Source organism: Equus quagga, chromosome 2 (assembly GCF_021613505.1).
Source record: "Equus quagga isolate Etosha38 chromosome 2, UCLA_HA_Equagga_1.0, whole genome shotgun sequence".
Classification (NCBI taxonomy): Eukaryota; Metazoa; Chordata; class Mammalia; order Perissodactyla; family Equidae; genus Equus; species Equus quagga.
Window position 1 is genome coordinate 47,940,287 of NC_060268.1, and position 144,179 is coordinate 48,084,465.

The 144,179-nt window shown below is 39.0% G+C and overlaps 2 protein-coding genes and 1 pseudogene across 12 annotated transcripts in view; 1 reads left to right on the plus strand and 2 right to left on the minus strand.

Moving 5' to 3' along the window:
• The window catches only part of ARPP19 (cAMP regulated phosphoprotein 19), a 16,902-nt gene extending 6,088 nt beyond the window's left edge, over positions 1-10,814 (minus strand). The window contains exons 1-3 of one of the 3 annotated variants that reach the window (XM_046653259.1): positions 10,748-10,814; positions 10,467-10,521; positions 619-741 (exon numbers count right to left, since the gene is read on the minus strand). In XM_046653259.1, the coding sequence (XP_046509215.1) occupies positions 619-741; positions 10,467-10,511 (168 nt within the window). In that variant the 5' untranslated portion in view covers positions 10,512-10,521; positions 10,748-10,814. Of the gene's footprint in view, positions 1-618; positions 742-813; positions 1,030-10,466; positions 10,612-10,747 lie in introns of those variants that run through there. The other 2 variants (XM_046653258.1, XM_046653257.1) reach the window with 2 other exon arrangements.
• A 5,847-nt stretch (positions 10,815-16,661) lies between these two features.
• ATOSA (atos homolog A) lies at positions 16,662-106,738 on the minus strand. 9 transcript variants are annotated; one of them, XM_046654813.1, is made up of 13 exons: positions 106,564-106,738; positions 105,117-105,233; positions 43,164-43,348; positions 41,980-42,182; positions 41,578-41,703; positions 39,017-40,847; positions 37,065-37,184; positions 33,782-33,861; positions 32,867-32,975; positions 27,441-27,599; positions 22,456-22,524; positions 19,985-20,184; positions 16,662-17,244 (listed from the first exon to the last, which is right to left on the minus strand). In XM_046654813.1, the coding sequence occupies exons 2-13, from the start codon at positions 105,130-105,132 to the stop codon at positions 17,091-17,093; spliced, it is 3,252 nt and encodes a 1,083-aa protein (XP_046510769.1). In that variant the 5' UTR covers positions 105,133-105,233; positions 106,564-106,738; the 3' UTR covers positions 16,662-17,090. The 9 variants fall into 9 exon arrangements, 7 of the variants coding, with proteins under 7 accessions (XP_046510769.1, XP_046510770.1, XP_046510767.1 ...); XM_046654814.1 differs by lacking the exon at positions 106,564-106,738 and adding an exon at positions 105,560-106,483 and having other exon boundaries at positions 37,065-37,181; XM_046654811.1 differs by lacking the exon at positions 106,564-106,738 and adding an exon at positions 105,560-106,483.
• Positions 106,739-108,866: 2,128 nt separating this feature from the next.
• On the plus strand, positions 108,867-108,968 carry LOC124236504 (uncharacterized; annotated as a pseudogene).
• The last annotated feature ends 35,211 nt before the right edge of the window (positions 108,969-144,179 follow it).

The following is a 144,179-nucleotide window of genomic DNA, read 5'->3' on the forward strand; positions in this document are numbered from 1 at the left end:
AAAATGTTTTCAATAAACTACTAAAATTACAATATATAAATTGTATTAGAGTAACTCTCTGTGAAATGTATTATGTAAAGGAGATAGTAAGCTATGCTTTTATAAGTGATTATTTCATCCAAATAAAAAGTATTTTAAGCTTTTGGATATTGTGTGGAAATCACCTTTAAAACAGGTAAAAGTTAAAAAATATGGGCAGAAGGATGAGTACCAACTTCTGGATAGTGGTTGCTTTTGGAGAAGAGAGAAAGGGTATATACACATACACTTAAGGTAGGTTTCAACTATATCTACATTTTCTTTCTTACAAAGATAAAACTGAAGTCAATGTGGCAAAGTATTAACACATTAAATCTGGGTGGTGAGGACATGGGTTCTGTTATATTATTATCTGCACCTTTCTAAACGCTTAAAATCGTTTATAGTTAAAAGTGATAGAGCTGTAGATTCTCATCCTACCTATTTACAGAATGAACAGTATAAAACATTGGAAAAAACATTTCACACATATATACAGGGTAAGGGACAGAGCTAGACACGCAGATACCCATTTCACAATCACTACTGGCACAGTGAGTTCACAGGCTTAAACGCTGAAGATTACACCTGAGAACTTACCCCTTTCTGCAGTCGTTTCCTTAAGAAATCTGAACCTCCAGGCTTTTGTCCCAGATGAGGATACCTTGCTTTTAATTTTGCTTCTTCAGCTTTCTCTGGACTAGTCACCTTATCTTCCATTTCCTGAAATAATTTTTAAATAAATTACTTCTCTATTACAATTCAGTAATTTAAAATAATTCACCTTTTTGATACCTGGATTCTGACTTTAGTTGTCAAATGCCCAATAACGCAGCATCTGATTAAGAAATCTAGCACAGAAGCTTTTAAAACATCTCTATCTTGTTTTTCAAATGATCCATGTGATAGTTCTATTATAGCTGTGATGCATGTGTAACACCCCACACACTGGATAAAAATATCAAGACAGCTCAGCTCTGAAGTCTTGCTTGCCATTACTTTCCAGTTATGTATAACACATTTATAGTCAGTCACCTTCTATGGAACTATCAGTTCTTTGCCTATATTTAGAGAACTGTCTTAACACTGTTAAAATACAAAAGATTTGAGTTCCTGTTTAGCCAAAATCACGGGCGACTGGAAGCTCCTGAGATTCTTTAATGGAAATTAACAGCAGCTTACTTTCCCACACATTTTCCCTTAATAACTCAATAAAGAAGACCTTGATATTTGTAAAGGAGAGAAACATTTTCATCAATCTTCACATCTGTGTATATTATTGCCTAATTTCCCCCCCATATTTAATGACACTGTTCATGCCAAAGATTCCATTCTTTAATGTAGCAAAAATGTATTTTATTTATTTATTTTTTTGGGTGAGGAAGACTGGCCCTGAGTTAACATCTGTGCCAATCTTCCTCTATTTTGTATGTGGGATGCTGCTACAGCATGGCTTCATGAATGTGGGTAGGTCTGCGCCCAGGACCCGAACCCCCTATCCCTGGGCCACTGAAGCAGAGCATGTGTACTTAACCACTACACCACCTGGTCGGCCCCAAAAAATGTATTTTCTGACCAAGGACTGTCAGTATATTAAGGCTATTCACTTTTAATACTAGTCTTGATATACAGACTACTTTCTTCCCAAGTTACACATTTTTAGAGAAGCAGTGTTTACCACTTTATGGCAAGTACTGCAGAAGAAAGAATAAGGAAAACAGAGCTGCCCCGACAGAGAAGACTGGGCAACGGCAAGATGCACTTTCTGGCTAATGGACACATTTCTGCATACAGCTCAGCAAAATCACATCCTCCGCAGATCTCGATTCTTCCAGGTTATTAATGAATAGTCAAAAAGCAAGACTGTTAAATCCATAAATGCCAAGCCCACCATTCTCGTACAGCAAGTAATCATTTATCAATTTAGGAACTGGAGAAACAACCTCACATTAAGTTTTGTATATATTTTCCTCAAATTATATTCATACATGTTTTATAATCAGCTTTATTCACCTTACATATTGTCAATATCTCCTTCATCTTGAATAGCTTCCTCATGTGTAATTACATCTTCTCATTTTCATCTTGGAGGATTTTGAGAATAAAAGCTGCTGCTGTCAAATATACTTCTCCTAAGGGGCTTCTTTTATGTGTATGCTCCCTTCTGCTTCAAATGTTTTACTTTCCTCCTTTATGCTGCAGTTTCACGCATCTATTTTGACTTTCAGTCTTTTTACAGTGGTCACATCATTCATTCATTGATGTACACAAAATTCAACTATGTGTGCTCAGCCAGAGATAGAGACTCTAAACAGCAGCAGGGATTCTGCCAGTCATTCCACTCAAGAAGGGTACGCCCCAGGGAGAGCTCAAGGGTAAGGTGTGTGATGCAAACCTGCTGTTCCCATGATGGTCTCAATCCCTGGGTATCTTTGAGAATGTAAGCATATCAACATACTGTTTATCATTCCAGTGTTTAAATATTCAGCGCCTACAACACAAGTCTACTACCTCAGCTGGCAATCAGCCCAGCCATCTGTTCAAACACTAAACAAAAAAGTGACTAATTGACCTACTGAGAACTGATGGGGCAGTCTCCAATTCGTTGGATTTTTTCAAGGATGAACTTAGTTATATGTAATTTTTGCCTTACTAACTTTAGAACCTAACCCCATATAAAATATGACTACATTGTACTGATCACAAAAGCTGGAGAAAGAATATAAATTTGAGGTTACCAGTTTAGTGTAAGAAGGGGGGCTGGGTCACGGCAGTTTCTTCTCTGGGGCTCAGCCTTCCCAGGAGGCATCTACTGTAGCTCCAGGGCAATCACAGCGCTGCAACTCAGAAGTGGAACTGGGAGGAGGGATCTACTCTTGGTTCCCCTGCACAGCTGTTTTTTAAATTGGTTGACATTACATTTGAAAGTGGGTTGAAAAGGAATCCAACCTGATTACAGCCTTTCAGTTCCAGCACTTTCAAATTAGAGTGTTAACTGAGTCCCGCATTTCCACTAAAACCATCTAGCTTTCTTGGGCCAGGAAATGAGGGCTCTCCACTTCTTCCCGTGTTTGATTTGAATCATCAGTTCTCTGTATCTAAGAGAGATTCCTGAAAATTTCTGGTATAGTAGTAACAACTTTCCGTAATTTGCAGTGTTTCTTCAGGTTTCCCCCATTTTATATATGAGGGGGGAAAATTGTACACAATATACCATCTTAGCTGGCATCCTCTTATTTTCTTAATACGGAATACATTTATATATTTATATATAATATTAAGCATGCTCAATTAAGCTAAAATAGTTTACTACAGAAAACTTTTGGGCAAAATAGCAACCACAGGTGAAAATATCATTTAGGTTTAGAATGGATTTACCTGTGTCCTAGAAAAACAAATCAATTCTTGAACTCTCTTGCTGAATACATGGCACAATGGCAAGTACTTGCCAGTTGCAAATTTGTAGCTGGATTCAGAATTTCAGCTGCATATGACACCAAAAGGGGGAAAAATATGACCAAAGCTATATTTTTTAAATATAGTTAAATATCATCAAGATGTCAATAATACTTCTCATGGATCACACAAACATTCTTAAGCTTCTGCACATGTAGACAGTTCAAGGACCTTACTGATAAGTTCAAATGCTTGGCTGTTTACCAACATTCTGACGCAGCCACAGATTTGCCTGTGGAGTGAAGTATAAATAACACATCAGGTGGCAGACTCTGTCCATTGGCATTCAGCCCACACTTACCCTTCTCTAAACACTCCCCTGAATCACTACAGTTAGAAGCCTGAAACACACTTCCCAGACTCAATTCCATTAGGTTCTGCCAATGGCACCTACAGCACATCGAAAGGCACGGGAAAAAGAACCCATTCTGTTCCTGGTGATGCCACCAACAATGTGCAGACAGCTGCAGGCCCTGTGAGCTGCTGTAGAGGGGCACAGAGCAGCTACAGGAGAGTCGGGGTAGAGGACAATGGGCTCGGAACAGTGCTCACTCTGGCAGGGTCAACAGCTGTCTGCAATCCCTCACCTCTGAAAACATCATCTTCCCTCTTTTGCTCCTCTATCCTTTCTAATAATTTGTAATCTAATTCTCTAAATCACATCCTTTTCTGTTTGAAATACCCAAAGTGGTTTCTATTTTCCAGACAAGACACTGAATGATAAAATCAGGAAAATAAGCAATTTATCCCTATAGCCATGTTAAGAAATATAAAAGGGGACACAGAATTTGGTGTGATTGCATGTTTCTGGACATCCTTCAGAGGAATTCCTAAACATTTATTTCAGCTAGAATGAAAATAAATCCCAAAAAATGTTTGAGATATAGAATAATAAACAAAGCAATTAGTATACATGCATGTATTCTGACAAACAAGTCACTTTTCTAATTTTTCCCCCAGCTTTATTGAGATGTAAGTGACATATCACTTTTCTAATTTTAATGTCTTAAATGTGAGGTTAAAAATGGACAGAACAAAAATACTATATAAAAGTATAGTATTTTTAGAGTTTAAGTGTTCTATGGTTCTGTATCATTTAGAAAAGAGTTTATGATAATTTTACATTTTCTTCAGTTATGGATGCATCACAAAATTTCATGGGGAATCAATAAAATAACAGAAATAAAGTACACAACTTCTAAACTAATACTGGAGGTAAAATGGAAGAAGAAAAGAAAATTCGAAAAAAAAAAGAGGGAGGATGGCAAGAAAGGAAAAAAAAAAAATTAAGACCAAAAAGAAGCAAAATGTAAGATGGTAGAAACAAATCTCACTATGTCAATAACCACAACAAACATAAATGGACTGATAAACTGTCCATCCAAATCTAGCGGCTGGATTTAAAATAAAATCTAGCTACTTCCTGAGTACAAAAAAAAATCTAAGTATAAGTACATAGTTGAAAGTAACGATATGGAAAAACAAAACCAACACAGCAGGCAAATGCTCACAGAAACAAAGCTAGTGCACCTATACTAGTCTCAGATAACACAGACTTTGAGGCCAAAGCATTATTAGGGATGCAGAGGATCTAAATAGTCACGCCTCTAATAAAAAAGCCTCAAAATATATAAAGCAAAAACTAACAATTACAGGGAGCAACTGACAAGTCTATTCAAAATAGATTTTGACACACCTTCCTCAATTATTGATGAAAAAGACAAAGTAGTCAAGATATTTGATTTTAATTCTGCACCTAACAATTAGGAAATGCATATTCTTCTAAAGCACAAATAGAAAAATTGACTAAATACTAGGCCATAAAGCAAGTCTTAACCATTTTCATCCAGACCACCATCTATAAATGCAATGCATTAGGTTAAAGGTCAAAAAAAATTTATATATCCCTGTCATTTGGAAATTAAAATACATTACTAAATAATTCATGATTATTTAAGTAATCATGGGAATAAAAAAAATACTTGGAACTCACTGATAACGAAAATTCTACATATACCAAGCTTGTGGGATACAAGTGTCCCTTAAGGGCTTATATTAGAGATGAAAACTAAAACTCAATGAGCTATGCATCTAACTTAAGAAGTCAGACAAAGAACGGAACCCAAAGAGAATAGAAAAAAATAAAAAGCAGAAATTAATGAACAGAAAACAAAGAAACAATGGAGAGGATCAACAAAGGCGGGAAATGACAACCAAGAAGAAAGTATTTTTAAAAATTTAAATCTGGTTTTGAAATTTTATTCTCCAAGAAGCCTTTGTATTATACAGCAATTTTACTACTTTTTAGAAATAGATGCTGGAATGTGAGTGGATTCATTTAGCTGAGTGGTTCCTATGCTGGTAATAACTTGGGGGAGGGGACAGAAGAAGCATCATTAGAATTCTGGAACTTGGGGCTGGCCCCGTGGCCGAGTGGTTAAGTTCTAGCGCTCTGCTTCGGTGACCCAGGGTTTCCCCAGTTCAAATCCTGGGCGCGGACACAGCACTGCTCATTAAGCCACGCTGAGGGAGCATCCCACATGCCACAACTGGAAGGACCCACAACTAAAAATACACAACTATGTACCAGGGGGCTTTGGGAGAAAAGAAAATCCTGAAAAAAAAAAAAAAGAATTCTGGAACTTCTAACTACAGTCTACAAACTGGGTAGGCAGAAACCCAGGCTATCTTAACAGAGATATACGCTTATGATGTACAAGAAAACCTTGAATACTGTATTGTAAATGACAGTTATCCTCTTGACAGGTTCACATGCCCCAAAATTATCTTCGTTGTATACTCTATTCCTAGCACAGGGTCTAACATTTGCTAATGTTAGGTACTTGCATTTTTGTGAACTATTCTATTGAAATACATTAGATATTCTTTCTGTAAGTAAGTGGGGTACAAGGTAAGAAATACATACATATAAAAAATACATTTAAATAATTAAGGATTATTTTGTAGTCTGTCATACACTGATAATAAGTCTGAATGATTGATACCACTTTTAAGCCGTCAGCAGAGAAGTTACACAGCAACATCAGCAATAAAAGTCTGACCACTCTAAGCAAATTCTCCTCTATCTGCTCAGCAATATGTTCATTGATGCATTGATGAGTAAGTGGAAAAGATTAATGAAAGCCAACAAATCCTTTGGGATATTGCCAGGAAGGTACCACTTCTATCAAGCTCCAGGGAAAAATACTGTAGCCTTAGTAAGTCCTTGTTGCTTGCCCAGTGCGTGGCATTGAAAGGGTGTTCAATAAGTCTAGTGAAGGAACAAATACTCGAACTGTTTCAATAAAGGTAAGAAACTTTAACACCTGGTAGTTTCACCATCAGCTTACCTTTGAAATATTTCATGTTATAGTACTTACTGTTGTACAGCAAACTGTTAAGATAGCAAGGAGAAACATTTTGAAACTTTTCTGAGGGTTTACCTCTAGATTGCTCCGAACTAAACTAGCACATTGTGCGCTGAATTGAAAACTCTCTTTAGCCTTTTAGTTACCAAAGGTAGTGTCAAAACAGCCCGAGAAAACGCCAATATTAACCCGAATTTTTTAAAATCTGGGAAAAATGGGAAAGCAATTTACATGCATTCTTTACTAATGATATATGGAAGTAATATTTCTCTTCCTTTTCTACCACTCACAAAAGCACTAAGCATATCTTTTAAACTGACAGAAATATTTTAGTTGAGAGCTCTGCTGGAGTTAGTCTCCTCCAAGACATCTTACTAACTCAATTTGATGACTCTTCTAATAAAATCTCTAGAAAACCTGCTATTGAGATCTTTTAAAAAAAAAATTTAACAGCCATCTATATACAAAAATATAAACATACACATGCCTGTATTGTCATTCAGCTTTCCTACCACTACCATGGTCTACTCCTCTCTGTAAGTGCAGTACTAGCTGTGCCGTTTGTATTGGAATAGTTCTTTGGCAATGGTTTTAACCAAAAAGTTCCAAGAAAAATTCATTCAACCAACATTCTCTGAACAACGCCAGGCAGGATGCTAGGTGCTATGAGAGAAAAGATGAATAAAAGAGGTCCCTGAGCTTAAGATACTCACAACGAAAATAGAATTATCTGTTTTATGTGTCCACAGGCCTCTTCTCACCCCCAGGACCAAAGTGCGTGCTTGTCTTAGTTTAGTGCTATTCAAACTGGAATTCACAGATGATAGATCCGTGAGGCCTCTGTCAAAAATTTTTCAACGTTTTGTTTTCACTTAAGTGATAATCTAATAGAAAAATATAAGCATATTCTAGGGTATCTGAATTGCCATATCTAATTAGTGCTATGTGATTTCTGTGTCTGAGCTCTCATTTATGACAGAGACTCAGCAGTACTACTCCAAATGTCCAGGATAATGAGAAAACAGAGCTGAATTTAAAATGTAAACGACCTATCTACAACTCTAGAGTTAAATGACCACATAGCTTACTTTTAAAAAGGAAAACTGAGTCATCAAACGGCCTGGGGGGGATAACTTGCCATACTCAAAAAGCTCCTGCACTTTAACAACTGCTATCATATTCTCAATACGTTGGAAATTTAGTTTCAGCAAAATAACATGCCACACTGAATTAATAATTTAGACTGGTTTTATTTGTTATTTAATTTGTTTTAGTTTTTAAGAGCGGTATAAAAGAGATAGGAATATTCACTTATTTTTATGTTTGCACTTGTTTAATTAATATTCCAATAAAAAACAGTAGTCTAGGGGCTGGCCCAGGGCTCATGGGTTCATACCCCCAGTGTGGACCCACATCACTCATCAAGCCATGCTGTGGTGGTGTCCCACGTACAAAATAAACGATGACTGGCACAAACGTTAGCTCAGCAACAATCTTCCTCAACCAAAAAGAAGAAGACTGGCAACAGATGTTAGCTCAGGGCCAATCTTCTTCACCAAAAAAAACCCCCCAAAAATCAAAAACCAATCTATATAATAAATATTAAAAAAAAAAAAAGTGGTCTAAACAGCTTTCTTCTCTTAACAAGGGTGCACATGCTACTCGGGTAGAGAAATAGTAACTTAGCTCTTAACTTCATTCAGGGCTCATCTCTTTAGCTTAATTTTTCAGAGGCAACAGACTAACGTACCACAAAACCGTAAAAGTATTTTAGCTGAATACTTTGGCTTTAATTGAAAGGTCAATTGGGTATACAGACAATAACTCAACTTTTTAGGTCATCTAACTATTATTCCAAATAGAAGAAACAGGTGATTTGGCCCATAGGTACACAATAGTGACTCTGCACATTTTCCTCATGTTTAGGGATGGTATCCATGCTACAGGCACTTAACATCTACAGCCAATCCTTAATTCAAGAAGGGACATTATATTACTAACACACTTTGGTATTAATGACAGCAGCCCTAAAACCAAAGGACCTGAATTAAACTTTTAATAGACAAAATGTTCCAGATATCCTTAACATTAGGAGATTGTTAATTAGGCTGTTCCAAGTAAAACCATTTACACTGTAGAAATCAACAGTTTACACTTTGGCAACATACTAACAAATCTCATAAAAGAAAATTACATAGCACACTATATTGTAGATCAGAAGTCAAACCTGAGATTGATCTCAGTGTTGAAAAGACAGCATAGGCATGAGTTTGTTGTTTTTCTGGGTTCCTCAGTTTCAAGCAATAATGAACACCACGATAAATAGTTGACAACAAATGATATTTAATATTATGGTAAAGACTATAATTCTTAAACTATATATATTTTTTGCCCCAAAAGTTCACTTTTTTGCAGAGTGTGAAAAATATCCAACATAGTTTTCATTGGAATATTCCCGAATAATGCGGTAACATGGCCTATTATTTATGTTATTGCTTTTTTTCCCAGTCACTTTACAAGTAATACTATAATAGAACCATCCAACTCAGGAAAAGTTAACAAGGTTAAGAACATATGGAAAGGGTTTAGAACACTAATCAAACTTCCAACCTCACAAGCACCATGGGTGCAACATTAAGCAGAAGCCCTTACAAAATCCAAGCATTAGACCAAATCCTGTTTATAATGATCCCGTCTTGACTTTTTAAGAGAAAGCGTTGGTAACTCTCCATAAACAATTTAGGAAACAAGATATCATGGACCTGTGTACTTTGCAGGCCAGCCACAAGTACCCAGGAGGGTAGGGTAGTTATGGTGGAAAGGACAAGCACTAGCCTAGATAAAACCTAAGGCCTTTATATTCGTAATTTGAATCACACTGATTCATGGGCATATTCCCTACATCAGAAAGACATTACAAGTCAGTTTACAAAATATTTCTATGTTTCCACGAAAAACCTGATCAACTAAGTTGGTAAAAATGTTTCAATTCCGACCTTTCGATTTTTAATCAAGTACCATATGCGAATCCCAGCCGCTCCCTTTTCTGAGCACACACTGCACTAAATGTTGTCAATCACCCACGTCCTTGAAGCCTCAAAGGCACCACACGAAGCAAGTACTGTTATTCTTGTTTCACAGAGGAGGAGACTGGAGCCTAGAGAGCTCATAAGTGACCAGGGTTACATGGCTAAGAAGGACTGGAAGTGAAATTGCAACCTAGGTCCCGCCTCACTGCCCCAACCCGAGACACCGCCCCTGGAGTACAGCACGCAGACAATACAAGCAGCTGGAGAGTTCGTTCGTACAGGGAGAAATCAAACTTCCTAACAGAGAGGAGCCCACAGGAAACCTTAGGGTCCACGCATAAGGACTGAGTCCTCGGCTTTTACGTATGTTTAAGCGGTTCAGGGAAGACGCGACACCACGGAGCGTTCGATAACGCACGTTTCAGGAAGGACGTGGACACCGTTCAGCCCGCCACCACGCTGGCGCCAAGCCCCAGGGCTCGTGCGGGAGGCCGCGGCGCACCGGCACCAGCAGAGGCCGCCCGCCAGGCCCGGCCCGCGGCGCGACGGCGCTCAGCCTCCCGGCTCCCCGGGCCCGGGGCCCGCGCCCACTCACCTTCTGCTCCTCCGCGGAGGCTGCCTCGGGGACTTCCGCGGACATACTGCTCCCTCTGCAGACGAGACGCCGGGGAAAGATGCGATTACCGGGGGCCGAGGCCGCCCGGCCGCCTCAGGCCCGCCAGCCCCCGCCCTCCGAGCGCCCGCCCGGGCCGCCTCCGCCCGCGAAAACGGCCCCCGCCTTGTGACGACACGGAGTCTGCCGACGCTCGGCGGGCGGCGACAGCGACCCGCCGCCGCCGCCGCCGGCCGCCCCTCCCGCGCCGCGCCCCTGCCTACCTTCCCCCGCTTCTCCGGCTCCGCGACGCCGAAGCACTTCCTTTTTTCCTTCAAAGGTCGCGGCTCGCGCCTCACCTCACATCCGTCTGCCGAGTGCTTCCTGGGAATTGTAGTTTCTAAATGGAGCCGCCCTCTCCCCGCCCTCTTCTGGTCCCTTCTGTTCCAGGAGCTTTATTTCCCCTTCCCCCTAGTCGCCTGGGCCCGCTCCTCGATCTGCAGCCACGCAGGCTTCCTTTTGGGCGCTTCAAAGCTCTGTGCTGCTCCCCTCCACAGGTCTCTTCCCCCCTCTGCTTCGCCTGCTTAACCCTGATCATCTTTCACAACCCCAATCCTCTGTTACTGTCTCAGCAAAGCTTTTCCTGAGCCCCTACCCTAGGTTAAATCCACCTCTTAAATGCTGTCACATCTCTGCGCAGCTCCCCAACCACGCACACTGTATCATTAGAAGTAAGTGTTGCACTTACTTTATTAATATCACCTTTCCTGCTCAGATAAGCCACCTCAGGGCAGGGACCTTGTCCTTATTTGCTTATATTTCACTCCCAGAGCCTGGCGTTTCCTAGATATTCAATAAATATCTGACAAAGGAATTCAACTTCCATTCGTCTACTCCCAGGGATCCACTCCCACAGCTTTACTGAAACTGCTGGCACCAAACTCCTCTGATGACTTTTTTTTTTGAAGAAGATTAGCTCTGAGCTAACATCTGCAGCCAATCCTCCTCTTTTTTGCTGAGGAAGACTAGCCCTGAGCTAACATCATGCCCATCTTCCTCTACTTTATATGTGGGATGCCTACCACAGCATGGCTTGACAAGTAGTGCATACGTCGACACCCGTGATCCGAACCGGGAACCCTGGGCAGAACGTGGGAACTTAACTGCTGCTCCACAGCAGGGGCCCCCAATGACTTTCTTAATTGCCAAGTCTGAGGCTTGACATTTAATCCTCATTCTACTTGAAATTCGAAGAGCTACGGGCAATTCATGGTGGTTCCAATGAAGTGTCTCTCAGAAACTTGGAAATAAGATTGCCCTCTAAGAGTTAAACTAGTAAAAAGCAACAGGCAATGAATGTAATTCTGTGGGAATTTGGAAACCATCAAAACACAACCAAGGTGTCTGGGTAGAATTTCAGACAGGAAGAACTGTATTGCGGTTGCAACTTGAAAAACAGTTATACTACACTCTTTTTCGAGAAAGGAAGGGGTCTAGGGGTTTGCTGGCAAGAAAGTATTTAAAATACAAGGTTTCAAGAGGCCAACTCTGACGAGGATCTCCCTTGAGAGTGCCTTAACCTGGGCCTGCTGAGAAACTTCGTAAGATCAACTAAGTGTTTGTTCTCATTCCATACTCACTAAGTAACCTACTGAAAGTTTGCCTTCCCTTTATGCAGAACTATAGGGAGAAAGGAGAATGCACTAGTTAGACTAACTGGAGTATCTAATAGTTGTATTTTTATTAATAAATTGGCATTCTGGTATCTATCCTATATCAATGTATTTGTGAGCTTGGGTTAAAATCTAATAGACACACGTATAGAAAATCAGTATATGTGAGCTTGGATCAAGAGAATCTGCTCCTGGAAGACAGTGACACTTGAATGAGGCCAGGTTTGGATTTCTGGGAGGCAGACTTTGATCAACGGAGAATTCACAAAGGCAAATGTCTCATTGTGGGGACCTGTCTGGGCAACCATCCTTCCCCAAGTAACACCCTCTGCATCATCAACTACGTACCTTAATGTTTAAAACTGCACACTGGCCACCAACACCCTGTTTCTCAAAATTTTCTTCTCTTCATCTCTAGTATACTACTCTCTCAGTCTCTCCTACTCCTCTGGCCATTCCTTAAGAATGGGAGGATTCTAACAATTCTGTCCTTCGATCCCCTCCTCTTGTAGTTTTGCACTCTCCGAGAGAGCACTTCCACCCTCATAGCTTCAGATGTCATCTATATTCTAGATCAGCGCTGACCAACAGACCTTTGTGATGATGGAAATATCCTGTATCTGTGCTATCCAATACAGTAGCCACTAGCCGCATATGACTGTTGAACATTTGAAATGTGACTAGTGCAACTGAGGAACTCAATTTTTAACTTCATTTAATTTTAATTTAAAGAGATTCTCCTTAGGTCTGGGGCAAAGTCCAAGAACTGATGTTTAACCAAAGCTCCCTGTGGTAATTCTGATGCACTCAAGTATAAAAGATTTTTCGGGCTTAGAACTTGGTAGGTGTATAAAAGCTTTAAAAAGATTGGGGGTCTTTTTGAGGTTTAGGTGCTCCAGCCTAAGAATTTTTTTTTTTGGAGGAAGATTAGCCCTGAGCTAACTGCTGCCAATCCTCCTCTTTTTGCTGAGGAAGATTGGCCCTGAGCTAACATCCATGCCCATCTTCCTCTATTTTCTATGTGGGACGCCTACCACAGCATGGCTTGCCAAGTGGTGCCATGTCTGCACCCGGGATCTGAACCGGCAAACCCCGGGCCGCTGAAGCGGGACATGTGCGCTTAACCGCTGTGCCACCAGGCCGGCCCCCAACTCAAGAATTTTTAGGAGTGAGTAAAGGAGATGAGATAATGTCCCACCCCAACCATTCTTCAAACAGCTGAGAAAGCCCACCTGCATCATTGCCAATATTGTGGCAAATATCAAGAACAGAATACATTTTTAGTGAAAGGGAGAGATAGGAAGAGATTGGAAGATCAACTCAGGGAAAGCAAGTGAGATAGAGAGTGCCGAAAACCCTGAGGATAAAGGTGACTTCTGTGAGCAAAGCACAGGGAACTCTACCTGAATAAGCAGGTCAGGTAACTGTAAAGAGAGCAGTTCTAGCAACTTGAGTGTTGGAAGTGGAACGGAGAAAGTGGAAGATGCCACTTCTCTAGGGACTTAGTGAGGAGAGAGAACTTTATATAAACTGAAAAGGTTAGAAGAGGAAAATTTTGAATGAATTAAAAAGAACAATAAACAGCGGGTTCTGAAAGAGACTTTTAAAACTTACCTTTAAAAATCTCATATTTACCACAATGTATTCCTAAAACTTCCCTCAACTATTTGCATGCCTTCTGATAGTATACAAAGTTGAATGGCCTCTGAGTTGCTTTAGAACATTTCTTCCTAGTCTGTGTTTTAATGTCTTTTTTCCCTCTAATAATTAATAGGCAGTGCCTTATTATATATCTCCACTTAGAGCAAATTACCAACTTTATTTCCAAGAATATTGATGCAAATTATATTTTAATGCCAGGCCACAATTACTAGTGGAAAAAAGGATGAAAAAAGAGGCAAAATGCCAGTGTGGAAGAGTGCAAAAGACATAGATTTGAATCCTGGATCTTCCACTTACTGACAGCGTGACCTTGGGCAAGCTCTTCAAGCCTCCTTTTCTTTCATTGTAGAATATACTCATACTCTCTCTGAAGTAGGGCTTTAAGTATTAAATAACATAAATTCCTTACAGAGCCTGGCACATAGTAGGCATTCATACGTTCTCTTCCTCCTCCCACAGTGTCCAAGTTTAAGACTTTTATCTCCCACAGATAATCCATGACGGGGTAGAATGGGCCGATTCCAATGTCACACAGCGAAGGTCTTAGGGATTGAGAGTGAATTCCTACCCTCATGAAAAGCCTACTTCCCGTCTGGACTGATCCTGTGTCCCTAAGTCTAGCAGGGCATATGGAATGTTATACGCCAAAATCTTAACAGCTATAGCCTCTGTAAAGTGACAGCTAGAAGGGCAGACAGAGGGAGAGACTCTCACATTTACTTTATAATGTAGTGTGAAAATGTTTTCATGATAAACATGCATTACCGAAATTTTAAAAATTAAATTTAAAAGAGAATCACTGCTTTATTCACAAAACTAATGAGGGAAGAGTAGGGATTCCAAGGATGAAGTCTGTGGAGAAATTTTTCCCTTTCTTTAGCCCTCTGTTGGGTACCTTCGAGCCAGTCCCCATTTCCTCACTAATATTTTTCATTCTCAAATGATAAGAAAACTTCCAAAAACTTTCTGCAGGTTATTTCTGACCTGGAGTTCCTTTTTAAAGGAAGTTATCAGTTACGACTCACTTTGTTAGTCTGCCAGCCCTCAGTGAGTGAGGAGATCTCTATTATCTACCACAGGTGTCACTGTTGATTGTCCCCTGGTATCTTTACCTGCATGCTAACAGTCTAGTGACATATCTATGAATATGAAGAGGAGCAATATAGGAGGTCTCAGCCTGTGACAAAAGAAGGGTAGAAAAAGAATCAGTGCAATAGAGACAGGAGCAGGGTAAGTAAGAGGAGACAGGTGCTGGGTGACTATATTTCACTGGGAAAACAACAAAGGCAAAAAAGTCCCTAAGATTTAGAGGAACAAAAAAATGCTTAGAAAGATGGAAAACCATGTACTAGAAAGAATTCTGGAAAGATCACAGTGTGGTATCCATGTAAAAAGATACCTGCATACAACATATATCACTGATTTTTGGATTACTGGAGAGGTCAAAGAAGCAATAACTTTTTTTCATTTTTTTAAAAAAAAGCATTCTGATGTTTTAACTACATGGTGTTTTCCAAGTTTTAAGTAAAATTCTCAATATTAACTTTTGTTAAATGTATAAGTGGTTCTGGATACATGCATCGAAATACTTATTCCCAGAACTTGAGGCAGAATTTAAGAAGAGAAGGCACATTAACGATACTCTCACTCCATTTTCTCAATCACACAGACCCAGGAAGGGGTGAGGATTCCTGGAGTCAGCCCCATCGGGTGCCATGAGAGCTGGGGCAACCATCCAAAGCTTTCGGGTCCCAGTCCCATGTTTCCACACAGCCTGAGATTAAGAACAAATCTTCATATAAACTTGTGCCACTGAAAACCATTTTTTTTTTTTTTTGGTTTTATGAAATATAATAGTCTTTTCTCTTTTAGTGGGTATTTTAAAAAAAACTTCTAAGAGGCGTCTTGCTGGCCACCCCAGAGCCTGCAGTCACACACTTCATCACCTGTCCAGATGCTCTTGAATAGTCTATCCATCAGCTGGGTCCAAGTTAAAGACTCGCTTCTCCCAAACTCCAGACTGCTCACCTGGTTCTACGCTCCCAGGTCTCCTGGGTCCGGCCTACTTGTGGGGTATGTATTTTCTAACTTGTACTCACAGCCTTGTCCCAGCATCTCCAGTGTTTGTGCCTTGTTTTCTGATCTACTGTTGCCCACTGTCCCTGCACAAACATCTAAAGACATTCTTCTTTCCAAGGGGGTTGGAGACAAGGCTTTTGAAATGCTCCGTCAAGTTCCCTTGCTCGGTGGTTTTCCCAGTTGCCAAATGCCGTCTATTGTGACCTTGACAAAGAAAGCGATAAACTGGGACAAGTTTCAAGACATCTTCCCCCTCCTCTTGGCAACTGTAAAGCTAGAATAGAAACTGCCTGATGGATACCAGAAATTCACTCAATCACATAAATGTCTCGTCTAAAAATAAAAGCCAAATACACGTTTCTTAGTTTTTTGCATATATTTACAATATAAATACTAATTTGTTTTCAAATTACATATTCTTTTAACAATTTGCAAAAGTTATCTAGCATGGGACAGCAATTTAATGTAGAGCCTCTGTAGTAGTGATTAAGGAAAAATAGAACTGTTTGGGGGATAAGGGATTCTAGAAAGAAAATGAATGGGCATGATGATCTGAACGTGCCAAGGGAATATGAAGCAGCCTGGTCTGCACTGCACTGCCGACACAGCGTGTTAAAGGACAGCTATGTGAGACAGCAACCTAGATGGGGCAGTGTAAAAACTAAACTTGGGAAATATAAAAAGTATACATGCTTGCATAGTGCGTTAATCTTAAAGAAGCTCAACATTTCATTCTTATTTTCAATAACTTAAATGAATAGTACTTAAAACACATCACACAAAATTAAAGACTTGTGCATATATTTCAGAGTTCAACATTAATGTCAAAAATACATAGTATGATTTTACATAGGATTTGTGCTACATTAGAACACTAGAGACAAACATCACTTGAGTATTAAGGAAACATTAAATATTAAATAACTGAGAAATAAAATGTGTAAACACTAATCTAACTGGGGGCAGGGGGCGGTTTGCTATTGCAACATGTCCAATGAAGTGGTTTCAACAGTACAAAAAGGATTAGGACATGAGTGTTTCCAGTCTACTTGGAATATGTGGATCTCATTCCAGGAATCCTTTAATAAAAACTGGTCCAGGATAACAGGAGAGGGTCCACTCTCCTGGTTGTTAATTTGGTACACTCCATTCTATGATAATTTTTACTTTCAAATTTGGGTACTGAGCAAATACTTTAAATTGTCACTCCTTATCAACATCTTGGTGAAAACTGAGGGTTTGTTGGCGATTCAGTGTACGATTTGAGTTCATATGCAGCACCGCTATCAACTTCCATTGACTTTCTAGAGAACAGGAGCCGTACATCTCTGTGGAGGTAGATCTTTCCAGATTTAGAACTCTGGAACCTAAACAAACAAAAAGGTACATCGTTTCAGGGAATGAGTCTTTAAAACAAACAACCTGAGAAAGTAAATTATGAAAGCAGGAAGAATTAATCTTGCTACAATATTAACAGTAACTCATTAACAAGATATTTAAGGTCTTATACTGCCTATTTAAGTGCCTCTGCCTTACTATTCCCTAAACACTCCACACTCCCCTCCCTCTTACAGTGCCAGAGATGCTTCTTCCTGTGAACATGGGTTTCACATGCAATCCTACTTTTCATCCCTGACCCCACAGCATGCGCACCCTTCCTCATCTACACCGTCAAGTTTCAGTTCACATCAGCCAATTATACTACACTTGGGCTTTGCAGCCCTAGCATCTTCTAGCTGCACAGACTGACCCATTTCATGCAACTTGCACTCCCATAATTTTGAGTGGATTAGCATGGATTCCACACTTGAAAAGTGACCACAGAAAATAATTAAGTTTTGAGGACAATCATAGGAGGAGAAAGGACTGCTATCATCAGTAGTGGCTAGCTAAATAAAATCATTAAAAATCAAGAGAAAAGTTAGCAGTGAAATGAAAAGTTATCAAAACTGAATATGGAACTGTTTCTGTCCCCTGCTAATATCTACAGCATAATACAGGGGGCTGGGGTCTTCAACTGTACAAACTTATCTGGCATAGAGTCAAACACACCTTGCAGTGCTAATTTCTCTGTTTTCCCCTCGGCATCGCAGAAATACTCTCTGGGTTTGTGGATTTTATTCCTAAATTAGCTGAAAGATCTGATGGTCAGTTGTATAAATGAAAGCAGACCTCTGACTGGCTCACTCTTCTGTTCTTGCTGAAGTTTTTCCCCTTCTCAATCTGAAGGAGAACAAGGTGAGCTTTGGGAAGCATACCGTGACTCCCAAAGAGGTTTCTTTACAGCACCTAAAGTATCTAATCATTATATGGGAATCATAAAAGCAGATTTTTACTTTGGTGAATCTTGGTTACACATGGTTAAGGGTCGTTAAACTTCAAGAGGAATGGTGCCAAACGGATGTTTAGAGGGTTGAATCTTCCTAGGTTGGGCTGGGAGCTATTCTTATAGTCTGCTGTTTCATACCATTTCTCTTTTAAAGTCTTCCAAGTCTGTTTTTGGTAGACTTTTCATTCCCACAATCTGTGTCACATTCCCCACGAGGTCATATCAGGCAGTGTAAAGTTGGGTTTAAATACATTGTGCTGGTTCAACATGTCCTTAGGATGCAGAACACCAGGCAGAAGACCCCAAGGTAACAGCACCCATTAGGCAGTGCTACGGGGGCATCTAATTAACTTAACAGACTTTTTCAATATGGGACTTGAGTGTACAGCTCACTCCTTATTCTCTCCAGACCACCACTGCAAGGCAGATCTATGGAAAGAGAGCTGGCGGTTACCATCAGTAACCAATTAAAGAGGTCCTCTGCCTGGGCCCTGGATGAAAGGTGCTTCCTCCTGATGAACAGGGCTCCTTGGAGTAAGGAATTAGGCTAAGATGAATTACTATCACTGATGTGACTGAGGACTTGCTGTGAAAGGCACCAGAAAATTATTAGGAACAGAGTTACAGACAAAAGGCTATTAAGCGCTCTCTTACTCAAATGACTTGCTTGTTGATCCTGAGAGCTACAATAGGATTTCAGGGCTGAAACCTTACCCCAGGATGCTGGCAACTTGGACCTCAAGGGCAAACAAATGATTTCTCACAACCTAGAGCTGTGAGCTGGGTAGTAAAAGTTAGAGGAAAAGATAGTTCTGATGGAATCACTACACTACAAGCTCTCTGAGAACAGAGATTTTTTCACTGCTATTTCCCTAGTGCCTGGAAGCATGCCTGACACATAAATATTTGTTGAATGAATGAATGAACTTCCCTGTCCTACACAGCAGCCACTAGCCACACGTGGCTATCGAGAACTTGAAATGTGGCTAGTTCAAGTTCAGTTGTGCTGTTAGTGTAAAATACATACTTGAATTCAAGGATTTAGTACAACAAAACAATGTAAAATATCTCATTGATAATTTTTATATTGATTATATACTCAAATTATAACATTTGGATATATTGGGTTAAATAAAATGTATTGGTTTTTCCTGTTTCTTATTACTTTGTTATGTGTCTGCTAGAAAATATAGAACCACATATATGGCTCATATTACAATTCTATCGGACAGCATTGGTTTAGAAAATGTATTTCACTACCCCAGATATATCAGCATTTGTTTTGATATAAAACATTTTACATTACACAGCTATAAATTCTAGTAACAATGACTGCAGGAAGATGTGCCGTGTGTTTTCTGCCTCTTGGCACATCACCAAGAGTTTCCGAGCTAAGCAAAGTCCAAGGAGCACCGGTCTAGTTAGAGTGACAGTTTTTTAAAATTAGCTAAAACTTTTAGGATTGTTGTTCTTTTTCTTCCCGTAAGATTGGCACCTGAGCTAACATCTGTTGCTATTCTTCTATTTTTTTTTTCTTCTTCTCCCCAAAGCCCCCCGTACACAGTTGTATGTTCTAGTTGTGAGTGCCTCTGGTTGTGCTATGTGGGATGCCGCCTCCGCACAGCCTGATGAGCGGGACCACGTGCACCTGGGATCCGAACCGGCGAAACCCTGGGCCACCGAAGCAGAGTGTGCAAACTTAACCACTTGGCCATAGGGCTGGCCCCTAGAATTGTTCTTCTAAACTAATGTATTTTCACATTCATTCGAAACATTACCTCAGATGTATGAGGTAGCGTAATAACCGTTCTTCTGTATGTCGGATGTTCTCTTTATTAACACTTCTCTTCATTTCTTGTTTAACAGGTACAGAAAAAGTTCTTTGTCGTAGGAATGTCTGATGATTGGCTGGCATATCTCGTAAGTCATATATCACAACAAACATCTTCACCACAGTCTTATTAGGATTAAATAAGGTCTGAAGAAACAATACAGAAATGATTCTTTAAAAACAGTGATTTGTTGATTTGACTCAAAATGATTGTGCCAATATTAAAATAGGTTTTTTAATAATAAGGTAATCCCAGTGGATATGTCAGTTTTGGGACTAAAGTTAATAAAATTTCAGAAGTTTATGGAATAATATCCAATATTTTTAAAAACAGTTCAATTAAATTTTTTATTTCACAATAATCCTGTAACAAATCAAAATCTTTAGTCACAAATTTCATATTAATAATAGCCAATAAACCTTTACTCCTTGTTCAGATTTTAAGAAATAGTTCCACTACATTAAGCAAAATACACTTTCACTGGGTTAAAACATTCAGTTCAATTATTTCAAACATTAACTTCATTAAAGTGTATCAATTGCAAAGTTCTCAAAATAGAATTTTAATTTTCCTCACATTTTAATGATGAATAAAGAGAATTTTTTAAAAATAAAAGCTTGGTAAAAGTAGACTTTTGGTATTTTAGGTACATATGGTTGTGTAAAATTAAAAATATTTTCTCAAAAAAGAGATCTTTTCCTACTTGGAATATTTTCCAAGTTTAGAAAATACAGTTCATTATTATTAGTTACAAAGATGGCTAAGTAAAATTTCAAAAACTGCAGTGACACTAGACTTTTTTTAATCATCAATATCATAATAGACCAAACTATGTATCCTTAGTGAAGGCTAAATTAAATTCAATTGATACTTGGCTATGAATAATCCAAGGAATATTATTTTTAAAAGTATTAATTTTTAAACAAAATCCCAAGCTGCTGATCTGACTTTAACCAAATTACCAACACATCAATAGGTAACTTGGTGCCCATGCTTTCAGAAGCTCATCCGTGGCACTGGACATCACTCACTGAATCAAAATGAGAAATATATCAATATTATGATCCACTTTTTGAAATCTAGTGAGTCTTAAAAGATTAAGGCTAATACATTCAACAACCGCAACAACTAGCAAGCCAGGAGTTCAAACCATGTTTACACATAATTAAACTATAGAAGGAATGAAAGACATACCCAAATCTCAGATTTAAAATTAACCATTAAAGTTGGCAGTCCTCAAACAAGAGGTGAATGTGCTGCCTCTGGGTTTACGCCTCATTATTATGACAAGTGACAGTTAGCTTTCCAGTGACCCACACTTACTCATGAGCTACACAGCCAGAGGCAAGAGAATACAAGATCATCACTCTTTTAGTTCAAGAAATCCATTCAACATAAAAATCTTACTTTAATATGTAGTTATTCTTCCTCAATAAAATTTATATAAATGTATATATGGCAACATACACACACATCGATATTGCATAGTACTGTGTTTCATTCCTGTGTGATGTGAAGTAAACAAACGTGCAGACTCCTTGCTGTACTGGACAATGGTGATGAGTCAAAGTGGTCTGGCCAAGCACTGATCACACTGAGGCCGAAGGTCATAAAACGGCTTGTTGAATTAGACTAGATACTGAGTGTATGTAGAACTCGGGTAGACTTTTTTTTTTTAATTTCAGCTTTATTGAGGTATAATTGACAAATATCAGCTAAACTCTTTTCAGTCTGCAAGAGCCAACTCTGTAATAGACTTCTGGGCTTGCGGGATTATCCTGGGTCCGACTTGGAGATGAACTCAGTCACAAACTGGCCTTGATATCAAATTATTCTTCTGAGAACTCTAGACCAAGGATGACGAAGGACTGCTCTGGGCTAGAAGAATTCTCCTGAGCCTAAACTAGATCAACACCCAGACCAAAAGGAAAGACGTCTTCTCTACCCTGACACATGTCAGACTACATTTCTGATTTGTATAACTAACTCCTTAGATCAATTTTAGAAATTATTACACTAGGGGCGATATAATTTTGCTTCCCAAGTTTCCTGCCAAAGCAATACTAACATTTGGGGTCTCCTTTTAAATAGGTCAATCTAAACCTAGCTTATTAGATGAAATAGAAGGCACTGGTAATGCTAGGCTCTAATTACATTGAAAATAGCTCTATTTAAGTTATGTAAACTGTCATATACTATTTCTCTAAAGCATTCACCTTGATTAGCTTATTAATGCTTTCCTTTTATGGAGGTCCCCAAATGGTCATTCCTGGGGCAGAGCAGGGAAACTCCAAACAAAGCTGCAGCCCCACTGTTACTTACCAAAGTTGTTGCAGCAGCAGTAGCAGGAGAAAGGGCTAAGTTCTATATGTATGTGAGAGAATGATTATTGCAATTGTAGGCTATAAAACACATACCACTTGTATTGTTCCTGAAGGAGGTACTCGATAACCCCTTTTACCAAGGGACTCTAAAGTAATCACACCCTTGAAATAAAAGAAGACAAATTGAGTACAAACTGACATATATGTATATAAAGACTAAAATAAGAATAATAAATCATGTAATTACTAAGATTTCACAACGTATGAAAAAACATTCATTAATTCTATTGAATTAATAGGGAAACATTCTATGAGTATGAAATAGTGACAGGCCCACCCGTAAGGAAATAATTTGCTGTTCTTCCTGGAGATGCTGCAATAAATAATATAATATAATATAAAATAATATAATATAATAATATATAAGATCAATAGCCATACTGCTTGAAATTTCTACTATGATATAAGATACAGAAGGAAGAAGTTCCTTAACTAAAAAGGAAATAAAGGGAGATGATAGGATTATTCCCTTGTATCATGTGGGAGAAGGGAAATGAAGAGGTAAAACAATTTATTGGTTTTAAGTCAGTGAGTTAAGTTATATAAATGGATTTTGACTAGAGACAGACCAGCATCATCAGCATCACCTGTGAACTTGTTAGAAATGCAGAATTTCTGGTTTCTCCCCAGACCTAGCAAATCGAATCTGCATTTCAACAAGATTCGTACATTAAAGTTTGAGCAGCACTGCTGCACTATAAAAGTAGTTTCTGAGAAGGATGTTCCCATCACTGCAGAAGTCCAAACAATGGGAAACAAGTTTGGAAGGGAAGCTAAGATTGACTATGTGAGAGTTTCTCAATAACCAGGACGACCAAATGACTACAGGTGGTGACTGTAACACTTAATTCTTCAATAGCTTTAAGACACAAAGCCTGGTTCAGTTGTTTTAACTGGGCTAATAGTTTTCTTTTGAGTAGTTAGGTCGTTAAGTAGAGCGCTTGCATGCTCTACATTTTATATCCCATCATTTTATGCTGTACATGCCAAAACATGTCACACTTATGTAAAAGTAAATATAAAACAGGAGCATCCCATTAGGCAACATCTCTGTTGGGTCTGACAGACAGAGCAGGGTTGCAAATAAAAAGTAGTGGACAAAGGTAAAAGGGAGAACCAGACTCCGACATGGGAATACCCCAATTCCAAGTGAACAGCGCTTGACCCGACTATTAAATCAACAAATTAACATTGGGAAATGTTCATGGAAATGGGCCCTGAAAAGACATATGTGGTTCTTAACAAATCTGACTTATCACATGGGCATTTAAAGCATGAAAACAGCATATTAACAAACTGCATCCCTAACCAAAACAATGAAGTTTGAACAATTTCTCTCTTACAATCTGCTCTATATGAAGAATGCTATGGTATAGGATGCCCCTCTTCTTCCTAGTCCAGAAAGAAAAAGTCAACTATATCTAAATAGTAGTTACCTTTATAGTCACATTGCTATAGGCAATACATCACTGTTTTTCCGTGCCACCCTTCCCTAAATATGTATAGGAAAAATGGTGAGGCAAAAACTACTACCAACCGTATACCTATTTCCTTTAATACATAACAGTTCTGATAGTTTTTAGAACATGATAAGAGTAACTAAATCAATTTATAAAGACAGAATATAGATTTTTTTTAACTTTAAAGTTCAAGGCAACACTTTACAACAATTCCTAAGCAATGTCAGACCAGTAGCGGCATTGGCAAATGAGGAATTTTAGAAAGGGGTTGAGAATTACTTGGAATTTTATTCATATTATTAAATTTATTATTATTTATTATTGTAATTTCATTATTTTAGTGGGTCAGCATATTAATATTTCTACCTAGAAAAAGTTATTGCATTTAACATAAAGAATAAAAATACATTTTCTTCTCATATTTTAGGATGGAATAGAAAGGTTAAAATAAACTAAATTGGGTCAAAATCATATACAAAATCTCCTCAAAGTATTGTGGAATAGAGAGTATGCAAAGCTTAGTAAAACTAAAAGAAGTTTATCTTAATTTGGTTAATTATAAACAGAAGAAAATAATATATGGTTCTTTAATATGATGATAATGCAAGTCATACCACGAATTTGCCACTGGCACACCTGCTTTAAAACTTTCTGCCTGGTTCCAACCATGCAACAGTTCCTAAACAGTGAAATGTTGTCATATTATATAATGCTTAGAAAACATTTTTACCACTGACTCCCAATTGGAGAGAGAGATTATATGGCTTTGAGTTAATCTTTAAGGAATTATTTAATAAAAAGTCCAACACCACAAAGACACATTTTCTGTGCTAAGATTTTCCTTTGTGAGTCATTTGGATAATCTGTGATAAGAAGTCCCAAGGTCATTATTAGAGTAACAAATAGGAGTTCTGGTGTCTCAGCTCTGCTGGTCTGTAATAGGTGTTAGCTTTTTTTTTTTTTTTGGAAGATTAGCCCTGAGCTAACATCTGCCGCCAATCTTCCTCTTTTTGCTGAGGAAGACTGGCTCTGAGCTAACATCTGTGCCCATCTTCCTCTACTTTATATGTGGGACACCTTCCACAGCATGGTTTGACAAGTGGTCCTAGGTCCGCACCTGGGATCTGAACCAGCAAACCCCGAACGCCGAACTGGAATGTGCGAACTTAACCTAAGCTGCACTACTGGTCTGGCCCCAGGAATATGTATTATCTTACCAAAACATAATCAGCCCTTTGAAAACAGACTAAACTACCAAAATATAAGGCTCTCTGAAGAACAAGATTAATTTTATTAATTTACAGTAGGAAAGATTTGTGGTCTAAGGTTTGGACTGGGTCAGCTGCAAAGGAAACCCATTTTATTTAGTAAACCAACTTAGAAAAAAAATTACATAATGGAAAGTTTATTGAAGAATATTATCAGAGAAAAGTCAGAGATTCTTAAAGGATAGGCTAACTCAACTTAGTATCCTGATTTAATCTCTTTCCAACATCTACTTAAAATCTGTAATCAATTTCATGTACTTTCTGGAGACAAAGTGACAAAATCCTTTATCTCTCTTCTTTTTTTTTTTTGAGGAAGATTAGCCCTGAGCTAACATCTGCTGCCAATCCTCCTTTTGCTGAGGAAGACTGGCCCTGAGCTAACATCCGTGCCCATCTTCCTCTACTTTATATGTGGGATGCCTACCACAGTATGGCTTGACAAGCAGTGCCATGTCCACAGCCAGGATCTGAACCGGTGAACCCCAGGCCACCGAGAAGCAGAACATGCGATCTTAACCTCCATGCCACCGGGCCAGCCCAAAACCCTTTAATCTCTTAATCCTTCATTTTCTTAGATGTCAACCAAAGTCAAAGATTAATGCTGTTTTGCTCTTTTAAAGCACAGTTCAAATTACCTCTTACTCATGAATTTCACTCAAACATATTTATTTGAGCTGATTTTTAGCTAACTCACTGTTGTATCTTGTTTCTAAGCCATCCTAATGGTCCTCAGGGACTCTACACTAATGACAGATTACAGTACTTGAGACCTTATCTTTCCATTCTCGACTTCTACGTGCCAATGGTGTACGTGAAGCTGAGGAGACTTCCTGAGGTCCTGGTGAAGCATAACGGGCATCGTTACAGCTGTATTCCAATGTTGTGAACATTCCAGTATGATACACATTGATTCTGATACTGAACTTATCTCACTGATACTTCCCATTTTATTAATTATCCAAAATTGGCAGTTATTTTTCCAAAATTATACTGGAAAAGTGGATATATCTTCTATGGTAAATGAAAAACAGGTGATTTATGTGATAACTGGGCAGGTTTGTGAAGGAGTGGGCCTCTGTTTTTGATAACAACCAATGTTGTACATCTTTATGATTATGACCCACAAGTATAAATATTATTGGGAAAAGAAAACTTTAAATAAATGAGCAGACACCCCTAGGCCTTTTTCTATCAAAGAATGAAACATTGATCAGGCTCTTGACTGAAGTTTTCACGCTTACAATGGAGTAAGGCTAAATAACCTTTCGTGAACAAACTGGACTAATAATGAATGGGCTATATTTAGGTCCCTAAAAAAGTATGACTTCCCTACCTCTGTTGTTTCTCAATTACATAGAATTCCCTTTCACAATTTTTACCAATAACAAAAGACACTGTTACTAATGTCCTTGAAAACCTAGAAAGTGGGAGAAAGGGATATTAGGAGAGAAAGCAATTGGGCCAGGTGGTAAGCTAGGAAATTCCAGGGAGACCAAAGCTGTCTATTTCTACATCTATTGCAATTTGTATTCCTCAAAGGAAGACCTAACATGAAAACTCAGATCTGACTCCATATTTGATACCATCACCGTAAAGTATAGACTTGCATTGCTAGCCACTTCCTCCCTCTTTGTCTTCTGGAAAAGGGCAGATACTAATCCTACACCAAAACTTGGTATCATTTTTGCAGTTGAAAGCTTATTTTATCCTCAATCCATTGGAATAAAAAGTGCTCAAAACTGTGCTCTAATTCCCCTTAGCTATCTTGTTCTCCACTGAAACATTAGCATGGAGTCAGAAATAGCCAGTATTCTAAAGAGTCATGGGATTAGGAAAAAAATGGTCCAAAGACAAACCAAACAGGAGAAAGGGGGTAAAAGGGCCTCACCGAAGGCTTAAGTCACCAAACTTTCACCTGTACTCTACTGAGATGAGGATCACATGTGAAGGGAACCCTTGTGGCACAGTGAACACTTGAGAATTTGTGTGAACTTAGCAAGATATGGAATTACAATGTTTTACCATTTTTTTCAAATCACAGAGAAAACACTAAATTTTCAGCACCATCTTCAAATGCAAAAGAAAATATCTATTGTTACAGCAAGCTCAGAAAGAAGGTGTAAGGTAACCTTTCAACTTTCAATTTCAACTTTCCTGCAATTTTCTCTTAGGAAATGCTTTGGATTTTCAAGCATTGTGTCAAAGCAGTCCTAAATCTCTTTAAACTTAAAGATACTTGTTAATAAGTTGGTTGATTTTAGCAGAAAAAGACAATTTAAAAAATACTTGCCATATAAGGAGAGGGAGCATTATCATCTGAAACACTGTAGAACGACACTTCAACTGGAAGAGTCAAATGCGTGGGGCAGAAAACACCACTTGCCCCTACCTCGGCAGTAAAACCATCAACAATGCCGAGAGGATCTAAACGATAGTTCAAGACAGATTCCTGGAAGACAAAATAATTTTTAAGAAATGAATTAAAAAGGTAACACATTCATTATGTTTTCTATTTAAAGAAATACATTACTATGCTTTCTGGCACTAGAGAAGTGGTTGCTACCATCGCCACGCCCTCATTTCGGGTGTCCATCTGACCTGAAATCAACCCCTCCCCCTTCAATCTACCATCCCATAAAGTTTGGCCTTCTCTCACTATTCCAACCCATGCTGAACTCTCCTTGAACTTCAACATTAGTTAGACCTAATTGTGTAATATGTTATTCTTATCTCTGTAAATAAAAATATGCTCTACCAGAGCAGGTATAACAGCAGAGATTTTCTTATCCCTCGCAGTGCTTATTCATGATGCTGGCCACAGAGAAAACAGTCGAAAACTTGCTAACACATCATATACAGAAGTTCCACCAAAAGATAAAGCCATTTCTAACTTGAACTGAGAAATAGTTGCTTCTTAAAAAAATACTGCTGGGGCCAGCCCAGTGACGTAGTGGTTAAGTTTGCTCACTCCGCTTTGGCAGCCTGGGGTTCGTGGGTTAGGATCCTAGGAGCGGACCTACACACTGCTCATCAGGCCATGCTGTGGTGGCCTCCCATGTACAAAATAGAGGAAGACTGGTACAGATGTTAGCTCAAGGCCAGTCTTCCTCAACAATAACAACAAAAATATTTCCAATCAAAATTTTCAAAAAAAAAAAAAAAAACCTGTTTTATGTGACATGTTTTATTGTTTAGTTTCACTTAAAAAACAGTAAATGTTCATTACAAAAAAAATTAAAAGTACAGAAGCGCAAACAGTAGAGAAGCTCTTTATTCATTTCTCCCAAGGTTCCTTGCTGGGATAACCACTTTAACAATTTAGTATTTACCTTTCCAGGTATAAAAAACATTTTAAACCTTTCGTAAGCTCTCTTTTTTAGACATATAGCAACACATATATGCATATTTCATGAAATGTGAGTAGCATTTCTTTGATTTGGTCATTCTTTGAAAAGAAAACACTGCAAGCCCTCATGAGTCTAGTGGTCTGTGTACTCTAAATTTGAAATAGTGACACAAGCAATTCTAAAGTCCCCTGGTCAAACAGATAAGACCAAGAGACCTATGTTACAACCAACCTTCTTTATTCTCCTCCTGCTCCTCAAGCAATCCAATCCATAGCCTGTTGATTTGACCTCTCAGTCTCATGGCCTTGGCTCTCTCCTCCACCATCACTAACTTAGCTCAGATCCTTACAACCTCTCCTCCGAACAAATGCAACATCTTCTAATAGTCATTCCATCTCTGGTGTATCCTCTGTATTACTGAGAGTTGTTTTTCTTTTCTTTTCTTTTTTTTTTAAAGTCTTATGTCACTCACCAGGTTAAAAACTTGGTTTCCTGCTGTCTATAGGATGAAGTCAAATCTTCACAGCATGGCATCTAAACCCCTTCCTACCTTTCTTGCCTCATCTCTCCCCACTTGCACACGAAGTCTCACGCTCCAGTTCCAATTGATGCTTTCCAACATCACCATGTTCTTTTACTACCTTTGCACATGTAGTTCCCTCTGTCTAGAATCCCTTGCCACTCCCTACACAAATTTACTTGGCAAATGCTACTCATCCTTTGTAACCAAGCTCAAGTGACAGTTCCTCAGTAAAGCTTTCCTCAATTCCTTTAGCAGAGAGAGTGGATATATGAGGACTGAGGAAACTTCTGCCACAGTACTAATTACTTGCTTTTATAAATTATTTACATCTCCAGTAGATCGTAAATTTCTCTAAGGCAAAAATCGTAATCATTTAGCTTTGTATTCCTAGCATACAACATGACACATAGTAGGTACTCAATAAATGTTTCTTAAATAAGAAAAATATTCTAAAGATGTATAAAATTTACATAGTAAGAACACATACAAAAATGCTTATGGATAAGGCCAACGACCCATATTAGTTTCTCTCTTTATTCAGATTTTTGTGACTTTAAATTAATATACTAGGATGCATGCTAGGCCCTACTCAGTTCAAAACAACAAGAAAAGGAAATAAAAAGCATATAGATTACAAAGCAATAAAACTGTCCCTATTTGAAGATGATATGAGCGTCTATGTAAAAAATCCCAAAGAATCTAAAAAAAAAAATCAATAAAATTAAGTTGAGCAAGGTCATAGGCAATTATATATATGTATATATACACACACATATATACACACATATAAAATCACTTAAATATACAGCAGTGAAGAATTGGGAATTAAAAACTCTTTAAGTATAATTTACAGTATCACCAGAAAATACAAAATAATTAAATATAAATCTACAAAAATATGTCTAAGACCTGTATGCTGGAAACTACGAAACACTGATGAAAGTAACCAAAGAACAGCTAAATAAATGTGGAGATATACTGTGTTCATCTATCAAAACATTTAATATTCTTAAGATGTTAATTTTCCATAAATTGATCTATATCAACCCAATCCAAACAAAATCTTAGCAGCTCTTTTGTAGAAATAGACAAGCTAATTCTAAAATTTATATGAAGAAGGACAGGAACTAGAATAGTTAAAGCAATTTTGAGAAAGAACACCACATTAGAGGACTCACATTACCTGATGTCAAGACTGGAACAATTGCACATTCATATTCATAAAAATGAACCTTGACCATACACTTCATGTCATATATATATAATAACTCAAAACAGGTCATAGATTTAAATATAAGAGCTAAAACAATAAAACTCCTAGTACAAAAGTTTTGTGACCTTGAGGTTAGGTCAATGGTTCTCAACCAGGGGACACATGTCCACGTTCAGGGACCTTTTTGGTTGCTATGACTAAGGGCAGGGTCTTACTAGAATCTAGCGGGTAAAGCCCAAAGATTCTGCTAAACATCCTACTATGTGTAAGATAGATTCCATAACAAAGAATTATCTGGCCCAAATATCAACAGTGCCAAGGTTGAGAGGCCTTGGGTTAGGAAAAGATTTTTTAGATACAACATCAAAATCAAGATCCCTAAAAGAAAACAATAAATTGGACATCAACAAAATTAAAATCTTTTGCTCTTCAAAAGACACTTACAAAAATGTAAGTCTAAGCCTCAGACTTGGGGAAAATATTTGGAAAACATATGTGCTTACTTGGGAAAGCAAAGCTAAATGGTAAAGCACAGAAAAGAGGTTCAACAGTATTAGTCATTAGAGAAATAGAAATTAAAACCACAGTACAATAGCACTATACACCCACTGGAATGGCCCAAATTAAAAAGACTGACCATTGCAAACCTTGGCAAGGATGTGGAGGAACTAGAACTCTCAAACACTGCTGGTAGGAATTAAAAATGGTATAACTACCAGTTATAACCCAGTTTGGCAGATTCTTAAGAAGTTAAACAGACATTTACCATATGCAGACATTCCATCTTTAGGTAGTTACTAAAGAAAAATGAAAGCATATCCACACAAAAACTCATACATGAATATTCATAGCAGCTTTACTTAGCCAAAAACTGGAAATGACCCAAATGTCTAAAATCAGGTGAATAAATAAACTATGGTATGTCCATATAACAACAATAACAAGGAATGAACTCTTGATACATAGCACAACATGGACATTCTCAAAATAATGATGGTGAATGAAAGAAGCCCTTGACCTCAAAAAAGGAGTAAATAGTGAATGACTCTACTTACATAAGATTCTAGAAAATGCAAGCTATTTTATAGTGATAGAAAGCACTGGGATTCCCTCAGGTGGGAAAAATAACCTACTTCTAATGGCTGTCAATATCATGCTAGACTAAAGTGATAGAAGAAGAGAATCACAGGATGGATGAGGACAAGGTTTTTGGAGAAAACATTAAATGGTAGCAAGAAAAAGTTAATAGCTAGCCACAGAAATCAGATGGAGAGCCTTCTACTTAGGTGTTACTCTGGGTCAATGTTTCTAGACTAGAGCCCCACAAATAATGTCAAAGTATCACAATTCTCCTCAACAACATTGCAGGGTAAGGTTTTGCCCTGTTTCAGGAAACAAGACCAATGTGTCAGTTTAGCAATTTAATTCTATTCTCTCCCCCATTTTTTAATTGCCATAGAGAGTCAAATTCACTAAGTAGAATAAGTATCATCTATAATAAACTGGAGAGAGCATCAAAATCATTACAAATTAAGGAGGATCCATGGGTTGGACAGTCTCAGAACTTCCCCGTATTTCTCTACTCAAGTCATGTGAAAATGTGTGCATATCTGCACAAACAGAATCCCGTGAAAAGAACAAGGTACTGATATTTTAACGATCTTCTCTTTTCTAAAGTTTTCGCATATCAGATGCTCTCTTTTTCCCCTTATAAATTTTCTTGTGATACAAAGGTTACAGAGTACCTGACCCTCACAATGGCCTTATGCAATTTTAAATTGATGACAAAGAATAGAGAGTTCAACATCTCTGAACTGGTACCTTGAAAGTAACATGGAAAAGAGATCAACTTATCATAAAATATCTTTTCTTTTTATTTCCACTAAAATTTTGAAAGATAGCCTCAAAATTAAAATATTGCTTTCAATAAAGCATACTGTTAATATATCAAACCACAACTCCAGTAATGCTATGTAAATTAAAAATACAAATTATAAATTATTTTCCTGTAAAAAACTCACAAATTAAAATCACTTTTAAAATGTCATTTACAGGTTCACGTTTAAGGTTGTTTTCTAATTAAAGACAACTAAACCCATAATACTTGATCCCAAGTAGAAAAACGGATATTAAATAAAGTAGCACATGTATCAGAGACTCTTTACCGTTTGATTTTTTAAAAATAATCTTATTTTAGAATAGATTAAGTTTCACAGAGAAGTTGCAAATATAGTACAAAGAATCATTTGATTTTGAAACTCAACCTCCTTGATCATGAAGGGGCTGTTATCAGCCCACCATCATCCTTCCTGGGTCCCAGAGCCAATTTTACAGGGTAAGAAGGTATGATCAAGTCAATCCTCTGGCCAGAATAACCAATACCTCGAACCAACCTGATTTCACCTGAGTCCTCTCTCTCCTCTCCCAGCTACCCAATTCTAAGATGTCACTGCCAACCATTCTCCCAGCTTCACGTCTCATGGAAAGGAAAGGAAAGGAAGGAAGGGGATTTCAAGGCTCGGGAAAAACATAATCCATTCATTTATTTCCCTTTCACAAACAAATGACGTAAATGACACACTGGATCTAGGTTAAGAAAGGTCAACTCTTAAAATAGTTTCAAAGAACATTACCTCAAAATTTCCCAAGAGACTAAGGCTTGTTATAGGTGGAGCACTAGAACTCAGAAATGGTCTTTCATGAATATTTGGATCATCTGCAATATTTAAACATGGTCGAGGACTAGTAAAAAAAAAAAAAAACAACAAATCAGCAAGTAGACACATTAGCCACAATATTTTCTAATTTAGCAAGAATCTGATCAATTTTACTTAAACTACCATAATAAAATTTAATCTAATCAAATTTTAAGATATGACATATCTTGTTTAAAATTCCTGATTAGATTTTATAAATTTTCTTATAATATTTGATAAAGAATATATATAACATCCTAGAAGTTTTCAAGGTGGAATTTATAACATATCACAGTGACATCTACTGAAAATACATAATAATGCAGTCTTCTATATCAACCTGCATTTTCAGTTAAAAATGAGAATACAAAGGCAAAATTATGTGACTAAAGACTATAACGAGAATGTTATTTGTTAACATGGAACAAGTTGCCAAAGCTTTTCTGCAAAGGAGTGTAAAGCAAAGGAGGAGATGAATGACCAGAAATCTGCAAACCCACTCAAACGTTAAAACCAATGTTTTAACATTATTTATTATGACCAATGTATAGTGGCTATTCATTGTCTTACTTGCTCCCCTACCCATCCTTAGTAACTGTGTGTGTGAAATTATATTGAAAATATATATAAATAAATAAATTATATAAAAATATATATATGAAATATATATATATAAATATATATAAGTAAATAAATATATAAATATAAATAAAATATATTGAAAATATAACCAACTGGAAAGGAAGATTCCTGTTAAAATTTTGATTTTTAGAGTCAATATTATTTATTGTGGAAGACCAGAATTTTGTGTAATACTGTTTCATATCCACAAGTGAATTTTATGATAAATACCTTCTAGATGACAAGCTTTTCAGATGCAGTAAAGAAGAATCCAGATCAAAGCAACCTGATTGTGTCTTTCTTTGAGGAACCTAAGGTCAAAATAATCATTTGTGATATTTAAAAAGACTGTAATTTTTTCTTGATAGCACACTTTTCAAAAGAAAGCTAAGCATTATCTTAAATATCATAAAATTCTCCCATAACAGCTTACTTAAAATCATGCTCTTTTATTACATATTATTCTTATGTTCTCATTTTATTAACTAGTATAGAAAAAACAGCTGATTAATAAAAGCACTTTTACTAGGTTTTGATTTTTTAAGAAGCAGTTTTTCTAAAACCAAATCTTACGTGGAATCCCAATATATAATATAACCAGAATTTTCAACCACCATTGTATATCAGATTACATTTAAGACAAACCACCATCTAGCTCAAAATACAATAAGAATGAAAGACTCAAGTGTAAATTAAAGATAAAGTCATATACAACATGCAAGTTAGCTTTGTTTCTAGAATTAATAGTAAATATATATAAAGCATCTGAGTGATTAGTCTAATTCGGTGACTAAGAAAAAACAGATGATACTGAAAGTCTAAACAACCTCAATTTTTTTTTCTTTGGAGGAAGATTAGCCCTGAGCTAACATCTGCTGCCAATTCTCCTCTTTTTGCTGAGGAAGACTGGCCCTGAGCTAACATCCGTGCCCATCTTCCTCTACTTTATATGTGGGACCCCTACCACAGCATGGCTTGACAAGCCTTGCCATGTCAGCACCCGGGATCCGAACTGGTGAACCCTGGGCCGCTGAAGCAGAATGTGCACACTTAACCACTGTGCCACTAGGCTGGCCCCAAACCTCAGTATTTTTGAGAGTTATACAAGTTCACAATTCTATTGTTTTTCAGTCAAACTTAATGTGAAATTTTCCATCTAAACTCTAACATCTTCAATTCTAGAAAGGTCTCTACCTTCATTTCTTCCATTATCTCATTTTCCTTATTCCATCTTCTCCTCCTTTTGGAATTTCTGCTAGACTTATATTGGACATCTCAGGTTATCCTCCATGACTCTTTCAGATTTTAACATCTCTGTTCTTTTCCCACTTCATTCTAGTTGCTTTAATATCTGTCTATCCATTCACTAAATCTCTATTCAACTGATTCTAGTCCACTGTTTAACCCATCTCTATATGTATGCACACTTGTATGTGTGTATATTTCAATTATAATATTTTTCATATTTAGAATTTCTATTTAGCTCTTTTTGAAATCCACATGTTCTTTCATCTCAATCTCCTGTTTTTGCTCTCTTTGACCTCTTGGAACATTTTAAAAACAGAATTATTTTTAAAGATTTTATTTTTCCTTTTTCTCCCCAAAGCCCCCTGGTACATAGTTGTGTATTTTTAGTTGTGGGTCCTTCTAGTTGTGGCATGTGGGATGCCGCTTCACATGGCTTGATGAGCAGAGCCATGCCCACACCCAGGATTCGAACTGGTGAAACTCTGGGCCACTGAAGCCAAGAGCGCAAACTTAACTACTCGGCCACAGACCAGCCCCTAAAAACAGAATTATTTTTGACTTTCTTTCAGATTGCTCTGATAACACGATTTCTAAATGTGAATTTTCCCACTTCCTCCAGCTTATTTTTTTAAGATGCTTTCTAATTTATTTTCTCTGAGGTCATCTTCAGCAAAAGTTATCTTCCATGAAAATAAATCTTTGGTGCCACGGGTTATAAATGTGGGATAGTTTCATGTTTCCTTGGCTGGGACCCATTGGATTTCACAGATTTCAATTCAGTTTTATGGTTATTTCTTAGCTAGATGTTTCTGAACCTCATAGACAGTACAAATTCAGAACCCCTCGCACGGGTGGCTTAGACTTAGACTCAAACTCTTTTGGGGGCTTCTTTTCCCATCTACTTCACACCTCCCTGTTACACTCGAGTAAATAGGTGAATTTTATTCTCCTCTCTCATTTCTAGAAGGGTAGTCTTCCCCTGTTTTTAGTTTTATGGAGAGTTTGGTTTTAGGCCCCAGCTATGATTGGTACAGATTTGCAGCCTTGACTCCTGTCCCAGCAGGGCCCTTAACCCCTGGCACTATATTAGGTTCAGCTATCCTAGAGGGCCATAATTTATCTCAAATTAGTATTTGGAGATTTACCTCTCTTGCTCTTACACTATATTATGTATTTAGAAGTTCTATTGTATTTTACCCAGGATTTCTGTGTTTGGGAAGCAGGAGGGGTCTTCTTGTATCAACTCAGTCTACCATATTGAACAATAGTCTGTAGTGCTTTTTACACCAGCATGACACTGCCATTTTTTTCTCTGGTCACTTGGGCATTTTGAAAGCACCTTGCAGATAGGTCAAACATTTGGGGTTATTTTAAATTTCTTGGAATTCAACTCTAAAATAAAAACCTAAATTCAAGTTATAAATTTAAATTATAGATCTCTCATTCACAAATTATTTTTGAAGATGCCAGATATTGTATCTTTTGAGTTTATTTAAAAAACCAGACATAAGACAACAAAATAATCTTATATCAGTAGCAAAATATATATGTTTCTAGTTCTGCTATAGTACTGGCCACTTATCTCAGGTTTAACTGAAATGGCAGCTATGGTAACTAACTACTGAATGCTTACTGTGTGTCAGGAATGATACTGAGCATCCTCAAAACACTAAGGTAAACATTATCACACCCTTTTTACAGATGAGGAAACTGAGACTCAAAGAGATTATATGACTCACTGCTCACCTAGTAACACAGCTAGGGTGAGGTCAGGGTGACTCCAAAGTGATGCTCTTAACCATCACACTCAGATCTATAAACCTATTTGTAGATGTAGAGTGGGGAAGTGTACACGTCTCAGAATAACATTATTTAGTGCCTGGGTTCCAAGTCAAAGACAGCCATGAATTTGATTCCCAGATGACCCAACTGGTGCTGTCAACCAGCTTCAGTACTGGGATACAAATCTATTTATAGGAAATCCACTTGACACTATTTTCTTTACATTTAGTAACAATTAAAATGCTAGACAAAAGAATTTCAGAGAAATTTTATAATCCCAATACAATAAATTTCATTTTTATTTATTTTTTCAGCCTTTTCCCATATTAATACCTAGCTGTTAAATGTAGCAAAAAATAAAATGTTTCCCAACTGGAAATTTATCTTAAAGGTATTTAAATCTTTTTCAATTACGGATAACGTGATTTACAAACATTTTAGATGTTTGCAAGTTCCAAACATGAGATAAGAGAAAAACACTTACGGGACTTGAAAGAAGAGGCAATCCAGTTCGAGGATGAAAGGCTCTGGTCGAGATTCCATCTAAGGAATGAAAATTATGTTTCTGCCAGACACTTGAATGTTTCAGTGGTATAGTCCTCTGCTAGGAAAAAAAATTAGATTTTAATCGTAATATTTAAATATTTTCTCATTTTAAACTTAGACTTATTCCTAATATGTACTGAGGTATTACATCCTTGGTGGTGAAGCTAATGATCTGTATAACTTTACCGGTACATACATGCATATATACACACACACACACACACATATATAGACACTTGAATCAGAAAACAGTGTCTAAGAGTTTTTTTCTAACATGCTGAATAGACTCAAATATTCTAAAGAATGTATGTCCAAATACAATTGCCTTATAAACATATGGTCATATTTATAAATACTTACAGTCTAGCATCTAATAAGCTAATATTTGATTCTTTTAATTTGTGGGAAAAACAACTACTCACAGGTAGAAAAAATAGCATAATATTCTAAAATACTAAACTATGTCAATATCAAGAGCCATTCTCACAGGATGTAATGTGGTGGGACATGATACAGAAATATAATAAAAATATATCTAATGCAGTCATAGTACTGTGTTTTTGAAGTGATACAGGAAACAGGCAAATTCTTAGGAATTTAGGCAAGTTTATACCCAAAGATCAGAAATTCACAAAAACACATGGATAAAAATCAGGAAGGACTAATTTGGGTCCTGGCTCTACCATTTACTAGCTTTATGACCTGGGGTGAGTTACTCAGCCTCTTCAGGCCTATGGTCCTCATCTGTAAACCAGAGTTAGTAACAGTGCCCAACCTCATAGTGTAGTGGAAGAATTAGGTAAGCCAACATGTGGGAAATATTCAGGAGAGTGCCTAGGCACATAAGTATGATTACATTTAAAACAAGTACAGGAGAAAAGGAATCTTAGTGGCTTGAAAAATACTATGGCCAAATTAAGCCTCCCCGTTAGGCACCAGAAAGGATCATGAAAAGCTAATATTCTTAAGGCCAGGCTAGGTTTTTGTGACAATTACAGTTTTAGGAAATTGGAAACTACTGTTTGATTAAACCTCCATGTTAGAGAGATGAGCTCTTCTGCTGAAAAATATAAATTGGAAACATGGCACAACTGTAAAACTCTAACGTCTGGCAGAGTAATCTGAGTGATAAAGAAGATGAACCAAGGTCATTCAGATTTGGATCAAAACAGTTAAGAAGTAGTTTTCCATATAATTGAGACATAAATTTGTCATACTACTTGGAGAAATAGAGGAGATTTGAGCCTAAACATTTTCTAAAGTTAAAAAGTGGTTTGGTGGAAAGTCAAATAAAATGGAAGTAACTTAAATATCTTTTATTTATATAGTGCATTAAAGTTTTACAAAATATTTTAAAATCTATTATTTGTCATCACAAAAGAGATTTATCATTTCTTATTTTAAAATTGAGGAGACTGAGGTTTTTAGAAGTTACGTGACTTATTCAGTGCCACTCAAGGCCCAAATTGTGAAGTCAGGGCTGGAGCCCAAGTATTTTGACCAACAGCCTAGTGATTTCGCTATAGATACTCCTAAAATCTCCCAACAGTAACCCAACGAGCATACTGCTTATACTAGGCCAGAGCTGCTAACAAACAACATGTTAACCTAACGTGAGTTCCATTTCTGATTCTTATTTATTCTCCAGCAATTGTTCATAGTATTGAAGTAAAAAAGGGCAACAGGAAGAATTTACCTAGCATTTGCTCTTAAGTGGGTGGGTTCTTTGCAAGAATGTCCATACTAGTTCTGTAGCAGGTTTATTATATCAGACTGTGTGTTCTATAGATAATAGCCACCCTAGGCCTTTAGAACTAGATCACCTACCACCAAAAGTCAAACCATAACAAATGTCTGAGAATTATGTTTGAAACATCAGCTAGTACCTACCAACACCTCTGTATTTTTCAGTCGTTCACATGTAGACAAACAGTCTTTTATGCTCTTTCTCTGGGAACAGTTTTGAGATTTTTCATCAGTTGGATCTTGTTTTTTATCCTGTTCATTTTTCAATTGGTCTGGCTTTTTGCATTTGAAACTTTCATTATCTTTATTGAGATAATTTTCAATACTATTGAGTTGAGTATGAGGCCTTTTTGAGTCTTTATTTGAGCACTTGTTTTCATGTTTGTTCAAATATCCTGATATTTTCAACATAGTAACTTTCATTTTCAAGTCATTTTTTTTTGAATTATCAAATTGGTGATTGTTAAAAGATTCTGGATTACAATTTTCATTTATTATTATTTTTTCCTTACATTTATTTGCACAAATCTGTTTGTCAATACCGTTGCAATTTGAATACTGTTTATCAATTCCATTGCTTATTTCTTGCTCCTTAAATTGACACTCGGAAAGTGTATTTTCCAATCTGATTGTCAAATCTAAGTTATTTTCTTTGCAATGAGACATATTTGAGGGAGTCAGTAAACTAGTGGCTTTGCTCTGGGTCTCTTGACATGTACTTTGGATGATTTCACCAGGATTGTCCTGATACAGATGTCTTGTTTGAGGTTTCAAAGAGGACTTGGCTTTACTACTGCATTTAAAAGAACTAAAAGATTTATTAGGTATTAAGTTTTTCCCTTCACTGCTATCTTCTAACAAGGAAAATTTCGCATTAGAAATGGAAACAGAGGCATAATCCTTGTTCTTCTTCAACAAATTTTTGTCTTCATACGAACTCCTAAACACTTTAGAAGGAAGCGAACTGGAGTCATGCATTTTGAATGACTGCCGGGGCATGTGCGATGCCGCCGGATCAATATGCTCCAAGTGTTGAGCAATCCTTGCAATAACGTCTTGCCGCTCCTGGAATAACGAGTCTATCAAAGGATTAGTCTCACCAACAGGCTGACGAGAATAAAGACCATTAGAAATGCAACTCTCACTTCGAGGAGTTTCTGGTTTTACTCGAATTTTCCCTTCATTGGTGTCTTCTGAGGAGGTAAGCTCTGGACTACTAAAAGAAATGGAGAAAGCTTCTTTACATCTTCTCACATTTTCATTTTCTTGTGAAACCCGGAAAAACCTTGAATTAAGTGAACTAGGTTCTTGCGCATTAAACGGATGTCCAGAAACATGTGAAGTACTTGGATCACAATGAATCAAATGCTGCGCAATTCTCGCAATAACTTCTTGTCGCTCCTGAATTAAAGAGCCTATTAGAGGATTAGTCTCACTGACTGACTGCCAGGAACTCTGGCGGCTAGAGACACTGGAATCAATCATTGAAAATGATTTTAAAGTTCTCACTGATGTTTCATGTGACTTTTTGTCTCCTACACCACTGAAGCCCAGAATACTGGCTTGAGACGTTCCATAGTCAGATTTACTGCCAGTGCCCGGATACAGTTTGACATTTTTGACAGCTGCAGTATATTCTGGAGTTGTACCATTCTTTGCATGTAGTACACTTTCAGGTGCCAGGGTCCAAGTTTGTTTGCTACACAGATGCTGTGAACTGTTTGTACCACATTGTTCTGCTTCATTAGAACCACGGTGCTGATGGGTTTTAAGTTCATGGTCTTGAAATCTTTTCTCATAAAGGCCAATATTAGCGTGAATACTACAGGTCAAAACTGGGTAATTAGATTGTCTGGGCAAGGACTGAACGCTGACTTTCAAGGCCACGTTGTGAGAAACGTTGGGAACAGGAAACACATGCTCAATTGGAGTCTGTGAAAAATTCCACTGTAGGTCTACATCAGCAGCACTGATTCTAGAATCACACAGAAAAATACTGAATCAATGGATCATAAAATTTATATCATTACTGCATATTAAAAAATTTTTAAAGTCATATGCTTATCTTTGTTTGCATTAATTACTATTGAGGTTTTACTTTTAGCTACTTTACCATGCATGTCATTCTGATAAAACCAATGTAAGTAGTGCAATAGATTATGCATAGAATAGAGATGATCTTCTCTTTAAGAACACTAGATCCCTTAAGCATTAAAGCTAAAGACTATGACTTAAAATTATTTGTCAAAACAGAAAAACAAGGACTTTGTATTTAGTACTAAATAAATGGACCCAGCTAATTCTATTGTGTAAGGTGCTTAAGAGATATTCTCTCTCATGGCCACCTGCCTAAAGAGACAACTAGTTGTTCAGTAGCCTGTTTATAGTTTTCAAGATGCCAAAAATTATGTCCACCATTGTGGAAGTTCAGCAGCCCAGAAAGTTTTTCCACTTTATTTATAATGGCAGCACTAGTCCATCGTTGGTTCTCTAAAGTAAGCTTAAAAGTTTTCTAAAAACTATTCTACACCCAAGAAGTAAAATTCGTACTGATTCACATCTAAATTGTTTTGAGAAAAACTTCAGTAAATTTTATCCACTTACACTTAGAAATAAAGGAAATAAACTACTTAAAAGGTAAAATATCATTCAGCAGCTAACCAATGCAGTTGAATACACACTCGTTTTTTTTGCCCTAGACATACCTGTAAAGAATATTTCGTGGAATAGCACCATGAGAAACACTCAGCCAAGCACTTAATTGAGAGAAAAACACAAATGAGCGGACAGCCAATAGAAGAGTCTTCTCCTCAATAAATCGATCGCCACTCCTAAGGGAAGTAAAAAAGCAGCATCTAAACATCAGCAAATACAAAAGACAGAATTTTAGAAAGACAGAAGCTGAAATAAACATATCACTCGAGATGCGTGCTTTCAAAAGGATAGGAGTGCCTATACCGGTGTCAGGTGAAGTCACTTAAGTACTAAATTTCTAAATTTTACTACATAAATAGAAAGATTCAAAGATATATTGTTAAAATAATTTATAGAAAGTAACGGAAAACCAAATTTACCACGAATAACTAGAACTCAATTCAACAACTTACTGTCGGGGAACTGGCTCCAGTCTCCATCTCTCTAACAGCAATGCATCTTGCTTAATCGCAGGATCATGCAGATCAATTCCTTCCGTGGTGGGCCCATCATCGCTGTAGCAGCAGTCTGGTAGGAGCATCACTTCCACCATGATGGGAAGGTTATTCTTCCACAACAATGTGACCTCAGACCTGGTTCGTCTGGCTTGGCGACACTTAGAGAAAATGAACATAACCAAAATGTCTCAATAACCCACCCAATTTTGTTTAAATTTGAAAATTATAAAGTCCCTACATCTGTATGAGAAATGAGTCATCTATTGGAGGGAGCTTTGCTCAGGCTTGTCTCTTTAGATTCCCTCATTAAACAATAGAGTACCACCCGTGAGCTCCAGAGTGTTGGGATTAACTATTGAACAACAGTCATGATGCAAATCTTCTTGGGACGGATACCTTTGCTCTATCTGGTAGAGAAAGAGCTGCCATACACAATGTCTGGTAGGCCTCAAGGTGGCCCAGCCTTGCCTTGTTTGTTAACTGCATCATCACTACAGAGGAAAGGTTCACTCTAAGTGAAGGCCAAAATATTAAAAACTTATTTTAATTAAATGCTCAAAATAGACAAGATTTTAAAAGTTTAAAATTTTGGACTATATTTAAGAAACTAAATGGGAGAAAAATCCTTATAGCAAATTATACACTACCTACAAAATAATTACTTTTAACAGTATTATACAAAAACATTAATATGATAGCAAAAAGTATTCACCCACAGGGGAAGAAAAAAAGTAATATAAGAGGGAAATTGGTTAATGTGGGGAAAAATAACCATCAACATCAATCTAGTAGATAAATAAGAACATAAAGTGGATGAGCCAGGACTGAGACTCTAAAAATAAAGAAAGTTAAATCACAGTAGCAAAGATAACCTTAGATCTGGTGTGTGAGCAGGCAGGTATGAAGTTGGCTGCCCACCTGCCTGCTGATCGGCAAAGCTACCTACTGTGCTATCAAAAGCTGCATTTAAGAGCCAAAGTTATTAGCTATCACCCAGGATTAGGCTTCTTTGTTTTATGGTTTTGGCCAATTTTATACTTAAATGTAAACATTATAATTGTGATGTAACAAAGGTAAGGACAGAATTTAAACTAGTTAATATAAGGAGAAATAAAAAGCATTCAACACACAGTTCTCACCTGGGCCAGCTTGTCACTACACTCATGTTTGGTAGTTACTGGGTAACAGGACTGTGCTGGAGGGCAATGGAAACTTTCCGTGCGACCTTTCACAGAACATTCAGGTGTTCGTCCTTCTGTTATTAACAAGGCCAAAGAGACCAAGAACTCTTCTGCATCATATTCAAAATATTCATCAAGAGTATCTGGTATTTAAAAAAAAAGAAAAAAGAACAACCCTTACTTTAACGTACTCTTGATAAGAATTCATCTTTTACACCTAAAATATCTCATGTCACATTCCATATTCAAGTATATTCACTAACAAAAAGTGAAAGAAGAGAATAAAAATGAGGAAATTAAAATACAGTAAATCTTAATTCACAAGAGTCAGGAGATGATGGATAATTCCAAATTCCAGTTAAGACAAAGCTAGTTCAAATTACGGCATAAAATTGTTCTTATGTAAACTTACAGCTAAAATATCTAAGATTCAAGCATACATTTATAATCCTATAGGTAATTATATTTTTGGATGTTAAGTGCGATAGTTTTCAGACGCAAAACTTCACCAATAGTCAAAAGGTTAAAAGGTCTTACGTCATGTATTTTTAGCTAAGATGTTTTATTACTATTATTAAATATTAGAAAAAGGTGCAGATCCAAATGCATGTTTCTCCCTTTCTCTCCCTTCTCCTTGAACTAGTTCCTTGTTCTCACAGCCCTAATTCTGTGATGTGGACATTCATAAGCCACGGGGGCCTTCTCGGACCGTCGTAGTTTCAGAGGAAGGACTGCTGTAATGATCCAGCGGGAGACGCAGGCCTGCACTGCAGTGCATGAAGTGTGATATCTTTTGGTTACTACGCAGTTCCAAACGATCTAATCTGCAGATGTTTTTACTTAGTTGTAGTAATTTTTAAATTTCTCAAAAGTGCTCTAATTCTTTTAAACAGTTTTCATTTTCAAAATTGTTAACCTGTTGCACAGGTTGAACATGTGTGCACATGTTCACATACACGCACACACAAAATTCAATTTGTTGTGCAATCCAATTAAGCAACACATCTTGTAAGTGCCTGCTACATTATTAGGCGTTGCACTGCACATAGGTCCTAGACTCAAAGGGTTTATGATTCAGAGATGATTTTAAAAACAACTAGTATACTGCAGCATAATAAATTCCAAAGTTGTTCAGATGACAGTGGTAGAATTTTGCAAACGAGGTAGGTGTTGAGCAGAACCATGAGAAAGTGCAACTTGAATGGAGAATTTGTATTGAGAAAGTGTGGAAAAGGCAAGAATGGAGCCAGATTGTGAAAAGCCTTGAAGAGTATGAGGAAGAATGCCTCTTTCTAGCCTCAGGAAGGCTATCAGAAAAAGGAGGAGGCTTGAGAGCCAACTTTATTGAGCTTGCATTTTAAGACCATTCAGAAAAATTTTCCCTAAAATGACCATTTTCAACACATAAACTACCAGCCAACACTTACTAACATTGTCAGGTATTGCCAGTTCTTAGTACTTTCTATACATTAACTCACGAATGAGCAGCTCTAGAAGATGGGAACTATTCCCAGCCTTTTACAGATAACTGTGGCATAGAGGTTAAACAACGTGCCAAAGATCACCAGCTAGGGAGTGGCAACGTTGGAATTTGAACCTACACCGTCTGGGTTCAGAAATTGGGTCATTAACCACCCCGTAGATGCTTCCTTTCATTGTGGCTATACATTTTGCTTTTACATACTTTAATATATGTTTGTGAAAATATAAATGAAAATAATATATATTCAACACATATTGTAATAATACATTTTAGAACATATATGGTATAGAATTGGTTTCCAGGAATAGGATCCTAATTTATAATAATGTTCCAACTGGGAAAAAAAAAAAAAGACAAGTCTCAACTTTCAACCCTCCTCCAGGAATCAATGAGGTCATGAGTCAAGGGTCTCCTGGGACTCACTGAATTAAATCATGGTGTCCCTTCAGAGGGAAGCAAAAAATGTAAAAAGGAATCCATTCAATCCTCTTCTCTGGTGGTTCTCTGGGTTTTCAAGGCCAGCTCAGGCTTGCCATAGGCTACATGGCATGATTTTGGCTCCAAGGAGATTTCTCTGGGCTCATCCGGTTCCCTCCCCCAGCTTGTGGGATAATCCTGGAGAGTTGAGAATTGTGGCAGAGGAGTGGCTCCTAATCTATGGAATGCTAAGTGATACCAAGATGTCAGCTACTCCATGTGAGTACCAAGGATGGTCCACAGCCTAAGTAATGTCTCATATTTATATGCTACTACTTAAAAAAAATATATCTATAGCGTTTCTGCTGCTGAGAGAAAACTACCAGGTCAGAGTAGGAAAGGGGGAAGGGCACATGAAGCAGGGAGTATGAGAGAGAGTGTTTTTGTTGTCTTTTGGGCTACCAGTACTCCATGACTTGTTATCCTTATACCTGCAAAACTATACAGTCATGTGTCACTTAACAACGGGGATATGTTCTGAGAAATGCATCATTAGGCGATTTCATCATTGTGCGAATGACGTAGTGGACTTACACAAACCTGGATGGTGTAGCCTACAACACACCTAGGCTACACGGTATAGCCTGTTGCTCCTAGGCTACAAACCTGTACGGCACATCACCATACTGAATACTGTAGGCTATTGTAACACAATGGTAAGTATTTGCATATCTAAATATATCTAAACATAGAAAAGGTATAGTAAAAATATGGCAGAAAAGCTAAAAAATGGTACACCTGTATAGGGCACTTACTATGAGTGCAGCTTGCAGGACTGAAGTTGCTCTGGGTGAGTCAGTGAGCGGTGGGTGAATGCGAAGCCTAGGACATCACAGCACACTACTGTAGACTTTATAAACACTGTACACTTAGGCTACACTAAATTTATAAAAAAAGTATCTTTCTTTCTTCAATAATAAATTAACTTTAGTTTATTGTAACATTTTTACTTTATAAACTTTTAAATTTTTTGACTTTTGCAGTAACACTTAGCTTAGAACACAAACACATTGTGCAGCTGTACAAAATACTTTTTATTTGTATCCTTCTTCTAATTGATATCACTATCTTCCTCTTCCACGTCTTGTCCCACTGGAAGGTCTTCAGGGGCAATAACATGCATGGAGCTGTCATCTCCTATGACAATGCCTTGTCCTGGAATACCTCCTGAAGGACCTGTCTGAGGCAGGTCTTTTCAGAAATATGTCCATGGTGGTTTGCTTGGCTTTTTTCTTTTTCTCATCATCCATTTGTTTATAAGCAGATAATGAACCATGAACATTCCTCTCTATTCATGAAAACCTTTCAGTGTTGGGGTCCATGTTTTCACACTTCTTAAGGAACTTGTTGAGGTCTGCAAAAGCTTCTGCTAAACCCTTCACTGTGAATTTTCTTGGGGGTTCTTCTTTTTCTTCTCCTGCAGTTTCCTTTTCTCTTGCCTATTCTTCAGCTATGCATTCCTGTTCCAGTTCCAACAACTCATTAGTCAATCCCTCAGGAGCCACCTTTAGGAACTCCTCAATGTCATCCTCATCCACACTCAGGTTAAAGTTGTTTGTCATCTCAACCACATCCTTGTTGATTTTTGCAACCTCCTCATCCTTGAGAAATCCTTTGAAGTCATGGATGAACCTCTTGAGCGTCTTCTTCCAGATGCCATTCAAACACTCCTTGGTGACATCACCCTAAGCCCAAGCAAGGTTCTTGATGCAGTCACAGATGTTGTAATCCTTCCAGAATTGCATCAGTGTCTTCCTCAGTTCTATCAATAGCCTGGGAAAGGTCCTCTGCAGGTAGGAGGCCTTAAAATCTCCTATAACTCCTTGATCACATTAGTTGGATCAAAGTGGTGGTGTTTGGAGGGAGAAACACTGCTTTGATAGTGGGATAAAGATCGCCAATAAAAGGAGGATGTCTGGGAGCATTATCAACATAAGCAAAATCTTGAAAGGTATGTTGTTCTCCAAACAGTACTTCTCCATTTCGCTGGCACAGCCATTCAGGAGGGTATCTTGGAAGAGGAGCTGGGTCATCCACGACTTCTTGTTGCTCCTGTAGTACACTGGCAGTGTGTGCTTACTGATATACTTGAAGGCCCTGGGGTTCTCACTGTGCCAGATCACAAAGGGTTTCAATTTGTAGCCTGAAACATTGCCCCCGAGCAAGACTGTTTATCCTGTCCTTAAAAGCCTTACGGGATCATCGTCAGTCATTGACCAAATTGTCATTATGGGGCTGATGACTGTTTCTCATCTCCAAAGCCCTAGTAGGGCATGGCTTACTCATGCACTAGCAATCATCAAGTTTCAAGTGATAAAAACTAAACTGTTGTAAAAAAGCAGTTCTGAATAATATAACATTTGACTTAAATTTGGTTGCTTTGGTCATTATCTCCTTAGATAGTAAACTAAAAAACTTCTGAAACCATGATCAGAGGCTACAGTTGGATGACTTAAATCACATAGCCAGAGTATTAAATATTTAAATGCAGAAATTTGAAAGAAAATTAGAGATGACAGTTATCTAAAACAATGATATAAATCTACTTTTGACAAGGAAAGATTATCTACAATGTAAGTGAAAACACAATGTTTCAAAAGAAAGAATGTTATGATTATGTGTTTGTGGGCTCACATGTGCATACATGTGTAGAAAGACACACACACAAAAAATATTATCAGTCCTACAAGCAAACACGCTAACACAAACTAAATTTTAAATCAATCACTATTCTCTGACTGGTATTAGATAAATGATAAGGCCCATTAACTGAAAAATAACATGTAAATAAAAGTATTACCTAGTGTCATATGTTTTAATTAATTAGCATTATTGTTTTGTAGAACCCCGACTAAGGAGGTCATGTTTGGTTACTTAATACAAGAATTTGTGAAGACACATAGGTAACAGTGTACTGGTTCTGGTGTTGAAAAGGTGAAACTTTGCAGTTTGAAACTCTCTTTTCTTCTTTGCTTTTTAAAAATAAACTTTAAAAAATTAGATGAGAACCAGAATCTCATATTGATAATATTATGAAAAACATATATGGATGGATCTGAGAATGGGTGTTAAGAATTAGTGGAAGATGTTATACTCAAAGAATTGGACTCTCAGTTGACATAAACAGTCTGTAGGTCTTAAGACTTCATTTATTCAATAAATATTTATTATACACCTAACGCGTGCCAGGTACTTTCTTAGATGCTGCGACTTGGAGCTTATATTCTAGTGGTGGCAGAGAAAAACCAAAACAAATTAATAAGAAAAATATCAGATGGTGCTAAGAGTAAAGATGCCATAATTGTGAAAAGGGTGATGTTAGAGGATTACGTGCACGTTTTATATCATATGTTCAGGAAAGGCTTTTCTGAGCAGATGACATGTAAGCTGAGATCCTGAACAAGGAGCTATCCATTCAAAAATCAGGGGAAAGAGCATTCTGAGCAGAGGGTCTAAGGTGACAATGCAAGGGTAATGTCCCAGGAACTGAAAGAAGGTGAATGAGGCTGGAATGGCGGGGGCAAGGAGGGAAAATGGTATGAGATGAAGTTTAGAATGGTGAGCAGGGACTAGATCATATAGGATTTGGAAGCTAGGGCAAGGAGTTTAGATTTTATCCTAAATGCAATGGGAAGCCATTGAAGGGTTTTAACTAGAGAAATGACATGATCTAACTCACATTTTAAAATGAGCACCATGGCTGCTACGTTGGTAACAGAATAGCAGAAAAAGAACCAAAGTAGGTATACTAGTCAGGAAGGCACTGTAGCTGCAGTTGTAAGGTTGGGGATATAGTTTTGGGGCTCACTGGCATTTGGATAGCACAGGCATACCTCGTTTTATTGCGCTTTGCTGATACTGCATTTTTTACAAGACCCTCCATCAGCAAAAAGACTATGACTTGCTGAAGGCTCAGATGATGGTTAGTACATTGGGTTTTTTTTTTTGATATAACACTATTACACACTTAACAGACTACAGTCTAGTGTAAACATAACTTTTACATACACTGGGAAACAAAAAATTCATGTGACTTGCTTTACTGTGATATTTGATTTATTGTGGTGGTCTGGAACCAAACTCTCAATATCTCGAGGGTATGTATGTATTTAGAGTCAAGAGTTATCTAGAAGAACATGAGGGGAACTCATGTCAGAGCCCTGGGGCACACTAGCAAGTACAGATCTGGTAGAAGATGATGAACCAGCAAAAGGAGCTGTCAAGTTTGGTATAATAAAAGCTACACGAAAAAAAAAGTTTCAAGGAGGGCCTGGTCAACGGTCTCAAACATTGGTGAAGTTTAATAAAATACAAAGAAGCGATCACTGGATTTGGCAATAAGGAAGTCACTGGTGACCTTGACAATAGCCATCTCAGTAGATGGTGATAATGGAAGATTAGACAGATGTGATATACATTGTCAATTATTCTAAAGGGTTTAGATGATAAATAGAAAAGCCTACTTTCCTAGCCCTCTCTTAACACAATGGCCATTGATGGATCACAACAGCTCTTTCTTATAAAAGATAAGTTAAATATGCAATATCATCACTCATACAAAACTGTCTCTAAATCCCAAAACAAGAATAAAAGAAGTTCCCTTCAAAGTCTATGGGACAGGGGCAGGAGAATCTCCTGCTTTATGGTCCTGAAATCTAGTCACTAAATCTTACTAACTTGTTCTTTTAAATTTCTCTTAGAATTAAACTCTTCCTTTTTAATCCTAAAACAGTTACCTAGTTAGGCTCTTATTACTTTAGATTTTTTTTTTACTTTACCTGAATTACTACAACAGTCTCCTAGCTGCGGTGTGGGACTCTAGGCCCATTCTTATTCATCCTGCACCCTAATGCAGATCAATCTTCTTGAAAAGCCATTCCATCACGTTCCTCTCAGCTAAAAGTTTTTTGAGTTTGTTTGTTTTACTGGCTCCCTAACTGCCTACTGAACCCACTGTAAACTCTTAAGCCTGACATTCGGGCCTGGGCCACCATCCAGTGCCAGCTGCTCTGGCTATGCATTGCCAGATTCTGATGTGACTGCTGCCTTTGGAAATTACACATCGAAGTGAGCCTGCTTAAGACCCTACCTTTGCTTCTTCGTCCCATCTTCTACTGCTCCCTTCATGGTCTCTCTGCTTCAACCAAACTGCTCTCTATACCATGCTCCATTCCCACCTTGGGCCACTGCTCATTCTTTTTTTCCCATCAAACACGACTTCCTCCTCTCCTGTCCACCGATCCCGAACTTTTGAAGAGCTTTCCTGACTCTATTTTTTCCATGAAAGAGCCCTTTCCTAACTCATTTCCACACTGACGTTTTACTTACTTTGTACTCTTCCCCAGAACTTATGTAAGCCCTCTAGGCTATGCCCGGTTACTTCAGGGTGCCGGCACACAACTGTAAGTCATGAATTTCACTGCCACCTGGGTAAGTTTCACTCTGTTCCATGGACAGACTGTACTGCTAACTTCAGCCAACCTTCTCCCAAACCTGGGGCACTGATCACAAATGTGACCATGAAAAAGGGAAGGACAGATCCGTGCAAATCAGCCATCACTTCACAAAAAACTCAGCACTATCTCAACCGCTCCACAGTTACACCAACCCATCTGTTTCTTTAAAATAATATTCTTAATATTTCATGGAGTATTATCTCCTAAGGGGTTACGTTCTACACACATTGAAATATTTTTGGTTTTTCACCTGTATGTCCCAATCTCAAAGGTATGTGTTGTGTGTTTCTGTTTTAAGTCAGAATTGTAAAGGATCTTAGAAATCATATAGCCTAATCTACGTTACTCCCAGATGAAGAAAAATAAGGTACAAAGACATCACCTTTCTTGTTCAAAGTGGTATACTGATGCAAACTGGATCCAGATTTCTTTATCCCTAGCACAACTCGATTTATATATCAAGAGAAGTCTTCAAGCAGAGAATAAAAGGCAAAGTTGACTTCAGTGACAAGTGCAAAAAATAGTGGCTGTAGCTGTAAACAAAAAGAGCAATCTTACATGTGCACTATTACTTTATAAAAATTAGTTTTACACATAAATATTTTCACTTACAGAATAGTATTTTCAAATACAAAAATATTCTTTATTTTTGTCATTAACCAACAAAACTTAAACTGAAATTTTAAAAATCCTCAGCACTCTATTATGAAAAAGGCAAGTAATCTGTAAACTTATTATGGACTGACTTTTAAAAGCAACTTTCTGGGCTGGCATATAGTTTGTTTAAATTCAACCCAATATTTCTACTCTACATCTGCTTCATATACAATAACCACCAAAGTTCAAAATCATGATTAAAGCACAGCAATATTCTGAGGTGCCATCTGAAAAACTAAGTCATGCGTATGTTTTTATAATAATCTAGCTCTTCGAAAATTGGCTATAAATTTCAATTGTCACATAATCCAAACACTCAATTAAACAAAGATGATCACCATCATCTCGAGTTGTGCAGTGTTTCATCAGGGGCTTCCTCTTTTCAATTCTCTTGATGTAGCATAGAGTACTAGTTAAGAGCATGAACTCTCAGGTCAGGCAACCAGTTCTACTACTTGCTGGTTGTTTGGCCTTGTACAGGTTATACAACCTCTCTTTGCCTCAGGTTGTCGTTTTTTTTTTTTTTTTTTAAAGATTGGCACCTGAGCTAACATCTCTTGCCATCTTCCTTTTTTTCCCCTTTCTTCTCCCCAAATCCCCCCAGTACATAGTTGTATATTCTAGTTGCAGGTCCTTTTGGTTCTGCTATGTGGAACGCCACCTCAGCATGGCCTGATGAGCAGTGCCATGTCCGCACCCAGGATCCGAGCCAGTGAAACCCTGGGCCGCCGAAGCGGAGCGCGCAAACCCAACCACTTGGCCACAGGGCTAGCCCCACCTCAGATTTTTTTTTTTTAATCTATTAAATGGGGATAATAATAGTACCAGCCAAGGTCACACACATTATCGGTAAGTACAGACCCATCTTTAAGAGCCCACTTTCCGCTACCAATAGTTCTTAACATTCTTAATTACAGAAGCTCATACTTATTTTTCATTTCACACAAAAATGACTCAGAGGTTACCCCCCCAACTCAAGGAACAGATTCTAGAAAGCTCCTTAGATAGATATATCTTCAAGGATGCCTGGTATTGAAAGAATTTGGACAGCTACTCCATTCTTTCCTTATGTCTCTCCTTTTAAAGCTCTCTCAATTTAGAAATCATGGAAAAGGCCTAGATCATGTGGTTCCAGAAAGAGCAAGAGCATATCCTACCTAGAAACACTATCCATATAATGCATGGCAAAACTGCCCTATTATATCTGCTTATAAATAAAGTGTTTCAATGTTCTGTTTTGCGCATTAAAAAACACTCAGAGTTAATTAAAACCAAGGTTGGTCCCTTTATTATCAAAGAAAAATAAGCAGAATCTTTGGCAAAAAGACAAGGGATAAACTTTTTGTAAAAGGCCAACTCTTGGCCTTTGCATAGAATTCAGGAATTAAAGAACTCGAGGGAACCTTCAAGAGTGTATTTTCATTAATTTATAGATGAAAAAATTGGACTTCAGAGAGGTAAAGTGACTGCTCAGACACACACAGCAACATAACGATAACACGAGGCCCTAATCCAAGGTCTCCTGTGCATGCACAAAGTCAGAAATTTGAGGACTTTTCTTCCAAGTCTCATCCAGTGTGCCTACCTAAACTGTAGCTCCACATTAGTCCAGTTCAATTCTGGCTCAGGGAAGAATCAGGGACAGAGACTCAGCCTTAGGTATGTGTTGGCTTAGTATCAAGGTCATTCTTGTCACTCACTCTGTATCAGTTATCCAGCCTCTGAATGGTGATTCTGGTCCTTAATGTAAAACATCTTGGTGTCTAATTCCCAATCTCTGTTTTCCTGTGAATTCTTACTGGACTTTCCAGTTTACATGGCTACTGTTCTGCATTCTTGCCAGAATGTTCTGTGTTTCTCTGCCCAGGCAGCCACTCTGGATCCAAATTTTTGCCACTGAGACATAAGGTGCTTACCTACCTCAGATGTGTTTCCTTGATATCTAATATCTTTTTTTTTTTTAAACACTTGGGGTTTTAATTAAACTATTAACAAACAAGCCTCAGTTTGAAAGTTCATTAATAAGAATGCATCGGGATCCCTAGCGTTGATATAATCAAGCCCAGCTTATCGCTAGGAAGTGGTGGGCCAAGGAAAGCAACAGGGATGCACGGCCTCCCATTTTCCTATTTTAGTTATATTATTTTATTGAAACAAAGGCTGTTCTCCAATGACAGACATTTAGGATATTTGGTGATGCAGTGAATAGAGCATCATCACAGCATTGCTGTACTAATGATACTTGGCATTGAGTTTAATAAAGGTGACTGGATAACAGGTGCTTTCCTGATGAGGCGATGGCTTCCGCAAATCAGGCTAAATGTGCTGAGGCTGGTTTGTGGCCCTTTCCTGGTAGCTTTAGTTTAGAGCTGGCATTACAGCAGCAGTCCTTGATAATTTCAACCTAATTTGAATGTTGCAGTAGGATGTTGCTTCTGTCAAGTTTGTTCTTTTCTTCTTCAAAGTTTATCCCTCCAGATGGTTGTTGACTGTCTTAATTTGGGCTCCATCAGAAGAAGACCCTGGTAGGCTCTGGGTGCATCTCGGCGGGAGGTGAGACCCCTCCGGAGACTGAAGCATTGGTGGCGGCCATTATTATGTGATATCTGTTATATCTGATATGCATTCCTATATGCCATGGCCACCCAAACTCTAAACCTGACACTTTGAACTTTGCAAAAGAAGAGATGTAAGTGAGTTAGGAAACACCAGAGAGGGAAGGGAAGCAGGGGTTAAAGGCTTAACTAAAGAGTGCACTGTTACAAACTGCATATTTTCCACCAATGGGGAAATTAAAAACCTGCCAACTTCTTTCTAGTCCCTGATTTCAGTTAAATTTCAAGTCAGGTTGGAAGCAGAGGCAGAGAGAAAGCCTCTTATAAGCTTCATGTGTTCCCACTGTAATTATCACACCACTATAATGGCTCTTTGTCTCCAAGAGACTATAAACTCTGGGCGTGCAGGAGCCATCATTCCATGACCAGCGCCTGGCATATAGGAGGTGCTTGATGAATACAAAGCAAAATGAAAGAGGGCTGAAGCATAGTTATTTAACTAATTAATGGGTTTGGGCACTTGTAGATCAGCTTGAGATCTGTGTTAAAGTATGACCGACTTTGAATAATTCAGATATTATAGGAGAGGTAAGCTCAGATTATTAGCCCTACAAAAAATGGCAGGTTGAAAGTGGTCAGGATGTTAGGCAATGCACAAGTCCTTTTAACTTATATTTTAATGTTTTTTTAAAAACAGAATTTAACTTATTCACACTGATATTTTAATAAAGAGTTAACACACACACACACACACCAGTAAAATGATGACATCTGTGTATGTTTCTGGGCCTCAGTTATCAGTATCTCAAGAGAATTCATTTCCTTAATTCCAACTTGATAGCCAGTTCTGCCGTCTGAAAGTGTCTTCTCCAAAATGCTGAAAGCAGATAATTTTGAGGGGCAGATTTTATCACACTAAATCTCACAGAAGTCAAAGGAAAAGCCTTGGCTAATTCTCTAATCACTAATTCTCTTTTGTTAAAAATTAGCACAACTAGTATAACTAATGGAAAAGAGTGAAAGAAAGACAGGCTTAGTGATTCGAAATGTGGGAATTAGGAATTTCAATTATTTTCAATGCGTTAAAATATTCCTTAAATTTTTCTAACACTGCTGCTCACGTTTGCATTCAACAGCTCTGGAACTAGTGTTTAGTGAATTTTATATATATGCAAAAATTTACGATGATTGTGAAGAAAATCAATATAAGATATTCACTTAATCATTCTATGATATTTTAAGGGTAATAATATTTTATCAAGCACTTTGAATTTCTTGAAATAAAGGATCTAAACAAGTTAAAAGCCAAATATTTCTAGTTCTACGACTAAAAAAGAACATGAGAGAATTCTAGAAACATAGAAGGTACCCTTTGATATGAACTACGACAGGCCTGTGTACTCAGGCCACACTGAGTTCCTACGCTCTTTAAGTTACTTACAGCCAAGTAATAAAATAAGTACTAACCCTTTTCCCTCCTTCGCAAATATTGTATAATCTAAAACAGCAATTACCCACCAATTTCAATTTGTTTACCATGCCTATTAACTAGAGTAATAGAAAATACAATGCTATATAGTTTTGAAACACACTATTGTAGATTATAGCTAAACTTTCTTTAAAAGGCATATATTTTATGTCATTTAAACTGCTCAGGTGATTATATTATAAAAATTAAAAGTGTGCATGACAAAGAAATATGGCATTTATGATTAGTATTTACATAAGTTCCATTAAAATAATTTTAATTAAAATTGCTACAAAGGCATTAACACAAAAGAAACAACTTTTTATGGTAATAAAACAATTGGTGAATGCGTAAAAAATTTCAATCTAATTTATCCAACAACTTATTGTTGGATATTTCACCCAATTGTTAACAAATATATTTCCTAGGCCACCAATGAGTAGAGCTCATCAGAAGCTGAGAAGGTAATGCTTCTACTGCACACAATTCCGAAAGGCAACCCTCTCCCCAGAAAACTGCAACTGGCTGCCCTAACAGACACCTCCTCTTCCTCTCGAATCTGACTTCCAATTACACAAAACCTCTAATTTCTAAGTGCCATCCACATTCCCCTCCTGGCTCCTTACCAATTCGATCAGAGTCATTTGTGTAGAGGTAAGGGTATTTTTTAAGAAAACAACCAGAAAAAGAATAGAAAGGTAAGTAACTAAGAATTGGAATCAAAATAAAGAGAGAAAAGGGGACAGGATGGGTAGGGAGAAATAAAATAAATGAAGAGGAAAGAACAAACATCAGGAAAATAAAAAGGAGGAAAAGATAAAAGAAAAAATAAAGAAAACTGAGTAAGAGTACAGGTGGAGGAAGTTGAACAGATGAGGCAGAAAAAACTTTTTTTTTTGCTAAGGAAGATTCACCCTGAGCTAACATCCATGCTAATCTTCCTCTAATTCTTAGTATGTGGGCTGCCAGCACAGCATGGCCCCCAGCAGAGCAGCACAGGTCCATGAACCAAACCTGGGCTGCTGAAGCAAGTGTGCTGAACTTAACCACTAGGCAACGGGGCTGGCCTGGAAGAAACTTTTAGGGAAAGTCATTACTTTGTTTCCCAATTGTTCCTCAGGCGCTCGTCCTAAACTCCCAAATGTCAAACATCCCAAAGTAGGCCTCCCTTGTCTTCTCACCCACGGTCTTCTAGCACCCCTATAAAAGGAGCCCCAAACTTCTAAAAGGATTGGATCTAAACTTTGTTTTCCAAGTTGGTCGTTGAGCCTTCAGAACAGTTGTCTTTATTAAATGGCAGGCTCTAAGAAGGTTCTGTGAAGTAAAGGATGAAATGCTACACCAAAGGCACCAGAGAGATGGAAAAAAAACAGCCAAAAACAGGGGGAAAAAATTTGTAACCTAAATAACCAAAAACAGAAGAATATCCAGAATATTTCACCTAAGAATCCTGAGAGGCTAACCAACACAAGATGCTGAACTTCTCTAATCATCACAAAATACAAATTAAAGCCACAATGAGGTATCATTTTACAATTACCAGATTTGGGGGAAAAAAAAACTAGCCTGACCAAATTAAGTGTTGGAAAATGCGTACAGCAACAGAAATACTCATACACTGCCAGTAAAAGTACCCACTATACAACTACTTTGAAAAATAATGTGGCATTATCTAGCAAAGAAGTGCATACCCTGCAATTCAAAAATTACTCCCCTGGGTAAATAACCCAGATAAACTTTTGTGCATGTGCACCAGGAGACCAATATAAGAATGCTCAAAGCATTGTCAGCAACAACATCAAAAATCCTAGAAACAACAACAAATGTCTATCATCTGCAGAATGAGTAAGTTGTGGTATATTCACACAATGGGATACCATACAACAGTGGACAAAAACACAAGAATAAGTGATGGCTACGCAGGTTATAGACGACTATAACTAACATGATTCTGTTTATATAAAAGTTTAAAAAACAAGCAAAACTAAACAACAGACTTGATGGTTCCATACACATGTGGTAAAAGCATAAAGAAGTGCGAGGGAATAATTAGAAAATTCAGAACAGTGGATATTTTGAGAGTGACTGGTGGGGCTGTAATTGAGGTGAGGCACACAGGAGTCAGGGCACAAGGGACTGTCCTTGAGTAACAGCTGTATAAGAGGTTGTTTTATTATTACTCCCTAAACTGTCTTTAACATATATACTGTTTGCATGTACAATGTGATCCATAATTTAAAAAAAAGTAACTTACTACATTGTCTTACATATATGACAAAAATTTCAGGACACACATCGAAAGCTGACATCTGGGAATTCTGCACTAGATCTGTCACCCGGGTCTCATTATCTGTAAGATGCTACTATCTAGTGAAAAATAGGCACTGCGCTAGGATTCATGAGGTTTACATTCTTCCATATTAACCTCTTTTGTTCTAGGTTTCTTTGGCTATTGTCAAACTACAACACCTCTAAAAAAATCCCTGCCAGCTTTAAGATTCTGGGAATTGATCAAAATATTAAGGTGAAGAATTGTAGCATAAAACAAAGGGGAAAAAAGACAATATTCAATTTATAGTGTTAATTTTTTATAGGATACAAAGCTGATAAACTCAAATAAGACAAACATCTATGCATAATTTGCCATATATGTTATTTCTAGAAGGAATTTTACTTTTTTCATGTAAGAATCAAGTTTTCAAGCAAGACTTATTTGGAACTGAACATCAAAATTGAAGCTACTATTAACGAAAAGTTAGAAGATTTCCTTGTCGATTGGACAATTAACTAAAAGGTTCTAAAACACAATGCTGACCCAAGTAATTGCATGGCTCAAAATGTTTTCTTTTGAAATTGAATAGGCAGTCCTTTGCTTTCACATTAGCACAATAGTTGCTTTTGGGCTAAGTAAATGTCACTAAATATTCAACAGACCCAATCTACTATGAAGTTGTACAACTACCACTTGCTTCCCTAGGGTAGTGTTTGCACCTTGTGACAGAGTCTGCTAGGAGTCATGGGCTCTTTTCTGTTTGTGGCAGAACGTAAACCACATCTATTAGCAAACCCATCCTCCTTACAAACTATATGATTTAGTTATCTGTATGGTTACTATCTGTCTGCCTCCCTGTAAACTCCACAAGGGCAAGGATTTTGGTCAGTTCTGTTGACAGACATAGTCTCAATACCCCAGAACTATGGCTGGCACACAATATGCACTCAAAAATATTTGTGGACATAATTATTTAATTCTACTTTGTGAAAAAGCTAATAAATCAGTATTACACCCAGCCAAGAACTATTAGTGTTTCCTAAGTAACTTGCTCTTCATTATAAGAAGTTAGCTGTACATCGATTGATTAAAAACATTTTGAAGTAGAAAAGACCAATTCAACCTGAATTTTAGTTCTTGATAGTGTTCAAAAGGTACTGTGCTTCAATTTAGTGAGCATAAAATATTGACTGGAACTTAGGCAAGCGGCGCTCAATTATTTCTCTGGTATCTAAGAGATGATTTATTGTTTGATAACCATATTGCTTATAATAATTTCTTCTGTTGATTTCAGATAAATGATCTTAAAGATGAATTTTTCTAAGGGTTAAATAAGATGCCAAAGTTACAATCATTTTAAATCTGAAATATTGAAATTTGATACTCTTCTATAGAACTGTGATGGTTCTATAATTGTGGCTTAACTGGGAGGAAAAAAACAGGCTTTATGATCAAATAGATGTAAATTCAAAATTTGAGTGACTCTAGGCAAGTTGAAATCATCATCCTTACCTCTGAGAAATTTCCGAGAAAAAAAGGCACTGCCCTTTGATTTTTGGCATACTCTGCTCTGGTAGGAATGATCCGATTAGATTTTCAGTTATTATTTAACTTCAAATAGCAAACCCAGGGTAGGTGACAAGCATTTAAAAATCCACTATAAATGCACTGCCCCTTACAGTCAGAAGACATTATTAGTTAGGTTTCCATACAAAGAACCAGAATATAAATTAAGAAATTATTGATTTCATGGGGTTATTTCCTTCATATTGTATTTGATTCAAAGAATGCCATGAAGCAGAAAATCTCATCTTCAGAAATGAAATGAGATTATATCCAACATAACTGATGCCCAAAGAAAAGTAAAAATTAAAATTCATGTAAAGATTGGAAAATAAAATGACCTCATAACTATTTTGTAACTGCAGTAAGTAAAACCTTCACTGTAGGATTAAATGCTACTATTTTCACAACCAAGGCAGTAAGATCCCGTGAGTCCAATCCTGGGCAGGTTCAGGCATGTTACTTAATTTCTTCATTTATAAAATGGTAATGATAAGTGTTAGGGGAGAAAGGAATATCTTCTTTTTACTCAGTTTGGGCCTCTGTACACAGGCAGACCAAGATGTTACCACAAGCCTTATCTTCCCACCAGGGGATAAACTGGAGGGAAAATGGCTGATTCCTATATTTGCCCATTTTACGAATTCTTCCACAAGGCAGGTGGGGTGGCTAACCTGACTGGTTTGATTTTGGTAGTCACTGGGTTATTTCTAGTCAAGATGGAATAATGGAGACCTGATTTACCCACATACCCAAAGCCACACAAAACATACAAACAACTATTTTCAGATACCAGACAACAGACAGTGCAGGACAGTGATCCCTCAGAGGGAAATAAACAGGTAAGCCCTACCCCTGCCCATCCTTACTGCTGGAAGTAAGTTTCCAGGTTGAAGCTCAGAGAAGAGCAAGTCAGGCAGAGCCCAGCAGTCTCCCTGAATGAAGGACAAAAGAATTAGGGAAAGGAAAGGTCAAGGTGGCTAGAGTTGCAAGGCAGAGTATCAGACAGGAGAGAGTAGCACACAGAATGAGAGCTTTGGAGAATCAGAGAAGCAGTGAAAAAACAAACAACCTGTCAACTTAGAATCCTTTATAAAAACAAGGCAGATGCTTTTTCAGACATAGAAAAGCTGAAAAAATTCACCAACAGACCACCACTACCAAAAATGTTAAAGGAAGTCCTTCTGTCAGTAGGAAAATGACAACATTTGCAAATCTGGATCTACACAAAGAGTGCTGGAAGTCAGAAATATGTAGGTAAATATAAAGTAATTTATTCTTGGTTTTAAATCACTTTTAAATAGAATTGACTATTTAAAGGAAAAATAATAGCAATGTACTGGGTAATTTATAACAGTCTAGAAGTAAAATGCAGGCTAAAACAATAGCATAAAGGCCAGGAGAGGCTGAACTATAAGTACATTGCTGTAAGGTTCTTATACTATACACAAACTGGCATAATATTGCTTGCAGGTAAACAGTAGACAAGTTAAGGATGATTATCACATACCCTACAATAACTAGTTAAAAAATTTTTTAAAAACCAAAACAAAAACCCCCAACAAACTTAATTATAATTAATAGGTTAACAAGGAAGATAAAATGGAATTTTAAAAAATCCAAAAGACGACAGCAAAAGAATGAAAAAGGAACAAAGACCAGATGGGACAAACAGAAAGCAAATTGTACAATGATATATTAAATCCCATCCACATCAACAATAATCTTAAATGCGAATGGTCTAATTAAAAAGCAGAGATTGTCAGATTGGATAAAAAAGCAAGACACAACTATATACTGTCTGTAAGAAACCCACTTTGAATATAAAGACACAAATAGGCTACAAGTTAAAGGTTGGCAAAAAAGATACATCATGCTAACATTAATCCAAAGAAAGCTGAGTGACTATATTAATGTCAGATGAAATAGATTCCAGAGCAAATGATACTGCAATTGATAATGATGGCCATTTCATAATGATAACAAAGCTAATCCATCAAGAGAGCATAATAGCACTAAACATGTATGTAACTAATAAAATAGCTTTAAAATGTATAAAGTAAAAACTGATAGAACTGTAAGGATTAACAGACCATCCACAATTATATTTGAAGATTTCAACATTCTCGTTCCCAATAATCAATAGAACAAGTAGCAGAAAATCAGTAAGAATATTAACAAAATTGAACAGTACCATCAACTTGACCTAACCGGCACTTATACAACACTCCACTTAACAAAAGCAGAAGACACATCTTTACCAGTTATACAAAAAACATTTAGCAAGATAGAACATATTCTCGGCCATAAAACAAGTCTCAATAAATTTAAAAGGTTTTAAATCATGCAAAGTGTGTTCTCCAATCGCAATGGAATTAAATTAGAATAAGAGAACGATATCTGGAAAATTTCTAAATATTTGGAAACAAAATGACTAGTGTAATTTTAATAGTCAATGGACCAGCACTGTACTCTGAAGTGGGTTACCAAGTGCTATGGACTGAACTGTATCCCCCCAAACTCACGCTGAAGCCCTCACCCCCAATGTGACTGTATTTGAGATAGGGCTTTTAGAAGGTGGGGTCCTAATCTGATAGGATTGGTGACTTACAGGAAGAGAAAGAGATCTCTCTCTCTCACCCCCCAGGTACAAGTCCCAAGGAAAGACTGTGTGAGCAAACAGCGAGAAGGCATCCATCTGTAAGCCAGGAAGAGAACCCTTACTGAATCAGCTGGTACCTTGATCTTGGACTTCTCAGCTTCCATAACTGTGAGAAAATGAATTTCTGTTGATCAAGCCACCTGGTCTACGGTATTTTGTTATGGCAGCCCAAGCTGACTAACACAGCAAGGCTCAAAGCCAGGAATTTAGCTCCATATTTCATGTCCCTTCCTGAAACTTAGAGGAGGTAATAGTGCACTTAGCTCCAGATTGCTGGATAAGGCATGCTGGAACCCGTGCCTAGAGCTTAGATGTTCTCATTTAACGAGAGAGGGAGTGAAAATACCAGGCATAAATGGGTTCCCAGAAGCCCTGCACTTGGGGGTTAAAGGGTGTGTGCCCGGTTTAATAAAATACTTTATTTCTTATTCTTCTACCAATCACGTGTGTACATCCAGTTGGAACTCAGAGGGATAAATGGTGAGTAGAACCGTGAATCCCTAGCAATTACAAGAACTATCCAACCACCTTACATCATTGATGTGATGATCAGAAGAGAGGTATGTCAAACACTGAATCATTACATTAGTCTTACTCAAAAGAAAAAAGAAAACCTTCTGTTCTATGGCATGGCTACTTAATGAAGACAAGGTGGAGGCAAGGGGCAAGGGGTGAAAATTAAAAAAGAGTGAAGAATAAAGGGAAAAGAAAAACAAAAATGCTGATAAATACATGTAGAATTCACTAAGCCCAACATGATATCCTCCCCTCTCCTACTACCCATGCTCCTCCAACTCCAAATTTGCTCTTCCTCTTGAGTTCCATATATAGGCTAATATTGCCTATGCTCAATTGCTCAAGCCAAAAACTTGGCAATTGAGTCCTATAAACTGTACCTCCTAAATAGCCCTAGCCACTTCTCTTCCTCATTCTATAGCCCCTGCCAATATGACTAAGGCCACCATCTCTTGCATGAATAATTACAACAGCTCTGTGATTGGTCTCCCTGTATCTCATTTCTTACCTTTCCCCCTTGTTAGAATTCTAGCTAAAATATAAACGTGATTATGTTGGCTTAAATCTCCATAATGGCTCTCACTATTTACAATTTAAAGGCCCATCTCTTCAAGAATCAATTTATGGGGCCGGCCCCGTGGCCAAGTGGTTAAGTTCGTGCACTCTGCTTCGGCAGCCCAGTGTTTCGCCAGTTTGAATCCTGGGCGCAGACATGGCACCACTCATCAAGCCATGCTGAGGCAGCATCCCACATGCCACAACTAGAAGGACTCATAACTAAGAATATATAACTATGTACTGGGGGGCTTTGCAGAGAAAAAGGAAAAAATAAAATCTTTAAAAAAAAATCAATTTAAAAGTCACTTAGTAGAGAAGTCAGTAGACATTCCTTATGATATTATTGTATTGAAGACAGAGGCTAGCTCATTCATTCCTGTTTCCCATAGATAAGGATTTTCTACATCAACAATCATGTCACTGCAAATAGTTTTATTTCTTTCTTTCCAGTCTTTATGCTTTTAGTTCTGCTTCTTACCTTATTGCAATGGCTAGGTATACAATGTGGTATAGAAGTGGCTAGAGTGAGTGCCTTCTGTCTGATCTTAGCAAGAAAGTGTTCCATATTTCACCACTAAGTATGATTATTAGGTGTAAATTTTTCATAGATGTTCTTTATCAGGTTGAGAAGGTTTATGAGGTGATTTTGATTCAATAAATAAGCATGTAAAATAAACCCCTCAAGGAAATGCCATCTTTTACTTAATTCAGAATGTCCCATGAATGCTAAAGAAAATTTTTTTAAAAAACCTGTGGAGGGGGCCGGCCCATTGGCGCAGCAGTTAAGTTCACACATTCCGCTTCTCAGCGACCTGGGGTTTGCCAGTTTGGATCCTGGGTGCGGACATGGCACCGCTTGGCAAAAGCCATGCTGTGGTAGGCGTCCCACGTATAAAGTAGAGGAAGATGGGCATGGATATTAGCTTAGGGCCAGTCTTCCTCAGCAAAAAGAGGAGGATTGGGGGTAGTTAGCTCAGGGCTAATCTTCCTCAAAAACAAAAACAAAAAACCTGTGGACAAGAATTGCTGAAAACATACCATTTTTCAATGTATATCACTTATTTTTAGTTAAAAAATAGTCATATGTTAAAAAATATTTACCTCCTATAAAATGCCAGGAAAGAAAATCCTTTCTCATCAGTTGTGAACTCTAATGTAAACTATACACTTTAGTGATGATGTACAGGTTCATCAATTGTAACAATGTTCATCAATTATAACAATGTACCACTGTGGTGTGGGATATTAACAGTAGAAGACATTGTGCATGTATGGGGAATAAGGTGCATATGAGACTCTGTACTTTGTGCTCAGTTTTGCTGTGAATCTAAAACTGCTCTCAAGAAATAAAATGTATTGGGGCTGGCCCTATGGTGTAGTGGTTGAGTTGGGCATGTTCCACTTTGGTGGCCCAGGGTTTGTGGGTTTGGATCCCAGGCATAGGCCTATACCACTCATCAGTCACACTGTGGCGGTGACCCACATATAAATTAGAGGAAGACTGGCACAGATGTTAGCTCAGGGCTAATCTTCCTCAGCAAAAAAATAATAAAATGTATTAATTGAAATAATTTTACTTCCTATAAAATACCAGAAAATATTATGTTTTTTTTTTTACTTTTTGCAGATTTAAAAAATAAAAACCAATAATGAAAATAATCTATTCAGTTATCCTAAAATAGTACTTAAGAAGTTTCTCTTAGGAAGCATGAATTATGAAGAAGAAAAATTATAGGAGAGGGCAACTACACAAGCAAAAAGGAAAAGCATCAAAGTTCAGATGAGTTTTTACTGTCCCAGGACCAAAAAAATGGCCTTCTGTACAAACTTAAGAGTTTATGTTTTACATGAAGCATTTTAATGCCTGATAGGTATGAATACACTTAGAAGTCTTCAGGGCCTGAAAAAAACAGATTAGTTACTGGGAGAAGGGAGAAATGCTACTTCTATAACATTATTTGCTGTTGGACTTATAAGTAAAAAGTTGTTAAGTGACTGAGGGAAACACAGTCATAATAACCGACATTCTCAAAGTCAACTGACAATGACCTTGTTTTTCATATGTCCTCTGGTACACAATTTCTTGCACAAAATTCTCCTGGATTAGACTATTGAATATCCATGTTAAATTCTATATTTTGAGAATATGTCAGAATAAGAGTTCCTAATGAGTAGTACAGCACATTGTATAATGGTGGCTTTCAGCATCCTGGGAAATATCAATTTAATGGTAGTCAGATTTGTTTATAAAAGGACTTGTCTAAAGAAAATAGCTGAAAGGCAGTTTGATTTCTTTCATTTACACTGAAGAAAAGACTGCTAGATACTGCTATCTGGTCTGTGGTTGTGGATCCATCATGTAGTTATAACATTAATAGTGAGATGTTACAATAACAGCTGACACTTCCTAAGCTCTTACTGTGTGCCAGATACTGTGATAAATATTTTATCTTATTTAATCTTCACAATACTAATAATACATCACACTGTTTTACCTCCAAAAATAGGTCGATTATATATGGAATGGTCATTCATGTACAATTACTATTGCTAATTCATCAAGTCTAAGGTGTCATCAATTTTAAGATATGACTATTTTATCTTTCACTAAGAAAAAAAAATCTTCCAATTGAACTGCAATATGCCATCAAGTGTAAGAAACAACCTGATTTCAAAGATTTACAGTGTAGGAATCAATTAAATTAAAACCAATCAAATCAAAGTAAAATCAATCGAATATGGTAACTCTAAAGTGATCAGTTTTATCAGATTCTGATTTAAATGAAACATATCTTAATGGATCTGAAAACATAGTGAGCTAACTAATTGAATGCTTTTCAGATTTTTTTGAAAAGAAATCCAGTCTTGGAGAATGAAGTAATTTATCCAACAAACTTCTTAACTGAGGGGGAAAAAAAGAGATAGCTGCAGGTGTCCATATGAACTGCATTCATACTTTATGCTTATATATTCCTACTCAAAGTAAAGGTACTTTCATCAAAGTGTATGTTTAATAGTGGTTAAAGTAAATCCATATTTTAATAATGGGGTGAAATAAGACTGGATTAGAGTTTCCTGGTTAAGAGCAATGATTAACAGACAATTAGAATCTTGGTTTTCTTGCTAGTAACTCTGTAGTCCAAGGAATCCTGCTTAGTCTCTCTAAACGTTGCTTTCCTGAAGAACGAGGTAATACCTATCTCATAGCATCTCTGATTTCATGAGGTAACAGTATGTTGTGTTGAACACAGTGTCCTGCATACAGTAAGCTCCATTATATAATGCATAGTTCTACTGATCCTTACTAAGCCAAAGTGGCTTGGTAGAAATTTTCAATAGTTCTAGAATCTTGTACTTTTGAATCCTAGCTGCACATTGAACAAACTGGAGAGCTTTAAAAACAAAAAACAAAGGGGCCGGCTCTGTGGCCGAGTGGTTAAGTTCGCGCGCTCCGCTGCGGTGGCCCAGGGTTCGGATCCTGGGCGCGGACATGGCACCACGCATCAGGCCACGTTGAGGCGGCGTCCCGTATCCCACAACTAGAAGGACCTGCAACTAAGATATACAACTGTGTACGGGGGGGTTTGGGGAAATAAAGCAGGAAAAAAAAAAAAAAAAAGATTGGCAACAGTTGTTAAAAAAACAAACAAAACAAAAAACAAAAAACAAAAACAGCAACAAAACTCAAGGACCCATCCAAGACTGGGTACCATATTCTTTTAAAAAGCTCCTTAGGTAATTTTAATGTGCAACCAGGATGGAGAACCACTGCTCTAGCTGGAAGCCTAAGACCAAGCAGAGGAAGAAAATGAGGATATTAGGCAAGGGGGCGCCACATAGAGCAAGTAGTTAGCAAAGCAAGAGACCCACTTTAAAAGATGTACGCTGGAGTTGTGTTTTCAGTTAGAGCCTCGAATTTGAATATACCCTCTCATTACATGTAACTGAGGAAGAAGTGGTTTCCAAATTGGGATCTGTGGACATTCTGAGAACCTGACAGCTTTCTCTTCCCAAATTTAATTTGTGATTTATTTTCAACGAAAATCTCAAAAAATAAGCACAAACTTATTCTAGATTATCTGTGTGGCCAGCGATAATCAAAGATTGCCTTACAATTTCAATGCCATATTCATATTTACAATTATGGTCTACATTTACAGTTTTGCAAGTACCTAAACAGCGTGTTTAATAGCTCTGGGCTAATAAGAGATGTGGACTTAAAACACACAGATGATGCTTTTGTGTTGTATGCAAAATGTCATTGTAGCCTGGGCTACCAATAAAAGTTGACTGTGGGTTAAACGACAAGCAAATAGCAAGCCGTAGTATCACAAGCATGCTTAACTCAAAAGGACTTGGCCCATGATACTAAGTACTATATTCACACTTTGACCAGTAACTTTGTAACACACAATAAAAATTTAAAGTTTATTGGTTCTATAGTTTTATTTGCGTATAGTTTTTAAAATCATTTTGGTTTTATAGTTGTATGAGGGCTATAAGAATAAGGAAATTATATTGAGTTCATTTCTCCACATTGTAATAAAAAAATAACTTATATCAGCTGGTCCAAATTTTTTTCCTTAAACAATTGTGGGGAGTCTTGGAAGAAAGACTGAATGGATTCAAATTTCAGTTCCATTATATAATGGGGAGGTTTTCAACTTTATAAAATCTTTAAGATCTCTCTCTCTCTCTCTCAGATATTATCTTGAAGTTAGCAAAAAGCCATACTTGGCCTTTATAAATACATGACAGAGTTCCTAAAACTGAGCCAACTCCATTATTAAAGTGATTTTTCTTACACCTGCGTCCTACAGTCCATTTCAATGTCAGATGTACTGTATTTTAGGTCTAGTATTTGTAGACTCAATCATTTGAATTGCACTGAAGTAATACAGCACTTTTTATTTATTCTTCCTGGTGAAAGATTAAAGCAGCATCAGAAAGAGTCTAAACAAGTTACATGATCCTCCCAAAAGTACACAGAAAATCTCTATAGTTTATATATCTTGGTCCTGTGTCAGTACTTAACTCCCTAGTCAACACTGCCTCTACCAAGTCAAATGCAGATCTCACTACCAATTTTCTTTTCTCTTTTTTTTTTTTTAACAACTTTTTGTTTTTAACAACTGAAACAGAGTTGGCCCAGATGAGGTCTCTGTGATGTCTTAAGGATTTAGAAACCAGTTAATCCTAAATGTCATTATTATATTTGATTATAATTTGAAACCATTGAAAATATTTTACTTGGCATTTAAAAATGAGGAAATAGCTACTTTTCCACAGTTTTACTACTTTCTTATCAAAAATTTTAATTGATTGGGGCAGCCTGGTGGTGTGGTGGTTAAGTTCAGCTGCTCCACTTCGGTGGCCCGGGGTTCGCTGGTTTGGATCCCAGGCATGGACCAAGACACTGCTCATCAAGCCATGCTGTGGCGGTGTCCCACATAGAAAATAGAGGAAGACTGGCACAGATATTAGCTCAGCAAAAATCTACCTCAAGCCAAAAAAACAGAAAAAAATAGGAAGATTGGCAACAGATGTTAGCTCAGGGCCAATCTTCCACACACATGCACAAATTTTTTTAATTGATTATACTACTAAATGTGGTACTTAAAGTTTTTAATATTACTGATACAAACCAACATGTAAAACTGCTAAGATATATCAAGTGAAAAAAAGTTGTAGAACACTGCATATAAAAATGCATATAACACTTGTACAGTTACACAACTGATATTATTTACAGAAAAAAAACCCAACACATACCAAACTGCTTGTTAGAATTAACTCTGGGGCTGTGGCACAGGGTTATGGGGTGTGATTTAATTTCTATGCTTATGGCTGCCCAATTTAGCAAATAAATATACATGATGCCCAGTTAAATCTGAATTTCAGTATAGGACATACTTGTAATAAAAAATTACTCATTTATCTGAAATTCAAATTTAACTGGACATCCTCTATTTTATTAGAAAAATGGCTGAGCAAGACTATGTTATATATGTCTAATTTCTGAATTTAGACATTTATATGTTGCATATGTTTGCTATGTTATACGTGTCTATATAACAAAAAATAAAAAACTACAACGTAAGTCAGTCATCTGTTCCCTAGAGTAAAAAAGTCAAAATACTAAGTTTCTTCAATGGAGATCTGTGCTAAAGTTGAGGAATGAAGCAGATATCTACACGTCTCTACAGGAGGTGCTCATGAACACTGCCGCATGAAAAGATCAAGTTATGGACAGTGTACAGAGTATGATCCTAATTTTGCTTAGAGAGAGTTTTAAGATAGATAATACTATGCACACATATTAGGATGGAGAAAGAATGGATATACATGCACAAAACGGCAGCACGCTACTCCTGGGAAGGCAAGCCTGGGAGGAGGAAAAGAGGAATCAGAAGTTATGCCTATTTGTTTATACACTTTTTTGTTTGTTTGAATTTTGTTTCAAACACCACATACTACCTACCTCTGTAAATTTTTAATCAAATTTTTCAAAACTGGGGTGGAGGGGTAGCAAATGAGACACATTCAAGGTACATGTGCCTTTAAAAGCTTTTTTTTTGAAGAGGAAGATCAGCCCTGAGCTAACATCTGCTGCCAATCCTCCTCTTTTTGCTGAGGAAGACTGGCCCTGAGCTAACATCTGTGCCTATCCTCCTCCATTTTATATGTGGGACGATTGCCACAGCATGGCTTGCCAGGCAGTGCCATGTCTGCACCCGGGATCCAAACCAGTGAACCCCAGGCCACCGAAGCGGAATGTGTGCACTTAACCGCTGCACCACCAGGCCGGCCCCTAACAGCTTTCAAAATCAGATTAAAAATACAAAAAAATTAAAGGAGGATTATCAACTTTTTACTTTGCTAGATATTTTTTGGAAATAGAATAGAGAGCTCCCAAAATGACTAATTCTATAAAAAACTTTAAGGACTCTACCTTATATAAGCTTTTCAAGACAGAACAGAATATTACTTAATAACAGTTTGAGTATATATAGTGACTGAGGGGAAATAATTGAGTATCTACCATACACCAAGTGGTTCTCGAATTTTAATTTGTCTAAGTATTGCGGTAGACAAAATAGTGGTCCCCCAAAGATGTCCATGTCCCAATCTCTGGAACCTGTAAACATGTAACTTCACATTCAAAAGGAATTTTTCGGGTGTGATTAAGTCAAGGATCTTGAGATAGGGGGATTTTCCTGGATTATCCTAGAGGGCTCAACATAATGACACGTCCTAATAAAAGAGGGGCAGGAGGTGAGAGAGGAGAGAAGGTGCTACATTGCTAGCTCTGAAGATGGAGGAAGGGGCCATGAGTCAAGGAACATAGGTGGCCTCTAAATGCTGGAAAGCCAAGGAGACCGTCCCCTAGAGCCCACAGAAGGACCATGGCCCTTTGGACCTATTTTAAACTTCTGATCTTCAGAACTGTGAGAACATAAATTTGTGTTGTTTTAAGCCACAAAGTTGTGGTAATTTTTTACAGCAGGATAGGATCCTAACACAAATATCATCTCAGGAGCTTGTAGAAATGTACACCCCCGGGTCCTACTCCCAGAGATCCTGACTCAGGTAGGCCGCATGTTTAAGAAGAAAGCTCTGTGCCTCTGATGCAGGTGATCTCTGACCCACACTTCGAGAAAAAGCACTTTAGATCATACATCAAATTAAATACCTCGCAGATAAACACTCCCATTGAGAATATGATTTTAATGGGGAAAACTAGTAGAAAATTCAATATGTATTTATTTAACCTATGGAATAATGAGAAATTTCTTGGCTTTGAAATAATAGAAAAATACACACAAAGGCAAATATTGGCAGATTAAAATGTATAAAATCTAAATATTTCTGAAAGATAAAAAATAGAAGGGGAGATATTTCTGTAATACATGGGTGACAAAGTGTTCCTATTTCTATTATATTATTCTATATGCTATTTCAATTAAAGTATTGCTATTTCAAAAGTCAAATGAAAAGAGAAATAAAGATTTAATTCACATAAGGTGAAATAAAAAGAGTAAATACATAGAGAGGAATGTTTAATCTCTCTAAAGAGAATGTTTAATCAAAGTTATAAAACTTAAAACTATATTGTAGATCCATGTTATATCTACTATAATAGGAAAGTTAAAAAAAATTTTAAATTACCAATGGAAAATGGTTTGAGTGATGTTACATCAACATGATGTAGTATCTTATACCATTAAAATAATTGTATTATTTAGAAAAATGCATGATAAAGTCTATTAATTCAAATAGCAACACATATAGTTTTATTTCTTATGATTTTTTTCAATGCATAAACATAGAAAGATGATCTGTATCAGTAACAATATAAAAAATTGAAATAAGCTTGCTAGAGTTTGCTTGCTTGCGAAGTCTGCTAAAATAAGCTTGCTCAAGCTCCTTGCTAACAAGCTTTACTACTGAAAAAATTTTAATATTTCACTTCTTAAATAAAAGCAAAATTAGGAAAAAAAAGAGAAAGTATTACCTATCTATCTTTTACTTCCACCATCATTTCATAAAAGGAACGGCATTTAATAACAAAAAAACTGGAAGGTATGATCACAGAAAAAGGACAGTCCCTCTTGAGAAAGGCTGCCATCTTTGCCATGGACAGATGAACAGCTGATGTTAGAGTGCACGGTCCGAGGACCAGCCTTTGGGAGCCACCATCAGAAGGTACTAAGCTGAAAGCTACTTGACCTCAGGATCTGTGTGAACAGTAACCAAGAGCCCAACTACCATTCTATGGGGTCCTTCCCCCCGCCTCCCCACTGCTCCCACCTCAATCAGTCCAAGAAGCTTATCCATCATTTCAAAGAGCAACGATGAAGATGATAGAGAACATATTCCACAAAAGTAGAAAAATGCCAATGCTAAAAAAGGGGACAATGGACCAGAAGTCTATGAGAATGACAGTTTGCCAAAAGCACGAAGCAAGAATATCCATAGCACCAAGCAAGAATACCCACCGGTTCCTTCAGTGATTCAACCAGTTGAAGCAGGTGGACAATGCCACCCTTGTAACCATTTGTTTGTTCAAGTGGATTCATTCATTAACCTCTGTGTAAATGTGGGGAGATCAATTATTTAGGATGAAAAATTACAGTTGAATTGTAAATGGCTATTGTAAAGATAGCACCTTGTTATAAGGTTGATGAGAACAGAAACAATACTTTTTTCTAATTTTTTTTCCTCAAAGGCGGTTTCATGCTGTTCTATCTCCCCTTTAAAATGGTAACTCTGCCAAAGGCAGCATCCTTCGATAAAGATAATGATCGAGCAGTGGGACTTAATGCTAATGTAATGCTTTTAATTAATGTTTTATTGGATGACTCTGCGGTCATTATCATCAAACGTCAGCCAAGTACAGAGTATTTCCTGGAACCAGATTAAACTGGTTTTAGTTCAGCCAATTCACACATGATTAGAACTATAGTCAATTGAGCATAGCTATTATGATCAAGCAATTACTATTGTCATAGTATTCCAAAATCATCCGTTTAGAAAACAAACTTGCCAGTCTACTTTATTTCCCTAAATTTTGATAGCTAAATAACAGATCTTAATATCAACATTTGTATTTGTAATAGATTTTGAAATACACAGATCTCTTAATAAAACAAAAATCAAATAAAAAAAATGTTACAGCAACTTGCAAATAGTACAAAAATTGCTGTACTAGACACCAGAAGATCTGAGTTCTAATGTCAGCTTTGTAATAAACTAGCCCCAAGACCTTGGGAAAAGTCAGTTAAACTCTGCGACCCTCAGCAAACTCACTTGTAAAATGAAGGTATGTGAAACTAAGATGGCCCCTTCCAATTTAAATAATATCTAGTTCTACTTGCACCAATTTTTGGAGTTATAAAATACTACCGTCCCATTTATTGTTAGTACCACTTTCTCCACAAGCACAGACTGATCCTGGAACATCTAGCCTACCACAAACTGAAAACAATCATGGGGGTGCTGGTCAGAGTACAAAACTTACCCCAACCACAGCTGTTTTTGCTTTTTGTGACTCAAAATCTTAGAATCATGTATGCCTCCTCCCTGTCTCTTGTCCCCAGTTAGCCATCAGTGGTAAAGTCTGACTGGTTCTATTAACAACCTTCCATATCTCATCCCTCACCATTTCCAGTTTGGCCAGAGCACTGGAGGTACAAAGGTGAGTAATGAGAGAGGAGATGAAAAAGGACCTTCTCAACCTTTTTTCCCCTCTTCTCCCATTACTGCCTTTTATGCATCCAGTGCTCTGGCCAAACTGATCTACTCATTCCCTCCTAGAGCCACCTCAAGACACCCCACCCTCTGTACTCCACTGAATCACTCCAGTTCCTCCTGTTCCCAGCCCTCCCCTTCTGGCAGGCCTCATAGCTCCACCTCAGTTATTTTAATCCTTCTCTCTAACTGTGCCAGTATTCTTAAAGCCACGCCATAGAAAAACTTTGTGGTAAGGAGGTAATTCATCCTTTTGTGCAGCAGGAGAGCATTCAATTCCTTAACGCTCTTACTGCTTTTCCATCCTTCAGATACCGCACTAATTTATCAACAATTCCCCCAAATTATAGCTAGTGCCTCAAAAATCACCTCAACTAACTTTTTTATTTTTATTTTTTGAGGAAGACTAGCCCTGAGCTAACTTCTGCCAATCCTCCTATTTTTGCTGAGGAAGACCGGCCCTGAGCTAACATCCGTGCCCATCTTCTTCTACTTTATATGTGGGACGCCTACCACAGCATGGCGTGCCAAGCAGTGCCACATCCGCACCTGGGATCTGAACCGGCGAACCCCGGGCCGCCAAGAAGCAGAATGTGCGAACCTAACCGCTGCACCACTGGGCTGGCCCCTCAACTAACTTTTTAAAAACTGCATTTTAAAGGTTCAAATCTCACCATTTACATAAGCTTTTTAAAACATTCTTTGGTAGAGTTTTAAAACTTTCTTCACAAAGGTCCTGAATATTTCTACAAAGTTCATGCAAAATTAGATTTGTTTGTTGCTCTTGCATATGGGATTTTTTTCCCACTACATTTTCTAAAATAATTTCTACTCTTATGAAGTTAAAAATTTAACTTTACCACTTGATCAAAGTTCTACAGATTAAAAAAACGGGGCAGGAAATAATGAGATGATCTCTATTTCAGCACAGACACAAAATTCTTCATTAGGTTTTTATCTCATCTCACCTGGTCCCATTACACTCTTCCACGGCTTTTTATTGTTTTCAGGCAAAGAGCTCATTGCACCTTATACTTTTCCTTCCTAAAACTTAGCACAAATAAAATTAAATCATTATTTGCATCTCTCCTTTAACCTGTTAAGCTCCAGGAGAACAAGGGACAGCTCTCTTACTGTTGTCCAGCACGGTACTTGGCACAAACAAGCAATTGAACAGTTGTTGAAACAACGAATGGTTAACGTTCCATCATATTTTCTTCCCTTATTTCAGCTTATTTCTGGTTAAAGTGATAAAAGCTTGCTGTTACTCTTTCCAGAGAATTATTAGTTTACTCTTCTCTTGGATTTGATATTTTAATTGCCAGCTGTTTTGCCAATTTTTCAAGTTTAAAAAGTCAAAGTTGGAAATAAAATTCTAGAAATATATCACCTGAAACATTGCACTGAACCTAATCGCAATCTCCTGACCTATCTTTGCTTTCTAAAGCAGGTCGTAGTCAAGAGAGGTCCAGTTCCTGCCCTCTCTCTTTTGCACTGAAATCGTTTTGTGAGTTGTCTTTGCCCTTATCAACATAATTCTCTTAAATGAGACAAGGAAACATTTACTTTGAAAAAAGTAAAATTGCATTAGGTAATCACCAAATCTCTAGCCTAGGGTGAAAACATTTAAATTATCAAAAATAAAAAGGAGAGAGAGAGCACTTTCTGAGCTCTAATTTCCACAGTGATTATTGGAATTTCCAGGCCTCGACAGGTTTTAAGGGATTATAGACAAAATTCATCACAGCTTGATGAACAGACTGCTTATGTGATGAGTTAGGGGCAACTCAAGCTCCAGAAAGAAAACTAGATTTAAAAGTAATTTTAAAGATTGGATAGAAGGTAAGAGTGGAAAAAGAAAAAGTCACTAAATTTCCAAAAATGCAAGTGAAATTCAGCTCTTCTCCCGAAGGCAGTGGGAGAATAACCAGTCATGCTGCTTTCACGTAGAGGAAATCTTATGGAGAGGACACAGATAAGGCCAATTCGTGGTGATGTGATAAATGGCAACACGGGTGGATTAGGGTGCTGTGGGAATGTTAGGAGGGAACTCAGTCACGGACGTCAGAGATCGTTCCCAGAGGACTTGATATTTGAAATGTAAGAATTAGAACTAGTCAGCGTCATTGAGGAAACTTACGAGTGTCCCTTCGCTTTGCCTCCTTAAAGCTCAGGCTGCCAGAATTGTGCTTTTAGCTAGGCCATCACAGATGCATGGGCACAAACTTAGAGCTACACATCTTATTCATTTCCCTCTTACTGGTCCTGACTGTACTTTATTTCATTTCTCTGTGCTCTGTGTGAACCAGGAGACCTAATTTACCACTGTTTCAGGGCCTGAAAATCCTCAAGTAGAAAATATTGTCCTTCTACTGTCCTTTGTGGGAATATCCCTGATTATATGGTGTTACGGTTCCACACCCCATGCAGAAAGAACCATGGGACAAAAAGTTAAGAAAATATTGTTGCAGAAGGAAACAAAGTCTTGCTTCTCAAAACCCCAAGTTCTAGATTTAGCTAAACACTCAAAAGATGACTTTGTGCTAAAAAAGCAATAATCCACTGTTCTAGTGCTGTTTGTTTTGTTCCAGTTTTACTAATCCCAGATAACTGGCACATAACTTTCCAAAATTATCCTCCAGCTTAACCTAATTTAGTCTTACATTTTACCTCATGGGAATATGGTTACAACATAGGCTGGTCCCCAAAAATACCCTCTGTCCTTTCAACCTCCCTCCCTCTACCACATGCATGACCCCTACTTCTCTCAATTCATATTTTCCACTGAGTGTGTGTGTGTGTGTGTGTGTGTGAAACCTAAAACTCCTCCAGAAACAAAAAGTAGATGGAATAGAGAGTTGTTTTTAATCAAGAGCTGAGAAACTTGAGCACACACAGTAAAATGAGTTCTGCTCAGTTCTCTTGAACAAAGATGGAACCAGGTGACAGCCACTGCAGTGGACCTGTCATCTCTAGTACAGAATAATTTCTGGAAGAGATCCCAGGTGGTAGCCTAAGGCCAAAGGAGGTACCTCCTAAGTCTCCTCTAATCTCAGTCTACAACTCAGAGATGGCATGTAGGTCCTGGGGACATGGACACTGCATTCCAGGCCTGGTCTTTTTATGCTAGGTTCTCCATCAGAAGCCCTTCCAGAATATAGGAGTCAGTGCAGGAATATGGGGTACTCCCCAGGGCAGAGCCATCTGCAAGAGTCCTAATGTATGGAGTACATAATGGAACCTTTTACCGTCTCTTTAGAAGCTATAAGACAGTGCCCTGTGCTCACTACTTAATACTTTGCTTTCATACATATCCTAAGTCTTTATCCAGTCTATTTTAAGCCTCACTTTAAAAAAATTAATGTTTTTATTTTCAGACTAAAACCAAATTATGTTTGGGGCTGGCTTGGTGGTGTAGTGATTAAGTTCATGTGCTCCACTTCGGGGGCCCAGGGTTCACAGGTTCAGATCCAGGGCATGGACCTACACACTGCTCATCAAGCCATGCTGTGGCGGTGTCCCACACACACAATAGAGGGAGATCGGGTACAGGTGTTAGCCCAGTGACAATCTTCCTCAAGCAAAAAGAGGAAGGTTGGCAACAGATGTTAGCTCGAGGCCAATGTTCCTCACCAAAAAACCCTACAAAAACCAAATTATGTTTAACAAGATTTCTTAACCTAAGAGAATTTATGAACCTCTGGATGTTTTCCACAAGGTTATGTGTGGATATACATAGATGCATTTTTTTTTTCCTAGCAAGGGGTTTGCTGGCTTTCATCAGATTCTCAAAAGAGTTAATACCTCAAAATGAGAAACACTACTATACAGCAATCTCTCTTGTTCTTTTTCTGTGTGGGTATTTTTGAGAAAAGTGATTTAAGGTAAGTATGTGTTACCCAAAACAAAGACATCAATGCAATGCAATCAGGTAAAACCAGGATACTTATTTCTAAAAGGGTTCTCCTACCCTTTTAGTCAATTGCAAGATAGTCTCAGGACCAATGCAGAAGCTACTTGGGCAGTACTGCTGAGCACAGGTGTTAGTGGTGACAAAACAGAGTACACCTGGCAGAGACGGTCTTGTCTTTACATCTGCTTGTTCTCTAACTCTCAATAAACTAAACTATCTTCAGCAAATTGGAGGACTAAATAATAGAAGTTTATGTAGGAATCACAAAATCTTAGCACTTGATGAAAATACGAAAACCAGAATGGGAACCCAGATTAAACCTCCGTCCCAAAATAACATAAAATTACGACTGCTCAAAGCAATGAAAACACTGTGGCCAGTTGCAAAAAACCTGAAATTTTATGTACTTATTAAAATGACAAATAAAAGCATTTTCTGAACATTTTTAGCTTGGAAGTTTGAATTTTCAAAATTTGGCCCTATACAACTAGAGTTTTTCTTTTCCTAACAACTATTGCCAATCTTTTTTTTTTTTTTCCTTCCCAAAGCCCCCCAGTACAAAGTTGTATATTCTAGTTGTGAGTGCCCCTGGTTGTGCCATGTGGGACGCCGCCTCAGCATGGCCTGATGAACAGTGCCATGTCCGTGCCCAGGATCCGAACCAGTGAAATCCTGGGCCACCAAAGCAGAGTGTGCCAACTTAACCACTTGGCCACGGGGCTGGCCCCACAACCAGATTTTTGTTCTGGACATTTTTTTTTTTGAGAAGATTAGCCCAGAGCTAACACCTGCTGCCAATGCTCTTCTTTTTGCTGAGGAAGACTAGCCCTGAGCTAACATCTGTGCCTATCTTCCTCTACTTTATATGTGGAACACCTAACACAGCACGGCTTGCCAAGCAGTGCCAGGTCTGCACCCGGGATCCGAAATGGGGAACCCCAGGCCGCTGAAGTGGAACGTGCGCACTTAACTGCTGAGCCACTGGGTCGGCCCTGGACATTTTGGTATTTCAAGAAAGTTACATTCATCATGTATGCGATGATATTTAACTTCTGGCTCCTAGGCAGCTGATTTGTCCTTTGTTATTAATATGGGTGGCAAATGCAAGGTCACCCTTAGCCCAATCCTAGTTGAGAAATTCAAAAGAAGAGTCAGAAACAAGTTACTTCCCAGTATACAAATCCCCAGTGAATTCAGCAACTCTAGTCAGTCAGCTCAGCATTTGTGGGTACTCTGCGCATGCACACGCGTGCACAGCAAAAATATCACTACATCAAACAGAACAAATTTTTTCCCTGCCTTCTCTTTTTTAATCTTCCCATTTTACTCATGATTTCCGTACAATTATTGACTATTATCTTTTCTCAGAGATTTAGTCATGTACTTCCCTATGAACCCTGCTCTCCTTCTGTCCTAAACCCCTTATTTCCATGACTTACCAGATCATGATGTTATCTCAGAAAACCGAGAAACCTAAAAGTATGTCTGCCTGTGTGCAGCTCGCGGGAAAGTCTAAAAACTATACTTAAAATTCTCAGGACTTTAAAATGCGGAATAATTTTAAAGAAAAGAGAAGTTTGTTATAACAAAATCTCAGATTTTACTGAGGGTTAACTCTGTGTCACTCATCTAAGTAGTTCCCATAATTCTTTCACTTAAAGAATTACCCTAAGAGCTCATCATATGGATGATCATATTGCTCAGAGAGGTGAAACCATGCTCAATATCACATAGCTAAATAATAATAAATCATACACGATAAGACAAGCTACCCAAAATGTAAACCTCAAAAAAAAAAAATCCCTCAAAATATTAAGAAAAGAGAAACCAACTTAAATTTTAATGGCCAATATTTAACAATAAAATGTTAAACAGCAGGGACATATATAAGTGATTGGCAGTTTCCCTTTCATACTTTGGGGGATAAGAAGCTTGCAGCAAATGTGAGCCCCGACTATGTATGAGCCTTAGGGCCCGACTATTTTTCCTACTCTATCTTGACTACTTCCTGTAATTTATCATTTTAATGTCCCTGTGCTTATCAAAAGCTTATAACTAAAATTCTTTGATGCTCAGAAGTCTTTGGATGAGTAAAATTGAGGAGAGCAGTGAAGAAAGAACAAGCAGATATTTCTAGTTTCTCAGTTAATAACCATCATGCCACCACTTTTAACTTGGCCTCATCACAAAGGATTATATAATCAGATTCAAGCAATACTGCAAACAACTATATTTTTAAAACTCAGGTCTTTGATTTTAGATACAGTGACATCTGAAGATAAAAAAAAGATTTACTATACTCTTGCAAAAGTAATACAATTTATGCAATGGCACTGTTACTACATGAAAATGCCTGACAAAAAGTTGTCAAGACTAAACTTCCCTGCCCGGCTGACCATGATAATCAAATCTTTTTTGGATTCAGAATACGAACAAGTAATGGAAGTTCTGCAAGAAAGAGTCAAAGAAACAATGTGTTCCACAGCGCTTAAAGCATACATATAGGAATCAAACATTTCCACACTTGAAGTAGGAGTCATTGAAAAAGATTTCACAGAAGACCTAGAGAAAAAGAAAAACTCAGGTTGCTACCCCTTCCCAACCTGAGGTTTTAAATTATAGAATTTTTTTGGAGAACTGTAAATGAGATACTATTTACAGATTGTTGGCGGATGATTTAAAAATAAACAAAACCAATTTATTTTACTTAAAATAAAATCAGTTACAGCAATCACTGCATCTGATAAATACTAACACTTCTATTTGCTATTCTTTACCAGGCAGCCAAGACAAAAAAGAAATCATTATTGTTTGAGAACTGAAGTATTTTTCTACTTATAAGTACAAAACAGTACAGCCAATTTAAAGATTTGATATAGAATAAGACAATAAAAATTCTGTTGTCAAATAATAGATAAATTCAAAGAGTTGAAATATACTAGCAATGTTACTATATTTGACCAGGTTATAAACATCAGTTATTACCCTGAGGTCTTGATACTGAACAGGAGCTTTCAGATGTTTCAATATAAAAAAACATCTTTAAGTACTAAGCCCAGGAATAAAACCTGGGATTCTGCCAAGACTATTCCTCCTGCAACACAATGGCAAAGCTTTTGTGTGACACAGCAGCAGACCCAACTTTCTTGCCAATATCGTATTCCTTTATCTTTTGTGGAATTGAATAAAACCAGCCTACTCTTGGAAAGTCTACTAATTTTTAAGAAATAAACCAAAGGGAAAAGAGTGGCAAACCAATTCAAGTAAAACTTTGTTTTTTTGTGGTTCTATAATTCAAAAATAAAATTAGTAATTGATGAGAGTGATCGCTGAAATGGAAATGACTAAATTGACCTCCATGTGGTTAGAGTTATATTTAATGAACTTGGTCCTCTCAACATACCTCTGCCTTCCATCCCCGCCCCCGTCAATGCTCCTCTTCTGCAAATGAGAGCTTTCTATTGTGGAGGCCACCAAGTCTAAAGAATATAATAGCTTTCTTGATTTTGCTATAATTTTTATAACTCCTATCAAGTTCAAGATTTGGGCTACACTTAAATTGGAAAAACTAAGAAATGCCAGTCTTTTAAAGTTCACCAACGTCTAGGTTCATGTGAAACACTTTTTTAATGTTTAAGGACAATTCATTCTGTAAATTTGCATCTACTGTTTGAAGTCTTTAACTTAATACAAACATTATACATGTATTGTTAAGAAAGATCAGTAATGGGCACAAAAGCATGAAACATATTTCGCGTTCTTTTCAAAGAAAAGAAATCTCCCTTCTCACCTATCAAATAATGCTAACATTGATTCCTTAGCCTTCCTAATTGCAGGTGCTTCTTGAAAAGAACAAGAACATCAAAAACAATCTTATTCCAAAATATATCATTTGTAGAGATAATAAAGCTCGAATATTAATTTTGAATTTATATTACACTAATTTTACTCATCAGACATAAATCACTGAATGAATTAAATGGAGCCACTTACACAATCAGGTGAAACTGAATAAGCAAAAGAAAATTGTTCATAAATGGGCAATATGCTAATTAGTCTTCTGTTCTGCTTTAATCAATTTAAAAGAATCATTAGCTACATCAACCACGTAAACTCTATAATTTCACAGTATTTGAGATACGTAAAAAACTTCTGTTTATCTAAGATATTTTAAGTTTCCGATAATCAGTTGGATAAACCGGTTTTTCCAGATCCCACAAAAACAAACTGTAACCCATTTTCTGTTCAATTATTGCAAACATTGAATTAGTGAGGTTTAACTTAATAAGATTTTACTATATTTGCAGTATTAACTAAGTTGGATATGGAATTATTACCTAAGAGGCTGACTTTAATTTTAAAATGCTATCTTAACCATTTGTGGTATGTTATCTTCAAAATCCTTTATATTTCAATTTTCTATATGGATATTTAATAGAACACAACACTGACTTTGCAGTTGGATTATATGACTATCCTTTATCCAAACTGTACAGAACTAGTCATCGGGTCAAATAATGAAGAGATTGTATAATATGAGGTAGCATCTTCAGAAATCCTTTATAGAGGACAGCACATCAATTCCTTAAACTATGTCAAAATTCTCACTAAGCTGAATTCTGACAATCTGTCAAAATTAGAAACAATGAATTTCAGTTAAAAATACTTATTTTAAATACATTCCCCTTAAGAGCTTTTATTTAAAAAAAAAAAAAACCTCCTGCCCACAAATACAGTTAATGCTTCTCACTAACCCCCATTCCCTTCCCAGTATTCTCATTTTTATCATATTTTCCCCCCATTGAAGTGAGCACATTGTATTTTGGTTTCTTTTCTTCCTATTCATTGTTCAGACCAGCATTTTAATAATCTTTTAAGCAACGCTGTTCAAAGAAAACAGCCTCTAGAAAGCTAAAGAAAATCCCCTAAGTTCAATGTTTTTCAAAGTGAGATCATTCTTCTAGACCTATTTGTTAAAAATCCATGCAGAGCAAACACCACAACTGGTAAACAGCTACGGAAAATTATTTGGAAGCTTCCAAATAAAGCCGTTAAAAGCACTTCATTACACACCTTCTCTGAGAAGCCCTTTGTTTCCACTGAAAACCATACTGGAATCCTTGTGTAAAAGAAGTTGCCTTCTGGCTGTCAATAGCTATATAGTCAGTAAGTGAGGGATCCAGATGCCTGCAGTGGTTAAAACAAACGTTCAGCGGTGGGAGCTGATTCCTCTTCCCTCTGTGTGAGGCTTTCACAAAGGCAGCAGAGTAAGAGCGCACATAGCAACAGCACTCACAGCTGATTGGACGGAGGATGAGCCCGGCCGCCCCTGCTCGCTAGGTCCACTACAGCTTCCTGTCTACTTGGCAGCACTATCATGTTGTCTTTGCTCCTCTTACCAAGTCAGCTGTGTTTAGTCCACTTGAAAGGAAAGACCAGTCGAACGATAATGACAAAGTATTCTAGCGTGAGCTCCTAAAATGTTGTCTGTGGGGCTTTTACAGAAAGAGAGAAATTCCTAAGGCAGACATTTATTTCAGTCAGCGTTTCACAGAAAACTGAGGACAAAGAGCGGTGGTGGAGGGAATCAATTTATTACTTCGCGTTTCAAGTAAATCAGGTTCTACCAAGTGAAACACTCTGAAAACAAAGAAATACAAAAATTTACAACAATTCGAACAAAGCATCAACCTCCATCTACCTCGAACTACAAAGAACTTCACAACAAACTTCACAAATTCCTAGAAAAGCACAACCAGTTCGATAGTTAAAATGGGATCGGGCCTAAAACAGTGCGCCCTCAAATTTAAGCAGCGTCTTTTAAGAGGGCAAGAAAAACAGGTTAACGGATTGATCAGAAAAAGATTTAAATGGGAAAAATCAGTTACTTAGTAAACTCTAACAACAAGAAAAGATTTAACTAGGTATTTGCATTAAAATGTCTCTTCTTACATGAAACAACAAAGACATTAAGCCTGAATTCATTTATTTTCTTTCTCATAAAATTATCTGGAGATACGAAGGCAAAGGAGGTGTTTTTTTCAGGTTTCGAAAACTGGGCTTCAATGTACCAGTCTCCACCATCTCCACCAGCTTTAAGAACCATGACGAAAATCCCTCCCCAACTTACAAAGACGTTTGGGGGAGTCAATGCAGGTAGTAGGAACAGATATGAAGAATCAGATATGACAGAAAAATTCCTCATTTAGGCAATACTTCCCTCAAACATCCTATAAACTAGGATAGCATTTTGCCAACTTTTAAAGCCATGGAAACTTTTTATTTGCATTCTTCCAATAAAATGTAGGATTAGCGGTGGCTTTGGGATTTCGATACAGGAGAGGTTTGTGGGAGTAGGCAGAGGCTACAGCAGAAGCATGCTGTTTATTAGTCTGATCTTTATCTGGAGTGTCTTGAGGGTAGGGAGAAAAGGCTGATGGAAATGTTGGTACTATTAAAGCAGAGGTCACAAACAACACTGCAGTTTCACAGCAGCTCCAGAATCCACAAGAGCCCTACTGCTGAAAAAGAGCTTCTAGGATCCCTGGAGTCCTACAGTATACGAGTAGGAGTACACAATGCACAACCTGTAGGAGTTCAATCTCACTATTACCTGAGTGTAAAGAAACAACCTGATCACTGGCTCCACAATCAGCCAGAGGGAGAGCTGCCAAGCCCTCTGGGAAATATTAAGAGGGAAGGTGAGTTTGGGAGCACAGTCAGTGCTCAGAGAAGGAATGGCATTGGAGAGGGAACAAGGATTTTGGAGTCAGGCTGACCAACCTGGGTTCAAAACATGAGTCGGCCATTGACGAACACTAAGACCCTATACAAAATCACTCTCCTCTGTAAAACGAAGTTAACCCACAGGGCTATCGTGAAGGCACAGGGTGCTCTCTGCCAGCCAGACTGGGCTTTTGGCTGCTAACGACCCTTAAGTTCTTCAAGATTTGGGGTCTTTGCACAAGGCTTTCAGTTGCTAAGTCTCAGCTTAAATTTCTCTTCCCCAGGACAGCTTTCCCTGATCCAAGCCTGCTCTTAGAGTCCCTGTACTTTTTTCTTAGTGCTTAGTTCACAGACTATTAAATAATTATTTGTAAAATGACTGGTTTAATGACATTCTCCTCACCACACTGTAAGTACTTTAAAGGAAGGGACTGTTTCTGTCTACATTATTGCTCACCTAGCATCATGTCTGGTTTATACCCCACACATTATTTGATTTGATTTCATAACCATGGGAGGTAAATAGAACAAGTAGCATTATCTACATTGTTCAAATAAGAAAATCAACTCCAAAAGTTTATTTACTCAAGTCATACAATGAGAAGTCAAAGGAAATACATTTTTAAAAACTTTTAAATAATTTTATAATTCAAAAATAATCTCTTTCCTATATCTTTCAAAAAAGGACTGATATATAATCCCTAGATTGTTTCAGAATATTTCCTTTCAGTTATAATTCTTAAACTTTTTAATTTTTTTTTTTGAGGAAGATTAGCCCTGAGCTAACTGCTGCCAATCCTCTTCTTTTTGCTTAGGAAGACTGGCCCTGAACTAACATCCATGCCCGTCTTCCTTTACTTTATACGTGGGATGCTTACCACAGCATGGCATGCCAAGCCATGCCATGTCCACACCTGGGATCCAAACTGGTGAACCCCAGGCCGCCGAAGTGGAACGTGTGCACTTAACCCCTGCACCACCGGGCTGGTCCCAAATTCTTGAACTTTTTAATTAAAGGCTAATGACAGCCTATATCTATAATCTAAAACTATTGATTAACATCATATACAAAGAGAAGTTATGGAAAAAAATACTAAATTTAGTCAGAAACATGTAGTTACAAATTAATAAAACACTCCAACAAACATGCCACCTTAAAAAGTAAAATCCAACTAACAGATTTATTTAGTGAAATGCTTTTTCTGTACTGCCAGTTTTCCAATAAATTTCAAAAGGGCACTTTATATAATTTTGAAGAATGCTTGCTTTTCCCTGGTTTGGTCATGTTGGTACACAAAGCTACAAATGGGTGTGCTATAATATAACGGCATATTATCTACTTTGTAAGATCTTAAACGTCTACAAGTTAAGAATCTGAATAATAGGAAATTCTATAAGTGCTAGTCCTAGGTTCTTAATTCTCAACCCCCAGCCATGAACAATCCCCTTTTTTTCCGTACTCTACCTAGCATGGTCATAATCATACTCTCCAAATGGACCTGTTCAAGAAATATAAATTACTTATATTATCCTAATGTAAGGAAATAAATAAGAAAGCAGATATTCCATAAGAGGTTTTTAAAAACTACATATTCCAAATATAAAATGGAAAAATTTCAAGTGTCAACTGTTTCAGCTCATCTATGCCCTGTTTTAGCAGGAATAGTGGGGAACCATTTACTGAGAGCAAGATACTTTAGAGACGATCATGCTAGCTTGGACACTTTCTAAACAAAAAGAAATATTACTAGTAGAAAAACAAGAACTCGTCAAAGGTAATGATGAAATAGCTACTATATATGTAGGCCCATGGGCCCGACACGGTGCTTAATCTCTTTACATGACATCTCCTCTGACTCTGAGGTAGTTACTATCCCCACGGATGAGGAAACTGGCTTGTTACCAGCCCAAGTAATCAGAACTGAGTGGGGCAAAGCCAGGATTCAAATTTAGGTCTTCCTCAATCTACCATGCATACTCTTAACTACCACTATCCTTCCCTTAACAATTTCTTTCTTATATACATTTCCATAAGGCAAATAGGGCATTAAACAAAAATAAAGTTTAAATACAGAAATCTCAAGTTAACATTTTTCCCTCTATTACTCATTCGATAACCACCACTACAGCCCCCTTACACCTCAAAACTGTCATTGATACACTACTTATAACACAGGAAAACAGGATCTTACTGCTAAAGAGGGAGCCAGGCTGTAGCTGTAGTGTGATCACTACATGAGGGCACAATGGAAGAGTCAATCTTCACTACTTCATGATCACAGATCACACACATAATCCCGAGAAAGTAAAGGAAGTAGAAAAGAACACTGAACCAGGAACCATGGTTCTGGGTTCTACTCTGAACTCTACCTCTAATCAGCTTTGTGATCTTAGGCACTTCTCTGAAACTGCTCATTTCTAAGTCAGGAATCATTCTTTTTTTTTTTTTTTTTTCTTTTTGCCTGCAATGTTGGTGTATTGTAAGGAACAAATAGGATAGGATAAAATTGTTTTGAAAACAGCAACATGCTGCACAAATAGGATATCACCATTCCTGGTGGTCTTCTAGCAGGTAGCAGGGTCAACATGTTTGCACAAAATCCAACCTCATTACTGGAAAGATCCCTTAAAGCAGCAGGACATGATGGAAAAGAGACAGGTAGAGGTTCAAGTTCTTTCCACTTAACGAGCTGTGCTATCAAATTATTTAACGTCTGAGTCTGTTTCTTCATCTGTAGAGTGGGAATAACAATTGCTCTAAGAGTTATAAATCACCTAGCCCAGTACTTGGCTCTCAAGGAATTTGTTTCCTCTTTTCCTTTACAAACTTTGGGTCTACAGGATGTTAATAAAGCATGTGCACACGCCCACACACACACACCCAACAATAAAAGGCAATACATTGGGAGTATCCCATATCAATAACAATGGGGATGAAATTTAAATCTTGACTACTAAAGATTTTTATGACTGATATTTTTAAAGTTTCTTAAATAATGTCACATTTAATAACACATTTTACAGCTCAATAACTTATTTGTAAGAAAGACTAAACAACAACTAAAATTTAACATTGTTAAGAATTTTGGAAAACAGGGAAATTTATGGCTTTTCTCATTAAATCAGAGCTTTTATTCAAAAACAAAATATTATGATGTTAGGTCAGCACTGGGACAAATTAGGCCATAGTAAATTACATTAATTTCCACTTGCACGGAGATTCCTAGCAATCATTATTGCTGAAATGATTACCCAGTGATTTGTATTCATTATAACATGGTACAAATCAGCCAAGCAGCCAAACAGCAATCCAAAACCCATGTGTTTTCAAGAGCTAAAACACTTCTTAAAACTAAAATATTAAAAAGTACCTAAGACACCTAATGGAGGTTGTCATCTTTCCAAAGATTTTTGGGTTATGATGACCTAGATTGGTTCCAGGAGCACAGCCTTGTTTACCAAATCTCAGATCTTAGAGAGAAGAAAATGTTCTAGCCTGTTTTTTGGCATCATTCATACTACATTGTTTAAAATGAGCTAGAACAGGGGTTATTTATAATCTAAGCTACCAAACAAACACGTTATCTAATAATATCTTGTACTCGCACTACTCAGATTTAATAAGTATCAAGATCAGGCATAAGAAAAAAAGAATTCATTTTTAATATCCTACAATATGTAGTCTTTATAAATTAATAGCACCATTATTACATAAAACGTGTGCCAAGATGCCCATGGATTCCCCTTTACCTATACCCATACTTCTTTAAAGACATGTTCTGGGATGTTAATCTGTTAATTTCCTTTACATTATAAAGAATGCTATGTTCAATTCAGTCTTAAAATTCTAGAACCAACCATGAATTTTTTATTCTGATAAAATGATGTTTTACTCAATGTATTTCCATGGAGATAATGTATTTACATTTACTTGTCCCTTTGACAGTCGCAACTTTTGTGAAATGAGTACTTTGTACATGAAGAAACTGAATCATAGAGATTAAGGCAGCTGGTGGGTTACCTAGTTGAATCACGTAAGCCAGGCTTAATTCCAAGTCCTGTTTTCTTCCCCTTACAACAACCTATCACTGGTAGATATCATGACCTCTACTAATTATGCCAATAGTCATACAAATGACAGATTCTGTATTTTAAATTTTGGAGAATGTTAGCAGAAATCTGGTAAAGGGAAACAACTGTACAGAATTAAGTAAACCTCATGCAGCTTTCAGAAAGACTCACTCACTATGTCCTCAAAGCTTTAATACTCTGCTTGCATTTTAAAAACGTTTGCTAATTTCACACTGTTTCATATAGTCGTTTCCAAACGATATGACTAACCTCTTCTGGATACCTATATCACTTCAAACTCTAGTGTATCTAAAGCTGAATTAATTTTCCTCTGAATAAGATTTACCATTATTATCACTGGCATCCTCCCAATTCCCTACGCTAACAAACTTTGGAGAGAATAAAAATAGGTATTGATTATGTGTTTATTAAATGCCTTGCACAACCCCTTTACTCAGATTATGTCACTATAACAAACCTATAAAATGAATGCCACGATTATTATTGCAATTTTAACCAATGAGGAAACTGAAGCTCAGAGAAATTAGGTAATTTGAGCAAGTTTATGTAGAGCAGGTGACAAAACCAGAATTTGAACCCAGGTCCTTCTAGTTCTTTGAAATGCTAAAACAATCTATAGGACTAAATGTGCTGCAAAATTAAGGGGTTGGAACTATCATTTTCTTTTTAAATAAAATAGGAAAAACACTATCAGCTGCCCTTGCGTGAGCAAGATTGAGTAATGACTTTTGCTTGGGGGGGGAATGTTATGGGGCAGCAATATCAATTGTGTAATTGTGGGCCATCAAAAAAATGTTAACGCCACTGGTCCATGTGATACTGTCTCTCAATTACCACCACCCCCCTGCACCGTCCCCAGTAGGTATTTGGTTCTACCATATCACATTCAACCAACAGGTACTTTGGAAGCACGTATAAAGGGCTGATACCACATTTTATTTTACTAAATAGAGTTTGAGAAAGAAGTAGTGGCTAGAGACTTACAGCCAAAATTCACATATCTCACAGACTGCCACAACTCAGTTCTACAAACCCTTCTTTACTAGAGATGATACTACATCACTAGGGACAGAGATATTTAGTGACCCCTAAGGATTCAGAATATAAAAATACTGGAACTACTGAACATACCTTTCTGCATAGAGAGAGCCAGGAGTTTTCTTTTTCCTCACACAAACGCTACAGTCATCCTATTAGAGATCAAAGCTCTCCATTTCCAACACAATTTCAGTTTATACAATTACAATCATGCGCCACCTAACGATGTTTCAGTCAACGACGGACCACATATATGAAAGTCGTCCCTTATATAAGATTAGTACCACAAGGCCTAGGTGTGTGGTAGGCTATACCATCCAGGTTTGTGTAAGTACACTCTTTGATGTTCACACAAGGACAAAATTGCCTAACAACACATTTCTCAGAAGTATCCCATCATTATGCAACACATGACTGTTTTTCACCCAGCAAACCAGTGCAAAGTACTTATTATTTGAATACCTCAAGAGTTTCTAACCTTTTAAGACCAGGAAGGTTTTAGCTGCACGGCCTAGAAGGGGAAATCAGTAAGGCCTCATAAACTGAGCACCTCAACTGGAACCTGCACTTACTAAGAATAAATTTCCATTCCTCATTCTCAAAAACAAAACAGGACATCTAACACACACACACCTCCTAGGTTCAAACCAAAAATATCTGAGACCACTACAAATAGATAAGGATAGTGGAATGCGGGGGCTCTCCAGGTCTGTGCAGCCCACCTGATACTCCTTCCTCTGGGCCAGGCGCCCTACTCCCCACCCACGCCTCTTCCAAAACACAAAGTAACCTCCAGTCCTGACCTGTCTGCTGACTCAGGACTAGAGGTCAGGAAAGACTACTTTGACTACAAGTTCCCGAGGCCAGAGGCCGTGTTAGTTTTCGCTCATCACGGCACTTCCAGCACACGTGCACCAGGCACATAGCAAGTGCTCCATATATTTGTTTCAAAGAGAGGGAAAGAGATCCAAATGTCTAAAATTTTACTCCATTTAATAGTAAATTCTAAAAATGATGTCATTTTACCAATACACTATGCAATCACTAATTTCATATTTATCGCAGAAGGCACTGTTTATAAGAATTCAAATGACTTTGAATAAAAAGAACATTTTGTCAAAATATGTGTGTTTTGGTAGAAACATTTTAGAGATCAAGCATTTCTGAAACAAAGTCCAAGTGTTTTGTACAAAATCAAGGCAAGCATTCCATGCTGTCAATTCCTTGATTTAGTACAAGAGCCCACATAAATTATAAAATATTAGATGCAATTTCCTACAGAACACAGCTGGGGCAAATTGTCTATCTCAAGCCATATTCACGCTATTTAAATACAGAAGGAAATACAAGTTAATAGAAGACATGATTTGAGTACACTAGCAGGACAGCAAAATGGCTAATAATTAGGGTGACCATAAAATTCCTTGCCCAAACAGTGATACACTTAGAGTGAAAGGAGACAATTATGAAATAGGATTGGACACAGGAACAACAGGTATCATAAACCAGGACCATCCCACGCATCATTCAATCCATCCCATCCCCCAAGAAAAGCTAAACTTCACGGTCCAGTCAAATGAAGAGACAAAATGGTTAACTCAAACTAATTTTTAAAATGTGGGAAGATGGTCACGGATGTTAGCTCAGGACCAGTCTTCCTCAGCAAAAAGAGGAGGATTGGCAGCAGTTAGCTCAGGGCTAATCTTCCTCAAAAAAAAAAAAAGTAAACTGTGATTTTTTTTTTCATTCCATGAAATTCATTGATATGGGTCAAAACATAAAATTTACAATATTTTGTGATATTTGAAATACTTTACAACGGTGTGTCAGGTTTTTCAAATGTTCTTTCTTAAAAAAAAAAAAAAATTCAGGGCTGGCCCCGTGGCCGAGTGGTTAAGTTCACGCTCCGCTGCAGGCGGCCCAGTGTTTCGTTGGTTCGAATCCTGGGCACGGACATGGCACTGCTCATCAAACCACGCTGAGGTGGCGTCCCACATGCCACAACTAGAAGGACCCACAACGAAGAATATCCAACTATGTACTGGGGGGCTTTGGGGAGAAAAAGGAAAAAAATGAAATCTTTAAAAAAAAAAATTTAACCATATGTGACTCACTGCATGCTAGCTTCCTCTTGTCTGAAGGAAGAGGTAAGAAAGAGCATGTCCTCACCCACAAGGCACTGGCAATGATTAAGCACACAATAGTCACTTAAATGTTTTTCCAAGTGTCAAATAAATGCCAACTCTACCAAAGACCATGACAAGTGCGAGGGATACAGCAGGGAAGAAGTCAGATGTTGTCCCTGTCCTTGGAGAACAAATATTCTAGTGAAGGAGACAGTCTGAAACGAGTGAATGAAGGAAGTACAAGTTGTGGTTCGTGTCCTGGTCTTCTTTCAGTTCCCAGAGCACCCCAGGCTCTTTCTAAATCAGGACCTTTGCACGTACTACTCCTTTGGCCTGGAATGTTCCTCCCTTCACTCCTTCCACAGTTGGCTCCTTGTCCTCATCTCACTTTCTCAGAGAGGCCTTACTGATCATCCTAACCAAGGAAGGCTTCTCCCGGTCCTCAGTCACTCTCTGAGCCTTTGTATGTTTCCTTCATACACTCAGAATGTGTACTCATCTCCCTTGTTGAACAACGTTAACATATTATCAATAGAGAACATTTGTTGAATATTTCTTCAGAATCAGATACTATTCCAAGCACTTTACACGGATCACCTCATTTATTCACTGTGACAACCCTTTAAGAAGGTACTATAACTAGCACTGCTCTTCACATGACAAAACTGAAGACATTTCCTCTCTATTTCTAAATAAACTTACACTATTTCTTGATTTTTAAAATTTTAGACATTATCTCTAACTTCTTTATGTTTCTTTCTCTTTTTAGCACCCTAGTTTCAAGGATGAAACATGTCTTTCACTTTGAGTCTATTTATTACCATTTGACTTTCTTCCAAAATTATGTATATATTATTTGGAGAACAATGTTAAAATATAATTACCCAGCCCCTTTGTTTCCTTCAAGTTCCTTGAGGAAGTCTGGATGATCACTATGTCATTTCTGGTTCCAGAACCTAGAGGCAATTGTGCTCTTGCTAGACGTAGTGTAGTACAGAAAATACTCAACTGGCTAAGGGGAAATTTGAGTTTTACTTTTGTAGTTGGACAGGTTAACTTCTTTTTCTCGGGGCCTTGAAATGAAATGAAAAAAATGAACGTGACTAACACTCTCTAAGGACCTTTCCAACTCTGATTTCTAGCAATAGCATGATTTTGAGAGTAATTTCAGAATAACGAAAGCATTTTCATGTCCTGAGCTCTTCATAATGGAATTTAATCCACTATGTAACCACTATGCACCTGTACCGCTATGTAACCTGAGGATTTCTTTTTTTCATTGTTGGCCATTCCGAGTCCCCTGGCAGACAGGTGAACTCTGCAACACAAGCTACAAGAAAAAGTACAGGCCAGGGTTGTTATACGCTGGACTATAGAAATATGCCTCCAGGACCAGCATTCAATCAACACACTAATTACCAAGATTTGAATATACTTCCTCAAAGGCACAGTATGCTTCCTTATCTCAATTTCTAAATCACAAGTATACCAACTTAAGAAGAACACGCGTGCCCAGAGAAACAATTTTTACTCTCACGCTCATAGTCTCCTTACTCTTATAGCCAACGTGAAGTTGGGAGGTGCAAGGGTCTCTAATCTCACAGAGTTTAAGTTTTTGCCAGCAATTGTCTGGAATGAGAGAAGGAATCTCCAATTTCACCCTGTTTTTCTCCTATTTGTTTTAACACACAGCTACTTTAAAATAAATAGTGCAGTTGACTACTCAGACGAGAGTATCAAAAACAATAGCTATGATGTTGTCAGTATTACGTGCCATGTTAATATTCCCAAGAATTTTCATAAAAGGGAACACTAATCCCTCATATAACACAAATGTGGTGGCAAAGAGAAAATAAATGGAGAAGAAAAAAGATGAGCCAACAGTAGAGATGAGTGTCAGGTAATTTTTATAATAGCAGGTCATAATGTAATTTTGAGAGCTAAAAAACTGATTTTAGGGTTGTCAGATATTCAATAATATCTCTGTGCTGGTTTGTAATGAAATTAAATAGAAATATACTGCCAAATTGTCCTTCCAACAAGTTCTCTTTAATCATACCAAACTACTTAATAGTGCCCCATTATCAAATGAATGAATCCCAAACACCTTAGCTTAACATTCAAAACTCTAATCTCCCCCATTCCCAGGTAACCCCTCCAATTCCTACTAGTCTACCTGCTATCCCTTGACCATCTTAACTGCTCAGAACGTCCTCTCCTCCCGTCCTCCCGTCTCAATCTCTGTAAATTTCCATCTATCCAAATCATACCTGTCTTTTAAGGCTCAGTGCAGCTACTGTCTCTGCCAAAAGACAGCCTCTGCCCTGAAATTAATCATCCCAGCTGAAATTAATTATTCCCTATGAACTCTGATAGCAGACATTATTTCTACCATTCATTCAGTTATCAAATGTCTTAGGTTTCTTTGTGTAGTTATTTCATTTGATCCCCCAATAACCTTGAGAAGTGAGCATAAATATCCCCATTTGACACTGGAGAATTAATTCTTAGGGTTACAAAAGGAGAAAAATTACAGAAAAAGAATGCATAAAATTTTCCAGTAATAAGTTTTATGCTACATCACAAAAATACTAAAATGCATACAGCATTCATTCAACAATAAATATTTATTGAGCAGCTACTAAATGCCAGGCACAGTCCACACATGGGGAAACAGCAGTGAACAAACACCACTAAGTCCCTGCCTTCATGAAGCTTACGTTCCTATTGGAGAGAAAGACAAAAAAGCAAATAAATAAATATAGAAAATCAGGGCAAGCAGTGATAAGGACTATGAAGAGGAGTAACGCAGCGTGAAGACGGAATAAAAGAGCTAGAGTGGTTTTGATGGGGGGGGTCAGGGAAGGCTTCTCTGAGAAGGTGACAGCTGAGCACAAAGTCAAATGAAGTAAAGGACAGAGTCACAAGACGTGCATTCCAAAAGGGGACAACAAATGTAAAGTCCCCACGATGTCAATGTGCTTGTGGCGACTGAAGAACAGCAAGACCAATGTTCCTAGTACAGGGAACCGTAGAATGAGGTCAGAAAGGCAGCCTGAGGCTCTAGGATGAAAAATATAATTCTTCCCAATGCAAATAGAATTCAAAATATTAATTCTTCTTCAATTGAAAAAAAATCTTGGAATTTCATCAGTACTCATTCTTCTCTTAAACCCACTCTGTCCAAGTAATATTTTTTTTAAAGCTAAATAAGATAAAGAAAAATCTGGTAAAATCTTAATTAACTGTCCTATTTACATGACCTATTTTTTTTCCCCAAAAGCCAATAATTTTACTCACTTCTACCTTTACATATTCTTATGGGGTACTCTAAAACCTTTATAAATGTTGTCCAACATCAGGGTCTAACTCCCTTTCTGTAACAAGAAGCAACATATTTCCTTAAAACGGAATGTGACTAAAGATGATACCAGGATGACTACGGAGACATGAATACAAACTGTATATTAGATATTAATATTGGGCCAGTGTTAGATTTCTTGAGTGTGTAACTGTATTGCAGGTATGTAGGAGAATGTTCTTATTTTTAGGAGATACACAGAGTGGTATGGTGGTAAATGTTTAACAACTGGTTCTGCAGAGAAAAAAAGCTCTGGTTTGTAGCACTGCCAATTTCCATGCTGTAAATACTGCCACCATTGCTGAGTTCAGGCAATCAACTTGATGCAGAGCTGGGGGAAATGCAGACAATCAGCTTTCACCAGCCAGCTCCATGTTGAAGTATGCAGGGTTGAAGTGTCATGATGTCTGCAACTTACTCTTAAATTCTAACAAAAAACAAAAAAACCCCAAAATCCCCTGCTGTCTGTCTAATCTACTTACCTACCCACCTATCAAGAGAGAAAACAAAAGTGGTAAATGTTCACAATTAATCTATGAAAAGCTATTTGGATGTTAATTGTATGATTCCAACTCTTCCGTGGGTTTAAAATTTTAAAAAATTTAGATGTAAATTACAGAGTAAGCATGTAAGGAAGTTTGAAGAAATCCTATGGCTAATTCTTTTTTAAAATGAATAAATGAAAATTTTTTGTATATGAGCTTCCTTTTGTCAAGTACACCAAATATGATATAGAACTTTAACCTAAAGTTATTTTTAAGACCAAAACCTCAAAAACAAAAAGCAATTGGCCAATATTAAGTGCTAAAGTTACACATTCTCTTACTATTAAAATTTAAGTAGAAATAACCTGCTAGATAATATGAGAAACCACGATATCTCTTCACAAAAGAAAACTAATGATTTGGTTAAAAAATGTAAAGGAATTTTCTAGATGTCAGGAAAAAGTTTTATAAATGGTCTGATTTCAGATATTGATACCAAATTTTAATTCCATTCATGAATATGAGTTTGGTAAGTAGGAAAATAAAAAAATGGAAACTTCATATTAATTTAAAATGTTAATCCCCAACTACAAATGGTTATGCTCTCCAAAAGGGATAGGTTTTTAAGTCCAAATAATGGTCATAATTGGAATAAATATTATTATTTATAAATGAGAGTTATGACTGGATTCCCAGGCTAGTCTATTAAAGGTTTCCAAACCTATAATGGCCATTACTTGTAGCATCATGGAACAAGTCTAAATTCTGGGTCACAGAAGCAAAGGGCCGCGTTCCAGGCACTGAATCAATCCTAGGTAATATTCAGAAATAAATAAAAAAGAAATTTGGTGCACCATCTCACCACTCCAGTACTTTCCATCAGCCTCCTTCTCATGTTCACCCTCGCCCCAATCTCCTTGCCCTGACTCTGCCCTAAGTGCTCATTACGGTGTATTATCACCCAGAAATAGTCGGCTTGCTCCAATTACCTACTTTCGTTCTCCCACTGCATGTGCATTACAGATGTGTAGTTCAAGGCTGGTTTTGAGTTCTAGTTGTATACTGCAGAATACAAGGTTCAAAGTGATACAATAAGGCTTTGTTGATCTCTCAGGCGTGTTATGACAAATCTTCGCAACAGAGCACTGATACACTCATTTCCCCAGTGCAGCTGATCCAAGTTGTGTATCCTTGGAAGTAAAACACCAATCCCCACCCTGTGCCAGGCATATGCTAGGTGCTGACCCACAGGTTCTCAGTTCATCTTTCCCACAATCCTTAAGGTTGATGGTGTTAGAAGAAAAAAGCACTGAAGTTTAAACAAGCAATATAATTTGCTCAAGGTCATTTGGCTGGTAAATGCTGAAGTTAGAATTTCCATCTAAGCCTCAGGGTCTCAAGTCTTCCTGCATTACAGCATGCTGCTTAGAAGGACCCCTTTGGGCTAATTTTATACCAAAATATGGCCATCATGTCAATATTCCTCAAATATGTATAATTAAATATATATTTATTAATCTAAATGAATTCCTAGTTGGTATAATTTCAGTCGGGATAACAAGAGAAAACTTCAAAAATAATAAAAATCAGGCACTGTGTGAATGGATGTTTATAGACAGAGTGGCCCCAACTAAGATGCAGCTAGCTATGCTCGGGAGTGCCTGGCCTTTGCTCATCTACGTCAAACGTTCCCACCCACAGGGCAAACTAGTCAACATACATATAGCACTTCATAGCTTACAAAGTTCTCTGACACAAGAGCTGACCTGAAGCTCAGAAGCAACGCTTTGGGCCTGATATATTTTACAGATGAGAAAGTAAGTTTGGGACTTGACCCAAGTCATAGAACCTCTAAGTGACAGAATGGGTCCCAAATCTAAACTCTAAATCCTTTGAGTCTTTTTCCTACTAATCTATCTAACCTTCTTGTAAACCTAAAGTTCTTCAACCAATTGACTCTCTCTCTCTTTCTCAGAGAAACAGCAACAGGAACAAATTCAGCATGGTGGATGGAGGACAGAGAGCTTCCAGCAAATGTTTGTATGGATCCCTTGTTAATCAGATGTATAAAAACTGGGGACCACCTATACCAAACTGCTTTTGCCTACTCCTATTTTACAGTGCTTTCTTCCAATTCAGTGAGATTTAATCAATTTAAAAATATAACTTTCCTTTAAAGTAAGTTATGGGCAAATGTATTTTAAATCTATTTTTAAAAAATTGGGTATAAAGTTGTGGTAATAGCCTAATAGTCAATAATTCGCACAACTCCCTAAACTGGCAGAATTTTAGCTGGTGTCAGTAAAACAAGCAATGATTGCTAACCATCTGCTTGTACTCTTATTTGCTCCACAAACATTGAAACATACTAGTCATTCATTCTTTCAACAAATATATATTAAGCACCTCCTATGCACCTACCACGTCTAAGGCTGCCTGCTAGGTGATGGGAATACAGCTGTGAACAAGAGACAAGGCACCTGGCCTCCTGGAATCTAAAATCTAGTTGTGGAGACAGATAATAAACAAACAAAATGCTATGAAGGAAACAGACTGCTGAGACACAGAACAACAAAGGACATCTAATTTAATGAACAATAGCAACAGCTAACATTAATTGAGCACTTCACATAGGGCAGTCAGAGAAAGCCTCTCTGAAATGTGACATTTAAACCAAGATCAAAAAGATGACAAGGAGCTACTCATGTGATGACCGGGGAGAAAGGCTTTTTAGGCCAAATAGTACATATAAGGGCCTGAGTGGTAATCAAAAACCTAACAGGTGGTCAGTGGGGCTTGGCATGGTGAACAAGGGGAAGAGATGCAAAAGACCTTATTATAATTTCATTGGATGAGTATCTTTTATATGGATAGCAAAATATGAGAAAACTCAACTCAGATTATTGCTAGGTGTCTGTGGTATTACACATGGATTATTACCTAATATTTTTACTAGCTCCTGGCATTTTTATCCATTGATCCAGTTTCAGTTAATAAGAAAGTCTGACTTAATCAAGAAACTATTCTGATTTTTCACCCATTTGAGCAAAGACAGAATTAGCTATTGACAAACTGACTTTGATTTACCTTCTGAGAAAGAAGTATTGTTTCCAGGTATTACCATTCTGCTTTTTCATTACCAAAAAAAAAGTATTAAGTTATTCTAAGTTTAACATTCCCTCAGTTTTTAAAATCCCCAGCCTCAAATGGGGGAAAAAACATTACCATAATTAGATACAAAATTGAGAAGGGCAAAGGAATAAATAAATATAAATGTTCTTCATTTAACCACTAATGTTTTTTCTATACTTGTTCATGATGCTGAATCCTCAGACCCCACGGGTTTCTTCATCTTTTGAGAAGGAAATCAACTTTTAAGTCTCTCTCCCTATATACACATTAGCCTCTCAATTCTGCCTTCCAATTATCTTTTTTCTCATCCTTCAAAGAAATGACAGTGTTCCATCCACTGAATCATTTCCTTCTTACTGGATGACAGGCAAAAAACATAGACAGGGAAACTCTCTGTCAATCCCTTTAGTATCTGAGTCTCAGAAGTTGTTTCAAACTAGCAATTATTTGACAGCTACTGATGCATCAAGACTCATCAATGTAAACGGATGACAGATCAACAGCAGCCAGTCGTTGACTTGAGATTACGGTGAGCACACGAAAACATGTGCAGCTGAATCAGCCCCTTTCTTTTGTCCTCCCCAGAGCTCCCTAAATGATTGACTTCTTCTTAATTTAGAATGTGTCCAATAATAACAACAGCAGTTCACATTCGAATGTTTACTATGTGCCAGCCACTGTTCCAAGCACATTACATAAATCAATTTATTTAATCCTCAAAATCATTCTAAGGCAAGGTAGTATTATTCCCCTCATTGTACAGATGAAGAAGCTGAGGTATGGAGAAGGTAAGCAGCTTTCCAAGGTCATAATACTGACCAAATCTGTTTTGAGTTTTGCACAAGCCCATTTTTAAACCAATTTGGTCCCAATATCTTACGATATTTTAACATAACTTACTGTTACCAGTTAAGAGCATGTACTTGAGCTTACTTCAAGTCCAGGCTAGCTATCTTATTAGCTGTGCAACCTTGGGTAAGTTACCAAACCTCTCTCCGTGACTCAGTTTCATTTATCTATAAAATGGAGATGACAACAGCACCTACTTCCTTGAGCAACTGTTAGGATTAAATGAGTTATATATGAAACTGTTTGCAACAGTGCCTAGCACATAGCATGGACAAGCGTTGGCTATTGTTACTAATACTACCACTGCCACCTCCACCTGGAAATTCAGCAAAAGGCTGCTCTATTTAATCTACTCAATATTGCTTTTCTTTTCCACCAGCTGTCATTTCTCTTGTTTGATTTACGTTGGCTAACAATGAACTATTCTTAGCAAGCAAGCAACGCAACTAATTCCTTTGTTATTTTTTTTTCTAGTCCTTACCACTCTTTCCTCCTATCTCAATTGCCCGGGAAGGAACTGTTTGAGGTTAACAGGGTTGCATTATACTATAGGTAAGTTCATAAGCTGCCGCAATACCAAGGCTAAAGCCTAAATTAGTAATAATCAAAAAGGGAGTGTCTTAATCCGTTTGGTCTGTTATAACAATACCATAAACCAGGTGGCTTATAAACAACAGAAACTTATTTCTCACAGTCCTAGAGGCTGGGAAGTCCAAGATCAAGGCACCAACCGATTTGGTGTCTGGTGAGAGCAGGCTTCCTCATAGATGGCTGACTTTTCACTGTAACCTCAGATGGTGGAAGGGATGAGGGTGCTCTCCAGGCCCTCTTTCATAAGGGCACTAATACCATTCATGAGGGCTCCACCCTCAGCCCGTAATCACCTCCCAAAGGCCCCACCTCCTCATACCATCACCTTGGTGGTTAAGGTTTCCACATATGAATTTGGTGGGGGTGGGGGGGTGGACAGAAACATTCAATCTAGAGCAGGGGAAAAAAACAAAGACAGCACTCCTCTCGGTTTTAACCTCAAAAAAATCAAATTGTTTGGTATTTTGTTTGTGGAACAGGTTTCGAACTAACAGTTTTTACTTAAGAATCATAAACAGCCTACAATATGTGTTCAACTATGAATTGAAACACAGTATGTTTATCAATTTATTGATGATTTACTAGGAAAAGTTTTTTTTTTTTAACCAAAGCACAAAGCATAGCAAACTGACATTTATCTTTTAAATGAAAAAGATTTTGATTCTACTCAGATTGTTGTACAATACCACAAATTTAAGACATCTGAAACTTTGGGGACTTTTGAAATCAAAACATAAGCTTATATTCTATTATTTTGAAATATGTCCTTATAGGGGAAAAAAACAAGCACTCATTCAAAAATAAACAAAATTAGAAATACCACACATTTACAACACAATGTTTTAATTACTTCTACACAAAGATCACACTTTAGACTTCTCTTGAACACTGGATATTCAATACCTATCTAAGACCAGGTCCATATTTTACATCCTTAAGTACAAGGTGGAGTAACATTGTTTAACCTCCCCAGCTACCCAGCTCTAGTCAGCAGGTAAGAGCATTTAAAAATCTATTCCTAGAAGCTTAGTCCACTCATCTCACCCCTACAAGTTAAGCCATAATTGTAATAACAAATGACAGTATAAAGAAATAAATTACACATATATGTCAAGCATCCTTTTGTAGCTTTTATATTTTCTCAGATAACTATACATTAAAAGCTTATTAAATCTGCTTGAGCCTTAGCAGGTCGAACACTATGAATATAAAACAAAATAGTATTAGTTACTGCACATTGGATTATTTCCTTACCTCTGTTGAACATATTTCATAAGTGACCAACCCGTAAGCATCTGTAATGTTTTAACATGATAAAAGTTATCATATTTAATATCTACTATGTGCCAACCACTGTCATATGTCATTCCAACTATGAGAAGAAGGAATTAGCCCTATTTTACAGACAAAAACCTGAGACTGTCAGGGATTAAGTAATTTGATGAAGATTATCCAGCTAACAAGTAATAGAACAAGGATATAAATACAGGTCTGATTCCAAAGCCTGTGCTAATGATAACATCAAAGACTCATCTTTGGCAGCACTGCCTAACTAATGTTATATAACTGCTTAAAAATTAAAAAAAAAAAAAAAAGATTTACCTCAGACTATGGTAAAATACTTTTTCTTTTTTTTTTTTTAGGAAGATTAGCCCTGAGCTAACTACTGCCAGTCCTCCTCTTTTTGCTGAGGAAGACTGGCCCTGAGTTAACATCCGTGCCCATCCTCCTCTGCTTTATATGTGGGACGCCTACCACAGCATGGTGTGCCAAGCAGTGCCATGTCCGCACCTGGGATCTGAACTGGCGAACCCCAGGCCACTGAGAAGTAGAACATGCGCGCTTAACCACTGCGCCACCCCCTGTAAAATACTATTGACCACTGTGAAATGCATCTGTCACACTATACAGTAACATCTTAATTATCTGAAGGTACAGTAGAAGCTCTCCTAACTGACTTTCACTTAACCAACTAGCAAGATTGACCAATGTTTTCCATACCCTCCATAAAAGCAAACTGACAGACACCAGCAGCTAATAGAGTACTTTCTAGTTGACTGCACACTTTTGTGTCTATTAGTTGCACTGTATGCTTAACCAGTTTCTGGTGTTTGTTCCCAAATCTGTTCATGCCACTCTTTAATAACTAATTTATTTAAATGTTACATAAACCAATAATTTTGATGAACATTATAGTCCCCCTTCCCCCCCAAAAAATTCTTGTTGACGAGGTGTATGCAAGACACCTATAAAATTGTGTGAAACATTAAAAAATATATTTTTTTTTTCTTTGGTGAGGAAGATTGGCCCTGAGCTAACATCTGTTGCCAATCTTTCTCTTTTTGCTTGAGGAAGATTGTCTGTGAGCTAATATCCATGCCAATCTTCCTATACTTTATACGTGGGACACTGCCACAGCATGGCTTGATGAGCAGTGTGTAGGTCCCCACCCAGGATCTTAATCCTCAAACCCCAGGCTGCTGAAGTAGAGCACGCAAACTTAACCACTATGCCACTGGGACAGCACCTCAATTTTTCTTTTTTTTGGAAGACTAGCCCTGAGCTAACATCTGTGCCCATCTTCCTCTACTTTATATGTGGGACACCTGCCACAGCATGGCTTGACAAGGAGTGCGTAGGTCCACACCTGGGATCCGAACTGGTAAACCCTGGGCCACCGAAGCAGAACGTGTGAACTTAACTGATGCATCACTGGGCCAGCCCGACATTTTTTTTTTAAATATAAAAGATTCCACCCACAGATTGCTCTGCTGAGTCTTATTCTACCTTAGAGAAATCAAAACCAGAAATCTTAGGTGTAGTACACTACTGGTGTGGTTTACACAAGAAAGATCAGGGCCTGGCCTAGTAGCATAGTGGTTAAGTTCACACACTCTGCTTCGGCAGCCCTGAGTTCACAGGTTCAGATCCTGGCTGCAGGCCTACACACAGCTCATCAAGCCATGCTGTGGTGGTGTCCCGTATGCAAAATAGAGGAAGACTGCCACAGCTGTTAGCTCACAGACAATCTTCCTCAAGCAAAAAGAGGAGGACTGGCAACAGATGTTAGCCTAGGGCCAATCTCCCTCATTAAAAAAAAAAAAAAAAAAAAGATCATATTTAGCTCTGAAAAACAGACCCATTTCACCCCCCAAAAAGGGCCTTGAGCCTACATCAAAAGACAGGTGAAATAATTAAGGCTATTCCCTTTTATGATTCCTCACTGAAGCTGACTTTTTTGACTAGCCAACCAACTACCACCCCCAATCATGCAGAATAAGGGGCTGCTACTGTGCCTCTTTAGAAACGCTCTGGAGCACAGCTGGGGCCCATAAAAGCAAATGTCTCAGAGCCTCTACACCTGAACCCTACACTCTACACTCAGCTTCTGAAGGAACAGCTGAAAGGTTCTCCTATTGACTCCCATTTCAGAGAGAACTCAGTGTCATGCATGGTTATCTAGTTCTCTAGCCCAGAAACTAAAAGCAGTAAAATTAACAAGAGGCAAGAATAAGCATGTTAATAAAGACTGTTGACAGCATGGAAATTTAAAAATCAGATCTAAAAAAAAAAAAGGCTGAAGTGATTCAAGCTAGAGGCCAAAAACCAATCTCATAAATTTAAATACTTCTTTAGGGCATATCTGGATTACGACAGGGTACAAAGTTGAAATTCATAACAACGCCCCTTTATCATCAAGTAAAGGTTAAACTACATTGACTCTGTATATTCATCTATTTTTTTAAAGGGCAAGGAAGCATTACTATTTTAGAGGTCTATCCACATATGATTACAACTCAAATTATTTTTGGCATTTAAAGAATGACATTTCAATTATCCAGAAAAATGACTCATACAGAATAGTTTCTTAGACACCAAAGTAGAAAAAAAATGAAGTATTACTGTTGTCTATCTAAGTGTAGCCCATAACTGCCTTTCCAACTGCAGGTCAAGAAATCAATTCAATGGGTCGTAACAGCAATTTTTAAAAATAGAAAAAGAACAGAAAATACAAGACCACACTGCACACAGTAACAGTAAGTGTGTTTTGTAAAATGTTTATTTCAATATTTCTATTCTACTTTGCAAGTAAAAGATACTACTTACTCTGGGTCCTGGTTAAAAGAAAGCCAGCCTCGGGCCTAAAGATTCATATTATTATTATGAAATTTAATCACAATACTGAACTTGCAATCTTATTGTTTTTATATCATAACGCTAAAGAAAGGTACAATTTTAAAGGAAGAAGGGTCACTTCTTTAGGAGTCTTGATGAATAAATTAATTTTTTCCTCTAGTAATCTACATCAGTAGACAACTAACATTTTATCGTGTTTAGTACTAGTTTTGGTTAAAATAGAGATTGTGGGCAAATACTGTTTTTCAAACTGCTTACAACTTTAAAGCAACTTTTAACAACAATGAAACCCAAAACAAATAGTGACTTTGATTTTATTTGCTTGTTTATTCTGAGATGCAATTACTGACCTTGGTGACATTTTCCCAAAGTCACTGATGTAATCTAAAAGTCTAAATATGGCATTCTACACAAGTAATTTGTTTAGTAGCAATACACTTGCTAATACTTCATGTATACATAGCTGATTTTATGAAACAAACACTTAAAACTAAATCAAACCACTAAATTAAGTATGGCTTTCTCCACCTTCTTCCCAGTGCATTTTAAAAGACACGATTACCAAAGACATATTTTAACTCAAAAAGGAAACTTGTCTTTCTAACCCACTTTGAAATGAATATGTGAAAAAAATAACCAGTTTAATCCCTATCTTTTTAAAAATGAGCATCAAATTCATATGAGGATAAATTAACATTTCCGATCCTACAGTCTCAGATTTGGAAGGAACTCTGTTATCTAGACCAACTCCCCACCAACTACAACAATCCTCTTCCTCCCAGGTTCCTCCCAATCCAATCCCCATCTGGTTGAAAAGCCTTCGCTCCTGACTACTACTATATTAAATCTTCCAAACTTGGTCCTTGCCACTAATCCAATAAGTTTTCAATTCCTTTGAAGTCCTTGAAAAATACAGTGGATACATTAATTCTCATAAACCCTGAAAATACAGGTATAGAAAGGAAATGACATTTGCTTATCACTAAGGAGGTTAGTGGCCCTAAGTGTCCATATATTATCTACTGAGTAAGATCCCAGAGAACTTAGCAAACATTTAGGGTGTGCCTGAAGCACAAAACTCAGCTAAATGAAAGCAGTAATTGTAATAACATCGTATTTGTCAATTCAATCTTAAATTTTCTCAATTTATCAAGTTCAGATTCTCAAGTTGAAAAATCTTGTAAACTTCTTTAAAATTGAAGTTAGATTGACTTTATCTAAAAATGAGTCATGTAACTCTAAAATGACACCAAGTACTGTGGCAACAGATACAAATGCTATTCTTGACAATTTCATTTTGAGTTACACTAGAGGCTCTCTTGAAACTACTACTTTGCAAACTCTTTTGAAGAATTATCCTCCCACCTACATCCTAACTCTCTTTTCCATGTCCCTCCTCTACCTCACCAGCTGGAATCTGTAATAGAAACAAGTAATCATATGTAATACAGAAAGAGTTGATCCTGCCGCACAATTAGGTTAACGCTTCTAAAATGGGGCACAGGAAAAAAAAAAAAAAACCCTACTTAAATAATTCATTTACCTCGGTCTGGCTTCATTTTCACATCCAATTTCCACCCAGGGTGCTGTGAAATACACGCGTGGGTTCTTTCAACAGGCTCGCCGCTGATTCCGTGGCTGCTGTTCCGTTTTCAAAATGCTAAAAAGAGATCAAAATAAAATTAATCTGATCCTGCTCTAACACCCGGACCTTGGAAGAAAACTACTGTTTAAGTTAGGCCTCTTCCTGGCACTCACTGCGGTGACAGCACCATCGCAGGTCTGAAAAAAGCAAAACTCGCTCTGCACCGCCTCCCCCACCTCCTCCGGACCGAACACCCCTCTTCCCCGCCCCCCTGCTCTCCAGGCCAAAGTGTCCTTCTTTGACACAGCGTCTCTGAAGCAAAAGGAAGATCTATTTATAACCCGGAGGTACAGGCAAGGGAAAAAAAAAAAAAAGGAGTCAAGCAACACAAACTAACTAACCCCTTTGTAAAAAACGCCGCTGGGAACAGTGGGCCCTCGCAGTGGCTGGTCTAGAAATTCTCCGACCTGGTGCCCGGGCGCAGGAAACTCTTCCAGACCCCCAGCTCCCGGCCAAGAGCTGCGCCCGCCCCGCGGGCCTCACCTGTGCGATCACCCCCGGGCTGGCCTTCCTGCGGCCGCCGCGGCCAAGTTCACACAGTCAGGGGGTCAGAAGGAAACGCGAGGCATCTCCTCGAGCCCAGCCCCCAGCCCCAAAAGAACTCCACCCGGCCGACCCGGGCCGCTCCCCCCACCCCCGCGCTGGGACCACCCGCAGCCCCGTGCGGGCCGGGCCTGTCGGGGGTCGGCCCCGGGTAGGCTTCCAGCCGGGCGCCCGCCCCTGCCCCGCGGGCCCCTTCCGTCCCGCCGCGGCCCCGGATTTCCTTCAGCCCCGCCGCCCCGAGCGCCGCGCCGGCCCCGCTCCCCGCCGGAGAGTTGTTTTCATGGCTCCCTCGGCCGACCTCTGCTGACTAACTCGCGCTCCTCTCCAGCCCCGATCCCTCCTCCTCTTGGCACTTCTCTCCGCCGCTCGCCCAGCGGCTCACATCACACGCCCGCCCCAGACCCGAGACTACGAGCGGAGCAGGGCCGGCGAGAGCGGAGCGCGGCGCACAGCGGCCCCCGGGGCTGCGCTAGGGGACCATGGGGGCCCGAGACTGCAAGCCCGACGCGGCGCCCCGGCGCGCCCGCGGCCATCCACCCCCGCCGCAGCCGCCGCCTCCTCGCTCTGCTCCCGGCGCTCGGCCCCTCGCCCTGCCGGACTCGCACCCGAGCCCCGCGGCCCCCGGGCTTCGCCCGCCCCGGCAGGCCCGCTTGCCCCGCGCCTCTGCCAGCTCCTCGCCCGCCCGCTGTCGCTAGCTCGGGAGCCCCAGCTCCCGGTCCCCCTCGCTCGCCCAGCTCTTTCTCTGCTGTTTGCCCTGTCAAAACACTGCCCGGGTCACGTGTCCCAACAACAGCCAACCCACCGCTCGTCACTTCCTCCCTGGCGGCCCCCGCAGCGGGCTCCCGGTTGTTATGGCAACGCCCCCCGCGCCCCGGGCGCTCACTCGGGGGCCTGGGTGGCGGTGCAGGTGCCGGGCGACTGCGAGGGGCCGGCGGTGCCAGGGGGGCCCGAGAGGCGCGGCGCGCTGCGGCCGCGCGGCTCCTGCCTGCGCTGGGAGCCGGCTGCGGCGCGTCTGCGACCAAGAGTCGGAGCTGCGCTATTAGAGCACAGGGTAACTGGGGAGATGTCAGCCCAGGGCCTGCCCCAGACGTGGAGGATAATTATAGTCTCCTCCTCCTCCTCCTGCACACGGGATGCTGGCGCAGAGTTGTGACCGAGCCCCGAGTGGATTGCAGCGCACGGTGGAACCCGGGGCTAAGGTGGCCAGGACAGGAGAGTGGGCAGCCATGCGCGACAGGGATTGGGACGTTGAAGAACGAGAAGCCCCCCTCACCCTAAATTTTCCCAAATCACTAGGGATTTTAGTAAGATTCGGAACCCAAACTCCTGAGGAGCTCGCGGTGCTAAAAATAACTTTTATAGCATCTAAAACACTGACTAATGGCAGGAGGACACTTTTGACACCGTGTTATTGTTGGGGAGCTGTAATTTTGTTGTTGTGCTTTAACAATGTGACATGATGACGTTTCGTGTTGTGATGTATCATCACTTGGACACAAACAGATGAGAAGGATCCGCTGTAATTAAAAAAAAGCAGCCTAACAAGGGCTGAAGCTATTAGCGACTCAGTTTATAGGCAAGTACACATGGGGTTGTGAGCTCAAAACAGAGACAAGAGAAGTACAAAATTTGCAATGCTCTTTAGTTTCATTAGAGAAAGCTTTTTTTTTTAGAAATAATTTTGCATACAAAAATCACAACAGGAAAGTACAAGGATAAGGTCTAAAGGTGATTTAGTCTTTGTATCCTTCTGAGGTTTCCAAAGTTTTATAGTGAGTATGTATTACTTTTACAACAGAAAAGTTTTTGTAAAGTACAAGATTGGGAGTTGCCCTTTTTCTGGCTTCAGATCAAATACATGAAATTTCTATTATGAAAAAGTTGTAATATTTTCTAGATATTTTCACATGTACAGTAAAATTACATGTGCAACTGCAATTAACAGCCTTAACTCTTAAGATTGTATCTCCTCAAAACAGGGCAGAACATTCAGGAGGGTAACATTTCATTTTCATGGAAATGTTCCGGCATCATGAAGATGAAACTTCTGACAAATGCCAACAGTTCCTTAATCTATGTAATGGCTACAAATGTTAACTCCCAGTGGATTGCACTTTGATATTATTGAATACTGTTATCACGTAGTTTCTTTTATGAGCTGGTTTTACTTGTTCTACAATCACTTCTCAATTAACCTTGGTAATGGGAGACAGAAAGAACAGTTACAGATAATCCAAAATCCTAAATTTAGCACAACAGCTGGGACCAGAGAGCTATTGTAAAAGCCTTACTGGGTGAACAAGCAGCAAAATCTGTGATGTGGCTCCTCGTCCCCTGCCTAATTTGCAAGCGGTATAAAGACCAGAAAAATGTTGCGAGCAGAAGCTGAGGCTATTAGATGATCTGGAACACAAACTAAAGAATTCTCTTTTAAATAATTAAGTTTAACAGCACATGGACAAATGATGATGTCTGAACATATGTTAGACTACCCTGAAGCTTTTTATGGAGAATCTTAAATCTGTTAAAAAATAGGAGGTCATTATGGCAGTGGAAAAAGTATTTTAAAAGAGGTGTATTTTTGTTTCATTCATTATTGAAATTATTTCATTCACTCAGCACACATTTACTGAGCACTTACTATCTGCTAGGCACATGCTACTCTCTGAGATTGCAGAGGTCACAGAAAACAGGGTCCTTACTCTCATGGAGCTTACAGTGCTGCCCACTATAGTGGCATGGCCTTGGTCAAGTCACTTTCTACAGTCTTCTTTCACCTATAAAAATTGGGTGTTTGACATCTGACTTTAAATAATCTCTTTCATTTCTAATTCTAAAACAATCTTATAACCGTATAGAACATGTCCAGAGTGGTTGGAAATAAGGATCTACCTACAATAGCAACCCTAAGTGTCAGTGATAAGTGTGTTTGCACCTTGGGTCACCCAAGCAAAACAAACATCTCTGGTTTCTACTTGGTGAGGGGTGAGGCTGGGTGAAGCAAGCAAGTCAAAACAAGTGGCAGAAAACATCCTTTTTTCTATCTGACTTACTTTCCAGTTTTCTTTCCCCTAGTGTTCCAAAGGCTTATTAGCAACAAACTTCATCGCTTCTCAGACTTTTGGCTAAGATCAAGCGTAGTATCTGTTCTTATCAGTAATTAACTTCAGAAAAGTTAACTCATCTTCAGCAAGGCAGTAATCCCCTCAACTTTGACAGGTTTTATTGAAATAGGCCATGTATAACAAAACTATGTATTTAATGAAGGTCTCTATAAGTTCTTTTACTGGCTAAGGTGATGAGGATAACTGGTTTGCTCACTTTATTAATACAAGGCTGTTACTATTACCAAGGTGCCAAGCAAAAGACCTGGCAGGGTAGCAGCTCAATACATGTCAACCTTTGTACTGCCCAGTAAAATTTTCTTGTACTTGCCCACAAACTGATAAAGGGTGGCACAAACTTCATCTGTGAAGGATACATTTTCATTAGACTTTTGGTGTTATCTCATAATAATAGGAACCTGTTGTGGGTTGAATTGTCGTCCCCGTCCCCCCCCCCCCCCCCCCCCCCGCCAAAATGAATGATATGTTGAAGTGCTAATGTGTGCACCTGTGAATGTGACCTTATTTGGAAACAGGGTCTTTCCAGATATAGTCAAGTTAAGAGGAAGTCATGCTGGATTGGGGTGTGCCCTAAATCCAACTACTACAGTGATGCAACACATAGGATAATGATGGACCGCATATATGATGGTGGCCTCATAAGATTAGTACCATTTGGTCTGGGTATGTAGTAGGCTATACCATCTAGGTTTGTGTAAGTACTGTAGGGGAGGAAGAAATTTTCCTCTACTCTTCTAGGTCCTTCTGGCTGGTCTAAGAGTTAAATTGATATGAGACAGATTAACAGGAGAAAAACAAACAAAAGTTTAATAACGTGTATACGTGGGAGAAACCCAGGAAAACTGAGTAACTCACCAAAATGGCTGAAGCCCTCACCTTAAATACCATTCTCAGCTAAAGACAAAAGAGAATGCTGGTGGTGGGGAGTGAGGGACTTTAAAGGGAAGGAAGGCAATTCACAGGTAGGTGAAAAGGAGCAAAAGTTTGGAAGACAAGTGTTTGGCCACACAGAAACAGAAGAACACACACAGGAGCCCAGTACACAGGCTTTTCTAGGCTCCTCTCTGTCTACCACCTAGTCCATCTCATGCTAAGGTGGATAGCTCCCTTCCTGAGACAGGTTTTTTTTTTTTTCCTGAGGAAGATTTGCCCTGAGCTAACATCTGTTGCCAGTCTTCCTCTTTTTGCTTGAGGAAGATTGTCCCTGAGCCAACAACTGTGCCAGTCTTCCTCTATTTTGTATGTGGGTCACTGCCACAGCATGACCGCCAACAAGTGGTGTAGTTCCGTGCCTGGGAACCAAACCTGGGCTGCCAAAGCGGAGCATGCCAAACTTAACCACTAGGCCACAGGGCCAGCCCAAGACAGGTTTGTTTTTATCTGAAATATTTTGGGCAGTTAAGGGAGAGGTGACAAGAAAAACTTTCAGAGTCTTTTGTTTCTTAAAAATAATCAGCCTAAAATAATCCTCATGTTAAAGAGACACATTTGGAGGTGGCAGATTTTGTTCCCCTCAGTACATTCTGCAATGTTTGCACAATGATGAAATCACCGAATGACCTGTTTCTCAGAACGTATCCCCAACATTAAGCGACGTGTGACTCTACTAGTGTCTTTATAAGTGAGCGAGATTTGAAGACAGAGGAGACCCAGGGAAAACGGCCATGTGACAAGGCAACAGAGATTGGAATGATGCAGCTGTAAGCCAAAGAATGCAAAAGATTGCCGGGAGCCACCAGAATCTAGCCAGAGGTAAGGAAGGATTCTTCCCCAGAGACTTCAATGGGTGGATGGGCCTGCTGATACCTTGATTTCATCCATTTAGGCTTCAGAACTGTGAGAGAATAAATTTCTGTTATTTTAAGCCACTCACGTTTGTGTTATTTTGTTACTGTGACCCTAGGAAACTAACATAGAACTCTAGCAAAAAATATTGCCATGATTTTTTCTTGGACTTTAAGTTGCGTTGCTGAGATTGCAAGTTTTCTAAAAGTTCCAGGTTCCAAATGGTCACCAAAACATAGCGATCTTTAATTCTGTAAAAGTACAGTAAATTGGTTGCAAATGTGAAGAAAATCTCTCAAGTGTCACAAAAGAACTTTATGACCCATAGCTAAAAATGATCGTGAATAAGTGCTTGAGGATCATCAAATGAAATACACTATTTTAGGGGCCGGCCTTGTGGCACAGAGGTTAAGTTCGCATGTTCTGCTTTGGCAGCCCAGGGTTTGCTGGTTTGGATCCCGGCTGTGGACCTATGCACAACTTGTCAAGCTGTGCTGTGGCGGGCGTCCCACATATAAAGCGGAGGAAGATGGGCACGGATGTTAGCTCAGGGCCAGTCTTCCTCAGCAAAAAAAAAAAAAAAAAAGAAAGAGGTGGATTGGCAGCAGATGTTAGCTCAGGGCTAATCTTCCTCAAATAATAAATAAATAAAAACAAATAAAAAGCATATACTAAAAAAAGAAAATACACTATTTTAAATATGGTAATTGGTAGATCTGTTTCATCATAAAGTATTGTGGAAATAAAGAACAGTAGAATTAAAATATATAGACAAATCTAGTCCTGCATAGTAAGTAAAAAGTATCAAGCTGTGTACTTTTAGTTCTTGAAGCAACAAGATGAAAGGCAATCTTTCCCATAGCTAAATCATTTCTGATTATTCACTTAATTCATTGCGGTTCATTTCTTTCTAAGGGAGAAAGATCATGGAGTCGTTGCTAAGGTATTGTTTCATGTACACAACCCTCCACCTTCCCTTCAAGTGGTTGGCTGGTTTGTCCTTTTTTGAGGCTCCTGTTTGTCTACCTTCTGTAACCACAGGTATAAGGAAGTGAAAAATGATTCTTTCTGGTTCCTGCCTGCAGAAGTGACTGTAGTATGTACTTAGAAATAAAAAGCCTCTAAACTTCAAGCCATGGAAACCTTTAATCTGAAGGTTTGCTGAGCTGGGGGAGGTCTCTGAGCCATCAAGACTTAAGATCTCTTCAAAAATTAATAATAAATGCTGATTTTTATGACAGTGTGCTCAGCACTTCAGACCTATTATACATTTGATCCTAATATCACCCTCTTATCTTGTGGAATAGGAAACTGAGTCTCAGAGACGTGAGTAACTTTTCCAAGACTACAGTTAATAAACGGAAGGAGGCTGCTTTGTAAATGGGATTAATTTCCATCACGACATTATGAAGTAGATTAAATTATTCCCCAAATTTCAAATCGGGAAACTGAGGCTCAGAAAGAAACGTTGAGAATGGTGGTACATTTAGAATGTAAATTTGTTTATATAAATTTAGAGTCAATGCTTGGAGATCCCAGTTCTAAACAGAACAGCTCTGGTTTGTTATATGTAAACTCCAAAGGGCAAACAGGCACAGTTAATAACAGCAGCTAACATTGCTTAAGCACTTCAGCAGTAAGCACTGTTCTGAGTGCTCTATGGGTATTAGTTATTTAATCCTCACAACATCCCTATGAAGTATTATCATCCTATTTTATAACCAAACAAACAGGAAAAGGGAAGTTAAATTACAAGCCCAAAGTCAAGCAATTAGGAAGTTGCAGAGCCAGGATTCACACCCAAGGAGCATGACTTTGGAGCATAAGTTCCTAACCACTCCCTGGTATTCGCCCCATTTAGTTTGGTTTTCCATTCAAGCCCTGCACCTTCCTCCCACTGTGCTTTTGCCATTCCCCCCACATAGCATCCCTCCCCACTTCCCATCTAAGCCCTTCTGGACTCTCAAGGCTGAAAGTCTTACCTCACAACGCCTTCCAGCATCCAGACTCTCATACACGCTCATCTGTCTTTTCTCTGAATGTATATTTTATTTATGATCTTAAAACCACATATTCATTTTATCTTTTAAGGGCAGAGATGAACTGTGACCTCACGTTCCTCTGTATTTCTTGTGTTCAGTGGCACCGGCCTGGGTACAAAGATTCCCGGAGACCTGAGGCCATCACTATTCTCTAGAACTGCTCCAGCCGATGCAGCAGCCACAAGCCACAGGTGGCGGCCAAGCACTTGAAATGTGACCAGTGAAACTGAGAAACTCAATTTCTAATTTTAATTTAAATATAAATTTAATGACTGGTTCTTGATTCCATTATTAGAAAACTTAAGTATGTTTAGAACAACTTGGATATGCAAATCTACTTCTTCCAAGTGCAACTTTTAGAAAATCTAAATACAGATCAGTTATTTCTAATGAGAATTTAGTGTCCAACTTGAAATGTGCTGTGTTTAAAATATACATCAGATTTCAATGAAAAAAGAATGTAAAATCTCTCAATACTTTTAAAATATTGATTTCATGTTGAAATGGTCCTATTGTAAATATATTGGGTTTCTTTTTAAAAGTTTTTAACATGGCTACTGGGAAATGTACAGTTACATATGTAGCTCACATCATATTTCTATTAGACAAGACTGCTCTAGGACTTAGTGGCTTAGCAGCAGCAACACAAAAACATTTAAGGGGCTGGCCTGGTGGCACAGTGGTTAAGTGCGCACGTTCCGCTAAGGCGGCCCAGGGTTCACTGGTTCGGATCCTGGGTGCAGACACGGCACCGCTTGGCAAGTCATGCTGTGGCAGGTGTCCCCCATATAAAGTAGAGGAAGATGGGCACAGATGTTAGCTCAGGGCCAGTCTTCCACAGCAAAAAGCAGAGGATTGGCAGCAGATGTTAGCTCAGGGCTAATCTTCCTCAAAAAAAAAGACATTTGAAAATCAGCTCTGCTCCTCAACCAAGTGATACCTTCTAGCAGTGCAAATTTTGGGCTAAGGGAACTTGCTGCTTGCCCTAATCCTATCAAGAGCTCCATGCATTCTAACGAAAATTGAAGGCATCACAAGGTGATGAGAGCACACCTTAGAAATAGGCACAGTGGTGAATGATCCTTCAAAACACACACATTAAATGCAGTAGGGTTTTCCTAGAAGTTATTTTTCTCTTCATGCCTGTTAGAGGATCACACAGAGAATTAACTACCTTACCCCAAACAGTGTGAGCTATTTTCAGAAGCAGAGATGGGTGGACTTCACTAAACAGTTCAACTCTTCCTGATTTAGTAAAGACATTAAGTCGAAGGCAAGTTACTGATCCTTTAAGTCTTTTCATCAGAACATATCAGTTTATTGCATCCTAATGAGAATTCTACAATAGTGCTTTCCAGGGTTAAAAAAGGAAATCCATAAAATTTGACTTGAAAAGTAGATATAAACAATGGCAGTGATCTCGATTTCAAAATGTACATGATAAATTAAATAATCAGATATTTTCAGAAAAAAATTTTAAGTAGAGTCTTATCCTTCAAAAACATTTGAAAGACTCTTTTCTTAGGTTATCATGTTGTTATCTTAGCTTTTTACGAAAGAAAAAAAGGTTTGTACAAAACTACACAAAAATAATGCAGAAAATTCCCAAGTCCTTTTCACAAATGGGAAAACTCATAATTGAAAACAAATTCTTCACATGTACTAGATAGAACATGATAGAGTAATCTGTAATATATTTTTAATCAAATTTCTGCTGCTTCTATCAGAATCCAAAAGCTCAATACAGCATAAAGAGAATTCTAGAAGTGATTCCTTTATTGGCCTCTGTGTATATCTCAATCATTTCATACGGCCATGCTTCAGAGAGAATGGAACATTAGCTGCTGTCTTATTCCAAATTGCACAGGCAAAATTCTGTACTTGCAACTCAATGTAATTGGCCTTCATTTCCAAAATGTCATTTCTGTCTAACATAAGTTTAATTCAATTCAGCATTCATTGAACTTTGTATGCCAAATACTTTGCTGGGCCCCAGAGAGACAAAGACCAGAAAAGCAAGTACTTACCCTCAAAAAATTTATTAATCTAAAAGAAGATTGCCATGTAAATAAATAACTGCCATTTAGTTTGACAACAACAAAAAAATTCATGCATAAGGAAAACAGGTGGCACAAAGAAGGAAAAGTTACTTCCCTCTAGGCAAAGGGGTTGCTAAAGAAGGAAAAGAGAACATATTGGCTACGTTTTAAAGAATGAAGAGGAAGTCATCAGATAGGGAAAACTGGGTGGGTTGGAGATGAGGGAAGTTGTTCCTAACAGATGAAACAGCACATCACTGAGGCATGATAGAACATATTCTGTTCACGATGCCTTATTAGGTCAGATTTAAGGAAGTTAAATACAAATGCTAGGTACAACGTTAGACAGAGTTGTGGGGTTTTTTGTTTGGTTGGTTGTTTGTTTGTCTGCCAGTGGCCCCAGTTCTTCATCCCTCCCCAAATCCATGCCTTTCCCATGTAACTTGCAGTCTTTACCAGTAATAGGTCAGAATACATTTCTCAGCTCCTGGTTTAGCCACGTGACTTGCTTTAATGAACAGAATGATGCTGAAGTGACAGTTTTGAGCTAGACCTTAAGAGGTCTAGGCTGTTTGCTCTATAACGCCTCTGCCATTACCATGTAAAAAAGATGGCTGGGCTAACCTGCTGGTCCCTGGAAGATGAGAGAAGCCGAATGAAACTTAGCTGCCTCAGCTGACTCACAATTCAACCCAGCTTTGATTAGCAGAACCACAGCCAACGCATACAGCCATGAGTAGAAATTGTAGTTTTAAGCCACTAAGTTTTAGAGTGTTTGTTAGGCAGCATTATTGCAGCCACAGCAAACCAATACAGTCATAGTAGTGAATTTGGATTTTATCTTGCAGATGACAGAAAACTATAAAGGATTTTAATAAATAGATTATTTCAGAAAGATGGCTTTACCAACAAAGCAGAAGATGGAGATGGCAAGAGGATAGTGGAGGTGGTGGTGGCAAAGAAGCTATTTCAGTGGTCCAACCCCAAGGGTATGCAGACCTGAGCTAAGGCAACGGCAGTAGGAATGGAAAAAGACTGGAGAGAGAGTTAGGAGGTAGAATTTGCATGGTGACTGGCTGGAGGCAAAGAGAGAGGGCAACTTGTCTGCCTCAACCCTCCCCTCCACCCTGGCTCAGAATAGTTGGTGGAACACCATGTACTTTTAGATAGGAAATACAAGAGAAAGATCAAATGGGCCACTGAGGGCTGGGGTAGGGGTGGGGAACAGGGAATCAGTTTTAGACACATTAAATTTGAAAACCATATAAGCATCTAGACAGACATTCTGAAGAGAGAGAAAGATTCTGCTCTGGAGCTTGGGGATGAGGTCTCATCTGGATATATGTTACTCAGAACCATCAGCATACAACTGGTGGCTACTCCAGGGGTGTCAATGAAGGTATCATGGATACAAGAAGGAGAGGTGCTCAGCAATGTCAGCTGTTGCAGAGAAGTCAAATAAGCTAAGGACTAAGAAATACTCTTTTCGTTGGCAATCATGTCAGCCATAAGAGAAGGAATAATTTTGAAACTCTTTTTTACAAATGGACAGCGGTAGCCTGGGCCCAACTGAACTCCCTTTATATCCAGAAAATAACCCACAATTGGGAAATTCCCAGTGCCATTGCTTTGAATCAGGTCACTACTTCACACCAGGTCGGTGTGGCATAATTCTGAGAAGAGTTGATAGATTTACCCCGAGCACATATTTTGGGAATTCAGCCTCCTTTGTACTATATCCCAGAATGACCATTATCCATGATCTCATGAAGTGTACCAGCAAAATCCAACATGCAGAGATTTTGCAGAAATTGTTTCTCTGAGAGTAATGTACTTCAGAAATGTTTTCTGATTAATAGGACCGTCACATAAGAAAAATTAAAAGAGAAAAACCTCCTCAGCTCTTATTCATAAGCGCCTATGTATTGAATTTCTCTCAGTGTGCTATATACATGACATTTCTCTCTCAATAAATCATGGCTCATTTCTGTCTCTTCATCAGGATACACCATGATTCTAGGAAACATGACTGGGTATTGACAGCTTGTCTGGCAAATGAAATCCACGCAGATGATGTGGCAACATGAATAGAAAATAAAACCAGTGAGCTGTTTGGATTGTTAGATATTGATACAGGACAGAACCTGATGATTGCTTTTAACTGTAAGGTAGTACTAGGCCATGCAAGGAGCCTCGGGGTACCTGTCTCATTCGTAGACCCCTTTTTGCCATGTGATCCTACTCCCTGGGCCACGAGAGATGGAACTAGTGATCATTCTGACCTGAAGGCAAGCCTCTATAGGCTGGCAAGTGGCCTGTGAAGTGGCTCAGTGCTAGAGAACTGAGCCCAGCAGGAGTACATTCTATTGGTTAGTGACTGGCTAATCATATTCTTTATGATGGCGGTGGGGGGAGAGTAGTGATGTGCTTCAGATACACAGAGTTAGGAGCAGCTGGAGCAGACACAGGGGCCTCCGTAACGGTGAGCAATGGACAAAGGAACAACAGACACCCAATTCTGAAAGAGCATTAAGCGCTCTTAAGCCAAGAGCTGCGATTAGGCTGCTGCAGGGCTGCCAGTCCAAATGATGGGGACGGTGGTCCATTTTTCTGTGCAGCCTAGCTGTACACCTGTTGAGATTTTTCTGTCTTCCTTTTATGGCTCCATGAATCCTTCCCAAAAACCCCTGTAACAAAGCCAACCTGAACATCTCTGATACTTGAAACTTGAAAGCAACACAATTTTATACCGCTTTCAAATCATGAGTGGAAATGTTAAGATAGATACACTAATGAATTAGATTCCCTACATATGTCAATTAATTATTTAATCAACAATATGTACTGATTACTTACCATGTGCCAGACGTGTACTAGCCTTAGGACTTTAGTAGGGAACAAGACTGACATGACTCTGGCCTGTAGGGTGCTGTGGTCTAGCCTGGAATACTTAGACCACTTGGGTCTCAATATGTACTATATGGACAAACCTAAGCTTAATACAGCTCAGAAGCTTGTGATCTACACTTTTTTTCTTTTGTTTTAAATATTCATGGTTTTCTGGGGCTGGCCCCATGGCCGAGTGGTTGTTCGCGCGCTCCGCTGCAGGCGGCCCAGTATTTCATTGGTTCGAATCCTGGGTGCGGACATGGCACCGCTCATCAAACCACGCTGAGGCAGCGTCCCACATGCCACAACTAGAAGGACCCACAACGAAGAATACACAACTATGTACTGGGGGGCTTTGGGGAAAACAAATTTAAAAAATCTTTAAAAAAAAATAAATATTCATGGTTTTCCAAATATATTACATTGACAAGAGTATAGGATTAAAACCCATGTGTTAACACTTTAATTAAGGATATCTATTTTTTTGTCAGAATAAAGTTTCGTTCAGCACTTTCTAAGATTTACCACATCTGAAACAAAGCAAACAAAAGAAAACAGGGTTAGCCAAACTATAAACTATTAACCAGAGCAAGGCCCCTGAGTAGAGCCAGAAGCAGAGGAACAAGATGAGGCTTGCAGAAATCAACAGGAGAAGAGAATAAAGTGATGACATTTATATGCCAGCATTTTGCAACAATGGTAATCTGCTACCTATAAGTGAAAGTGAGTCCTGGAGTAAAAAGGCTGCACATTTTTCTTAGTCCCAAGTAAAAGATAAACTGAAAATTAATGACATGGATTGCCCAAGATAACAAGGCTGAAAATAAAGATATAGGTGATTCATTAAACTAGATTGAAGAAAAATGGAGAAGATAGAATCTGGTGCTTGGTGAAATTGAAATGTCAAGGAATTGACATTGATGTATCCTGCTGGTAACTCAAGAGTCAAGCAAAAAATTTTAATGCTATATTTCTTAGACCAACTAAAAGTAAGAGTGAGTGTCTTTCGCAGTGGAGATAAGATGGTCCAGGGAGAGTAGAGAGGTGGGGAAACACTGTAAAGCTCTTCAGAGCTTCTCAGACTCTCTAGCTATTATTTTACTTGGAGCATCAAGGGACTGAAATGCTCTTACTTGTATTCTACCAATCAGATTTTTTCGGGCCTTCCTTCCAAAATACCCAAATCCCTGAACTTCTAATTGCTGTATGAGACTCAGTCTGGTTGCTGTAGTATCACTATGGAAATTCTCTTTTTGTCTTCAATTCAGTAGGTTGCTGTTTAAATGTCTGCAGCTCTCTAAGCAGAGGACAGACAACATTAAAAATTAGAGAGACGATGTAACTACAGCTACAGAAGAAAATTCAGCTACCACAAAATTTTATTTATATTCATTTTATACAAATTTGAAAATTAATATGAAGTGGATAATCTTACGGCAAACACAAACCATAAGGTGGAGTCAAGAATAAGTAGAGAATCCAACTAGACCAATCATCATCTAAGAAATAGAAAAGTTAGTCAAAGATCTACTCCTAAAAAAAGATACCACAGTGACCAAAACAAAGATCCCTGTCCTCATGGGGCTTACATTCTAGTGAGAGGTGATAGACGACAAATTGAATAAGTGATACGGTATATAAAAGGGAGAAAAAAAATGGAGCAGAGTAGGTAGGACTTGTTGACAGACTAGGCCTTATTGTTGTGCTTCGAAGGAGGTTAAGGGAGCAAAAACTTGAAGAGTTTTGAACACTTGAAGGAGTTAAGGGAGTTAGCACATGCCTATCTACAGGAAGACTGCTCCAGATTGAGGGAAGAGTCAGTGCAAAGACCCAAGGCAGGAACATTTCCTTGTATGTTTGAGAAGAACAACCGTGGCTGGAACACAGGGAAGAGAGGGTGAGGGTGGTGGTGGGGGAGGGGACGGAGACAGTAGGAGATAAGGTGAGAGAAAGGATGGAGGTCCAGATCACACGGGTCTTAAGGACTATTGTAAGGACTTTGGCCATTGCAGGGCTCTGAGCAGAGACATTATGTAATTTTACTTAGTTTTAAAAAGCCCACTCTGACTGCTCTGTTGAAATTGCCCTACAGTGTGGCAAGGACAGACACTGCTAGTTGGTTAGTAAGCTATTACTGTGACCCAGGTAAGAGCCAGTGGGGCTTGGATGGCCATCATCCCTCTTACCTAACTCAGAACCTCAGTGAACTCTCCTACTCATTCCTCTCTCCCACTTCCCCAACCATTTCCCCACCTACTCCCAACACACACACAATTCTATTTCCAAACACCAGACACTGCCCTCCACCCTACTTCCACAGCCTCCATTCAGGCTTATCTGAACCATTGAAATGGCCTCCCTGCCTCCAGCTTATCCCCTCTTCTAGTTTATTCTATCAGCCAGGGTATCTTTCTAATCACAGGGAACCTTAATCTGGGATACACAATAGAATTCACTGGGTCTGTGACCTTGGTGAGAAACGTACATTTTTATCTTCACTAACATCTCCATGAAATTTAGTATTTCCTTTGATTATGAATGTAAATAACAAATCATTGTTTTAGCAGAACCCATGACCATCATCAACAGAAACTACAGATATTTTCATATCACATAACAGTTGAAACACATCTCAAGACATCATTTATACTCATTATTACTTTGAAATTATAATTATTAGACCGACCACTAGATTTTTCCAATGTGCTAATAACAGAGCACGTATCATAATTAATATTTTGTATTTTCATCATTACTGGATTCCTTTTAATTACCATGTATTTTAATTTATACATTTAAAATTATTATTAAGAATTTATAGGCTTTTTTAGGATTCAGACTTCCAAAGGGGTTAAAGTCCGGAAAAGATGAAAACTCCTGTTCTAATCTATCTAATCTATTCGGACCTGATCTTATTCCATGCTTTCCAAATCCTTAGGTGGCTTGCCAGCATACAGGATAAAATGCTCAATTCTGAGAGTTACTGACAAGCTTCTCCACATCTTTGCTTGGCTAACTTGGTCTGCTTTATGGCTAGTCATTCCTCCTCTCCCCCACTCTACATTCTGACCACCCTGACCCCTGCTGCTCCTTGGTCCTTGGCCCCTTCCTTCCTCTGGACATTTGCTCCTTATGTTCTCTTTCCTTTCCTTGCAAAGCCCACCCAACCATGGAAAACTCCTGCTCCATCTTCAAGACTCACCCTTTTCCAGTACTGCCTCCTCTCAGGTCAAATTCATTTCTCCTTCATGCAAACTCCTAGCGCACATTATTCATGCCTTTTCACATCCTGGGGCCGTCTTGGTTGACTTGCTTGCCTTTCCTGCTCAACAGTAACACCTCATGGGAAGAGACTATTTTAGACACCTTGGGATCCCTAGAGAGTATTAACAGATGCTCCACAAATGGCTAGTTGAATTGAACTAAGTTAATACCTTTTTAGAAAACTGATCTGAGAATATGACTCACTTCTTTTGTTCATAAAAACATGATGAAATATGCTTCAGATTTTTTTCCTTAGTCTTCTTTTAATCTTTAAGAACATGAAATTCCATTTGCTTATAAATACATTTGTTTGCAGGTTACAGACTTGAAGAAGATATTTGTAATACATACATCTGATAAAGGATTCAGAACCACCATTAAAAAAAAAAAGACTCTTACAAATCAATAAGAAAAAGACAACCAATCCAATAAAAAAATTGTGCAAAAGACTTGAGCAGGCACTCGGAAAAAGAAGACATCAAAATGGGCAATAAACATGTGAAATAAAGCTCAGCAGGACTTTAGATGACTCATGGGGAAATGCAAATTAAAAGAACAATGAGAGAACACTATTTCCACCCTAAAAGGCTAAGATTTAAAAGACTGACAATATCAAGTGCTTTCAAGGATGCTTCAGGGAGTCTGCCCTCTCCTCCCATATAAAAAATGCTGTGAGCTTAGGTACTTTGGGAGAAAGGGAATCCATAGCTTTCAGACTCTAAAAGGGATCCAAGATCCTTTTAAAAAGGCCTTAGAGTGATTAGGCTTATTATTTATTTATTATTTATACCTAGAAGCAACTACCCCTCAGATTTACCCAGAGCATAATCAAAGAAGTGATATCTAGCAAACTGGAACTCTGCAGACCAACTTGCTTACAATTCCTGAACACAACGAAAGATAATTGAGCAGTGTATTACTATGGTTTTAAAATCACTGCATTATTTTATTGGAAAAAAACCAAGATAGACTTCCTGGGTTTTTGTTTTTTTTTTTCTTGCTTGATGAAGATTAGCCTTGAGCTGACATCTGTGCCAATCTTCCTTCATTTTATATGTGGGTTGCTGCTACAGCATGGCTGATGAGTGGTGTGGAGAATTTAACCACTACACCACGGCGCCAGCCCCAACTTGTTTTTTAATGTCTCTCATGGAAGTAATCTCTGGTTCAATTTTTTAATATACTTACCTCAAACATATCTTTGTTTAACAAAAGGAAAGATATCCCTTGCTTGTGGTTAGAACATCTAATCGTCATCAAAATATCAGTTCTAAGTTAACTTATAAATTTAACATGATCCCAATAAAATTACTAACAAGCTTTTTTTTTTTCCTGGAGCTAGACAGGTTGATACTAGAGTTCATGTACAAAAGTAAACACACAACAATAGCTGGGAGGAAAAGGACTAGTCCTACCAGACAATTAAAACACAAAAAAGCCTCTATTCTTAAAACAATGTGGTGCTGGCACCTGAATTAGAGTGACCACTGGACTAGAATGGAAGATCCAGAATAGTCCCAAGTACATGTGGAAATATAGTATATGATGAAGGTGATTTTTCAAATCACTGGGGCAAAAAACGGACTTTTGATATCTCAATACAGCTGGATAGTCATTTAGAAAAAGATGAATTAGATCCTTTCTTCATGCCACACACAAGAAGAAACTTTAAGGGAATCAGGAATCTAAATGTAAAAAATGAAACCATAGTAATACTAGAAGAAAACACAGGTGAATTCCTCTATAATGTGGATATAGGGAAAGAATTTCTTTCCTTTTTTTTTTTTTTTTTTTTTTTTAGGAGGATTAGCCCTGAGCTAACATCTGCCACCAATCCTCCTCTTTTCGCTGAGGAAGGCTGGCCCTGAGCTAACATCCATGCCCATCTTCTTCTACTTTATATGTGGGACACCTGACACAGCGTGGCTTGACAAGCAGCATGTAGGTCCGCACCCAGGATCCGAACCAGCAAACCCCAGGCTGCCCAAATGGAACATTCGAACTTAACTGCTGCGCCACCAGGCTGGCCCCAAGAATTTCTAACTATGATTCAAAATCCAGATGCAATTAAAGAAAAGACAAATGCATTTGACTACATAAAAATTTAAACTTTTGCATAAAAACATCCTAAGAAAAGGGAGGGAAGAAAGGAGGGGCACATTCTTTCAGGTTCCAAAAGGTGAATCAAGTACTTTCGGATCTAGCCTTGGTAAAGGCGCTTCCTGATTCCCACTCCCCACCCAAAATAAACTCACCTGAGTCTTAATCCTTTAAACTGAGAGCAAATCCTTTTATTTGCAATAAAGTCTTCAAATGCAAATAAATGGACCAGAGTAACACAAACATGAAAATGCATTCCTGCTCAAGTGTCAACAGCAAACGAATCTAACCAGTCACTCCACAATTGTAAAGAACTAAGAAAAAACTAGCAATAGATTTTCTTGTTTTGGAACAGAGAGCCATTGAGAAAAAGGAAAAAAAGAAATTTCTGGGATGTAAAGAGAGGGAGGAAGAAAGAGGAAAAGAGAGGTCCTTATTACCTTTATAATTTGCTGATAGTTAATTCTAGGATTCCTAGTGAACTAAAACCCTTGATGGGATCATTGTTACTAAAATGGAGGGCACAAGCTTTCCTGCTTGCAGGATTTATAAAGTGTGTCTATCAGACTGCTTTATAATAGAGTGCCGCTTTGGGAGAATTTTTGAATCAAGGTACAGGGGTTAAATCAAGGCACTCGGTCTCTGTTTCTCAATCTGTAAAGTGGGAATAGCTATATTTGTAAAAATCTACCTCACAAAATTGTTGGAACTAAAGAGAGAGTTTCTGTTAAACTCCTTTAGGAATGAATTAATATAGGACCAATTTAAAATTGCATATATATTTTTTTCTATTCCAGTTGGGCTGACCAAATTCTCCTCAAGCCTTTTGCTTTAACCCTTAGGTTACTCACCCCAGTATTATCCAATTGTTCACAGATGGCTAACTGCTTCATTAACATATTATGGGGGGCCGGCCCCATGGCCAAGTGGTTAAGTTCACGAGCTCCGCTTCGGCGGCCCAGGGTTTCAGTGGTTCGGATTCTGGGCACGGACATGGCACCGAACATCAGGCCATATTGAGGTGGCGTCCCATATGCCACAACTAGGAGGATCCACAGCTAAAAATATGCAACTATGTACTGGGGGGATTTGGGGAGAAAAAAACAAAACACCAAAACATATTATGGGAGTCTTCTCCCTTCCTCCCTGGTATAATAGGGTTTCTTAGTTGATCAGAGGTCACAAGCTCAAATGCCTCCAGGACCCAACCAGGTAACAGGATTCTGTGAAGCTGGCTGAGGTGAGGTGAGCCTTAGGGAGTGGTGGGGACTGGGCCAATGGGGATAGCATGCCCTGCCCGAAAGCCCTCACATTAAAAAAAAAAAAAAAAAAAGATGGACACTGTGCAGACCAAACAAAACACATCTCAGCAAGTGGGCCAGCTCTGCCTCCTCTAGATCAGAGGATGTCTGGATTCCCTTTTAGCTCCCAAATCCCAGGATGGATTATTTTGAAATTTCACATTTGGCATGCTAACTGGTGTGAAACCCCTTTCCCAGTATTTATTAACCTGTGTGGCTCTTGCTGGTCACCTATCACTGCAAAATCACTGGCCTTTAAGCAGAGTGGTTACTATTGAATGAGAAGTTCACATAAAATGTTGCCCATATTTGCAGAACTTTGCCCCAAATCTCGAATTCTGCTGCCTTTTTTAAAGGACCAAGCTACCGATTACAAAACAACAAGGCATGGATTATTTTTCACATTGACCTTTTAACATAAAATGCATACAAGTCCCTTTCACCCCTCGCCAGATCGCACCCAATTTCTGTTCTAAACCCCTCGAATCCTCCAGGTCCACTTACAAAGCTATCTGAACCCTTCATCTTGCCTAGTCTCCTCTACCCCTTCACCCCTACCCAGTACCCCCATGCACCCCTTCCTATCTTTTCTCTCTTCCCACTCCCCCCTTTCTCCAGACACATACCTACTAAGCGTTGTCCACAGGGGCCAGAAGTCTCCCCCACCACACAAGATAAGATGAGGATCTGGGAGTCTGGAGAGAGTAGCTGCTACCCAGGTGGCTGCTTTAAATAGGAGGAGGGCAGAGTCTGTGGGAGGGGCAGCCCGAGGGCAGTTCTCCAGGGAGAGGCGGAGGCGGCCTGGAGCTCTGGCTTGCTGGAGGAGGCCGTTGGACTGTCACAGCCCGGCTAACCCCAAACAGTTTTGTTGTAAGGCCTGGTTCCAGATCCTGCAGAATGATTCCTCCGACCTGCAGGGAAGCAGCTCAGGATGTTTCTTATTGTTAGAATGATAATGATAATGATGTTAAACCCGGTTGACCTCTGTCCCACAAGAACGCAGAACTCCAAATTTCTAGAGCTAATGAGTTGCTGCCCAGTCCCTGGGGTGCTGTATTGCTGGCAGGTGATCCCAAAGAAAGGCAGCAGTGAGGCCAGGTGTCCCAGAGTTCAGAGGCCTGGCGTGAGAGTTGGCACCTGGAAGACGGCAGCTGTAACTAGTGAACTTTCTGTTCCTGTTGTATGTGTATTTATACGTTATTTGAGGTCCTTGGGGGAGAGGCCTGGGCCTACCAGCTCCTTGTCTCTTGTTGCAGATTGCTCTTTGCACGCCCTAGAATCAGTCTCTATCATGGCCAACAAGGTCCTCCCTGCTCTGACCCTGCCAGCATCTCAACTTTATCACCTACCATGTGACCGTCTTTCCCTATGCTCCAGCTACAGTGTGTTCTCAATGTACCATATACCTTAAATAAGCTAAACAAGTTCTGCCTCAGGACCTTTGCACTGGCTATTTCTGCTACTGGAACATTTATCCCACTGGTACTGCTCTCTCTCCTTTGACATAAATATCTGGCTCCTCATCATACATTAGCTCATTGAGTAACAGTCTTTCTAAGGTTTTCTCCTGACTCTCCCTTCAGGTATAGGACACTTTTGTTTTCTTCACAGCTGTTAGCACTACCTGAAACTACTGAGTTTGTTTAGTTGGGTATTTCTCCATTCCCCTCCCCTCACTAGATTCTAAGTGCCATGAGGGCAGAGTTGGGCCTATATTGCTCACGACATAATCCCCACTTCCAAGATCAACGCCTGACACATAGTAGGTGTTTAAGAGATGTGCGTTGACTAAATGAATGGGACACCATTCATTTATTGACTAAGCATTATTGGGTACTTGGCATTGCGCTGAGTGCTGGAGATATAACCGCAAACAAGACTGGCCAAGGCTCCTTCAAGGAGACTTCCAGTTTAGAAGAGAAGACAATCATTAAAATAATAATCAATTAATTGAAATTGTGTCTTGAAAAACATTAAACAAATAAGAAATTACTTGTTTGGTCCCAGATTGCTATGAATATACGTACCAGAAGTGTTGGTCGGGGAGGCGAGCTGTCAGCCACAGAGCCTGGAATTCTCAAGAATCTGTGCCACATTTATGAATTGATAGAAGGATTTTATTCCTGGAAACTTGATGGGATCCCATGGAGCAAATGACCTATTTCTAGTTCTCAGACTAATTTTCTGCTGGGATTCTAATCAAGAGTGCACTGTGGCATCAGCATAGTTTTCAGGTTCAGTGGGTTTAATTTGAGATTAACCTTTGAATCCATGTTTCAACATTCAAACAATTCAGATTCTGGGGATGTCCCAGGGCTCCGAGTGTCCTTTAGAGCTTGTAAAAGAGATCTGGCATGAGGCAAGGATTGCAATACGCCAACAGGGCTTCCATTAAAGTTCCAGAAAGGGCAAGTTGGCACCAGGTCACTTTCCTCTACGAGAAGCCACACACCAATAATTTTGTTGGAACCTTCTAGTTTCCGTCAGGCCCCCAAGTCTCTACTTGACTCATTTCTTTTACCTGTCAGGCCCCTGAAGGCATTTGATTTTATGGGCCCTGCTTCTAGCCATTGGGCTGGACATGTTGAGAGTTTTAGGATTCTGAAACGGCTGGAAATTTTCCGTTAAACTATGATTTGGGGACATTCAAATGCTAAAATGGTAGAAATTTGGGTACCAAGTCCAAAAATCTTCAATACAAAGAGGCCCAAGAAGCTAGGATTATAAATCTTAAATCATAACGATGCATAAAATAAAACGTTTTTGCACATTCTTTTTTATTTTTTTTAAAGATTTTATTTTTTCCTTTTTCTCCCCAAAGCCCCCTGGTACATAGTTGTATATTCTTAGTTGTGGGTCCTTCTAGTTGTGGCATTTGGGACGCCGCCTCAGCATGGCTTGCTGAGCAGTGCCATGTCTGTGCCCAGGATTCGAACCGAAGAAACACTGGGCCGCCTGCAGCAGAGCGCGCGAACTTAACCACTCGGCCACGGGGCTGGCCCCTGCCACATTCTTTTGAACTTCCTCAGCAGGAACAAATTTTCTCCTTTGGTGGTTATTTAGTTACTATTACTGCCTAACAAACCACCCTGAAACTTAGGGACATAAAATAATTATTTTATTATGCTTGTGGATTCTGTGGGCTAGGAATTCTGATGGAGCAGAGAGGGGACAGCTTGTGTCTGCTCTGTGATTCTCGGTCCTCAGCTGGGAAGAAGGCTGGGGTGATCCAAGGGCTGAAGGATGGAATCAGACGGAGACACTGTCATCCATGTCTGGCAGTTGACGCGGGCCAATGGCTAGGCACACCCCTCACAAGGTCGCTCGTTGTGGTCTTTCCACACAGGCTTGTCTGGATTTCCTCACAGCACGGTAAGAAAAATGAGTGTCCCAAGAGAGCAAGAGAGACGTGCATGATACTTTTATGACCTGGCTCAAGATCTCTTGTAAGAAGAGCATGTGGGATGGGATTATTGTGGGCATCTTTGGAAAATAAAATCTGCCACAGTGACTTTCAAAAATAGCTGAAAGTCATTAGGAGTTAAGTTTGATGAAAAATGTAGATGAGTGAAACTGTTCTTGGATTCAAAAAATGAGAAGTCTGGGGCCGGCCCAGTGACACAGCAGTTAAGTTTGCATGTTCTGCTTTGGTGGCCCAGGGTTTGCCGGTTTGGGTCCTGGGTACGGACCTACGCACCACTTGGCAAGCCATGCTATGGCAGGCGTCCCATATATAAAGTAGAGGAAGATGGGCATGGATGTTAGCTAGGGGCCAGTCTTCCTCAGCAAAAAGAGGAGGACTGGCAGCAGATGTTAGCTCAGGGCTAATTTTCCTCCAAAAAAAAAAAAAGAGAGAGAAGTCTGATCATTAAATAATAAGAATATTTCCTTCTGTGGATCACTTCTAGTCAGAATTCAATTTCAAAGGATCACTTTTGGAACTTTTAAAACCACCAGCATCATCCCATCAATTACCATGGCAGATTTGACTGGGCATTGCATTAAGTTTCTCATCTCCTAGGGGAGTATTTGGAGAACTGCCAATGTAGACAGGTAAATTCTTGCATTTGTGTTTATTAGAAAGCAAACAAATAGCTTGATCATCTTATATCACATTTAGTACAGACAGCCGTCACCAAAAGCTACACTTTGCTTTGGGGATAAATTCTGAGGTGCTGGTAACACTTCATAGATTCCGAACGCTTTCGAATGGAGTTTTCCAAAACTATGATCTGAGCACCAGTTCCTGGAGATGAGGAATCTTCCTCCTGGAGCTTAATAATTGATAACCCGTATAAGTATTAAAGGATCTCCACAAGAGAAACCTGTTTGACGTTGTTTCACCCAGTGACCACAAAGCTCCCTTTTGAAGGAGATCCTGTTAATATCCCTTGGAACTGGTACACTGTGGAAAACACTGCCCTGTGGTCTTGTCTCTAAAACTGTTGGGAAATAGCAACAAAAAAGCACTGTTGGTTTGCCATTTTGTCCCCAGCGTTCATTTTTAACTTCTGATTAAACTGGTGCCAGATGATCTGATGAACCTGTGGGGATGGAGGACACCTGGGCCATTTGATAAAGACTCATTAACATAACACAACCGTGTTGCCTGGGTTTCAGGGTCGCTTTCACGAATGTGAAAAGCAATCTGGGGGTGTAGACGGTACAAGAACCACAGAGCTGGAAGAAACCTTCGAGATGATCAATTTCAACTCCTTTACCTCAATGATGGAAACTGAGGCCTACCTCTGTTGGATGACTTCCCCAAGAGACACTGGTCAGTGCCAAACCAGAACCGGAAGCGAAATGCACTTTCCTAGGGTAGTTTTTCCAAACACAAAAAGTCCATGTGTATGTCTTGGAGTAAGTCTGGATCCCACATCCCTTAGAGGCAGGAATTTGGAATCAGGCCTTAGCAGACTCTGCCATTTATTAGCTCTATCATTTTAGGCAATTTACTAACTCCTTCACCTTCTCCAAGCCTGTTTTCTCATCTACAAACGGGAATGATATTGTACCTAGATGCCCTATGGAGTAAGTTGTCAGGGTCAAATGAGGTAATGAGCTACATGGAGGCTTATGCAAATATAGGCGGTTGATGGATTTGCTTGCTCTGTGCTAGTATGTAGCGCTCTCTGCTCGCAGAAATGGGACTCTGGACTCCTTAGTAACTTGATTGGCTGGAGACGCTGATGGACTCACCTGTGCAGTTAGTTGTTTCAACGAGCTGCTTTCTTTTCTACCTCTTTGAAAATGACACAAAATGCATAATTGAGGGCAAAACCTTAAAGCACATCTCCAAAGATTCTTAGAGATAAAACCTAAGATACCACTGATGTCTCCCCATGAGCGTAGGAGTGGCAGGATCTGTTGCTCACCTTGAAAACTTCCGGGTGTAGGGAGACCAAGTAGCAGGCCTTTCGCTAATGCTATTGGGCGCAGGCAAGAGTATAGACAGAGGCCCGTACACTGTATGTCTAAGTATTTAAAAGTTGTAAATAGGGGCCGGCTCTGTGGCCGATGGTTAAGTTCACGCGCTCCGCTGCGGCGGCCCAGGGTTTGAATCCTGGGCGCAGACATGGCACTGCTCGTAAGGCCACATTGAGATGGCGTCCCACATCCCACAACTATAAGGACATGCAACTAAGATATACAACTGTGTACAGTGGGGGTTTGGGGAGATAAAGCAGAAAAAAAAAGTTGTAAATAAAGCTGACCAATTGTTAAATAAAATATGTTTTATCCTCCTACCTTCACCAATACACCTTCATAACAATCTGGAGAGCGAGGTTTGAATTTTAAGTTCTCGGAAACTCATATCAAAATGTGGCATCACAGAGAGAGCTGACCCTGGCTCCCAGCCCTGCCCCAGAGCCCACCCTTTCTCTTCCCCTGACACCATCCAGCTCTGTGCAGTCCTCTCTCATATGTAAGTAGACACCCTACCTCCCACGTCCGAACTGCGCATCCACACCCACTTCAAACAGCCAGCCCTAGACCACCCTTGAGGCCCAGAGGTGCGCGTAATGGTTGTAACATTCACTGCTGGGAAGATGGACCCCAGGAAAAAGCCTGCACAGGTTCTGGAAGTAGGCTCAGGACTATTTGGACAAGAAATCCCCGGATCCGAACAACAGTGTTCCAATAGCGGTCTAGAAGTGGGGACTTGGATTCCAAGTGGCATGTCCCTGAGCTCTGTCCACAGTATCCTGGCTTTGTGCAGAAGGACACAGCCAGAGAGGGCCAGGGCGGCGGCCCCTCTCGCCTGGGTGTGAGAACTGCACTGCGGTCACAAGGCTCTTGCAAAAGTCCCAGTGAAGGGTGACCAGGCTGTGACCGAATGAAAAGAAGACAAGAATTGGGAAGGTCACACAGGAAGATTTCCTAGTAATTAGAAACTACCAAGATGTAGGAGAACAAAAAAGAAAGGAGGCAACAGAAGATGCTAAATTTTGAATCCTGGGTTATTGGTGGGGTCCAGAGGAACCCCTCTGACATAGGAAATCTCAGATTTTTGTTAGCACGTATGGTTTTTTGTGATTGAGCAACACCCTTTCTCAAATATTTTCAAACAGAATGGTCACTCAACCATATGTGTTCAGAGTAGTGCAGATATTGAAACATTTGCCCCAAGCATGAGATATAAGAACAATTTTGCTTAAAAATATTTAACAGCAATATCTTATAGCAACATACTTTAGAAAGATAAGTGATTTCTATTTAAATATTGTTACCTCAAGGCATGCAAATGAACTTCATTCTGTAGCCTTTATGGCTAAGAATTTGATCAGCTGCAAAACAGGGCTATTGAAATTGCTTTATCACTATTTTTTTTTTTTAAGATTGGCCCTGGGGCCAGCTGGTGGCGCAGCGGTTAAGTTCACATGTTCTGCTCTGGCGGCCCAGGGTTCACCATTTCAGATCCCTGGTGCGGACATGGCACCCCACTTGGCAAGCCATGCTGTGGTAGGCGTCCCACATATAAAGTGGAGGAAGAGGGGCACGGATGTTAGCTCAGGGCCAGTCTTCCTCAGCAAAAAGAGGAGGATTGACTGATCTTCCTAAAAAAAAAAAAAAGGTTGGCCCTGAGCTAACATCTGTTGCCAATCTTCTTTTTTCTTCTTCTTCTCCCCAAAGCCCCCCAGTACATAGTTATATATTCTAGTTGTAGGTCCTTTTAGTTCTGCCATGTAGGACGCTGCCTCAGCATGGCTTGATGAGTGGTTCTAGGTCCATGCCTAGGATCCAAACTGGCGAAACCCTGGGCCACCGAAGCAGAGCGTGCCAACTCAACCACTCCACCAAAGGGCCGGCCCCTGCTTTCTCACTAATTTTTAAAGCCTATTTCTAGAGTGGAACTGGGTGAGATTTTACTAAGCCTGAGTTCTCAAAAGTCTGAGACATGACTTTTCCCATTACAGGTCAATCCAGCTGAATTGTAAGTGGAAAATATGTAAACGAAATATAATTATTCTAATTGGAATATTGCCATGACAGCCAGCCAGCCAACATTCTAATCATAAAAACAATGGTTATTTTTTCATTTCATTGCTTTTTAAGAGACCTTGCAATAATAGTTTGTGCCAGATAACTCTGACAATGTAATTGAATTCTAGAGTTATTGTTCTAAACCCACTTGTAATATGAGAAACAAAAATGTGTCTTTCTTTAAAAGTAATCCATCAAATGTTTGCTTGAAAGATAAAAATATTTAGTCTTATGAAAGATCCCATTGATAAATAATAAATAACAGTATTCCCACAGTTGATCTTCCTAAAGGATAATAAGGATTTAAAAAATGGTTCAGGGCCAGCCCGGTGGCGCAGCGGTTAGTTAGGTTCACATGCTCCGCTTCAGTGGCCTGGGGTTCGCCTGTTCGGGTCCCGGGTGTGGACATGGCACCGCTTGGCAAGCCATGCTGTGGTAGGCATCCCACATATAAAGTAGAGGAAGATGGGCGTGGTTGTTAGCTGAGGGCCAGTCTTCCTCAGCAAAAAAGAGGAGGATTGGCTGCAGATGTCAGTTCAGGGCTGATCTTCCTCAAAAAAAAAAAGATCCACTCTTTCTCTTAATATCGATAACTATGCAGGGAAACCACATAGATTTAAGTGTATCTTGGGTTGAGGGCCCTTAGAGCATTCCACATACACTGGTAATCCACAGTGTGCCCCAAGTCAGAGCCTGAGGGACACTGAAAGGGAGGGGAACAGGATATAACTTGTAGGTGACTAGGTCCTCATCTCCAACGTTAGGTGTTCTCCATCCTGTGGAATATATTTGACAATCCCTAAGTCTCAAATGGGGGAGGTGAAAGGTGAAGGCTAGAGATGGAGGTAAGGGTCGGGGGCAAGATCTCTAAGAAAATAGAACAGATTCTTGTTCTTCAGAGGGCACTGAGAAGCAAGGGAGTAGACGTCATTGCTAAGCAATTCTTCTCAAGTCATCGTTGACATCTAAGGGATGCTGGTCAGTCACATGCTTCCTCCCTTCTGGTTTTGAATCAGTTGAGAAATAGGTGCACGAGTCTAGTGGGTGTAAAACCACTTCTTTATTAATGATAAAGCTGGACTTGAGAACACAGCTTGCACCTGTGGCCTTGGTAGGGCCTTCGGTTCTGCCTGGGGTGCGGAGAGCACACTTTACCTGCCTCTGCAGGAAAGGGCCTTTCTGCCCTCACTCCCTCTCAGACTCAGAGAGGAGGCCCAGGAAGACCTCAGCCTCCAGAAGGGAGCCCCTAAGCCTCCACCCAGCTCTGCTTTCTTCGTGAGAACAAAAATCAGAGAGGAGAATGTGCAGGCAGGTCTCAGCCAGAGAGAGTGAGATAGCAGGACAACCTTTACACCATCTGCCGGGTCCCAGCGGTCACTCCTCCCCCAAGGGCAGAGCTGGGAACAGCTTTCTGGCTTCCCTGAGGGGACAAAGTGTGGATAGAAGTTACTATTTGAGGGGTCAAGGATGAAACATGAGAATAAGGAAAGAAGTGTTCCCTCCTGTGACTCAGTCTTATCCTCTCAGAAGAACATTCCAGAACAGGTGGGTCCTGGAAGTTATATTTTTAAACGATCCCAGGTTTTAATCAGGGCAGAGCTGGGTAACGTTCTCTCCTTGTTGCTCGTGGGGGCGGAGAGTGGGGGGAAGCAGATGTCATTTGCAGTTTGAGCGTTTGCAACTGAAACTCCGAGATCAATCCTGAAAAGGAGCCAAGGATTCCCTCGTGAGAACCCCACAGGACGTGTTTGGAGGGAAGAAAGTAATTTATACTTATTTTCATCTGAAGCTGCCCTGAGGAATGAAAGGTGTCTCCCTTCTGAGTCAGTGGGGGTGTGGGGGGGAGAAAAGCCTGGGTTTGGGCCGTGGGGGAGGGAAGGGAGGCTGGGTGAGGGGATCCTAGACATGTGTGCGTGAGCGAGGCGGAGTTTTGGCAAAACTTTGAAAATCAGGTTCATCTCTGGTCTCCTCAATCTGCTCTTCATTTGACCAAAGCCCTCCCGCGTGATTCCCTCATCTTCCAGATGACCTTTCCTTCCATCTAAACTTGTCAAAACAAGCATTCCTTCATTCCTTCAAGCGCAGCTCATAGGTAGATGGGTAGGAGAGAAAGAGATTAATTAAAATAATTAAGAATGAAATGTGAGAGTTAGCCCTCTCTAGCCACCTTGGATGCAGTTGTATTTTAAAAGAAAACACTGGTTTACAGACATAAACGTCTCAGTGGTTTAAATTTCAGGCAGAATTCTGAAGTTGCTTGCCTGGGAATTGGGGATGGAATTGTTCCCGGCACCGAGGAGACAATACAGCCTTCTGTGAAAATGCGGAATGAGTAAGGACGAGGCACAGATTCCGCAGAGGTCACCAAGGATGAAGGCAAAGAAATGACCATGACTGGTATACACTGAGGTCACTGGTAACTCAGAGGAATTGGGGAGCAGCAGCAGCAGTGATGGTGGAAGATAATACAGGCGGTACGGATTGAATTCAGCCAGTAGTTTCGGGTACTTATCTGCTAAGCCCTGGGCCATGGGGAAAGAATATCCTCACTAGGAAGAACAGGACAGTGCGTGGGAAGGGAAGTAGAATAAAACATTTTAATTCTCTAGACCTCTGAACTGGTAAGTATATTTTGCTTTTTCTATGCAAACCCCTAGTCTTGAAGAAAGGCAATGCCAGCTTCTCCCTTTCTAGCTGCAGGACTCATGCACACACTCCACCTTGATGGGGACGTCTGTGCTGGGTCAGCCTCCTCATCCATCCAGGTATGTGTTCTGCCCCTCCCCACGGCAATCCCTCTGCTCAGCCACAAGGCCCCCGATTGATGCCTCGTGTCCTTCACTCTCCTCTCCTGGCTCTGCTCATAGTGCTCTCTCCCAACCACCATCCATCTTCTAAATCTGGCACATCCTTTGAAGCTGGCTCAGGTTTTCAGATACTTCCTTCTCTGGGCAGTCATCCCGGAGTACCAGGACCCCTCCCCTCTCTGAACTCCAAGTATTGTATTAATAATCACAATGACAATGATCACAGATTTAGTAATAATGCCTTACATTTCAATAGTATTAAGAATTTTTCAGCTGGCCCTGTGGTGTAGCGGTTAAGTTCTCACGTTCTACTTTGGTGGCCTGGGGTTCACTGATTAGGATCCCGGGTACAGACATGGCAACACTTGTCAAGCCATGCTGTGGTAGGCGTCCCACATATAAAGTAGAGGAAGACAGGCACGGATATTAACTCAGGGCCAGTCTTCCTCAGCAAAATAGAGGAGGATTGGCAGCTGATGTTAGCCCACGGCTAATCTTCCTCAAAAAAAAAAAAAACTAAAAAAACTTTAAGGGACCATCCCGGTGGCAGGGCGGTTAAGTTTGCGCATTCCGCTTCTCGGTGGCCTGGGGTTCACTGGTTCGGATCCTGGGTGTGGACATGGCACCGCTTGGCAAAAGCCATGCTGTGGTAGGCATCCTATGTATAAACTAGAGGAAGAGGGGCATGGATGTTTGCTCAGGGCCAGTTTTCCTCAGCAGAAAGAGGAGGATTGGCAGTAGTTAGCTCAGGGCTAATCTTCCTCAAAAAAAAAAAAGAATTTTTCAAAATGCTGACATATTCTGTCACGTTTGTACATCACAGGATCCTTCGAGAGACAGTAAAGGATTAATATTATTCCTCCCTAAAAACAAAACAAAAATCAACACAAAAAGTCAGCTCCAGAAAGAACAAATGCTTCTCCCAAGGCCAGATACCCCAGGGTGCATGGTATCTGCCATTTTGTTCTCTCTGATTTAAGTTATGATATCTGATTAGATGTTATTTTGTATTGTTTTCAAATTATATCCTGTGGCTAGTCTTGGCTCTCTAATAAGATTATACTTTTCTTCAGGACATGAAAAATCTCTTACGCTTTTTGGTATTTCCTCAGCACCCAGAACTGAGTATACAGTTTGGGCTTAGCAAGTGCCGCATTGATGACAGGGAGGGTCGCAAGTTTATCTTCCCGCACCTTGTGTGAGTATGGACATTTGAGTTTGCTGGAAGGCACCAAGTCCCTGTGATTCCATTCGACCCTATGTCGGGTGTTGGAGATCCTGGGGCACATACAGCCTGAGGAGTAGCTCTTGGAAATGGTGGTTACCATTACTAATCTAAAAGGAATTCAGTATTGTATAAAGATGGGAAGGAATGAAATCTCTCTGTTTAATATATCACCTCCGTAACCCTACAGCATTGACTTTAACGTGGAAACATGCGCCCTGCCCCTTTGAACCATCTGATTTGAAAATCCTCACCTCCCTCTCTCCCATCAATAGTGGCATCTGACCTGTACCAGGTTCAGTGGGGAAGAGGGAAAGCCCAGACTGACTGATGTGGTAATAATCCACAAAGAGAATGTGCTAGGAGGGTTAGCGATCATGCTGGTGGCTTCCACCATCTGAGAGGGAAACTGGAGGCAGGAGCTGGCTTTCTCTCCAGGGCTTTGGGGAAGCAGGATGGTCTGTGAGTTACTGCTCTGGCTCAGTGGTTGACCCCAAGGGGCAGGAAAGAGAGGAGATCCACACAGGCTCTAAACCAGACTCCTCGGAGGTGAAGCCAGTGAAGACTGTTGCAGTGACAGGATAAGGTTTGGGGTTGAGTTTGGGGTTCAGTTCAGGATGGGCCGACCCCACGTCCCAGGAGTGATGAGTCCACTGGTTCATGTATCTACTGGCTTGTTGCCATGTAGATTTATGTCCCACAGTTACGGTGTGCAATCTAAGAATATAATGACATCATGAAGGTTTGTTTAAATTTACATTGCAGTTTCAATACTTGGAGCAAATCTTAGCAACTATTGATCATTGTATAAAAGATTAATTTGAACCAGCATTCAAATTCAAGTATGTAAACATGCCAGCAAGACTACTGAGGCAGGGGCCAGCCCGGTGGCGTAGTGGTTGGGTTCACACACTCCGCTTCGGTGGCCTGGGGTTTGCGGGTTCAAGTCCTGGGCACAGAGCTACACACCACTCATCAAACCATGTTGTGGCCCCGTCACACATACAAAATAAAGGAAGATTGGCACAGATGTTAGCTCAGGGACAATCTTTCTCAAGCTATAAGAGGAAGATTGGCAACAGACATTAGCTCAGGGTCAATCTTCCTCACCAAAAAAAAAAAAAAAAGACTACTGAGGCAAAAAATATCAATGTATACCTCCTGGTTTCTGAATCACTCTTGTGGATCACTTTTAATAAATATGTAACACCTACTTCATCTCTAAATAAAGACATCAAACATTCCAGGGAACTTGACCTTCTCCGGAGGGAAATCAATCAAACCATGACAATATAACAAACACCCTGAAACAAACATAAGAGCAAGGGAAATAAAAATATTTAGTATGATACAAGTTATTTCCTTTCTAGAATTTGACCCTCTGACTTAGACTCAGAAGTCCTACAATTGGCTGTGAAATGAACACAAAGAGTAGTTTTAAAATTCTGAGTAAGAAAATATTTATTTTATACATATTAAAGTATAAAATATTATTAGAGAGCCAAGACTAGCAACAGGAAATAATTCTAAAACAGTGCAAAATAACATTTAGTCAGAGACTGAACTTAAATCAGAGAGACTAAAATGGCAGATACAATGCATGGATGCTGGGACACAGGTGGAGTTCAACTCATGATTGACAGTAAAAGAGCAAATACACATGTAATGCTAATTATATGCCAGGCACTGTTCTAAGTGACTTAAATATATTAACTGATTTAATTCTCATAACAACCCAATGAGATAGGTCTTATTATACTCTCTTGACAGATGAGAAAACTGCAGCACAGATCAGTTAAGTAATTTGCCCAAGGTCGTACAGCCAGAGAGAGAGTGCAGGGGATATGACCCCAGGCAGGCTAGTTCCAAAGTCTGTGATCTTAACCACATGGCATCTCGTACTTCTGCTACTAGCACTGTGGTCCTCCCTTACCTGTAGCTTTTCTTTCCACGGCTTCAGCTACTGTGGTTAATCACCATCTGAAAATAACACTACGTCACAACACGTGCGTCATTCACCTCACTTCATCTCATCACATAGGCATTGTAGCATCTTGCATCATCACAAGAAGAAGGGTGAGTATGGTACAATAAGATATTCTGACATGACTTTTATTACAGTATCTTGTTATAATTGTTCTCTTTTATTATTAGCTATTATTGTTAATCTCTTACTGTGCCTAATTTATAAATTAAACTTTATCATGGGTATGTATGTATAGGAAAAAACATAGCATATATGGGGTTTGATACTATCTGTGGTTTCAGGCATCCACTGGGCATCTTGGAATGTGTCCCCGGCTGATAAGGGGGGCACTACTGTAATAACGCTAACTTCTTAATTGTTATTGCCTATGTTAATGCCTGGAGCTTTACTTATTAACTGAAACACATGCATGCACGTCACTGGCCTTTGTTACGTAATAAGCTACATCCAGCATATCCTGTCTTCCCGTCTCCCAGACTATCATGGACAGATTGTCTAAGCAGCAGGCTCATTATCCAGCTCACTGTGCGAAGCCTCAAGTTGTTTATAGGATCACAGTCCATTCTGAGGAGTTCCTTGTGCATAGGCTGCTCTAAATTGTGCCCCGGAGACATGACCCACCACCCCAGGCATGAACACCTGTTGCAAAGACACCCGAGGACCCATGGGTTGGCCTCACCTGAGACCTTTGGCCAACACCGTGGTGACTGGACCAGTCAGCCTTTCTCCCTTTGTGACTTTTAGTGTGAGGCAGGGAGGGGATGCTGAACAAGTGAACTGGTGTTAGCTGAGCGAGACACAGAGAAAGCAGCAAAGAGGAGCCGTGAGGCAGTAGAAACGGTGGGTAGCAGGAGCAGAGGGTGGATGGGGAAAGCAGGAGTCAGTCCACTGTGGGGAAGGAGGGAAAAAGCAAGCTGAGAGCAGGCTCTGAGGAAGTGAGTCACAAACTTGGCATCAAGGATGACTGCAGTCGAGCCTCTGGATTATAAGAGCCAGGAGTATCTTGAAAGGTCAGGAGCGACATTTTCACGCAGCCAGCAATGCCTTATGGAGATGGTCCCTTGTCCCCTGTAGTTTTCCTCATATCCTCATAATACACTCCCATTCATGGAGGTATGTTGATTATTTCTTTGTGTCTTGCAACCTGAAAGAACCTAACTTTCCCAGGGTCTTACAATCCTAGCCTTCTCCTTCTCTTTGTTCCCTCTCCCATGTGCCATTACCAAACGCTGCCACATGTGTCCTCAGACCCCTCCTTTCTACACTCGCCTCCTGACCAGAGGGCCTTCAACCTCCTACCCACACACCACAGTGGCCTCCTGGCACAGCCTGCTTAAAAACCTCAGAAACATAATTTTCCAATTTGTTTAAAAATTGTTCTGATGAAGAATTTCAATGGGGTTTGGACTCATTTGTTAAAAAAGCTATAAATCAGCCTTTTCTGATTAGTATGCCATTACCTCTGATTGAAATCAGAGAACATGGAAATTTCCTAGCTGAATTTCAACAAAAATGCTTGCATAATGAGTATGTGGGATTTAAAAAATAATTACCATGATTTATAAGCACCCTCTTCCTTTGGGTCTGCTTCATTTTGGTGAGGTATCTTGTGTCAGCCATATCAGCCACTAAAACCCAATGTCAAAGTACACCATACTCTGTAAGTCAAGATTCCGAACTAAGGAAACCTAGCCCATCTTATTGCTCAAGCCTAAATTATTAATATCATATTTAGGAAGAACAAATATTAAAAAGTATTTTAAAATGCTTATTTAATCTATCTCATAAAAAATTCTTTTTGAGTACGCTTTATAATGTATAAATTATTAAGATAGTATGAGTATTACATATAGGGATACAAGCTCATAACATAATAATGGATGAGGTGTGTGACGAAAAAATGTGTACCCTTGGCCTCCAGGATAAAATGTTAGCTCTTCGAGGTTCTTCTCCAGCCACCCTCCCCTTGCCTTCCATCTCCAGCCATTCCCCACCACAGCTCCTCCGTGCCAATCAAGCTGCCATTTCTGGAAGCTCACGCTGCTCCAAGCTCCCCTCTAAGCATCTCTTCCATTAGGTAACCTCCGTTGACATACCTTTCTCCTCCTTCCACCAATCCAGGTGGTCAAAATATGCTTTTCAAAAAACTAACGGTTCCTAACTTTGCATTTCTTGCCCAGGATGGTCACGCAGTCTCTATTTTAAAACACGCTGGTATCCAATATTTTAGTTGTGTTCTGTTTTGTGTTGGACTACATATTAGATACTAACATGATAATTTTATACTAACAGTGTTTGTTTAGATGCACCCACCCAGTTGCCAATTTATTGAGTCATTATTCCTCACAGCACATCAGACCTTCCCCTTCCAGAATCGTTTTGCAGCTTTCCTGCAGCACATGGGTAGTACGGGGCCGTTCATAGCACCTCAACACTTCCCATTTCCAAGCTCGGCCGGCCTACTTCCAACTCTCAGCACCTGCACCTCGGCCTGAGAGCTCTATCAGGCTGCTGCAGCCCCTCTGCTCCCGCCAGGCGCAGGCAAGAAGTGTCGGGGGAGTAAAGCCTCCTGGGAGCAGAGAGTTGGTGGACACCCCAGCTCTCTTGCCCTTCGGGCAGGAAAACTCTAAGACGTTTTCTACCCTGGCCGCAGGGCTCCTCAGTGGGATGAAGCTCCAGTAGCCCATGGTGGTGACTTGCTTGATGGTGATGCACATTTCTGGCTTCCTTTTTCTCCTCTCTCACTTCCCCACTTTCCTACAAGTGTTTCCTGGGATCACCTCTCGAATAAACCACTTTCACTCAATCAGAGCATACTTTTGGGGGACCCCAACAAAGACAAGATCTTTCAGAAGTTCCCTTAGTGCAGGTTTCTTGGTGGCAAATTCAGTTTTGTTTCTCTGAAGACATCTTCACTTCATTCTTATTCTTGGGAAAGAGTTCTGCTGGATACATAGTCCTAGGTTGTCAGCTGTTTTCTCTCTAACTTTGAAAGTGTTATGCCATCGTCCACTGTCATTCCAATCACTGTTTCTTAGTAGGAGATCTGTTTTTTCTCTCTGAGAAAAGATCTTTTCTTTGTCTCTGGTGTTCTGCAGATTTTACTAAGACATAACTAGGTTTAGATTTTTAAGAAATTTATCCTTTTTTGGCATAGATTGTTCTTACTGTATCTGTAGATTCTTGTCTTTCATCATTCTGGAAAATCCTCAGCAACGAGCTCTTGAAATATTGTCTCTCTTGCATTCTCTCTGATATCTCCTTGAGACTGATTAGACATATGCTAAACAGTGTTCCTTTTTTGTGTGTGTGAGCAAGACTGTCCCTGAGCTAACATCTGTGCGAATCTTCCTCTATTTTTATATGTGGGACACTGCCACAGCATGGCTTGATGAGCAGTGTATGGGTGCATGCCCAGGATCCAAACCCGTGAACCCTGGGCCAAGAAGAGTGCACAAACTTAACCACTACACCACCAGGCTGGCCTCCTGTTCTTTTTTTCTATGTCTTAGCTTTTCTCTTTGTGCTACATTCTGGTTAATTGGTAGCCAATTTTTGCTTCAACTGTTTCTAATCTGCTATTTTATCTCTCCATTGAGCTTTTAAAAATTTCTATATTTATATTTTTTATTTTAAAAGTTCTACATGGACCTTTTCCCAATCAGGCCCAACATTTTTGATTGTCTCTTTTTTGCCATTTTTGTGATCCCAACTTTTATTTATTTAAACATTTCCTATATTATTATTTATATTCTTCATTTTCTAATTCTAGTACTTAAAGTTTTGGGGGGCTCTAACTCTGTCGTTTGTTGTTTTTGCTGATGCTCACCCATGGTAGCTTTTTTCTTTATTGATCTTTGCTAATGAGTGCAAATTTGCTCTTAATCTGTAGGAACTCTCAGGGCCTAAAATTTCAGAGGAAATTTTCATTTGCATCTGCATACAGGTGGCACTAACCTTCTGGGACCTTTTAGCTCCTTCCAGGGTCCTTGGCTTAATCTGGAGTCTAAGGTTCAGCTCTGTAACCCAAGGCTTAAGCTCTGTGATGGGCTGAATTGTGTCCCCCCCACCCCCCAAAAATTCATATGTTGAAACCCCAATCCCCAGTATCTCAGAATGTAACCATATTAGGAGATAAGGTCATTAAAGAGGTGATAAGGTTAAAATGAGGCCGTTATGGTGGAACCCTGATCCAATAAGACTGGTGTCCTTATAAGAGGGAGGGACCCCAGAGATGACCATGTGAAAAGGCAGTAAGAGGGTGACAGTCTTCAGGCCAAAGAGAGAGAGGCCTCAGAAGAACCCAACCCTGTTGGCACCTTGATCTTAGACTTCTAGCCTTCAGAATTGTGAGAAAATCCATTTCTGTCGTGTAAGCCAGCCAGTCTGTTGTACTCTGTTACGGCTGCCCAAGCAGACCAATAGTGGCTCCAGAGTGCAGGTCCTTAGGATCTGCCCTCAGGGTAACTACGGCTTTCCTCCCATGTGCTTATCACTCACCACTGCTGGTTCCAGTTTACCTTTTAATCTCTGCCCCTGGGAAACTTCCCTTACTTCCTACAAGCTCCCTGACGCAAGGAAAAGTAAGTTTCCTTGCAGACCTAGTCGTTTTGTTAGGGAATCTACTCAGAGTATCCAGCCCACCAAGCCGCCAGAAGGGCTTCCAATCCGATCACTTTCTTAGTTACCAATTTAACTCTTCCTTCTTCTGTGATATCTTCCTGAGTAATCTTCTCCTACGGCAACTTCCCCTCCTTAAACATTTAGCGTTTAAATACACATTATGTATTGCCATTTAGGCTACCTTACAACTAGTCACCAACTATTTCCTTGAAGTCAGAGGCCAAATCTCACCCTTTCTTCTCTCCCACAGCTGAGACAATCCTAGGCACCATAGGCACGGATTTCATGATTAAGAAATGAGTGAATATAAAGTGAAAAACAAAGGACTAAAACTCTGCTGGCTGTCAGTATTACTCTGAACTGACTGCACAAACCATAGAATGGGTTGTGGCTATTAAGTGGCCCAAATATATTTTAAGAACAAAAAGATCACATCTGAGGCTCGATTGACAGACAGCCTTTGAGAAGTTAATGAAAAGATCTTCCATTATTGGTCAGAACAGTCCCGAGGGAAACAAAAACTGAGGTGAATCAGATCAGTAATCCTAACTTATTTTGCAAGTCCCGCTCTTCCTGAGAAACAACAAAATAATAGAAACTAAATTTATCTTGCACGGCCTCGCACCAGAGAGGAAAATACAGTCACCTGTTGTGACTCATGCAGCCTATTTGGCAATGATTTTCAGGTTCCTCTTCCAATTAAAAAGCAAGACAGAAGCACAAAGATTGTTTAGTTAGGTCTGTGTGGCAACAGATATTAGGCCATAACTACACGAAGTCTCTTACAACATGGGGACTTAGTCTGTAAAATGAATTCTGATTTTTAAAATTACCAAGATTTCAGGTTTCTTCTGTCAATTATGCCATTTCATATTGCTGAAGAAATGAAAAGGAATTAAGTGGAAAATAAAGATTTAGTAGTTATATAGTTACATGTCAGAATAATTTGATTATCTTAGAGTTTGATTTTTAAAAAGCTAACAGATAAGATCCAAAAGGAAAAAGAGGGATGTGTAGTTGGGAGGCACGACTGGAGGGATGAGATGGAGATATGCCCCAGATGAGAGGAGTTGGGTACCAAAGTTACCTTTTTGGGGTGACTCACAAATCTGGAAGCAGTCCTCCTTTCTTCCAGCCCTCAGGAGCTCTTTGACAGGTTCCCAATAAGTCTTTGGAATCTGGAACAAGAGAGACAGGTATAAACTATATGTTACCCTGTCCTACCTTGCACCTGGGATCATTCTACGTCAGTGATACAAGAGGAGCCAGTTCTTAGTTTATGGTGATCTGAGAGCCTGCTAGGAGCAAGTGTATTCACAGACCAGTGTGCACCCAAAAAACCTGGACTCAATTTGATTTCGATTCTTCAGTGGGCTCTGTTTTCTGAGAGGCCAAGGAATTAAAGGATCATGCAGCCATGTAATGAGAATTTTGAGGGTCTTTATAGAGTTTATCTTCCTATTGTTTCTTTTTTGAAACAAACTTATGACCTGCTTAAGTTTTCCTTCCTTTCTCTTAAGCAAAGGGACCATTATCTCCAAATGGGCCCAGACTAGTTACTTTCTAGCCCAGGTCGCTAGTGGCTGGCTGGGATGTATGTTTACTTTAGTGATGTGTCTACATCCTTCTTTCCTTAGGAAATCTGTAAATCAGTATCCCTTCACTCTCTGGTTTGGTGACAAAAAGATCCACGATCCCCCAATTTCCTAAGAATCTTCTGTGTAGCACACATGCTTCAGCTTT

Coding starts and splice junctions, on each gene's coding strand:
- ATOSA (XM_046654813.1), bottom strand. Junction 37,185..39,016: donor TGAAAAATACAGAGGTGTTG/GTAGGTACTAGC, acceptor TTTTTTTCCTAG/CAGAGGACTATACCACTGAA. Junction 33,862..37,064: donor TGCCTCTTCTTTCAAGTCCC/GTAAGTGTTTTT, acceptor TTTTGACCTTAG/GTTCCTCAAAGAAAGACACA.